Below are 121,896 nucleotides of genomic sequence, written 5' to 3' on the forward strand. Positions count from 1 at the left end.
TCTAACCTATCAGTAATTCCCGTGTGCTTTATCTTCTAAATAGAATCAGAATCTGACCACTTCTCTCCATCACTCTGACTTTAGTCTAGGCCATCCTTATTTTTCATTCCAGCTAGGCTAATCTCCTTGTTTGCTCTCTTACTTCCCTACATATACCACTCATATAGCAACCAGTCATCTTTTGAAAAAAATAACTTTTTTTTAATTATGGGCCTTTTTTTTTTTAAGATTTTATTTATTTATTTGACAGAGAGAGACACAGCGAGAGAGGAAATACAAGCAGGTGAAATGGGAGAGGGAGAAGCAGGCTTCCCGCGGAGCAGGGACCCCAATGCGGGGCTCGATCCCAGGACCCTGGGATCATGACCTGAGCCGAAGGCAGACGCTTAACGACTGAGCCACCCAAGCACCCCTATTATGGACCTTTAAAAACATACACATATACATAAATGATGACCATCCTCATGCACCCATCATTCAGCATCAAAAATTAGCATTTTGTCCATCTTTTTTCTACTATTCCCTACCCCCCCCTTTTTTTGGTGGAGTATTTTAAAACAAATACCAGCAAAGGCGTCCTTTTAATTATCAGATTAATCTGCTCACAACTTTACAGTTGTGTCTCTTCTTGGTAAAAGCCAAATCTTTAATGATGGCCTACAAGGCCTTTGTGACCTGTCAGTACTCCCCACACAACACCTCCTCGGACTGTCTCCTGTCCTCACTCTGCTTCAGCTACAGCAGAGGTTCTCAAACCTTAGCGCGCATCAGCATCATCTGGAAGCCTTGTTACAGGACAGACTCCTAGGCTCCACCCCCAGAGTTTCTGGTTCAGTAGATGTGAAGTGGGCCTCCTGAATTCGCATTTCTAACCAACTGCCCGATGCTACTGTTGTCCAGCGGGCATATTTGGACGATCACCTGCTACATTGTTCGCCTTCCTGTTCCTCAACAAGCCAGGCAAGATTTTGCATAGGAGTCTCTGCCTTACTCTTCCCTTGCCCTGAGCACTCTTTGCTTTCCTCAAGATTAATTTTATTCCATCTCTGTTTAAATGATATCATTTGAGGGGCCTTCTCTGGTTACTCCTAAAATAGCATCCCATTTCCTCACTCTGATTTTCTTCACAGCACGCATCCTTCGTTTGTTTCTTAGCCCGTCTAGATTGACAGCTCCATGATGGCTTTGCTCTCTTATCGTATCCCGTACCAAAACCTTGTCTAGTAGGTGCTCACTTCACTCGTCCAACGAATGGATCATACACTGGGAAGGGAGGCCCAGGTCCTTGCTTGGGACACTGGACAGGCAAATTCATTTCTTCTTGCCTCAGTTTCACCATTTGTGAAGGAAGTGGTTGGTTAATGCCTACCCTTCCCATCTCCCTGGGCACAGGCTCAAATCAAAAGAGAGCGATGTGAACACGCCCGCGAAGCAGAGCAGTAAGTGAATAGCGAGCGCCGATATGCTGTGTTTTCGGGTGCCCTTTCCCCGCACAGACAACACCCCCTCCCATTTTCTAGCTCCCCCCGCCCGGGTGACCCACAGCCCCAGCTGCGGGCGGCCGCCGCCCCCGTCCCGCCCCGCGGGCTCGCGTCTGGGCACGCCCGCCCCGCTCCCGGCTGGCGCCCGCCCGCCTCCACCACTAGCAGCAGCAACGGCAGCAGCAGTAGCAGCACCCTCCGCAGCGGCAGCACCCTCAGCAGCAGCAACAGCCGGAGCAGGAGGAAGGGGAGGCGCCGAGGGAGGGGTCCTCGGCCGCCGCGGGAGGCCGCATCGCCGTCCCGTCACGGCGTCGGCGCGGCCGGGGCCGAACCCGGAAGTCGCCGAGCCCGCGCGCCCGCCCGTCCCGCCGCCACCGCCACCGCCACCGCCACCGCCACCGCCACCGCCCCGCACTCCGGCGAGCGCGGGAGCCGCGCAGGCAGACGGAGCGCGCCCGGCCGAGCGGGCCATGGCCGCGGGGGCCGCCGCCGCAGGTGGTGGCGCGCGGTGAGGCGAGCGCGGCGCCCCCTCTGGGGCGGATGGAACGCGGCTCGGCGGGCGGGCAGTGCCGGCGTCCGCGGCTGGAATGGTGCTGGCGGCGGCGGTCGGTGCCTGCGTTCTGAAGCCCAAGAGGAGCCACAATGGAGACGCCGCCGCTACCTCCCGCGTGAGTGAGCCGGCGAGCGGGCGGGCTGTGCCGCTGCAGATAAGCGCGCCGCTGCGGCGCGTGTCGCCGGCCGCGGGTGCTGCTCGGGGACGGCCGCCGGGTGCCCGCCGGCGGAAGCCGCCGGGAGCCGCCGGGGAGCGGACGCCGGGGGGCCGCGGGAGGTGGGAGCTGCGGGGCGTGACGAGGCGCGGTTCCCGCAGTCCTGAGGCGGACGCGGACGGAAACTCAGCCTGGCCAGGCAGTGACTTAAAACCCTGTCCAGGATTTCCAGGGAAGGGTCTCCCCGGTCCCAGGCGAATAGAAGATTCGGGATGGGGCTGGGCTTGGGGACTCTGCCCGTCCTGTGTACGCCTCCCTGGAATGCATGGGTTGCTGGTGCCCAGCTTGCCAACCCCTTTCTGAGGGATGGAGATGTGCTGCACGGGAGTCCGTTGAAAAAAAGGAAACTGGAAAGTACCAGACACCGGTGTCTAAATGAATTGATCTTAGGTTGCTTGCTTCTCTGGATTTCTAGCAAAATTAATATCTGAGGAGCTTTTACATCACTCTAAATGAGCCACGGCTCTTCGGGGCATGTGACCTCTTTTACCTGGCACTGCAGAAAATTGTATCCAGAAACCAGAGCATCTTCTGTTTCCTTGGTACCCTGGGCAAATTAGTAGTGTAGCGACCTGCCAGGCACAGGTGTCTTTTTCCTTGGTACCCAGATACATTCAAGATACCTGCAACGAAACTACTTTCCAGAAATAGTAACAGTTGAACAATTATTGTGGAAGATATCGAAGATTTGCATTATTCAGTACAATATTATTTTTTTGAAAGTATTTAGTAAAAGTGGACTATAAATCCCCAGGAGTTTTGAAAATTTCAGTTTTGGTTTGCCTTCCTTAGGTTAACCTTTGTGAAGGAACAAGAGCCCTTTGAATCTGACTTTTCAAACCAAAGCAGACCTCATTCTGAGAACGGTGTACCTTTTCATGAGATCTTATTCATGGAGTCTTAGCGTTTTTCACTTAGATTTGGCCAGTTTCACTCCATGGCAGTTGTACCGCACCAGCCTCTTGTGGATATGTGGCAGAATTCCAGCCAAAATATGGATATTTGGCTTGGGCTGAATAATTTTTTGATGTTGAGTCCTTTTAGGAGAGCTAATAGGATCCTAGAACTAGAATTTCTAAAAGTGCCTTACAGAATTTTTAGCTTGAGTGGAACGGGTCATGGGGATCTAAGGAGTAAGATTGATGAATTGACCCTCCTGGGCTGGTAGAAGCAGGGGCTCAGTTGCTTCCTGATCACTGTGGTTTTGAGGGCTTTGTTTTCTGGTCATGTTCTTCAGCAGCTTTGGGAAAGCTCCTGAACCCCTAGGAAACATGATGGTGGACTGTTAGCATCAGTAGCGTGAATACAGCACCAGCACATGGGTTCTGTCCAGGCTGAGTCAATTAAGGCAGGAAACGTTACCTGTGTATAGACAGCACATAATACATAGAATATACCGTGTCGGCATGTTATCTGTAGTAAATCTGCCCCCTTTATATCCCTTTTCTGCAGTCCCATTTTACTTTTGGAGCAGAGGGAACTACAGGAAAGAACGGGGGCTCTCAGAAATGCAGGTGAAAAAAGGGTGTGGACGATCTGGAGGGAGGGAGTAGAGGCATAGAAAATGATTTAAATAGACATAATTGAAAATGAAAATGAAATACGTGTGCATGCAAATATTGATAAACAAAATCTAGGACAGATCAATTAATCATAATTTTGGTATCTAGCACAATTCTTTGGTATTGAGACTCCATCAGTAATGCTGGAACAATGGCAGGCTGAGAGGTGATGGAAAGCTAGGAATACCAGCAGGGAAGAAAGAACTGTTAAAACTTCTTTTAATCATGGGTGGCTAAAGTTGGTGAGATTTCTTCATTGTTCACGTTCACTTAATAATAAATACAAATAGGGTTTATTTTCATTTGGTCTATGTAGGATTAACCCTCAGTTCAGAGTTTGTTAGAATCAGAAATAGTTTTCCTTCTGACCCCTTGGCCTGTTTGCCTTCACTCCCATTAGCTTACTTTTCCCTTCCACACTAAATCAGGGGTGCTGTGTTTGAGAATTGCAAGGCAGTATCTTTTTGGGAAGGAGCTTTATTGGGCCTCACTGGGCTAGAGCTTGGTGGATGGAGGCAGTGGAAGTTATTGGGAGGGCTCAGTCTTTCATAAGGTTAGATTTTTAGCCTGAGCTTTAAGGCAAGGCAAGATGTTTGATGTGGGCTTAATATGCCTTGGGTGATGTGGTTGGAAGCAGGGATTCAGATCCTCTTTGGGCAAATGTCTGTTTGTTAATTCATTAATTCTGCAAATATTTGAATGCCTGTCTCTGCCTGGCACTGTGTAGGAGCTTATACTCGTGCTTCTTTTCTAACAGCCAGTTTCACGTTGTTTTCAAATCCCACCTTGCTGCCCTTTAGCCTGTTAGCATATTGTCTTGGAGGGGCAGAGGGTCCCTAATTCCTTTGGGATAGGCTTGTTGAAATTAGGTTTTGATCTCTTGTACTCTTTCCACTCTTTGCCTCCAAGTTCTCCTCATCCTTTTGATTTTCGTATTGTCATTGGGCGTCATATCTCTGCTTATTGTTTTTGCATCCTATATGTGGCATTTAGATTCTCCTGCATTTTGGAGTCTGGGTGATAGGAAGATGATGGGACATTTGCCTCTGATAGAACCTGAAGGTGTGTGACTAAAAACTAGATGTAGGGTAGTAAAGGAAATTCAGGTGGTAAACTGAGATGTGCAGCCCTGACCTTAGGAACTTTTCACAGATTCTAGCTTTTATACTTATTTTTGCAAAGGATTTTCATAATTATTAAGTTGAGGGAACACCAAGGTATAGGATGGAGTGCATTCCTTTGACCACCCCTCACTGAAGAGTTTCTTAGCCCTCATTTTCTTACTGGCTCCTCTTTCACAAGTTGGCTTTCTCCTTACAAGCCTTACGTTTTTGTTTTTCCTTCACAAAACTAAGCAAACGTGCCTCAGATACAACCATATCTTGGACCAGTGTTTCCACGTCACTACCATATCTTGGCATCGGAGTTGTTCAGGCGTAGGCAGACCAAACCTCTTGTTGACCATGTTCTAGGGATTTAGACAGCAGAAGATGGGTTGAATTAGAACAGAGGTTTTCAGAATTTTGGGTTTCACTGACCTGTGAAGTTAAAAGAAAAAACTGAGGTCCAACACAGAATTGCTAAGTTTTTTGTTTTGCCTAGCAGAAAAAAAAATTGATAAAATAATTATCAACTCTCACCATCTTTTGGTAAGAGAAAGGACATTTTAGTGTCCCTTTCCAAATACAAAGAAGGACATTATCTCAGACTAAAGGATAGTCCTTAAATTGAATTAATTTAGTTTTATGAAAACTTACTACATTTTCCTTATTTTGTCACAGACCAGTAAAAAGTTCACGGAAGCCTGACATTTGTGATCCACTGGACCAGATGACCTTTAATATTTTCTACTTTTTAGATTCAATTACTGTGAATTTGGAACCTTGACAGAGGTTACCCCAATATTCATTGGTTTGTCTTTTATAGCACATTGAAATGTTTTCTTGTTTTTGTTTAACTAGACATGAATGTAAATTGGGCATCTGTCAGATCATAGGTGAATCTCCTCAGTGACAAAGATGTTTAAAATATTTAGGAGCAATAATGGCTGACAAGGTAATGTTGAGAGAAGACATGGATCAATGTGTGTTGAAGGAAGTGTTATATAAGGAAAATTCTGAGGTGTATTTGGGAACTTGAGAAGTGGATTCTGGAAATAGGTAACATTTCTGCAGTGGTCTAATTTTTCTGATGCTGGGAAATCGCTCGTCCCCATCCCATTAAATAGCCCCAAACCTTGTTTCTGATCTATATTTCCTAATGCGCACAGTAGACATTCAATAAATATTAGTAAGTGTGCTTTCATGAACGTTACTGTAAATTTACTCACCTGTGGCTGTTATGGAACTGCATCAGGAATGTTTATGAAAACAACTGAACTTCTTTTTTTTTTTTTTTTTTAAGATTTTATTTATTTATTTGAGACAGAGAGAATGAGAGAGAGAGAGCACATGAGAGGGGGAAGGGTCAGAGGGAGAAGCAGACTCCCCGCTGAGCAGGGAGCCCGATGCGGGACTCGATCCAGGGACTCCAGGATCATGACCTGAGCGGAAGGCAGTCGCTTAACCAACTGAGCCACCCAGGCGCCCAAAACAACTGAACTTCTTAAGATCAGATGGAAAATTCTTTCGAGGTGATACAGAGAATGAAAATTGCTTTTCAGATGCTCTTCCTTAGAATTCTTCCAAATTCCAAATGTATTTACTGTTTATAATAAGGGAGTTCAGGTTTTTCATTCATACTTACTGGGTGCTTACTATGACCAGGCTTTGGGGATATCTCAGAAAACAAAGTCCTTTTCCTCGAGGTTGAAACTGATAGTGAACAAATATATAATACAATTACTGTAGTGCATGGGTCAATATATTTTGTGTGTTAAGTGCTTTACTGTTTTACATTTCAGACTATTGGCCTTTGCTGAAGTATTTTTTTGACGAGTTCTTTTAACTGATCCTGCCTTGAAAAATAAGCTCTTGCTTTCCATGACACTACTTTTTCTTGGTTTCCTCCTGTAGTTTTTAGGTTGCTAAATGTGATTTACTTTATCTCATTTAATCTTGTCAACACCCTTAAGGTCTCTATTGTCTTTTTTCAGATGGTAAATTACTTTTCATAGGTTATCAAGTAGAGGAGAAGGTGGGACTCGATCACTTTTTTCCGGTTTTACAGGGCTTCTCTTCTGTTACTGTTGGCGGTGGCAGTTCCTCACGAATGCAGGTCTTGGCCAGTTCTTTTTAATCAACTATTAATCACTAAGTTGTGGCTCCATCTATATCTTAAGCCTGGGCTCTAGATCGGTGCTTCGGCCTTGAACTTTCAGCTTCTTACAGAACGTCTACTCTTATGTCTCAGATTCAACATGCCTAAAACTGAGTTCTCAAACTGACTTCCCTTTATAACATCTGCACTTATTCAGTGCAGTAATCATTCTTCTGGTCCGAGATACCCAAAGCCTTGGAATGGTCTCTGATTTCTCTCTCTCTCCTCATCTTCCACATCTTACCAGCTTCCAGGAACTGTAGAGTCCTGGTTTCAAGTGTCCATTCTGACCACTACCATTCTGATGAACAGATTTTATCCCTTGATACCTGCATTTTTTTCTCCTACCTTTTCTCCTATTAACCTCCATGTGTTCTTTCCTCACCTTTCAGTCCACCTACTGTTTTGACCCCAACAACATCTTAGAGTCACATCAAATGACTTACCAAACCAGTTATCTCAACCAGATGATCAGAACCCTCTCTCATTTTGGCCTAATCTTATAGTACGTTCAAAATTATTATTTGCTTTTGACCTCCTAAAGTCAGCTCTGCCTTATCACAAGGCAGGAGTCTCCAGCCTTTTCCTATCCCGTCCCCAGTTAAAACAACTTGGAATTCTTCCAAGGCCCATGTGGAACCCTGTCTTCCTTCACACAGTTTCCCTGTTTACCCCAATTCGTTCCAGCTGCTCTTTGCAATCCTACAGTGTCAGTATAACCCATCATCTTGCACTTGTGTCCTGACTTGTGCCATTCCCTAGTGGTTTCAGATGCGCCTCCCCAGTTAGATGCTAAGTGGAGAAGTTTCCTGCATCCAGCGTCCTGTGTATCCCTCACTCTGCTTAATGTTAGGGCATGCAGTCGGCATGTAGGCAGTGCTTACCTACTTGATTTATTAACAGCGGTGGTTGTCTGGACTATTGCTAACAATTTTTGATTGAATGTTGCAATTAAAAATGAGGAAGGCCAGTAAAATCCATAAAAATCTATCTCTATATTCAGGTTAGCTTCTAACCTCAGCATTTTTCTTCTTAACTCTGTATGTACTTTCATACAGTATTTAGTGCTTGTACAGCTCCCTGAGGCAAGTAGGTGAGGTGTTATTATCTTTGACTTTCCTATTGCATTTCATATTAGACATATTTGTGGAATAAGAAAACCTTATTTTATAAGTAAACAGTCTGAAGCCCAGAGAGGCCAAAGTGACTATACCCAAGGTCACTTGGTTAGTATTTGGCGTAGGCAGAACGACAATTCAGGTCTTCCAGCTGATTCTGGTCCTCTTCTAGTGCCTTTTCATTCAAGTGCTGGAAAATGTAGCTAGTCAACTGAATTGTCCAATCAAATTGCAGCCCTCTCTTACTAGCCAAGTGCTGGTAATCCTAGGAGAAGTGGTGAAAGAAAGTCCAGAAATATGAGTTGATAAAAGACATGGAAGTGTTTGAAATGGATCATCAACCTCCTTCTCCCGATTTTAGCACATCATAGATATCCTGCTCTGACAGTGTTTTGTTAACCGTTTATAATGTATTCTTTAAAATAAGATTGATCTTGCATAAGACATACTTTTACCCTGGTCCCTTTCCTGGTAATAGTCACTGCCAGGGACAAAAAGTGCCTGATTGTGCTCTGTTTGTCATGTAGGTGGGAGGGAAAGAGGGAGAGAGAGCTGAGTTGAACTGAAGCAGAGCTTTTTACAGCTCTATTGTTCTACTATCAGAGAACAATTATATTCCAGCTTCCATCAACCTCTCCACTTCAGACGTCCCAACCACCTCCTCCTGCCAGTGCTTCCCCACACTCTGAACATAAAGCCACACAACTAAATTCTAGGGGGAGAAGAGGGGACGTATGTGATCTCTCCCTCCGTGCTCCAGTAGGTTCAGTGTTCTGCTTTCTTTGCTAATCCATTTTAGTAAAATTGGGCCTTTCCAGCTTTTCCAGCTCAGAGAAATCTGAAACATAACTTTTGGCAATATATGTACTATACTGATGTATTCAGGGATATTACCTTTTATTCTGTCTATAAAAGGTTATACCTTTTATAACCATGCAAAGTTATTACGATATCGTTGACTATATTCCCTAGGCTGTACTTCTCATCGTCGTGACTTATTTTATAACTGGAAGTTTGTACCTCCTAATCCCCTTCACCTGTTTTGCCCACCCCCCAAACCTTCTCCTCTCTAGCAACCACTAGGTTGTTCTCTATATGTATGAGTCTGTGTCTCTTTTGTTGTTTGTTTGTTTAGATTCCACATGTAAGTGAAATCATGTGGTATTTGTCTTTGACCTTTTTCACTTACCATACTACTCTTTAGGTTCATCCATGTCGTTGCAAATGGCAAGATTTCAGTGGCAATATTATGATGTATGTTCTCTGACTAGATGGCAGGGTTTTTTTTCTTTGTTTTTTTGTGTTTGTCTCACAGATGCTTCCTATTCAGTTCCTAAAGGTCTTCATACTGAAGGTATAATCCAAATTCTTAAATGTCAGTAGGGTAGATGTTAACATTTTTTTTTAAGGTACATTTATTTGGTAATATGGCTGTATGTTTGTAAATTCTAGTTAGTCTGCTGGCTCTGTACCTAATAAATGTTTAAATTCCAAACACTTGAAGGGAATTTGCAGAGAAGGTCTCTTTGTCTTTAGCTAATTGCAAAAACTGAAACCACAACTCTGCCACAAACCAAAACATGTTTCCAGTGGAGAAAGCCCTCTATTTTTACAACCTGTGAGTACTGTAGTGGTTATTTGGGTGAGATGAAGGATGTGAGAGTATTTTGTTGGGAAACTGTAGAGTGACATAACAAATACTAGTTAAAATATTAGTTATGGTTGAATCTCTACTTGTGATATCTTGGCTTTGTGAATGGGAGCAATGTTAGTATGATAATCAGCTTCTGAATGCAAGTTTAGCTAGGAAGACAGCAGAGGAAGTAGGAGAGATGTTATAAGGTAATGGAGAAACTTTAGAGCAGTACAGCATGGATGGTGACTTTGAAAACAACAGCTGCTGACGTGAACTTGGCAGAAGTTTGTGAGTAATGGTGGGTGACTCATTGCAAGCAAGGGAGTCTTGCAGCTTTTGAGGTGAACAGGCAGAGGGGAGAGCAGAGATGGTGGCCACCCAGGGGCTAAGTATTTGTGTCCTGAATGTGAAAATGTCTGGTGCCCTGTTAAATTTTGCAGCTGCATCATTCACATGAATTATAGCATTGCTTCTACCAGAAAACCCTAAAAACATGAACAACCCATATTTTCTAAAGTGTTTGTTCTCAATCTGAGTTGATTGTCCCAGGGTGGGAGGTAAGTGGGTGGGACATATTACATCACCTTTTTTTTTTTTTTTTTAAATTTTAAATTATACAGACCTGCCTTTCACCCCTACTCCTGGAGATGCTGTCACTCTGATATACCTAGTCCTATAAAAGGGGCTTGCCTGAATCTTCATGTGAAAAGGGATGGTTGTATGCAGTTTGAAAAAATTGCTTGGGTCATGCTGGTCCTGTCCCCCACCAATGGGAATCACTATTCCAGAGCAAATACTCTATATCTGAAGAAACTATACCTCATTTCTAAGATGACCTCAGAACCAACCTCCACTTGGTTATGGATCTTGAGTCTTTGAGGGAGACAGCCCTATTAGAGTCTTTATTTTCTTCTTCTCTGAGAATTCATTTACTGCCAGTAGTGTGTTTTGGGGCAGAGTTAGAGTTACCTAGTTACCTAGTCTGAGAAGCCTACTTTGCCTGCAGCTGGAAATTTGCAGAAGAGTCAGTCACTGAGAAAGGCTTCAGGATTACCTATTATAAAGTGTAGCCATGTATTGGGATCCAAACCCTTGGAAACCTCAACTACTTTAGAGTATGTTTTGATAACAATAGGCTATTGGACAATTTTAAGACTGGTTACAGAGTATAGAGTTGGGGAAAGATTTAAAAATGAAAGAACCTTGGAAAAGTATCTCCTCCGGATAATTTAAAGAAGACAGTTCTCAGAATAAGAAGCTTCTCTGGAAAAGGCTAACTCCCTGCTTTAGAAGGGAAGTAGGGAGAAGGTATAACTACACTTCACTGGTATAACTTAAGGGTAAACCTTCACCTCCCACTTACCTGCTTCCTAGTATATGTTCATTTTCTACATCTGTAGTTTTAGGCATGATGTGTCATTTTGTTACTCAGTTCTGCTTCTGAATGAGAGACTAACACAAAACCACATAGGAAGTGGAAAATTATGGAAAGGACTTTAGTGTTAAAATGTAGCCCTGTGCAGCAGGGTGCTGTATTTCTAAGTAGCTCTCAGTACAGAGAACACTTAAAAAAAATTCAATGTTATTTCTTACTTATTCCTTTAAGCCTTTGAATAAAGTCTTTTCTTTGTAGAGTTTTTGGAGTACATCAGGAAAAGCAGGAGCTGAAAATAGCTTTAAGAATGCCCCAATATAGATATTGATTATTGTATGGTAGCTGTCTTAAAGTTAATTCTCTAATGCAGGAAGTTTTAATTAATAATTTCTTAAGCAAATATAAACACTCTTGACTCTTATATAATGATATTCTTTCTAGGGCTGATTTGCTTTTGCTTCCATTCTGAGCATTGAAAAGCCTTCTAATAGTTTTGTCAATCCTCAATATTATATTTCCCCTTTGTTGTAAACTCTTAAGTTATTAAACTAGAAGCAGATGTAAATCTTAACTTCCTATACATGTCGACAGTAAGTGTTATATGGTCAGAAAGTTTGCATAGGTTGCATATATCTACATAATTTCATTTTTCCTACTATTTTCTTTATGAAAGGATGGTGGGAAATAGCATTATGAGAATATGTCTTATACTATAAAATGTTTCCCAGTCTCCTCGGCCAGATCTGAATGTTCTTTCATCTTTGGTTCCTAGACTTACTAGCTCTTTTTCTCAGGCCAGGTGTAACTCGTCCCTCTCTCCACATACACACACACACATACACACACACACACAGAGGCCACGGGTAGTAGAGTGCACCATCCTGTTCTCCCACTCCAGCTGTGGGCTCACCCACTAGAGGCAGTATCTTGTACTAATTTATTTGTAAGGCCCCTTTAAAAACTCTCAAGGGATGGGGAAACAGGACTTATATCCACATCTAGTGTGCAAACCCTGGAAGAATCAGATGCCTCAACTCGTGTTGATTCCTGGGGCTCCGAGGAATGAGCAAGGATAGCATCTATGGTTGATTATGGAGGTTACATTAATGTTTGAGTGCCTGGGTTTCACTGCTTCATGTACCTTCTATGGAATCAATGATCTCCACATTTCTATCCAGCTAAAATTTTCTCTCCAGCTCTAGACTCTAATATGCCAATTTGATATCTTCACTTGGATGTCTGATGTCTTAAAAGCAACATGTACGAAGACGAAGCTCTTGATCTCCCTACCCCCAAACTGGTTCCACCTGTTTGTTTCCACCTGCAGCCTCCCCCATCTCAATTAATAGCGACTCTATTCTTCCAGTTGCTCAAACCAAAAAAACTGGAATCATTCCGATTTTCTTTGATGTGCCACATGCATTCTGTCAACAAATCTTGTTGGCACTACCTTTAAAATATACCCAGAGCCCAGTCGCTTCTCATCACTGCTCCTACCTCCACTGCTGCTGCCATGCTCGGAGCCCCTCTTACCCCCTACTGCATTACTCTCCTAAATAGCTAACCCTCCTTCATCTTTGCCCACGTTGACTGTTCTCAACCAGCAGCCAAAGTGATCCTTTGAAAACGTAAGTTGGATTGTGTCACTCTTCTGCAATGCCTCCCTATTGCCTTCAGGATAAAAGCCTTCCAGCATCTACAGCCCTTCATGATCTGCCTTCCCCTCTGCCCCTCTGTCCCCCTGCCCCAGCCCTGGTCTCACAGTTCCCGGAATACACGAGGCTCGTACAGGCCTTTGCTCTAGCTCTTCATCCTTCTGGACATTCTCTTACTCCTAGTCCTGCTTCAAATCTCACTTCTTTTTTTTTTTTTTTTTTTTTTTTTAAGATTTATTTATTTGAGAGAGCGAGAATGAGAGAGAGAGTACATGAGGGGGGGAGGATTAGAGGGAGAAGCAGGCTCCTCGCTGAGCAGGGAGCCCGATGTGGGACTCGATCCAGGGACTCCAGGATCATGACCTGAGCCGAAGGCAGTCGCTTAACCAACTGAGCCACCCAGGCGCCCCTCAAATCTCACTTCTCAGTTGGGCTATTGATGATCTGATGACTGTATTGACTAGTGCAAGTTGCATCATTCCATACTCTTGCTTCTTTTTACCCTGCCTTTTTTCTTCCATCCATTGCTCTTATTTTCTAATATGCTTCCTACTTCACTGGTTTGTTCTGTGTATTGTCTCTTCCCTCTCTCCTCTCTCCTCTGCTAGACTCCAAGCTCTGTGAGGATAGGAGTCTTTTTTTGTTCATTGTTCACATGTATTCCAAGGGCCTAGAACAGTGCTTGGTACATAGTTGTCACTCAAATAATATGTGCTGAATGAATTTGTGAGAGAGCATGTTTTAAAAATGAACGATCCTTTCAAAATGGGTCAGAAAAGGAAGAGGTGTGAAGAGAAATGCAGCAATAGATAATGATGTTTCCCTGTTCTTTGTGTGATATATATAAACAAGTATGATTTTTAGGCTTAATTTGGTATCCTGTTTTTTTTATTTAATAGCTTTATTGAGGCATAATTTACATGCCATAAAATTCAACTATTATAATTGTATAATTCAGTGATTTTTAGTACATTTCTGGAGTTGTTCAGCCATCTCCTCGAAAAGTTGCCTTGTGTCCATCAGCAGTTAATCCCCCCTCCCTGCCGTGGTACCTTGATTTTATTTGTTAATTTTTTTTGCCCCCAAGTCTCAAAAGAATAATTTATACGCCAGTACTAATATAGCCCACGCTCTTAAAAATTATGTTTAAATATGAAGTTAAGTATCATTGCTTAATGTAGGAAATGGTATTGAACACGAGTGAAAAGAATGAGCTCGAAGAGTCAGACTGGCTTCAGTCTCACCCAGCTCTGCTGTTTAGTTACCCAAATAATTTTTTTGCCTTCATCTTTTCATCTGTTAAATGGGGATAATAATAGTAATGAGTTCACAGAGTTGTTGTGAAGATTAAGCAAATAATGCAGGTAAATGACTTAACACTGTGGCTGCTGTATAGCAAATACCCAATAAACTCTAGCTAACATGATTAATCTCTTGTTACAAGAGTAGGTCTGAAATATGTGGGGTAAATAACCTGGCAGGTGGAAAGCAAAATTCAAATCAGATTCTGAGTTTTTGAAGTTTGTATAAAATATGATCCTGTTCCTGTCTCGTAATATGTTTGTAAATAATATATGACTACAACAGATTGTTAAAAGCAGGTTAATTTCCAACACAGAGGATCATTTCTCATCATTTTTATTTTGAGTTGTCTGCCGAACCACTTTTACTGAATTTTCTTTGCTCATCTTTGACAGAGCTTTAACACCGTGGAGGTGATTACCCACTTTTTTTGTTAAAATCATAGTGACCATCAGAAAATGTTCTGAATTGTGTCTTAATCTTACATTGGGATATACTGTGAGACTTCCTCTAAACGAGTTTGGGAGATTCATTGTATCTCTTGTAGCCTGATAAACCTGAACTAAATTATCTGTAATAAGGTTTTTTCTGTTTTTTTGTTCTTTTCTTTTATGCACAGATGCACAAAGCAGGGTCATCAGAAGCCTCTCGATTCAAAAGATGATAATACTGAAAAACACTGCCCAGTGACAGTGAATCCTTGGCATATGAAGAAAGCTTTTAAAGTCATGAATGAATTAAGAAGGTATTGTTACATTAATATATGTGTAACCATGGGTCTCTTCCCTTTATTTTTCAGTTGTTTATACTGAATACACTCTTCATGCCTCATTGTTGCTTTGTGTGATACAGAGAACATTAAAAGCTTTTTCTGCAGGTTTTTTTATCAGAAGCATGAATAGTATAAGACTGCTTTGTCTGATATGGTAGCCACTGGCCACATGTGGCTAGTCTGAATCGAGATGTTCTGTAAGTGGAAAATATATAATGGATTTCTAAGATTTAATACAAAAAAGAATGTAAAATGTTTTATTAATAAGTTTTTGGGTCACCTGGGTGGCTCAGATGGTTAAGTGTCTGCCTTCGGCTCAGGTCATAATCCCAGGGTCCTGGGATCGGGCCCCACGTCTGGTTCCTGGCTCGGCGGGGAGCCTGCTTCTCCCTCTCACTCTCCCTCTGTGTGCGCTCTGTCTCACAAATAAATCAATAAAATCTTAAAAAAAAAAAAAGACAAAAAAAGAAAACTGTCAGAGAAAAATGTGACTCTGGTGGTGGTGGTGGTGGTGGTAGTGGTAGGAATTTTGAGGATTAGTGACATGTCCGTCGCTAAGGTAATTCTAGAGTATTTTGAGAGTCACTGATATGAAAGGAGTGACTTTAAAATTGATCAAGAGGCGCCTGGAGTGGCCCAGTCGGTTAAGTGTCTGACCCTTAATTTCGGCTCAGGTTATGATCTCAGGGCTGTGGGATTGAGCTCCGTTCCATGCTGGGTATGGAGCCTGCTTAAGATTCTCTCCCTCTTTCTCTGCCCCCTACCCCCAAATTGATTGAGCCACAAGTAATTTTTTTCTTAATTAAAAGACTAATGTATGTAGTAACAGTCTTGGTTTTCTTAGCTGTTTGTGAAAGACATATATATATATTTTTTACCCCATTGTTCTTTTTGTGAAAGTATATATATTTAAAAGCTTGGACTACAAAGAAGGGAATAACTTATACTTTCCTTTGATCTGTCTGTGCTATGTCTTCCTAAAAGCCCATGCTTTAAGTCCATCATTTGTTTCTTCTTAAAGATTCAGTAAATATTTATCTGTTGGGTGCTAGAGATACAGTGGTGAGCAAAAGCAGACATGTAGCTTATGGTTGAATGCAGGAAGCAGGCCTGAATCAGAGAATTACACACATAATTTACTGTAAATTTTAATGGCAGTAAGTGCTACAAAGGAGGGCTGCCTGGTGCTATGAAGGTGGATTACAGTGGTCAGGAAAGGCTTCCTTGGGAAGATAGAAATAATTGTGCTGAGATCTAAAGCAAAATAGAGGTAAAAGAAATGAAGCCAGGATGAGGGTGGGAGAGATTAGAGAACAGGATTCCAGACACAGGAAGTGGCAGTGCCCAAGTCTGGTGGTGGGAGGGAGCTGGCCTCATTGGAGGAACTGAGGGGCAGCTGGGGTGCAGATGGCCAGGGGGGTCATGACAAGGAAGAAGCCTGAGTGGTCAGGTGAGGCCCAGTATACTTATGGTCTTTATACATTTTGGTCTTTATCAGGAGTCGACATGGGAGGAAGCCATTGGAGAGTTTTAAGCAGGCAGGGTTGTGACATGATCAGATTTTCATCTTGAAAAGAACGTATTTGCTGCCAGGTGGAAAGTGGATTGGAGAGAGACAAAAAAGTTAAATTGACTTTTACATATTTGACTTGCTTCCTGGTCCTGCTCTGATAGCATTTTTATTTATTTTTATTTTTTTTTTTTATTTTTTTTATTTTTTTTTTAAAGATTTTATTTATTTATTTGAGAGGGAGAGTGAGAGAGAGAAAGAGCACAAGAGGGGGGAGCGGGAGAGGGAGAAGCAGACTCCCTGCTGAGCAGGTAGCCCGATGCGGGACTCGATCCCGGGACTCCAGGATCATGACCTGAGCCGAAGGCAGTCGCTTAACCAACTGAGCCACCCAGGCACCCTGTTTATTTATTTTTAAAGATTTTGTTTATTTGAGAGAGAAAGTGTGCATGCACGCACATGCGCAAGTGGGAGTGGGGAGCAGTAGAGTGGGAGGAAGAAGGACAAGCAGACTCCCCGCTGAGCGCAGAGACAGACACAGGCCCGTCCCAGGACCCTGAGATCACGACCTGAGCCAAAATCAAGAGTCTGATGCTTAACTGACTATGCCACCCAGGCGTCCCTATTTTTTATTTTTATTTTTACTAATTATTTTTTCCCAAATTTTTATTTAAATTCTAGTTAACACATAGTGTAATGACAGCATTTTTAATAAGTGTGTTTTCATTTTAGTCTTTGGGCAGATATATAGGTGGGATAATCTAGCAGGTCTGGCTGTGCTGTTTTAGTTTTTTAATTCCATTTTAACAGTCGTTATGAGAAGGTAAACTGCAGTGGTTACTAAATAGACCTGCAAGAAAAGTAAGAAAAACAGGCTGGTCATCTTAAGACTAAGATTTTTAATGGCTCTTCTTTTTCTTTGAAAAGTCTAGAAAGACCGACTTTTTCTAGGTCTGTTCATATCTCCCCCCCCACCCCACCTGTGGGGTGCAGTAGCTATGGCCCTTCCACTGGTGTGAGTAGCTCCCTGGTGACCCAGGCATAACTCACTGCACGTCAGGGCAGGTGACACCTGCCCCTGAAGTGGATGACCCAGGTTTGGGGACAAACTCTTTGGCCTTGGGGCAGCTGTTTTACGGCTTTGAGGCTTAGCTATGAAATGAGGGGACTGGACAGGATGGAATGTAAGGTTTGTTGTTGCTTGGACATTCTCTGAGCCTGTGAGATTTTTTTTCCTGCTTGCCTGCACCTCGTCCTGGGATTATTTAGCGCTAGCCTTCATGTACCTATTTGTCCCATTTTGGGTGTGAGCTGTATGGCTGTGAAATAGTACCTCGTTCTTTGTGTCACACCATTTCAGGAGCTAATGTGTCACCAGGCTGGTAGTTGATGCTGATTTTCAGGACAAAGAATGACCTTTGAATAGTGGGAGGGTTTTGGCTGCCAGCTCTATGACCGTGTGATTGTTTTAATAAAGTCACTAGCAGGTAGTGTTTTAAAAAATAGACTCTCTTTGGGGTTCATCAGAACCCTTTTTTTGGTTTGTTTTTAATGTCATTCACTCTCTCTTACTCCTTATGGCCCACTGAGTAATTAAAAAAAAAAAAATCTCTGAAGAGGCCTACTCCTTACAGCTGGAAATCTTATTTCCTGCCATTGCATCAGCTTCCTGCTGCCAGGAAGGGGTAGCTGAGAGTGGGTTTCCTGACTTCTGGGAAGGGAGATCTTCCTTGTTCTTACCACTCTGCTCTTGTGCCCTCACCTCTACCTGGTACAGTAACAACCGGACGGTAGGGACTGTGTTTATGAACCTTTGGCTGATGGAAGTGATTGATTTTTGGTTTTGTTTTCTTTTTTAGACAGGAGGCCCAGGTATAGCTCCATGTCCCAGCCCAATATGAGCTTGAATAACTTAAAATTACTTGGTTTAAAAACCCTGCAGTCACTTCTAAACAGTGTATTCAACAAGTATTTGTAAGCAGCTGGTTCTCCTTTGAAATCAGCTTGCCTGCCCAAGAGGCTGTGTGGGAGCCAGAAACAGTATCAGACTTGGCCCATTCCCAGCGAGCGTCTGGATTGCTGCAGGAGATGTCCAGAGAAGAGGATGAGGTGGTGGAAGATCGTGGGCCGAAGAGGATTTTCACAGGAGAAATCTACAGCGGCCCACAGAAGTGGTTTCTGCTGGGCCTGATGGCGAGCAGTAGGATTCATACAAAGGACAGGAGAGGAAAGGCAGTTCCTGGCCTGGATAATTGCATGAGCGAGGGAGCGGATAAACAGAACTTGTTGGATAAAGCGAATCAAGAGTTCATGCTGGGGAGTCAGTGCAGACAAGGCTAGGAAGCGGGAGAAGGACAGAATTGTGCAGGCTTAAATAGCGGGATGAATTTGGACTTAATCCTGTGGGCAGTGGGAATCAGGGAAAGTTTTTGAAAAGGGGAGCAGCATTGTAAGATTAATGATGTTGGAGGAACAACCTGGCAGTGTGGTGTAAGGACAGGTCTTTTTAGCAACACATCTCTGGCAGGAAATGCAGCTCTTTCAATTTCCCTAGCATGAATTGGTGGGGGTAGGAGTTTTTCAGAACACTAACATTTTCAAAATCAAATCAATAGATCTTTACAGAGGGCTTATTATGTGCAACACACTGTATTGGGTCTGTGGAGGAGACAAGCAGACTAAATCTCAGACATGTTTTATTGAGAACATTATGTTGTGGGCTTTTTGAGATGACCAAAAAAAGGAATTGTCAAGAGGTAGCATTTTGCCTTCACAATAAATTTTAAACAGAAAAGCTTCAGTTTTGTAGGTCATGGGATAAGACTGTATTTGAGCTTTAAAAATTTCAATGACTATTAGTTGGGGCCAACCTGTTACTTCTTTAGAAGGAAGATTATTTTGATACTTAAGTTGTATTTAGGAGTTGAAAGTTTTAAGTAAGGATAAATCATATGAAGCAATTCAAATGCTCCCCTATACATCACATATAAGTCATAAATATTTATTGGTTCAGTTATAATAGCAGTTCTTACGTTTTGAAAGATAATTTAAACAAAAAAGCCTGAAGCTCTCTCTTAAAGGAGTGCTTATTGTATTTTTCCTCCAGGACTTTTAGACATTGTGGATCCAGGTCACTAGTAGGGTTAAATTATCTGTTGTGCATCTTTGAAAACTATGAGTTGTGGCTCTTTAGTTATTTGTATTCTGTTGCTTAAATGGCAAGTGAATTAAAGAAAAAAATTAAGTGAGTCTGTCTTTCTCTTCATAGCTTTATTACTGTTTTAAAAGAGATTTTAGGAAATTACATATGTGAATTTTTTGTATTGCTCTAATACCTGTATTTTTTTCTATGGTAAGACATTGTGAAGTTCTTTTGTTTTCATGTTGTACTAGAGTAGAATATAAAACATTCCTTGAAAGATAGAGCAGTTGGGAAGAGCCCCCAAATCAAATAGACTTGTTTATTTAGAAAGTTTAAGATATAGTTTGAAACTTCTAGTCTCAACTAACTGGTAATCTGCAGAGTTTCTTAAGCACATGTGATTGATCTCTTTTTAAGTGGTGTTTATTGAGCATGGATAGAATCATTTAACATTTCAAAGAATATGAATAATGGATAGTAGTGAAGTAGTTTACTGACCCAGTTTGTTTCTTTTCCCTTTCTCCATGTTGTTGAATACCTACCACATATGAGAGAGTGTTCTGTTTCAAAGCTCGCTTTCACTAGGCCGTCTTAAATCAGAAAATCAGAAGATCTTACTCTGGCTTTTTTCTTTAAATTATTATAGCTAAGAGTACTCATGATTTATTTCACCAATTTTAAAAAAAACCTTTTAATGAGGAAGTTTCCTTTGTATACATCCTACATTTTCTACCACATAGGCTTTTCATCTGCATGTTCAGAAACTCATCACTGTATTACTTTTCCCCCGAAATCCCTCACCTTCCTCATTTCTCTATTCTCCCTCTCCCCACCAGCTTTCCTCCGTCCCTAATATCTTCTTTCACTTTATTTCTAATTATTCTTTCCATCTTCTCCTCTCAACTGTGGCCAAGTGTTCTTGCAGTCGTCAGATCTGAAGATCTTACCTTCCCTTCTCTGAGGTATTCGATGACATGCTTTCCCCCATGTCTTCCTGTGGCTCTGTTTTGTCATTTTTCACGTCATTGTGCTGTCTCGATTCTATTTGAAAAGAATAATATTCTCTATTCTGGGACCCTTTAGTAGTTTCAGGCAGTTTCTAAGTCACTGACTAGTAGTTTTCCCTAACTTTCCAAATTGAATGTCACCACTTCCTGCTTCCTATTTGAAAATCTCCGCAGGTACAAATCTGTTGAGGGGGCTGTGCTATTTTTCAGGACTTTTACTATGATGGTGAATCTTACTAAACCCAACATCTAGGTTTTTCCCTGTGCTTACCTGCCAACAGAAATTCAAATTCATATCAAAATCAAACCATCATGGTTTTAAGAAGAAGAAGAAGGAAGACAGTGGTGACACTTGTCATGGAGTTCTGTTGCTCTTTGAGATTATTGACATTACAGCCAGATTGTATCTCCCTTGTCTGTTGAATGAAGTTGTCAGTTACAGGAGGTTTGGTTAAATATGACTTAAGTCAGCAGTCGGGAAGCCTTTCACCTTTAAACCAGCTCATCTCCCCACCCCACCTTCCTTCGTGCCGAGGACAGTACTCCATGATGCAGCCATGTCCGGAACAGCATCTCTGTGTCTGGCTCACCCTCTGGTTCCTGGCCAGTTTTTAATTTCCTTGGCTCCTTTCCTTCTTGCCTTGATTTCTGACCCCTTGTCTGATTTCGTTTTATGTCTTGCTATTGTTTCTTTTATTCTAACACCTGATGCTGTTCCAGAGATGACTTTGGGCACATTCCTGGGCTATAGTTTGTGGTTCGCCCATGGACTCTGGCTGACAGCTCATCTCACCAGCCTGGTGCTTCGGCTGTTCCTCTGATTCCACTCCATGTGGCAGGAGTGCCTCCAGGTTTTCCTGGCACCCGAGGGAGACAGATGGACAGATGCCATGTGATCGCCTCACCACCCCCACTTCCAGTAGAAAGTAAATTCTTGTTTTAGGTGACTGCCAATTATTTTTGACCTCAGAGCCAGATGGCCTATTTTACTTTGAGAAGATAGATACACAGCAGTGATAGGTTTTTCCAGTCTTGGGAATTGGTCACTTTATATCAGAAAACTAAAGGATGTCTTGGTATGTTCGGGCATGTTTCATTAATTTTCAAAACAGTATCTTTCCTGAGAAGGATCAATTTGCATGATGTTGTTTCATTTAGGAGATGGAGTGCCTTTCATTTTTCTGGGCAATTTCAGTTTTACATAAGGCCTGTATAATTGCTCTTCTCCACATTTGAGCTTAGAGTCAGCTTCCTTTGCAAACCTCCTTAAGGTTGGGCTTGGCCTCACTTGTGTGTTCCTAAACACCTCATACCTGCCCCATCTTAAAAGTTATAGGTTTGATTTTTATAATTACCTGTTAGCTTGTCTGTTTCTCCCATTAGACTGTAAACTCCTTGCCGTTCATGGACATTATCTTGCTATTGTAAATGAGCATAGTGCATGCTTGCTTCGGCAGCACACACAGTAAATGAACATAGTGCTTGGCGCACAAGAACTCAGCTTAAGGTCAGTAGCTGAAGAAGACTCTTCTGACCGCTCGTCTGATTTAGTTCCTCCCATAGCACCTTTACAATGATGTTTTCCACTTTATCCTATAATCTTGGCATTGTCAGTCCTTTCTGCTTGGCGCACAGTAGCCACTCTGGGTATTTGATGAATGAATGAATAAATGCAAATTTTGCTAAAACCTAGATGTTGGGTTTATTTGTCTTGTTATTCTGGAAGACTTTTCCTTCTACAGTTTGTGCTCTCATTAGATTTCAAGTAATAGGAATATAAACTCAGAGACTTACCATCTAGGCTGCTAAACTAGTTGCTCTTTTTTTTTTTATTGCCAGACTTTTCATTTGTAGCTCACTCCTCCTCACCCAAAAGTTTTTCTGCTGCTTATGAACGTGCACATTTGGAAAGAGGTAAGGGTGAGACTCAGACAGACACTGGCTGAAAGAAGAAGTTTGGTCAGATCTCTCTTATCTTTGAGTGCTGTTTTAAAATATGATTTTGCTGGAGACAAAAAGAAAAAAAATGAAACACTAGAACTAAATATGTTATTGTTTTAGAATGTGACCCTTAGATTCTGTGTGACCCAATGCAGGGTGTGGCTGCATGCTAATTTGACAGTGTTTTTACCTTACTAGTTAACTAACATCCGCTAATAAGCTGGGAAGGCCAAGCTAATTATGTGACAACCAGCAGGTGTTATGCTAGATGGTTTCGATCAATGAGTAATTGTAATTGAAGCTAAATGTAATTAATTATGTGATTTGGGGGTGTTCAAGTGTAATTCCACTTAAGTTCCATCTTGAAATTAGAGCACTAAGAAGGATTACTACTGACAGAAGGAAAATAGGCGTAAAGATGTATTTGACTCATGTTTGAGTTGTGTCCAGATGCCCTGGTCATTATAGGAACACCTGGATGGCCCCATTCTTGAGAGGCTGTGTGCAACTCTGCTGACCTTGACCCCTCCGTCTCCTGCTTTTCTTTTCTTTTTTTTTTTTTAAAGATTTTATTTATTTGAAAGAGAGAGACACAGTGAGAGAGGGAACACAAGCGGGGGGGAGGGACCCCGATGCGGGGCTTGATCCCAGGATCCTGGGATCATGACCTGAGCCAAAGGCAGACGCTCAACGACTGAACCACCCAGGCGCCCCCGTCTCCTGCTTTTCGCTCTCCCTTCTCTCTCTCTGCTTTTCTTCTTCTGGGGTTCCCCATGGTGCTGTGCTGCTTCAGGTCTCCATAGCACACACTGTTCTCTCTGTTAGAAGTTCTCTTGCTCCTTCTCCATCCTGCTAATGCTTACTTGTTTTTAGAACTCAGCTTAAGGTCAGTAGCTGAAGAAGACTCTTCTGACCGCTCATCTGATTTAGTTCCTCCCATAGCACCTTTACAATGATGTTTTCCACTTTATCCTATAATCTTGGCATCGTCAGTCCTTTCTGCTAGACAACTTAAGGGCAGAGATGACCTTGCAATGCTTTGTTGAATTTGATTTTTCTAAATATTCTTGGAGAGGTAGTGCTAAAAACCCACTAAAATTAGGCCTTTTATAAATTATATATAGAACTTTAAAAATTGTTTCTAGTATATAGTATGTCAACTAATAAATTGGTATTATTTGATTTATACATTTTATTTCCCGTTTTATTCAAGCTTTACCAAGTTTGAAACCACATGGCTTTAGGTGGTTTTGTGTAGTGGTTAAAAGGCTTTGGAGCCAGACTCCATGGGTTTGAATCCTGGCATTGCCCCTAGTGGGGACTTACGGCTGGTTGTTCATCTTTAACCTTGACTTCCCCAGCTGTACATTTTGGGAGTAAAAATCATAATAATACCTACCTCCTAAGGATTGTGGTGAGGTCAGAATGAGATAATACATGCAGGTATAGCTCTTGCATAGTATTCTCCTGAAAACACCACTGACTTTTCCCACCCTGGTTACTTGTGAACCCATGGAAGTCACAGACTTGCAGAGTCGTTTTATATTCTCCGAGCAGACAGTAGACTTTGTCAGTTTTCCACAGTGGAGGACTCGCAAATGGGTGACCTGAGGCCACCTTTGATGACTCTAATGTGCGACCTGCCTGATGTCTCATACAGCATCGTGAGCCATTATAGTGACGCCCATGAGCCATACTTCAGTCTAAAGGGCATAGCAGGCTCATCAGCAGTGAGGCCTGGAACACACTTATCACCAGTGCCGTGGGACTCCTTTTTCTTAGTTTCTCTTGGACCGGAGGGAAAGTAGATGCCAGTAGGGTCTCCGAAAACTTTTGGTATGATCTCCACAGAAACAAGTTTGTAAGCAGTGCGGAAAAGTGGAAAACGTCAAGGACTTGGTGAAGCTCATGTGAAAATGTTGCTTGTGAGCTCCTAGAAAATTACAGAAGCAGACAGGCCATCCTTGTAGGAAATACAATAGTGGAGGAGGGGGCCAAGTGTGACCTATGTGTGCTATACATGTAAATTCAGTGCTTGGGTATTTGAGGTGTGGAAAGGACTTTTGGGTTCACCACACCTGTTTCAGTTATTAATGACATGACGACTGGTAAGGTGGGTTTTAGAGTTGGAGCCCTCTTGCTTGTTCTGGAAGAAGCGTCAGCACCACTTTTTGCCAAAAAGATATTCTGTGACATTCTTACTTAGCTGGAGAGTCTCATCTAGCAGCTTGTGTAGAATGTAAGAAGTGTTCACCACATGGTTTTGAATGACTTAAAATGGATATTTCAGAATTGGAGGTATAATTATGTTTGCTGAATAATGGTTTGTTTTAAGGTAACAAAATGCTTTTTAATTTTGTATATGGTAATGTTTTTTAGCCTTGAGGAATGAGATAGTTTTCACTGGTAAAATGTTCTGATTAAGTTAAGCTTCAAGTGTCTTATATGCCTTTTAAATAGCAGGTGTAATTGAATATAATTTTACCTTTGCTTGATGACCAGCATCATTTTAAGTATCTTTTTTTTTTTGGTACTTTGACCCAATTTGGTTTTCTACATATGTTTTATTTTGTCTTCATCTTAATGTCAAACTGCCATCTGCCACTTCTGCTGATGTTGTTCTTAATTCAAACAACCTCCCCTTTTACAATCCACTGATGGTTTGCTTCTAGTAATTTACTTTAGGTTGAGAAATCAGTAATCAAATTGGGAAAGATTTGTCTGTTAAACAAAGGCAAGATTCTGAGTGAGGGCCCAATGCATGTCGGGCTTTTGTCATGACTGTTTTCTGTGTGCTTCATGTTTAGGAATTCTGTTTTAAAGGATCGCAGTTTTATTTATTTTTTAAAAAGCTTTATTTATTTATTTTAGAGAGAGAGCGCGCACGCATGAGCGGGAGGGGCAGAGGGAGAGGGAGAGAGAATCTGAAGCAGACTCTGTGTGAGCCAGAGCCCAAAGGTGGGGGATCGATCCCAGGACCCTGAGATCAGGACCTGAGTTGAAACCAAGAGTCAGCTGCTTAACTCACTGTGCTACCCAGGTGCCCCAAAGGATCGCAGTTTTATTTTATTTTTTTAAAGATTTTATTTATTTATTTGGCAGAGAGAGATACAGCGAGAGAGGGAACACAAGCAGGGGAGTGGGAGAGGGAGAAGTAGGCTTCCCACCGAGCAGGGAGCCCAATGCGGGGCTTGATCCCAGGACCCTGGGATCATGACCTGAGCCGAAGGCAGACGCTTAACGACTGAGCCACCCAGGCGCCCCAGGATTGCAGTGTTTTTTTTTTTCTTAAATGTTTTATTTATTTATTCATGAAAGTCAGAGAGAGAGAGAGGCAGAGGCAGAGGGAGAAGCAGGCTCCCCGCCTAGCAGGGAGCCCGATGTGGGACTCGATCCCAGGACCCTGGGATCATGACCTGAGCCGAAGGCAGACGCTTAACCATCTGAGCCACCCAGGCGCCTCCCAGGATTGCAGTTTTAAAAGTTAGCCTCAACTTCAGAAGAGTGCGCTTTTACTATAATATATTTGCACAGGATGTTCAATACATTTATTATTGGTATCATTAAAATTTTGTTTCTCTCTCTGCTTTGTAAACAGTCAAAATTTGCTGTGTGATGTCACAATCGTGGCTGAAGACATGGAAATCTCTGCTCATAGAGTGGTGCTGGCTGCCTGTAGTCCTTACTTTCATGCCATGTTTACAGGTATGAAATGTCTTAGTTATGGGTGTTTTTTAAATGTATACAGATCTGGGCTTTTCTCTCCATACTTTCTTTTCTTACTAACATTTTACTGTTACAAAATTCAGTATCGTAATGGAAGTAAATGCTCTTGCTTTGTTTCAAATTCCTCTTCCTCATTGTTTTTCATTTTTGTAATCATGTTGTGTGTATGTGTACATTCACATACTCACAATTTTATGCTCAATTTTCCCCCTTTATATTTATGTTTACATATATTGGCTCAGTTTACTTTCCTGCTATTTATAACAACTTTTGGCACTTCATTATTTTGGCAAAAGAAAAGTGCTTTTACTGTTTCCATTTTTTCAAATGATTTTCACATATGCTTCACTTATTCTTTACCATGAATAAAGAGATGTTTATTTAGTGTCCTTTGACTTGGTTACATAAAAAAAATAGGGTGGACACTTAGGTAACTGTAAAAAAATATATAGAATGATTTCAGTACTTCCGGAAAAAAGTAATTTGCCTGCAACACTTGAAGTCCTTAACCTCATTCTTTTTTTTTTTTAAATTTTATTTGTTTGAGAGCGAGAGAGAGAGAGAGCATGAGCAGGGGGAGGGGCAGAGAGAGAGGGAGGGAGAAGTAGACTCCCTGCTGAGTGGGAGCCTGATGCAGGGCTCAGTCCCAGGACCCAGAGATCATGACCTGAGCTGAAGTCAGAAACGTAACTGACTGAGCCACCCAGGTGCCCTCTTAACCTCATTCTTAAAAAAAATAAAATAAAATAAATTTAAACGTATTACTGTACAAAGAAATGAAGTTACTATCTGTTCCAACAGTGAGCTTATAATCTTAAGAGTATTGGTAGGGCAAACAAAATACTTATAAAAACAAATGTGGTTATACTAAAAAGCACAAATACAAAGCTATTCATGCTTTAGAAATCATGAAGTATTTCTTGTGCTTAACATTTTGCTTAGATACTTCAAGGAATACAGACCAGTGTAAGTGTGCTTCCCACCCCGTAATGATATGCACACTTTAAATAATGCAGTAGTGTGTGGAAGATCTGGGTGCCCAGAGCAGTGATGCTGATGGTAAGGGCTGTGATGGGCAGCACTGAGAGAAGGGGATCTGACATGTCCTGAAACCTGATAGGTTTAAAGGACTCACACAGATGAAGATGAGTGCAGAAGGCCATGTGAAGAGGATGGGCTTAGTGTTTAGGAGTAGAGAGGAGTCTAGAGCCCCTCACTATTTAGTCTGTTGCAGCCTTGCTGTTCCTGAACAGAGGTAAATAATCAAGAATGTAGGAAGGATAGCAGAGGGGCAGTGAGCCAAGTTGGGAGGGTGCCTTTCTTTAGCTGAGGCTGGTTTGAAAAGTCAATTCTGATGAAGTGAGACTAGTCAAATTTTTATGTCCTAGGGTTCATTTCAGTCTCGTGGTTCACATCTTACTTATTTCTCCTGGACAGTTTTCTCAACAGAGTCTCTAGGCTTGTGAGAGGAGGGTTCTAGCTGGAATGTGTTGGCCTAGTTTAGGAATTCCCTGTAGAGTGCTGTCCCCTGTAAGTGGCATTCTCTCCCATGACACTGCTGTTGCTACTTCCTTATTGGAAACTATGGGAAATTCATGTCATCAATTTATGCTTCTGTTTCCCCATCTGGAGAAAGGGGATGATCATATTACCCACTTCCTAGGATTTTTGTAAAAATTAAATGAGATCATATATGTGAATTTCTTAGCAGTTTTCTTACTTGGCACAGAGAAAATACGTAATTAATTTTGGCCGTAATTATGGTTATGACTATTTTAATTGAAGAATAGCAGACATACAATGTTAGTTTCAGGTGTACAACAGAGTGATTCAGCATCCCTGTATGTTATGCTGTGCTCACCACAACACTAGCTGCCAGCCACCACCATACAACAGTATTACAATACCACTGATTATTTTCCCTGTGCTGTACCTTTCATCCCCAGAACTTACTCATTCACTAACTAGAAGCCTGTGTCCCCAACTCCCATTCACCTGTTTTGCCCGTCCTGCTACCCTTTCCCCTCTGGTAACCACAAGTTTGTTCTCTATATTTATGGGTCTGTTTCTGCTTGTTTGTTTGTTTTGTGTTTTTGATTCCATATATAAGTAAAATCATGTGGTATATATTTTTCTCTGTCTGACTTATTTCATTAGCATGATACCTTCTAGGTCCATCCATGGTGGCTCAAATGCTAAGATCTCATTCTTTTTTTTACAGCTGAGTAGTATTCTATCACATATATATGTACCAAATCTTCTTTTTTCCATTCATCTATTGATGGCCATTTGGGTTGCTTTCATGTCTTGGCTATTGTAAATAATGCTGCAATAAACAGGAGTTGTATGTATTTTTTCAAATTAATTTTTTTGGTTTTGTTTTTGGTAAATCCAAAATATATAAAGAATTTATAGAACTCAACACCAAAAAACCAAATAATTCAATTAAAAAATGGACATGCTTACTAGGCTTGACTTATGGTGAAGTGATAGTGACAGCAATAGATGCTGTTCACCTTTCTGGCGATCTTTGTACATTTTCTACTTTTGAATCCACTGAATAGTACATCATTTGTCAGAGATTAGGTAAGGAACATAAGGAGATTTGGTCTAGGTGGTTTAGTGTACATACATTTATTTACTTTTTGCTAGAATATGACTCCATTATTTCTTTTCCTGTTTTTTTTTTGATCTGAAGCCCTGTTAAATTTTATTATAAAAAATATGGTGAGGCCAACCAGTAGACCTTTGCATGCTTCCATTGCATCATACATTATGTATATTTATTTTCCCCTGCTTCGTGGGTAATCAGAAGTGTTTGCAATGGCACAGGGCATTACCTACTCTTCTTTTGTTTTCCTGTGACTCCCCTATTAGGAAATATGCAGATGTCCTTTTTTGGCCCTTGTTTTTAATCTCCCATAAATTGTAGGGAAATTTTCATTCAAATTATATCACCTAAAAAAGAATTCTGTTACTCATTGTAATTCCAAGTATTTGGGTAGAGAAGGGAAGTGAAAAGTAATTCTGTGATGTATTCACAGGTTTTTACTCTGTGAAGTATGGGCCTATTTAGAGCAAGGCCAGGTGGTTTAACTGTTACTTGAGAAAGCATATATCAGATTGGGCTCTTGTGTTTTTAAATTACTTGTTACAAATGTGGCATTTAAAATGCTATTTCTCTTACAGATACATTTGAGGCTTATTTAGTGCCACAGTCTAAAGCATATGACATCTAGTGGGAAATATTGAATTTTTACTTTTACTCCTTTGTATTGTGCTTTTTGATGATTTCTTTTGTCATATTGAACATGATTCAGTAAGTTAGAATATGAAAAGGTGGATTATCATGTGTACGATTAAGAAGTGGTATTTTTAAAAAGTTGTTTGCATGGTTATATTTGTCTAAGATTCATGCTTTCTTTCATCAAGGAATATTTATTGAGCATCTTCTGTGTGCTAGGCATTATCCTAGGTTTGAGAACTTTAGAGATGAACAAGACAGATAAGTCCCTGCTCTCATGATTCTCCTTGGAAGAGGGGGAAAGGTGAGAGAGTAAATGCAAAGAAAAGATAATTTCTGATATCATTGACTGCTGTGAAGAAAATTAAATAGAGTGTTGTGCATAAAGAGCCTAAGTTAGGATGCCTTAGTCTGCACATGACAGAAACTCCACTTAAACTGGTTTATTAAATAGTAAGGAAGTGTGTTCTCTCATAACTGGGAGGTAGGCTGGACATCAGGCATGGTCAGATCTGCAGCCTGAGAATTTCATCAGGGATCCGCTTCCTTCTCTGCCCTGCTGTTTGCAGTAAAAATGTTATCCCAAGGTTGCTTCCCCTTGTGAATGGAAGATGCCTATCAGAGTGGACTCAACATCTCAAGGAAGGAGAGGGAGGGCGTGCTTTTTCTTTTTTTCTCCCTTTTAGGGTCTAGTAGACCTTTTCCAGAAGTTACTCAAACTAGACCAAAACTGGCAGGGGAATGTGGCTACAACGTTTGCCTCAGATTAGTGGTAGGATTGGGGAATTATGTGCCATGACCATCATAGAGAATGGCTGGCAGGGGCATCCGGGTCAGCTTGCCAGAATGAAAATACCTGTGTATCAGTAGCTTCTTTGTAACCCAGGACTAATGACAAACAAAGGGGCAATAATGATTAGATTACAAATGAACCTGAAGAGTAATGGAATAAAATTTATTTACTACATGTAGTTATAAATTTGCCATTCACTTTTTAGCATTTCAGCATAGTAAAAGATTCTGTATTATACTTTTATGTTTTTCTTAGATATTTTCATATGCTAAACAATAATTGAAATTAGAATCATAGGATTTTTGCATTGAAATGGATCTTAGGGTTTGCTCTCTTAACCTGTTCACTTTTTAGAACTTTAGAGTGCATAAATAAAGTCATCAGTTTGTGCTAGGTTTCAGGAGCCTTGATTAGAGGTCTTTTAGATGGAAATGTTTCTATCCACAAATATGTCTGTAAACTTTTACAATTTGGAGATGGTGCAGTGTTCACTAGTGAGGTACTTAGCTTGGCCTGGAATGTATAGTGGATGTTCAGTGAATGTTGACTGAAATCCTTCATAGCTAGAAACCCATATTCAAGACTAATTCAAGTGTTAATTATGTTGAGTAAAGAGGCTACATTTTAGATTGGCATGTGTATCACTTTTTATTCTTCTAGTCATTCATTTATCCAACCAGAATTTATTGGGTATCTATAATAGGTCAGGCATTGTGGGATACGGAGATAAGATGAGAAAGACATCTTGCCCTCAGGGAGCTCAAGGATCCAGGTAGGGGGAACTAAGTATTATTAGGACAGAGTGGATTTGCAGGAGGTACCCAAGTGTACCCAGGGTGAGAGCCTAACCTGGCTTTGGGCCACCAATAGGTAAGCCTACCTGGAGAGGGTCCAGCTGACTCTTGAAGAATGGGGATTAGCCTGGGGAATGAGAGCATGGGGAGACAAAGAGGACAAAGCTCAACAAAGGCATCAAAGCAAGAAGTTATTCGCTGCATGTGGAAAACTACAGGAAGTTTCTTCTGGATATATATATTTTTTATTAACATATAATGTATTATTTGTTTCAGGGGTACAGGTCTGTGATTCATCAGTCTTACACAGTTCACAGCGTTCACCATTGCACACACCCTCCCCAGCTTCCATCACCCAGCTACCCCATCCCTCCCACCCACCTGCACTCCAGCAACCCTCAGTTTGTTTCCTGAGATTAAGAGTCTCTTATGGTTTGTCTCCCTCTCTGGTTTCATCTTGTTTCATTTTTCCCTCCCTTCCCCTATGATCCTCTGTCTTGTTTCTCAGATTTCTCATATCAGCGATATCATATGATACTTATTTTGCTTAGGATAATACCCTCTCGTTCCATCCACATTGTTGCAAATGGCAAGATTTCTTTCTTTTTTTTTTTTTTTTTGATGGCTGCGTAATATTCTTCTGGATATATTTTAAGGCTAGAAGTAGGAGAGAGAGGAGGCTGGATAGTGAAGCAGGGACTGAATATGGAAGGAGCTCACATGCCTGAACTAGGAGCAGCTGGAGGCTTTTGACTACCATGGTCAGATCTGTGGAGTCGTCCCGGGGGCAAGGAAAGAATTAGGAGGTTGCTGTGCTGGTGTTGGCAAGATGTAGTAGGACCCTGGTGACATAGTGGCGGAAGGGATGGAGAGGAGAGGGGGCATCGATTTGAGATCTCTCTGAGGTTCATTCTGAAGGTTTTAGTGAATGATGGGATGGGTGGGTAAGGAAGAGGGGAGAGTCAAAAGTGCTTCTCAGGATTTTAGTGGTGATATCTGTGCGGATATCCTCATAGAGCTTCACAGGTCTACATGATCAAGATACAGAAGCAAAACACCCTAATCTGGAGAGAGACTTTGTGAAGTTAAAAATGATATGAATAAACTCTGTACAGTATCATTGAATATTTTTTAAAAAGGCATTATCAAAAATAAATCTCACAAAACCATAGTGCCTAAAGATTTCCTCTATAAACAACAAAGGGCAGTAACTCAGGTAATGTGTAACAACTAGAATTAGATTTAAATAGCTTTTACAACTCTCTTTATTTTTATTTTTTTTAATATTTTTTTAAAAAAGATTTTATTTATTTATTTGTGTGTGAGAGAGAGAGAGAGAGCACAAGCAGGGGGAACTGCAGGCAGAGGGAGAGGCAGGCTTCCTGCCGAGCAAGGAGCCCAATGTGGGGGACCCTGGGATCATGATCTGAGCTGAAGGCAGATGCTTAACCGACTGAGCCACCGAGGCATCCCTACAACTCTCTTTGGTATATGTTTTAATTCTTAGTATTTACTGGAATTTGTAAACTATTAATGCAATCTGTGGCAAGCTGTTTGTTACTGTTTTTGTAGATTAACATGAAACATAAGGATTAAAAACATTTTTAAAGCAACACATGATAGAGATTGAATTTGTTGAAAGCAGATACAGTTTTCTGGGGAAAGAAAATTCATATTAAAAAAGACTCATATGGAATATAAGAATTAGCAAAGTATGTCTTATAGCAATACCTTAAAAACTAGAATATTAAAAACTGCTTGGCAAAGGACTAATTTTTCACACAAATATGTAAATTAAAGTCAGACTTGTTTTTGTCTAAGCTAGGTCATGCCTAAGTCCTGAGAGCTGAATTCACTCCTTGAGAACTAAGTACATGGCTTTATACTTGTGTGGCCTCAGGCCCTGCAGGGCTTTACACATCACCGGAGCCCTATAGGTGAATTAGATGTGGCCTTTGTCCAAAGTCCAAGTCTACATTCCAAAGTGTCTTCACTTCAGACACAAAAGAACTTTGAGATGATACAAATCCTATCTGTCTACAAGATCCGAGAGAGTAGGATAGAGGAATGTGCCTTTATATAATATTTCTGTATTTCTCAACCTTTCCTTTTTCCTCCCTTTTTTTAGAGGGGAAAAAACATGCTGAGGCAACAGACACATAACCCAGTCCCTTGTCCCCTTGTCTTCCTGCTGTATAGGCATACATACCTCTTTCTCATTAACTATCTCCCTTCTCTTGTAACACCGGTGGATGCCCCCCGTCCCCCCCGCACCCCTCCCTGGGAGGTGGCAGGATACTTTTGAGATATTTTAGCTCTTAGGAGAACAGCTTCTTTCTGAGATCTTGTCAGAAATAATCTCCAGGGAAGCATGCAGTTAAATGTACATCACTATTATTATTTCTCTTCTCCCAGGGTTTGTGTTTACAAAGGAATTTTGTGTAATTATGGATTCCCGTAGGCTTTTCTGATAGCTTATGGTCGCTGACAGTGTACCATGGCTAAAAAAGAAATGAACTTTCAAGAAATCCTGAGGCTGTTATGTTGTTTTTCTAACAGATACTGGATTAAGGTGAAGGATTAATGGTTTTGATGCTGCTTCTTTTGTCTTTGAAACCCAATGGATCCAAACCCTTGTGCTAGGTGTCTCATAGTACTCAACATAATTTTTAGACTGCCTTCATCATTTTAAATTGAAGTTTTCTTTCTCTACCATTAGATAATTTATGTTTCCCTATGTCTTGGGTCATTTTATGTTGTCCACACATATGAGCTTAAACCTGCTGCTTTCTCTCCCTAAGTTCCCTTCTCTTTTCTGCTTTCCTGTTTCTTTCCACAAGAGAGGACCTTATTTATGATCCTTGAATGTTTCACTAGTTCAGTGAGTAAAGGAGAAAGGTCTTATAGCACTTTCTGGCAGGCAGTGAGATAGAAGAATATCTGGCTTTAGTAAGAAAGGCTGGTATGGAAGTGACTTAGGTTTGTGGATGAAGTTACCACAGATGACGAAGAGGAGTAGAACTTGGACTAGAAGATCTCTGTAACAAACCCATGTCATTGACTAGCCCTTTTGTGATCTTTCTTTTGTCTTGCATTCCCTCAGCAGCTTCTGTAGTTTGTGTCCTAATTGTTTCCTGCATGAGGGTCGTGCTGTCCCCGAGAACAAAGCCTCTGTGTCCGGTGCAGGCCACTCATGCCCATGGCAGCCACTGCCATGCTTATTGAATGAATGCTGCTAACCAAGTGGGTCCTTTTTAGCAAGTGCTCATTGCTATTAGTCAAAAGGGGTAACATTGTGACTCTTCTAGTCATGAGTAGAAATCCAAAAGGAAAACAAGCTGCCCACAAGCATGGACCAAAAAAAGCATGGACAGCATCAGATACTGAACCTAATAATGCCACGGGTATTATAGCTGGGCACGTGGCATGTTCACTGTTTTGATGTGGTAACGGAAGTACATTTTATGATTTGCTTAGGTAAGCTGCTAGGGGAGGTAATGGAATGTTTTAGGCCTGCAAAAAGTGGCTGGTTGTGTTGCCTACAAAATATAGTGAATGGCAAGAAAATGGTATTGGTATTTCCACAGCAGTGGCTTGCAGTAGTGTCACTTTTCCTCCTTTGTGTTTTAGGTGAGATGAGTGAGAGCCGAGCAAAGAGAGTTCGAATAAAAGAGGTAGACGGCTGGACTCTGAGGATGCTGATCGATTATGTTTACACTGCAGAAATTCAGGTTACGGAAGAAAATGTACAGGTGAGAGTAAACCCGTCATACCATTTGGCTCTTCGTACATGCCAGTTTTTTAAATCAAAATAGCATACCCACACCACAGGATACTTTTTGTACAAAGTAATGGAATTCATTGTTAAAACTGAATTTCTAAGGGACATTTGGAATGATAACATCTTTCTAATGATGTTTCTGATTTCAGTATCTTTTATAGTCTTGAAGTTCCAATCTTTCAGTTCTCTGAATGACACTTGTTTGTGAAAACGCTGTCATATTCATTTTTAACTACTGATTGATGCTGCCCACATTTCTCTGTTCCCTTGAGGTTAAAATCTACAAAGGATGTTTTTGACTATCAACAGTCTTTACTTCTTTTTCTATTACAGCATATTCTGTGATTCTAGAATTTAGCTAAAATTTGACATTGCATTTTCTTTCTTTAAAGAACAAATGTTTTATATATATATGATGTAAATGAATAATACAGATGTATGTAGTGTAGAAGGTGAAAGTGCCTCTTTTAAACTGCCCTTCCTTTCTCACTCACCCCAACCCACACACATTGATCTATTCTCCTGCCCCAGAGGGTAGCTTCTGCTATCTGCTTGGTGTGAATCGTTTCAGACCATTTTCTATGCAATTATATATACCCATGCACTCACACCCATGCACAGTTTTCCTGATATAAGTATATTTTCACTATGCCTGTTATTCTGAAACTTGCTTTTTTCACTGTACAAAGTATCTTGAAGTTCTTCACACGTCAGTATATGTGGGCCCAGCTCCTTTTTTTGAATGGCATCCCATATGTTAATCAGCATATATGATTTTTCCACCTTTATAAAAGTACTGCAGTGAATGGACATTTTTATATTTATATCCAAAACTTCATGGAATAAATTTCTCAAATGTAATTGGTGGATCAGTGGGTGCATGCATGTTTTAATTTTTGATAGTTATGCCAAATTGCCAACTGAAAGTTTATTTATACTCCTTGTTCCAACAGGTAAACTGTGTTTTGAGGACAACAAAAAGAATTAGGACTAACTTCTTAAGAAATAATTTCTGAATTCTACTTGCTCAGATAGGAAAGTGTGGGCTCAATCTTTTGTCCCTTATAATTAGTTGAAATATAATACAAACTTTTTGAGTTTGGAGACTGAAATCTTTGGACATTAACTTGTTAAGACATGCTGTTATTAAATCTGAAATATTGGCAGTGGTGAAGCCTTCGGGTGATCTTTCCCAGATGGCCTCATTTGCCTTTGCTTGGAAATCCAGTTCATGAGGTAAGGCATTTGAAACAACCTTGGTTGTTTGGATATTAAAGTCGTGTATAAAGGTGTGAATCAACTGCTATGCGAACTTTTTTTTTTAACCTGGAGGAAAGTGTTTGGTTCATGTCATGAAGTAACAGTACCAACAATCTGATTTTTTTCTGTACGGTTATGCTAGTTGCTGGATTTAGGGACATCATTTTCAACAAGATTTTATCTTGGTTTTCTTTTTGCTCCTTTTTAAAAATTCATTTGAGTTCATGGGCCTCATTGTGCCGTGTATCTGACCTTCAGCCAATGAATTGCTGTCATAAAATGTGACATGGGGGAAATTTGCAAAAGATGATTTAGGCCTAATAGACTGTGTGAATTCAGCCCTCAGTGCTGTTTGTAGTCGTTCTTGCGGTGGAGACATTGGCCTATGAGGAACTGGGAGAACGCCTCTCTTCTTTCTTTTAATAACTATCACTTTCCAGTCCTGAAATATTAGTCATCACAGCCTTTCAGAAAACCTCTTGCCATGTTGATTTGCCTTTTTTGTATATGTTCAGCTCCTACAGGAGTACATTCAAAGAGTTGTATTTGGCAGACTTACTAAATGCTTAATATTCATGTAGTTTTTATTTTTGGGGGGGTGGGGGAAGAGAGCTTAGCCTCATTTATATTCCATTGAAAAATACTTATTTTAGAAAAGGCAGTTTGGAAATAAAATTGATTAAAATAAGTTGCCTTTTCCGTAACAAGTATTTTTCAGTGAAATACAAAATTAGGGTTTACCTATCAAGATATGCCAAACTGCTCTCTCCTCTGTCTTGTTTATTTTTGTCTGTGTACACTTTGTTATATCTTTCTTATAAGCACTGGTCACCTAGGGAAGGGAGTGGTATGGTGGAGGTATGTGGTGTTCTTGTTAAAGTTAAGCTAAAATTTTAAATGGCCCCAACTGGGAGCCTGCTCTGAGTATATATATTTTGAGAGAATTGACAGTGGGAGTAGACCTTTCTGTAGTTCAAAAGTTTGTTGTTATAGGTATATTTTCTTATTAGACCTAGAATCAAGTCTCTGGTCAGGTAACCTCTCTTTTAATAAGTTTCTGTTTTAGTAATAAATAATAAAATACGATTTTAGGATAGCAGATATCTTAGTGTTTTACTTTGGGATTACATGTTTTGATGTAGAATCATGGTGCCATAGAATGTTGAGGTCCAGCTGTCTTAGTCAGTTGGTGCCTGAACAGGACCATAACCCTGGTTTCCCTGATTCCTAGTTTAGGGCCTGTTCTGTGATACTATATAGTCTCCTATTACACAAATTAAAAAATATATATATCACAACTGTTTGAGGTGAAGGTTGAACTTTGAGTCAGAATGAGGGATTGAATCAATTTGAAGCATTAACTCCAAAAAAAGAATAATTATTATTGTGTCATATAAGTAATAGCACTTTAATTTCTTGGCTCTTCAGGGTTTCCCTGATTTTTTTTTTTTTTTTTTTTGATGTTGCTGTTTTTTGTTTAGGTTTTTAAATTTTGGTCTTGAATTTAGGTATTTGCTTTTATTTATGGCAAGGTTGGGGAATAATTTGAGCCAAATGAATTTGTTTGTGTATTTTTTTTAAAGGAGAAATAAAAGGAGAATATATATCTTACCACGATCATGCTTTTAATTGAACTTTGTTGTTGTTGCTATTGAGTAATTTAAATTTAACTTGTTTCTAGAGTTTCCAGTGAAATTTTATAAACATTATGTATCTGGGAACAGAGAAAATAAAGTCAAAGGCTATTATAAAGTAGTTTTTTAAATTTGAGGACATCATGGGGCGCCTGGGTGGCTTTTTCGCTTAAGCATCTGACTCTTGGTTTCAGCTCAGATCATCATCTCAGGGTTGTGAGATTGAGGTTGTGAGATTGAGATTGAGATCGGGCTCCTAAGGTTCTCTCCCCCTCTTTCTCCCCTCTGCCACTTGCTCGAGCTCTCTTAAAAACACATACACACAAACACAAAAACTGTTTAAATTTGGGGACATCATGGATTCCTTTGAGAATGATGAAAAACTATGGACCCTTTCCCAAGTAAAGTGCACATAGCCATTTATGCACAGAGTTTTGCATACACTTTTAGGTAATTCATGTACTTTGTCTCTCCCTGCCTCACTCTCCCACTGTTAAGAATACTTAGCTTTATATGTGTGTGTTTGTATGAAGGTTTATTTTCAGTTATGTACTAGGCATTTTACATATATCTCATTTGATATTCATCACCTTATTAGATAGGTATTAACTCCATTTTGCAATTAAGGAAGCTCAAGAAGGCTAAGTAATTTGTTCAGTATCACATAGCAGCTGTTAAGTTGCCATTAACTAGTGTTGCTTAAAAAGAGAGTTTATAAATTTGAAAATAAAAATACCTTTATAACTAAAAATATTTTTTTCATTATCTAAAAATTATTGGAGGTTTAACTCTTCTTCATTTGATGTGTTGATCAACATTTTTGGAGAATCCTAAAGCAACTTGAATTTTTCAGAACATTTACTTCATTGCTAAATTTGTGGTTTTGTTACATACATTTTGACTTCTCAGCTTTTGTGTATTTGTTTTGGCTTGCTAAAAGTAGCTAAGAGTTTTCACTTGATTTAAGTGTGAAAAACAAAGGTAAGTATCTTAATAGACAGTGCCAGTGTAAGTAAATACTCTTATTTCCAAATTAATATTATATGAGTGTTCATCTATAAGTTCTGTCTACATTAGAACTTTTCTCATTTCAGAAGAATTTAAGAAGCATCTGATAATTGTGAGTGGATATATTTTAAACAGTTCAGAAAACTTAGATGTTGCATAAATTGAAATTATTTGGGATAGAAAATCTCATCTTTTTGGAAAAGGAACAGAATTTAAGTGAAATTTTTCAAGAGACAGTTAAAATTAATTTTTGGCAATAAACACACCACAGTATTTTACACAATCTCAGTACAGTAGAAAATTCAACATAGTGTGTCCATTTTGTTGGTGGTGTAGGGCAGGTTATTTTTGTTTGTTTCAGACCAGAAGTGCTAACACTATATTGTATAACTTTTTACCAGTGAGGTGTTCCTAAAAAGAAGGCATCAGAGGGAAAGAGCATCCACAGTAGGAGACCTGTTGACATGGTTGACCACTTAATCAACAAAAGGCTATTAAAGTGGAGAAACCATCAAAAAAGAATACATGTATACCCCAAATATTTTATTTTAACTTACAACATGCAACTGTAAAATTGTATGACAATTTTTTGTTGTAAAACTAGTGTGGTTAGCTGCTCGGAGAGCCATATGCTTCTTTGCACATAGGGCATCATAATGATGGAGCAACTCTAATTTTCTAGTTTTTAAAAAAGTGCAGCAAGAACTGAGACACTTGAAAACAAATCTCAGTGCAAAGTCATCTTTGAGTTACACAATTTCTCTTTCCTTCCCCCATGTGTAATTTGAGAGCTTTTTTTTTTTTTTGCAGTAACACATTGATCAAATCATTCTAAAGCAATCAACTTAGTTTTCATAGAAATAGCTCTCTTTTTACACTTATATCTCATTGGATTATATATGTTTATTTAAATTATATAATTTCAGTAACAAGTGCAAGTGTCATAAACAGATTTGGGAGTGAAACCAAGATGTATGAGTTGATAAAATGCAACTCAGCTGGAGGGGCAGAAGTGTGCAAGCATATTAGAGAGTACAGAGAACTTGGGAGAATTGGTTAGTCAGGTGAGCAGGTGAAGCAGTGGCTGGTAAACCAGTGCTTTTGCTGTGTGTATTTCTGCATTGTGTAGATAAACACTGAAATGAGATTCCCATTAGATGGATATTTATTTTAAAATGGATATTGAAAACACCCTATCATTTAAGCAGACTGATGGAGTATCTGCTAAGTCTTCAGTCCTGCGCTTGGTCCTGATGCTACCAAAAATGAACAAGGAACAAAGCATAGTAAATAGAGGATAGCTGTTGGCTGTGCTATTGAAATACCACGTGACTTTGTCCAAAGTTCTTACCTTCTCTGAGCTTTATTTTCTTGTCTGAAATGGGATAAATTCTGTTCTTTCATATATAGGAGCTTGTGAAACATCACTCATTAGATAACTGGTTTATGTACAGGTGAGACATGCTGGGACCTCACTAAAAGCATAGTTGGGATTGAGGCTTGGGCCAGAAATGAATGGGGCCAAGAATAGGGGCACGAATCTGGGAGAGCAAGCACTCAGTAAGTATTTTTTAATTTATTTTTAATTGTAATTAATTTATTTTTTTAAAGATTTTATTTATTTGACAGAGAGAGAGAGAGCACAAGCGGGGGGAGTGGGAGAGGTAGAGGGAGAAGCAGGCTCCCTGCTGAGCAGGGAGCCTGATGTGGGGCTCGATCCCAGGACCCTGGGATCATGACCTGAGTTGAAGGCAGAGGCTTAACCAACTGAGCTACCCAGTTGCCCCTATAAGTATTTTTTAAAATTGAGGGCGGCATGTAATCCGAATGAAAGTGCTCCAGGACGAGTGACGGGTTCAGGTCTGAATGAGGTGCTCCAGGAGGCATGGCAGCAGGAGGTCTTGTGGTGGTGGTGGTGGTGGTGGTACCTGCTGCTAGGCTGCTGACAGTGTCTTTGATCCAGGAAGAGCTGCCCTGAGTGAACGGTGAGTCAAGTCTACAGCCCCAAGCTCACTTGTTGGGAAAGAGACTTGGTAAACGCTAGGCAGTTGTAATACCATAGCTGTGTAAAGTTGGGACTGTGGATGGCAAATCCAGGATCTGAGGCCATGCTCAGTTGGGCAGGGCTTTAGGGCTCACAACGTGGCTTGGTAAGCATGAGGATGCTTTGGGAAGCAGACCACATTTAAGGCAGCAAGATTAATGACAGACTAGAAACACTGGTTGGGCTCCTAATAAACTTCACAGTCTTGGTCAGGATTAGTTTAAGACTGAATTGGACTGAACTTGAAGATCTAAGGCTTTTAACATCATCAGCTAGATGAGGATAGATCAGGTAAGGATTAATAACTATTTCACTGCTTCTTTATACATGGCTTGCTCTTTCCCTTTCTTATTTCTAAAGGTATTGAGTTTTCCCATTTTTCCAATGCCGGTGTTGATCCTTATGAATTCCAGTTTTCAGTGGTAATTCATTAAGATTTTATGGAGCATCTATTTTATGCCAGGCAGTGTTCCAGCTATTGGTGATGCAGTATCAGTAAGACAGACAAGGCCCTTGTCCTAAGAGCCTTTATAGCCTGTTACTTTACAGGGTAATAGGTGTTTCTAGTGACTGGATAGATATGTACGTTATCCAATGCACATCATTCCCAGGACCTAGGTCTCTAAGTGATAGACTTCTAATCAGAGGATTGTTTGGTGAGCATGAAATCATAGAGAAGGGAGGTTACTTCAAATGGATTAAGGAGAGCCCTAATGGACTATCATTCTACTATAAAACACATCTCTAGTGATCAGGAAATTGATCAAGCGCCGTCAGATCCAATGCCTCTCTCCTCTGCATGGAATCCAGAAAAACTGACAAGTAATTTCTCTTTAGATGACCCATTTCTGAACATTTTATTGTCTGGTAGTTGTCTTTTCTACCTCCAGGCCCTTGAGGCTGTAAGGAACTCTACCAGCCATAGTGGCTCATTGAGGCCTGGATTCTTAATTAGAGGGTAGGGCCCCGGAATTTTGAATTCTCATCTGTCTCCATATAGAGATTGAATAATAAGAACTATTTTGCACTTCTGTTAAGAATGATTTCTTCTTTTTTTTTTTTTTTTTAAAGATTTTATTTATTTATTTGACAGAGAGAGAGATAGCGAGAGCAGGAACACAAGCAGGGGGAATGGGAGAGGGAGAAGCAGGCTTCCCGCCGAGCGGGGAGCCCGATGCGGGACTCGATCCCAGGACCCTGGGATCATGACCTGAGCTGAAGGCAGACGCTTAACGACTGAGCCACCCAGGCGCCCCAAGAATGATTTCTTCTGACAGAGACTATAACTATACACTTGGTTATGCTTTAACCTTAATTACAGTCACATTCCAGATCTGCCCTTTAGTTATCTTAATTGAATGACCATTTTCCATTCTCAGCCACACAATTAGAAGTTGCTCATGTACCAGAGGAGTTCAGTAGCAGGCTTATCTTAAGGGTGAGCAAAAACATCTACTGAGCAGTTTTGTAAATGTTTTTGGTTTAAATAAAATCATTTAAATCAAGCATATTTAAGTTACTGTTGAACAACTCAGAAAATAATAAGGAGCCCCCTTAGATTGGCTCTCTGCTAGAAAACCTTCATGGGCTAGTGGACTCTGGTTAATTATTGTATTACAATTCAGAGCTCAAATCGTGATTTTAACCATTGATTTCAAGAATGGCCTTGAGTAAGACATTAACTTTTCTGTTTTTTAGCTATTATAAATAAAAGCTGATAATGCTTTGACACCACACAGAAATGCTGTGATATATGAAATATGCCAGTTAAAGCTTATAAAAATATTAAAGTGCTCTGTAAATGTTGAGCAGAAATAAGAAATGGGCAGCAATAAAAAGTCTTGTGACCACGAGGAAGAAGAAGAACCCACTGAGATTGTTTGGGATCACTGGGTAAAAAAAAAAAAATGGCTCATGTAACCTTTCCCTCATTTTTTATAAATAAATCTTAATTTGCTGTAGATTTCTCTCCAGCCAACAGGATTTGTGTATTTGGGTTAGTGTGGAGACAGCACTCTGGGGTGATTGCAGTACCAATTTGTAACACCCTCTTCCATTGGTTCAACGGGCAGTGATTCAAGAAAAAGTGCTATTTTTCCTAGCACAGGTTTTGGAAGCCTTATTGTTTTTCCATTTTCATGTTCTGTTTCTCTTATGAGACAGAAAGTAGTTCTTTGTGACTAAAAGAGTTTGGCAGATGATGTGCTTAAAACAGGTTAAAACTTTAAAAAAAAAAACGTAAAAATGTGTTGAGTCAAACTTTCAGGATTAGTGGTTATTTATGGGATAGTAGTGGGAAATCCTATCATGGAAGTGAATTTATCTGACATTCTAATACTCAGAAAACTGGTAAACTAGTATTTTATTGCTTTACCAGAATTGTGATAATTTTAGTTTATTATTATCCAGAGGCACAAAATGGTGGATTTCTTTTATATTAATAATTATTATAAATTTAAAAATTATTTACAATTGAGTTTTGGTGTTAATTGCATTTTATTGTATTTTAAGTCTGAACTTGGTAATCCTCATAATTTTAATCAAAATACTTGACCAGCTAGAATATCTGTTCTCCAGTCATTCCAGTTAAATTATGTTTTACTCTGTATAAGTTAAAAGTACAGGATAAATGAAAACTTATTTAAAATTTAGTATGGAAGAAGCCATTGGAGGTCAGCTAGTTTGAGAAAAATCTAGAGAGTTTATCATAAGAACATGTTATAAAATTTAAATGGGCATCAAACTTGAAGTGGTTTTTTAAGCTAGGTATTAAAAAGCTAGGGTTTTTAAGCTAGGGATTAAAAAGCTAGGTATTCAAGAAATATTAATAACTAAGGTACTTGTGGCTTTACATTATTAAAATTTATAATTAAAAAAATATTTTATTTATTTATTCCAGAGAGCGAGAGAGCCAGAGAAAGAAAGAACATGCAGGGGGAGGAGCAGAGGGAGAGGGACAAGCAGACTCTGCACTAAGCACAGAGCCCGATGCAGAGCTCGATCTTAGGACCTTGAGATCATGACTTGAACTGAAACCAAGAGTCAGATACGTAACTGACTGAGCCACCTAGATGCTCCTAAAATATATAATCTTTGAAGGTGTCCACCGTTGAGTCATTTTGTGATTGATATTTTAATTAGCTTCATGTGGTATATAAGAAGAATTTTATCTTGATGAGCAAAAAATGGCTCCTTCCTGATTGTGATCTAGCATCTTATAGCAGTGTCGTAATTTGAGCAGGGAAAAGTTAGATATACATCAGAGTCCTTATTAGGTGGATTTTTTTCTTCATGTTTGACCTATGCCTCATATTGTTTACGTTTGGACCTATGTGGGGCAAAGCACATCTGTGACAGGCTTGCTGCCAGTGTTCAGGATCCCGCTCTCCAAACCAGTTTAGGTGGTGAGAGCCTAGAGTTGTTGAATTATCTGTGGTTCTGGCATATTTAGTTTGAAATAAGCCAAAGGTTTTATAAATCCTAGCATTATTGATCCACAACTTTAAATAATATTATTACCTTTTGTATTTCAACGTCATAATTCCATTGTCAGGTTAGTAAAATTAATGTGCTTCTCATCATCTAGTTTAAGTATACATGTGTCTTTCCCCAGGTTATATGATTCATTTTTTGTGAAAATAGAATGTAGCATATCACTAACATTTCTTCAAAAGCTGTTGTTTTAAATTAACTTTACGAATACTAGTATAGAAATTTGGTTATGTAAATACATTTGATATATTTTCATTTATTTTCTTATTTGGGGTTCTGTCAGGTATGATTTTTATTTTTCATTTTAAAAATTTATTTCATAATTTATAAATGCCTTCCACTGACTTGTGGTGCATCTTAGTGTGGGCCTAAAGCATTCATTTTTTTTTCCTTAGTGGGCTATTGTTTACATGTTCAGTTTGCTAAGTTTTAACAAATGAATATACCCATTAACCCACACCCAAATCAGGATATTGAGCATTTATAACCTCAGGCCTCTTCCTAATAAATCCCTCACCTCTGACTCCAGGCAACCACTGATAGGATTTCTGTTAGAACAGATTAGTTTTGCCTGATATTGAACTTTATATAAATAGAATCATAGAGAATGTATTCTTTTGAGGCTGACTTTGGCATAACAGAGCATTTGTGAGATTTATCTGTGTTGCTGCATGTTCCAGTGGTTAGTTGCTTTTTATAAATGCTGAGTATTCTGTTGTATGGGTTTATTGCAGTTTAGCATGATGATGGACATGTATTTAAAGTTTTGGGCTGTTATGAATAAGACTTAAGGCACTTTGATAAAGGACATTGAGAAACACATATTCTGTAATTAAGCTCTAGTTGGGGTCAGGGAGAGGCTAATAAGTAAGATGGATAAAGTTATTTAATTGCCTATTAAAAGGGATTTGTTGTTGTTGTTGGTTTTTTTTTTTTTTTTGCTTGACATGTGCTTTCTTATGTATTTTCTCACTTCTCATTCTCCAGCAATAATTTGATCTTGATCTTATCTTATAATCTCCATTTCATGTCAAGCCTAGGCTTTGACAAAACAGGGTTGGGAGATGATATATGAATATTGATTACAGACAGGGTTGGAAGGAGAGAATATATAAACATACGACAGAAAAAGAGTTGTTTGTCCAAGAAGTATATGATGTATGTGAGTGTTGGTATGTGTGTGTGCATGCATGAATGGGTGTCCATGTGTTTTGATTTAGCGTTATATTATTTGTGAAAACAAAAAAAATCTTTAAAAAATATTAGCGGTCTCTTTGGTCTTGAAAAAACTCCACTGAAATAAACTTCATAATTGGTGGGGGTAGGGAGGCTCTGAATAATATAAATCAGTTTAGAAAGAAGATGAAAAAAGGAGCAGGCATAGACAAAAAGGCAAGAGGGAGAGAGTAAGACTGGAAAGACCAAGAAGGAGGAGAGGAAGAAGAGGGAGTTGTGTGTGATAAAGCAATACAGTGCCCTGGGGAGTGAAGACAGTGAAGATAACTTATTTTGACAGTTATATTTGGCATTTTATTTGGCAGTTACCATCCACAGTTGTGAATATATCCACGCAGCACCTTTGAAAAGCCAGAAGCATCATTAGTCCCTGTACTAAGACTCGTATCTTACCTTTGTTGATAATCTTGGCCCTTTAAACTTGCTTGCTTTGATTTCAATTTTTAAAAAAATATTTTTGGGGCCTGGTGACAGTTCTTGTTGGTCCCTGTTTTCTTCGTTAGGCAGTGGATTGGTGCCTCAGTCTCACCACCCTAAACTAACGAGTTTAAATTCTGTGTTGAAGGTGGATGTGGAGTCAGTGATAGTCTGCTAGTCTGTTCTTTATTCATGAAATTCTGAGGTTGTGGAAAGGAAGAATCCTGGAGAATACAGAGGAGATACAGGGGAAATTTTGATCTATATAATAGGAGTAAAATGCATGATCAGTTAGTAAAGCGACTAGTAGTCATTTTTTTTGATTTGAGGTGATTTTAGAGAGGAAGGACTAAAGGAGAAGAAATTTAAGTGGATTAATGCCCATAAAAGACAGCAGAAATAGAATAAAAAATACTCATTTAGGAAGAAGGGGCTGCCTACCTTCCATGTTCCAGTCACTTTGCTAAGTACTGATCTCATTTAGTTTTGTTTTTTTTTTTTAGCTGTCACAGGAGAATGTGCATCCTTTTTTTTTATTGTTATGTTAATCCCCATACATGATCTCATTTAGTTTTTACAACATCCTGGACAGAGAGTTGTTTTTTACAACTTAGAGAATTGCAACTCAGGGAGGTTAAGTGATTTTCTTGGGTCACACAGTTATTGTGGAGCATGTCCAGCATTCAAGACCAGAGTTCTCTTGAGCCTGTGGTATGGTTTCCATTCTCCATTCTTTTCATACTAACTCCATTCTGCCCCTGAGGCTTTATTGGAACTCAGCCACAGGTTGGGGCTTAAAATCTATAGCTCTCAAGTCCTCCAGTGCTTCTGGACTTTAGACTTTGAGATATGAAGACCACTTTGAAGGGCAGGAGTGCTGGGATGATGGAAATTACATATGCCCCTACTAAATGTAAGCACTACCTGTTAGAATTCAAGCTCTAGGATGGCTGGTATATTTGTCCATTTTGTTCACTGCCGTATCCCTAGAACCTTAGACTAGTGATTGGACCCTAGACTAAATACTCAATAAATATTTGTTAGGTGAATAATGGGGGAATGCCCATAGGATAGGCCTGTTTGATGAATAGGCCCTGTTTGATGGATAGAAGCAGAGCCAGGCAGGAGGTCCTGGGAGAACAGGAGGAAGGGAGTCTGGGAACAAGCACTCTGCGTTTTCTGGGCTGGGACCCCGGGGGCAGGATTTCAGCCTCTGGGAGAACTGGTCCATGCACAGTAAAGTCGGGCCAAGTTACTGATGCCCACTAGGGAAGGATCCTAGTTAGAGGCAGGTGGCCTGGAGCTTGGTCTAGGAAACAAAGCATCAAAGTGTCCAAGGTCGCATTAGCACTGACATGAAGTTGACCAGGTTGAGCTGCTTCTAGTTAGAGCTGAGAGATGTTCTGATTAGAGACAGGATTGGATCCAGATCCAGTGCTCCTAGCTATAGAGCTGACAGATGCGAGGGCAGGGAGCCAAGCTGTTGTTAAAAAGACCCGTGCACCGCTTTCTTTACTTATGTCCATTATGTGTTAGAAAAACTAAATCGTGTGGAAATGTTCAGTTATGTGTTTTTTCTGTCTCTGTCAACATTGTTGTACTAACAAAGTTCCATGAGATCAAAGGAACTTGATGTCTGTTAAGTTTTTCTAATATAATCATAGGTTAGAGCTAGCTGTGTATCCATCTCATTTTATAATATTATATGTTATTGCAAATATTTTAGAAATATTAGTTTTTTAAAACCATTATTAGTCTCCATTGTCATTGAATATAATATTTTATCATGTGGGTTTAACATAATTCACCTAATTGTTGCCATATTGCTAAATCTGTAGTTGTTTCTGGTTTTTTCCCTATTCTTATAAATAATGCTAAAGTAAAATTCATGGTTGTAGCCTGTTCTAGTTTTTGAACTGTTTTCTCGGGGTAAATTTTTGGGAACATACTTCCATCATCAAAGCCTTTAAACTTTTATAATTTTTGGTAGCTCTTGATGAATATTGCCTATTTCTTTTCTGAGAGTTAACTAGTTTACAGTGAGGGCAAAAATGTGATAGGGGCCAAGGCTTACTATCCCTTGGCCTGAATATATGTGGTTGAAAATATCAATAGTCAGGCGCCTGGGTGGCTCAGTCGGTTAAACGTCTGCCTTCCGCTCAGGTCATGATCCCAGGGTCTTGGGATGGAGGCCTGCATCCGGCTCCCTGCTTAGCGGGGGGCTTGCTTCTCTCTCTCGCATTCCCCCTGCTCATGCTCTCTCTCTATCTCACTCTCTCTCTCAAATAAATAAATAAATCTTAAAAAAAGAGAATATCAATAGTCATAAAATGCTGTATCATTATTTTAATTCATATTTATTTAATAGGCAGTGGGATATCAAATATATTTCCCATTTTTGTATGCGGTGTTTGTTCTTTTCGAATTGTCCCTGATTATATCTTTTACTTTGGGAATATTTGATCAAAAAAGAAAGCAACCTTACGCTTATTGTAAATGATCTGGCATAGAAGATCATCTTGTGAAGGAGAAAGGAAATCCTGGCATTCTGTTGTTATGGGATTGAATGTTCGATTCAATCCAAGAAGAAACCTTGAATTAGAGCTAATGTGCTCCTTTGCCAGGTGCCAGGCACTGTGTTGAACGGTAGACCAACTTATTTTTTTTCAACAACTCTATACGGTAGGTGCTATGTTTGTTATACATTTGAGCCACTGTTGAAGAAGTGAGAGATTTTAGAGAAAACTTAGGTTAAAAAGAATGGAAAAAGCAGCTGTAGAAAGGATAGTAGAGGAGGGGTGGTTTTCAGCCTGTGGGAAAGCCACATTGCCCACATATATCCTCTTTCTGTACTACTTTTGCCTTTCTGCCTCATTTATTATACCATTGGAAATGACCTCAATTACAGATGTATTCTGCTTAAGAGTCAGCCTCTCTCAAAAGTTTAAATATCAGAATTAAAGGTATTTGTCCTGGAAGGTGATACGTTATTTATTTATTTATTTTTTTAAAGATTTTATCCATTTATTTGACAGAGAGACACAGCTAGAGAGGGAACACAAGCAGGGGGAGTGGGAGAGGGAGAAGCAGGCTCCCCGCAGAGCAGGGAGCCCGATGTGGGGCTCGATCCCAGGACCCTGGGATCATGACCTGAGCTGAAGGCAGACGCTTAACGACTGAGCCACCCAGACGCCCCAAGGTGATGCGTTATTAACCATTAGTATGAATTAATAATAAGATGGCTTTCCTTTTGAGTCTGCTGGCAGTAGCTACCCTGAGGGATGGAGCTTGGGACAGGGGGTGTTGGGAGGAGGGGGGTGAGGTAAATCTATTTAGAGGATGAAACACTTAGCAGTCAGGAAAGGCAGATCTGTGTGGGGAATCATAGCTGGGTGCACAGAGCAGAGGCCAGCTCCTGGTGGTTGAGATTTAGGGTTTTGAGATGTGGAAGTGTGAGTGAGGTGGCAGGATGCCATGGTCAAACACTTCCTATTTCAAAACTCTGCACCCAGCCAGGCCTACATCCCACAAAGAGGAAGGAAACTTTCTTTCTCCTTCTTTCCTGAACCCAGTGCCCCATGAGGCCGCAGCAGTCAAGTGGTATATTCATTGATACTGTGATTTATAACTATTTTTAATACTGTTTTATGACTAAATGAGCATCAAGAAGCCAGTTGAAAAAATAAACTTGTGGAACATGATTTATTTATAATCTGGAGACTAAGTGCAGATTTTAGAAGATGTATAGTACTGAAAGTTATAGGTTATATTTCATAAGGAGATTTTTTTGGTCCAACAGCATATAGCTTCTTCAAGTTGGGGAATAATTTCTTCTCTCTCTTCATGCCCTTTGAACAGCTGTTTCTCTGTTTGTTTTTAGGTCATTCCTGGCACACAAGGCCCTTGCTCTTTATTTTTAAAGGATTTATTTATTTATTTGAGTGAGAGAGAGCACGCTTGCGCTAGAGTGGGGGGAGGGGCAGCGAGAGAGGGAGAAGGAATCTCAGGCAGACTCACTGCTGAGTGCAGAGCCTCATGTGGGGCTTGATCCCATGACCCTGAGATCGACCTAGGCTGAAGTCAAGAGTCGGACGCCTAACTGACTGAGCCACCCAAGTGCCCCCTTGCTTTTAAACAGACAGGTGCTTCTGATATGAATATAAAATGGCTGGGAAATTAATAAAAACCTTTTTAATAGTACACTCATTGTAAAGTTAATAGTGGCTGAGCTGTTTCATGTTTGCATGTTTTCAGAGACATCTGGAAATCTTGTGTATGGAACAGTCAGACCCCTTGGTAGTCTTTTCTAATAAACACACTGCTAATGGCTCAGGATTTAAAAGACTACATAAATTATTTCCCCCTATGGAGTAAATGCCCAAGCTGAAAATAAATTGCAGATCCTAATAGCCAAGCAGAAGGAGTGTACTTGTCTAAGCGAAACATCTTATGTGTAATTTGGCTTGTCAAACAAAGTGAAGTAGGATGAAAGCATCTTCCTTTAAAATGTGCAGCTGGTGTAAGAGTGTCACACGGGTGCTAATTGTTTGTCTCGGGTGTCTTCCATGTCTAGTGTTCCACTTGTCTTCTCTAATCAGTGGTAGCTTTCTCCCTGCTTCTTTGTTCATTGCAGAAAACGTCTCCACAGTGTAAAATGTTTAGGCTTTTATTGTCTCCGTATTTTGGAAATCAGCACATCTAGGTGAAAATAAATTTTTCCTATTTACCAAAATGATTGATTTGAAGTTGTTTATTTAATTAGCTGGTCATGTTCTTTTACTTTGTGTTTTTCCCGGCACTTAAAGATAATGCTTTTCACATGAACAAGAAGAATAATGTGTAGAGCCTATGTAACATTCTACAGAACACTGGTTGGATGATCATAGGTCTTTGAGACTCACGGTACTCAGAGGACAGGCCAAACTGAAGCCATGTCTGGTGAGTGGTGGGTGATAATCACCAAATAAATAGCTGCCTTTACCATTGCTACCTTGGTTAGAATTCTGGAGATCCAGAAGTGCATTCTTTTACTTGCTTTCCACCAGGACCATCTGAGGAGGCTTATGAAATGTGTCTCAGAACTATCTGCTTGGGAATAAAGAGGGGAAGCATTTAGCTATCATCTTTCTTTGGACCATTCTTCATAGGTCAGGGCTGGCCCCACAAGTGTTTCCCTGTGCTTCCAGATGGTGCAGCTGTGAGTCCCCAGTGCATTTCCTGGCTGGGACACCAGAGAGAGGTATGGTAGGAGGTGGGGGGAGGGGGGAGGCTCTGTTAAGTTACATTTTCATGGAGGTGATCAAAGTCTACTTGGACCTGGTTGCTGCAGTGGTGGCTTGAGCAAGAGGTAGGGCTCAGAAGATTTGTAGTAGGACACAAGTGTCCCATATAGACACATTCTAGAAATAGAATTTGTATTTCTGGGTCAAAGGACATCCAAAATTGTATCTCTTTTAAAATACAAATACCCAGGAGAGTACATTCAGATTGATTCATTTATTTTGCATCTAGATATTCTTCTAGTACCTGAGGCTATAATGGGGGTAAAACAGATAAGACCTCACAGGCCCAGAGCATATATTCTTCTGTGGGGAGAGAGACAGTAAACATGGGAGCAGATACATAAAATCATTTCTGACAATGGTAAGTGTTACAAAGCAGATGAAGCTGGTGTGATGCTGTTTGTGGTGACCTGAAAGGGACTGAGAGATCATGGTGAGAACACCAGGGTCTGAGTGGAGAAGCTCAGGGTTGATAGAATAGAACTAAAGGGGAATGTGGAAGAGGCTGCTGGAAGGAGAAGGGAGGGCTGGACCCCAAGACACACTGCCAGCTGTATATTTTTCCTTAGGCCTCAGCATAATCAAGCGGGGCGCCTGGGTGGCTCAGTCGTTAAGCGTCTGCCTTCAGCTCAGGTCATGGTCTCAGGGTCCTGGGATCAAGCCCCACATTGGGCTCCCTGCTCCGAGGGAAGCCTGCTTCTCCCTCTCCCACTCCCCCCTGCTTGTGTTCCCTCTCTCGCTGTGTCTCTCTCTATCAAATAAATAAAAATCTTTAAAAAAAAAAACAACATAATCGAGAGAGATATTTCAGTTTTTGGAGTGTGGCCCTCCCTCAGTGTATATACTGTATGGGAATTAATCACTTTTCAATTCTTAGACTATATCATTAACATTTGTATTATATAACAAACATAATTGCTTTTTCTTTGATGTTTTGGAATACACTTTAGATCTTAGAGTGCCTTTGGGTTATTTTCATCAATCTCAGCGTTAATGTGGAAAATGGAGCAAATGGAAATTTTCCATTAGGTCATAATGCTATGTGGCTGGAGGTTTATTGTGTCAATATAATTCCACTTCATATAAGAAGCAGCACTGTTCAACTGCACCTTTGCTCTAGGGAGCTCAGAAAAATTAGTTTTTAAGGCATAAATTTATTCTTCAGACCTTTTAATTACAATGCCCAAGATATTTTTGTGACCTAAATAGCAAATTAAGAAACCACCTCTTTACATTGCTAGGTGTTTCCCGCATTTGTTACTAATAGCAGAGTTTATCTACTCTGTAGAAAATATGCCATGGGATTGCGATAGCCCCAGATTAAAGCACATCCTTCCTTTTCGGTGATAGGCAAAAGCCATAAGAATCAGAATGAGATACATATTGAAAGATTAGAATACTAAATGTGATCTCCCATATCAGAGGTTTCTAAAGTTTAGTAATTTGTGTGTCACCTTCATGATGTTGCTATATTCTATACTGCTGGCACTATTAAATATTTAATGTTTTTCTTTATGTTGACTCAATTTTTGCTTAAATAAATGTACTTAGAAAAAAGTTTATATTATTGAAATAAATAGAGGGTAACTTTAAAAACCTACTCCTAACTAATGACATAAGAATGTTTATCTGGGTGCCATCTAAAAGCATTATACTCACTCTGGTTATTGCTGCTCTCATAGTAGACTCGACCTGTCCCATACCAAGTGTGTGACCTTGGGCAAGTTACCCAACTTCTCCAAGCCTCTGTGTTCACTTGTGTATAATGGGGATAAAGATATTATTGCCCACCAAGTGCTTAGCACAGTGCTGATGTAGTAATTGCTCATTAAGTGGAAGCAATTACAAGAATGTATTGTTGAAGTGATTGTTTTCTTTATTACTCTTGCTGAAAAGAGAAGTATTGGAGATTTAGAAATTGGACAAACACTTCCATTCTGCACCTATAGAGAGGGCTCAAGGTAGTGGAAGGAACTGTAGACCAAAGAGTTGGCAAATTTGATTATATTCTTAGCTTTCCACTGACCAGCTGTACCACTTGGTCCAGTCTTTTGGCCTCTTCTAGGATTTAGTTTCTTTATCAGATGAATTAGAAGGTTTGATTTGATTTGATCCCAAGGCATCCAGCTCATAGGCTGTCAGCTGTTTGAGTGGTTCTGATTGTGGGATATGGTTCATCTGAAATTAGGAGCACTTTTTATTTTGTTTTGTTTTTGCTGGCTATCTAATAGACAAAGTAATCTAGAAAGTTGGTGTGCCCCTGGCTGCTTTCCTGTTTTCATCATGAGCAACTGATGGTCACCATGGGTCATGTTAGTAAGCCTGGGCCAATTATTCATTGTTTTTGAAGTTGTATGTGATTAATAATTAACGAGCTATTGAAATTTAGTCCTAGTAAAGTTACATCATAAAACTGAGGCATTTTTAAAGGATTTACTGACAGAAGGATATTATGAATAAACTTGTTTTATACATTTGACTAACACTTAAGGTATATTTAATATATATTGTTTGCCAGGCACGGGACCACTTGACTCATCGTTGCCATTAATTAAAAATTATATTTGAAAAAAAAAAATTATATTTGAATTTCCAGCTACATGGCCTACAATTGAAATAACTTTTCTGTCCCTCGTGTATATATTCTACAGTTTTATGAATTTCATTCTCCTAATAAGGTAGATCTGGGCTTGGTAGTGATGAAGTTGAAGGTAAGGAAGCAAAATAAAAATTTTAAAAGCCTGCTGTAGCTACTTTTTTAGATGAATGTGTATATAAGTGAGGGCGTACATGTGTATGTTAGCATAGTATGCATCAGTTACTAATTTTTTTCACTTAAGAATATATCTTAGAAACTGTCCCATTCATATAGCTTCCTCATTGTTTTGAATGACTGCAGAGCATTCCATTGAGTGGAGGGGATATAAGTGTTTTATCAGTCTCCTTGCAATGGACATTTAGGCTTTTTCCTAACTTCTGCTGTTATTCACAGTAGTGCTCCAATGAATGTCTTGTGCATGTGAGATTTTGTGCATTTGTTAGTGTATCTGTGGGTTAAATTGCTGGGTTGGAGGATATGTGCATTTGTAATTTTGACTGAAATTGGCAAATTGGTTTTCAACAACGTTGAGTCAGTATACACTCCTACCAATAGTGCATGAGTGAGCCCGTTTCTGCTCAACAGCTTTTTCCCCCCAAGGCTCCTGTCTTTCTATATTACCACCAGTTTGAATACTACTTCTAACGCTGTATTGTCTGTGGGAAAATGCTAACTAGATGGGTGATTGTTAGTATTTGTGCAAATTTCACAGAGATTAAATCTTACACTGAAGACCACTTTCTTAACTGTATGTGTTTGCTGAATTAAATGGCAGCACTGTTAAGCATCTTGAAATGTACTTTACGTTGCTTCAGAGCACAATTATACCAGTGTAGAAAAACTTCCAATTTGCAAATTATCAACAACTAAAGGTTTCCATGGAGATCATTCTCATAACATAATGAAACACACTATACATATTAGACAGAAGGTTTGGCTATAAACAGCATTATTTGCATTTTGTTTTTCTTAAATTCAGAAGGAAAAGGCCACTAGATACTGTTTCTATTTTTTTAGAGAAAACTAGTATTAGTTGGTGAAGTTGCACTAAAAACACATGAAATTATTCTCTCAGTCCTTAATTCTGGCCATTTCATTGTGTACATGTGGGTTAACTACATATGCAGCCTCTAGATTGGGAGGTAAAACTTCTGTGGTTCATTTAAACAAGTAGACTAGTTTGTGTTACAGAAAGACATGAACACACTTTCTTGTCCACATTTAGGATTTATTACATTGGTAGAGAAAACTTATAAAAGATATCCTAAACTACTGTTTCTTTTCTCTTTTTCTCTTTGGTCTACAGCTTGGCATATATGAGAGTCAATTCCTGAAGGGACTTAGGTTTTATTTATTTTTTATGCTAATATGATCTTTTCTAAAATTGACCATTGTTCTAATAGTTGAGGTTTATTTTTTTCTTTTGGCTTTTATAAAAGAGCAGCAGATGTTCAAGAACTTCTTTTTTTAATGAAGCTTTCCTCTTTAATTTGACTTTCAAATGTGGTACTTAACATAGCTTCACACTAATTCGCTTAAAAGGAAAAAAATGTTTCCATTATTGACCTATTTGAAAAGCAGTTGTGGTATTGGATATAGTGTTTATAGTGAAGATACTGGTGAGATCCCATAGAAAAACTCATAATTAATACAAAATCTCTTGGAATTATTCAAATACAAATACAAATTAAAAAGTTAATATTAAGTAATTATCTTTTGTGTTTTCCTTTTTAGCACATATATTACATTTTAGAGAAATTATCTGATTGTACTGAGACTGTTGAATTTAAAATTGTTCTGTCCCCTAAGGAAAGTAGTTTGTTGTGTTATTCAGACAGTGGAAGAGCAAAATGAGGCTTTGTTGTGGTATGTATTACTTTGGGCTCCTGCCTTCCCCACAAATCACTGAAGGTCATGACTGCTTGAATTGAGGGGAAAAAAACCATTTTGACTGAACCATAGCACCCCCTAGCATCCTAATAATTTATGTTTTTAAAAGTCAAAGGTACATTTTGTTTATGCTTATAAAAAAGAATGATTAATTTAATATCTGATATCTCTTATATTTTTATGACCAAGAAGGGATCTCTGAAAGATTTTATAGAAATTATGGGGAATGTGGGGCATCGCCCTTTTTGCAAATAATTGTTCCATTACTTTCCATGGAGTATTCCATGGGTCCATGGAGTATTTGGGGCTGGATGCAGATCATAAGTTATAGCTGCATGTGTTGTGATCTGTATAGGAGTGGTAAATAGTGTTCCTCCGTCCACCTGCCTAACCGGACTTACTTGTGTGTTGCAGGTACTTCTCCCAGCAGCTGGTCTGTTACAGTTACAGGATGTGAAGAAGACCTGCTGTGAATTTTTGGAGTCTCAGCTTCACCCTGTCAACTGCTTAGGAATTCGGGCTTTTGCTGATATGCATGCATGCACAGACCTCCTGAACAAAGCCAACACCTATGCAGGCAAGTGGAATAGACTTCGGTTGAGTTTGAGACAGAGGAATCTGGAACTCTTGAGTTCTGATGGGATTCTATAGTGATTTTTGGAAAGTTGTGTCGTGTTTCTGGATCGGGACTTTATAATAATACATTTAAAATCTTACGATGTATTACTGCAGAATTGAACCATGTTTATAAAATTCTGAACTTAAAAAAAACCTCTATAAATTGGTATTGGGCCTGAAGAATAGAATAGTTTTATGCAAGTATTGAATCCCTATGTCTTTTTCTTCCAAATTTTCAAATTAACATACATATGAGAAAATATTTGCATATGAATTAAGTCATTTAATCTCTGTGGCTTTGTATCCCCTTTTCTTGAACCTAGCAGAACAATTTTCTGGCTTAAAAATTTTCAAAGGTGTTGAAGTCTAGTTGCCTTTGGGCAGAGTGGAGAAGTAGATCCGAAATATAGGCCTCTTTCTCCTTAGACACTAGTTCTCAGGACCTTCTGGCACCCTCCTCCTGTGGCAGAGGACAGCCCGTTGCTGTTGTCAAGGAAGCCATCACTTTGGTTGCTGTATAGGACCCTCTGATCCCCTATGTCTCCATGAGGAGAAGAAACAAGAGTTTCTTGTTATTGTGTTGGATGTAGCTAAAGTACACAAAAGTAACCTATAATTTATTTTGCTCTGAATTTATAAGCATTTTAAAAAATCCATATTAAAGGTGATTCTTAGAAAGTTTCTAATTTTTTTAACCGTCTTTGGGAAGATAAGCCTGGTGGAAGTTATAACCCACCATCTCTGTCCTGTATTTGTGAGATCCAATAAGAACAGTTACTATAGAACCTTCCATGACCCTGCCCCTTAATATGCTTGAGAACCCCAACTTCCTCCAACCTTCAAATGCAAGAGCCCTTTGTCTAAACTCTGCTCCACGGTGCTTACTCTGATGAGTAAGGGACACTGTGGCACATTGACCCGGATAAGGGGTGTGTGTGTATGTGTGTGTGTACATGTGCACGCACAAAGCACTGGAGAGGAATAATGCTAGCATCCCTATTGTATTTATCAAAGAAATAATGGTAAGTGGTTAGTTGGAGAAAAAACCTGCAGTGCTGCAGTGAAACATAATATGTCCAGTAAATTTGAATTTTATAGATTTCTTTGGGGTGACCTGATTAGTCAGACTACCCTTTGTAAAATTCTTTCAGTGGGAAGATGGGATCTGAATTTCAGAAAGTTAATTTACAGATGAACTTTTAGCACACAACCCTTCTGTAAGTTGGGGAATGCCTATAATATGTAATGATATTCATGTAATCCTTCTGAGTGGGATGAGACATTTTAAGAAAAACCAAAGACAAATTTGGATTCACTGATGTGTTCCAGTGTTCTTCAGCTGTTCTTCAGCTAAGTAGAAAATTTTCCGTCTAAATTTGTAAGAGCCATTAACTCTAGACATAATGTGCCTGTTGTAAGTGATTTATATTGGGAGAATGAAGGAGGCTTGTATATTTTTTGATAATTTTTTGTGCATGAAACAGTCACTGTTAAACATATCTTTCTTGGGCAGCTAGTTGTCTCATATGACTTGATACACGTTATTGACTTTTAAGAGATAGGGAAAGGGACTTGGGGACAGAATGAATAAAGCAGGACTCATGCAAAAGATGTCCACACATAATTCACATGATGTACTGGAACTCTTAGTTCTGTTCCTGTCAGAACCAACTCATGTACTGTGTGCTTAGGAGATTTTTATTAGATTCAATTATTTCTTTCTCTTATTTAAAATCTTAAATTTAGTGTGGTATACTATAAAATATGAACAGTTATCCACCAGAATTTGAACACCTCTATGTCTTAGTTTGTAGAGTCCTTCTTCATAATTATGCAAAGAACTTTTTGTGGACAGTTTAATGTCATTTTCAGCAAAATTATAAAGAAAAATTAATTCTTAACTTTTTAAAAGATTTATTTATTTTAAAGAGAGAAAGTGCAGGAAGGAGGAGAGGGAGGGAAGCAGGCTCCCCACTGAGCTCGGAGCCCAACTTGGGGCTCAGTCCCATGACCCATGAGATCATGACCTGAGCTGAAAACCAAGAGTTGGATGCTCAACAGACTGAGCCAGCCACCCAGGCGCCCCTAATGCTTAATTTTTAATGCACTGTGTTTTATTTTATTTTATTTATTTATTTATTTATTTATTTATTTATTTATTTATTTTTAAGATTTTATTTATTTATTTGACAGAGAGAAACACAGCGAGAGAGGGAACACAAGCAGGGGGAGTGGGAGAGGGAGAAGCAGGCTCCCCGCTGAGCAGAGAGCCCGATGTGGGGCTCGATCCCAGAACCCTGGGATCATGACCTGAGCCGAAGGCAGATGCTTAACGACTGAGCCACCCAGGCGCCCCTATTTAATTTATTTTTTAAAAAAAGATTATTTATTTTAGAGAGAGAGAGAGAGTGGGGAAGGACAGAAGGAGAGGGAGAATTAGAATCTCAAGCAGACTCTGTGCTGAGTGTCAAGCCCAACTGAGGGCTCCATCTCACGACCCTGAGATCATGACCTGAGCCAAAACCAAGAGTCAGACGTTTAACTGACTGAGCCACCTAGGAGCCCCTAATGCACTATATCTTAAATCATAGTCTAGTGTTAAAGGATATACTGCTTTTATACCATGCTTTTGAATCTTATATTTGCTTGAGTTTATAAGTAACATTTAACATCTTTTATTATGAAAAATTATAGCACATGTGAAAATAGAATAGTACTATTCATCAAACGTTAGGAGTTGTCAATTCATGCAAAATCTTGTTTCAACTCTATACCCCTGTTGTTAACTATCCCCCTCTTGTTATTATTTTTTATATGTAAACTTTTTAATGAAATCCAATATATATATATACATATATATGTATATGTATATAGAAAAGTACACAGTGGCAAGTCTATATCTTGATGAATTTTTACATCCTCTTGTATTATTTGAAGCAATTCTGTCATCATTTCGTATCTATTTCATTCTTACAATTTTAAAGAAATAAAATCGCAGTGACCAACTTCATATAATGAAACTATTTCCATATACTTTGGCATATTAATAACAAACTTTCTAAAGTAAATAATTCAGAATAATACTAAAAAACAGTTGTTCTTCCTAGTGAAAATACCTGATTGTTGTTTATATCTTACACAAATAGGAGGTGGGGAGGTAAGGAGTTCACACGGGAAGATAATGGTCTTTTTTTTCTGCCGTGAACAAATAATTGTTTAGTCCTTCCTTTCTTTCTTTTTGCAATTCAAGCACTTTATGCATCCAGAAAATCTACCCAAACTCCTAAATTACTTTCAAATTCAAATCACGGAGCATGTGGAAAGGTCTGGGAGAGTGAAGGGGGACAGTGGCAATTAAGAAAGTTAATACCTTCCTTTTTCATTTTTCTGTCCTAGACAGTGGGCCTGTGACAGGCCTTTCTAGGCAAGAAAGAAAGAGAGAAAGGAAGGAATACAGAGCAATAGAAGGGTTCATACATACATGCTTACAGACATGGAAAGAAGAGGGGAGGAGAGAGGGGGGCCGACAGAGAGAAAGGATGGGAAAGGAAAGAAGGCTTGTTTAACCTCAGGTTACTTTCTGATCCCAAGCATGCTGGAGCACTCCTGTCCTTTGAAAACTCACCAGAGATTCTGGACATAAGATCTGCCTCATTCCTTTCTCTTGCAGAGTGGAAATGAGTTCTCTGGTATGTATTATAATTGAATTAAATTATACAGGTATAATGAAAGAATTAAGGTGCTCCGTGGAAATCTCTTCTATGAACTCATGCTTATTTTTCATAATATCACATTTTTAAAGAAAGTAAAAATGTGAGAAACCAGTGGGCGGGGTAGAAAGCCTGAGCAGGGAGGGTGTAAATCCTTGCTGCTTATCCTGCTGCACTCTCGTGGCTTTGGCCATGTGGTGCTGGCAGTCACAGCCTGTCACGCTGGCCCACGCGGCTTCACCAGGGCCTGTAGTGACATGTTCTTCAAATCGTAGACAGCTGACGGCGACCAGACCAGCCAGGTTAAATGATCTGCGTGTTGAGGCATGGTGTTCTGGACTGTAATCAGCCTTTGTGATGCTCTTGAATGATTATTTTCTTAGCTAAAGAGCTAGATGAAATTATTTTTGCTGCATGCCTAAAAAAGAAAATTTTCACACCTAATTTCAGGTTGTAGAGACTTGTTTGGATAATGCTAACTTGTGGATGCTTTTACTGCCCGTGTGTTTTGAGCGGTGTCCATATTTTAACAGTTTTCCAAATCATGAATACCTTTGTTTTTAGCATTTTCTCCAGGATAAAAATATGGAGGAGATAAAAACCGAACTTACTAGTTTCAAGGCATTTTAATAGTCCCAAACTGTTTTGGAAGTTAGGTTTTAATTTTAACTTGAAATACGAATTTTGTTTAGCCTCTGTGTTGACAAACAAAAGTTGCCAGTTGTGGAATTGTAAGAATTTCAAACAAATTTAAGGGAAACAACAGTTTTAGATTCTTAATCATTCCTTCATTTCACCACTCCCTACACTAAAAGTTTGAGAAGCTACTTACTATCAGTTCTTAGTGATCTTTGGGGAGATTTGCAGTATCATTTTCAAGCCAGTGTTCCAGCTGAAATTCTGGGATTGGTGAACACTCAGCGTTCCCCAGTACCAGGAAAACCTGAAAAGAAGTCTTCTGCAGTCCCTGACATACTTTCAATTTCTTTCTCGTCCTCCTCTTGCTCTTAACCCTGTTGTCTGTTTACATCCTGGCATGAACTGCCCTACTTTTAGCCTTTCCACCATGCTTGCAAAATGACCACACTTTTTATATGCCCAGCTGTTTTCATGTGTGTCCTCTCTCCCTTTGTCTTAAATGAAACTTTGCTTTCCCTCTAAACCTGAGAACTGGGGGCAAACTTCTTTAGAGGACCACCCCCCGCCCCGACTCGCCGGGAAGGTGGGTAAAGGGGTACGACTTCAGCCTGTTGCTCTGTCCCTGTCACTGTCCTCTGTTCTGAACCGCTGACTGGCGGCCTGCAGCATTCTCTCTGCAGCCTGTTCTCTCTCCAGACCTCCACGTCTGCTTCTGTCTTTGACACCTAGGTTGTCTCCTCCCTCTCTACTTCCTGTCTTTTGCCATCAGCGATCTCAGGATCTATACTTTTGGCTTCGTTGAGATTCCCTGTTCCTAGTTGCTTGTGGCTACCATCTTTCCTCCATAAACCCACCTGCCACCTTAGACCTCAATTCCAGGGCATGTTGAACCTTGTTTGTATTTTGAACGCCTTGTTGGTAATTGAAACAGCTTTGTGCTGACTATATTCCTGCCTCCTCATGCTCTTATATTTCTTCATAAATCTGCTCTCTAATGCCACTTACCTGGCAATCTCTTGGCCCTTTAGCCAATGGTCAGTCATTTCAAAGCTACCTTCTTTATGTGCCTGCCTTTACCCAGGCTGCTGTGGGTGGTAAAGAGGCTCAGTGCGATTTAACCCCTGCTTGCAAGGAGTTTCTAGGCCAGTAATATTCCACTTATGCCCAAATTCACTGTGTCTTGATTATGCCTTATTCTCTGTAAAAGTAGTTCCTATAACATTTTCTTTTTTTTTTTTTGCAATTGGTTTGCTTCAATCATTTGCCCACCATTCTATAATTTAGGCTAGGAATCACTGCTTAGGGTAAACATCTTTTAAAATAAGCCCATGATTTTGAAAGCTGCCCTTTTGAAAGAAACTTGCGTTGAGAGAGTGGTTTTAATAGTAGCATTACTAGCCTTGACTATGTGATATGCATACTAAAGACTAGTTGCTGATTATCTAAGGGTCTTTGCAATGTTAATTTACTGATACGGAAGATTCTTCCTTTGGAGAACCATGAAAGCATTTGATGTACAGTGCTTCTTGATGAATTCATGCCGACTTAATTGATGCTTCTTACACGAATTAATCATTTTTATATTTTTACATTCATTATGGTCCTCATTTGTGTCCTAGTAAGCGACATGCAATCTCTCTGCTCTGCTTTGGATTGACAGTTTTTCTCATTCAGATGAGTTAGCTGTTTCTGGGTTTCACCAAAGCTGTATGTGTTAATGGAGCTGCTGGAGATATATATGTAATTTTTTTTTTTCCTAGAGACTAATAGTATTCAGAATGAAAGAATCACAGAGTATGAGCACTTGTAGGGACCTTAGCGGTTATCTAGTCTAACATTTATTTTATTAATTAGGATAATGAAGACCAGGGAGATTTTTATTTTTCCAAAAACACTTTGTCTCTCAGGGGTAAGCTGTTTGTGGGTCTAAAATATGTTATTATCCATGCACTTACCCTCATTTCTCAGATGGAATTCTGCACTAGGTGGAATATAGAGGAATTATAGGAATTCTTCATGGCACTTAATTTTGATCAAAAAGGTGTTTGGTGTTGGGAAATCAAACATAAAGCATACTTTGTAACTTATCACTGGGTGCAATGAACAAGCAAAACTTTAGACTTTTATTATTGATTTCATTGGGCTTAATTTAGGATGAGGGACCAGAGCTAATGATCCTAATAGACATGGTGTGACAAATCCTTAAGGATTATCTTTCATTTCTTGATAATCTTATTGTAGGTGCAGAAGGGAAGCAAACAGAAAAGTTCAGCTGTCCTAGAGAGTGAAGAGAGCCCTTATATATATGGAAGAATATGTATATATATCATATATGCACAATAGATGTGTTTAATGTGTATTGCACATTCATGATACAGTCTGTACTACTGGGAATTATGCCCTCCTGCAGTTGTGGGATTTGTCTAGAGAAAAGGAACTGATTATTAAATGTCAGCATAACTAGGTTGGCTTTATTCAGCAGCAGTGATAAACTAGTAAGGGCAAGTTACCGAAGTCACAGTGAAAGCTCTCAGAGTAATTTGTCAACATGTGAGTGAAAGGATTAGAAACAATAGTTGAGGTTGGTAAGGGCGAACCATGGTAATGAAGATAGAGAGAGGGTGACTGAAGCCAGACTGGGGATATGGAAACTAACCCTGGATATGAGTAAAGGAAACAGACCAAACTCTGACATGATCTGCCCTTTAGCATAACTTTTTAAGTAAGTATTTTGTGGGTGCATTTTACTGTGTGCGTATTTATTCCGGTGTGCAGTAGCTGTTAATTTGTACTGTACCTTACTGAGGTGCAGTAAGCTGAATAAGAATTCATTCAATGAAAAGGAAGAATTTCTTATCTTGGCTTTGTGACAGGTATTAGGCTTGTATTAGTAAAACCAATCCAAAGATGTTAGGGTTTTAGCTGATAGTGTATTCAATAACGATACTGTAACTGTGTCTAGAAAGATGTAAGGTGATTATCTCATTCTGTTGTTCCTGGGTCAGACAGTTACCTATGAAACTGAGTTCATTTTCAGGTTACATGTTTTGAGACAGACTGACAAATGGAAGCCCTGAATTTGGAGCCAGGATTATGGTGAAGACCCCAAGTGATATTATACAAGGAATGCTCAAAAGACTTAGGAGTTTATAGACCCTGAGAAGAAAATTTAGGAGAAAATAATGCTCTGACTGAGCCACCCGGGCATCCCGAGTGTGTGACTCTTGATCTCGGGGTTGTGGTTTGAGACCCACGTTGGGTGTAGAGATTACTTAAAAAAACAAAAACTTAAAAAAAAAAGTTTAGAGGGGCGTCTGGGTGGCTTAGTCGTCAAGCGTCTGCCTTCGGCTCAGGTCATGATCCCAGGGTCCTGGGATTGAGCCCCGTATCGGGCTCCCTGCTCAGTGGGAAGCCTGCTTCTCCCTCTCCCCCTCACCCTGCTTGTGTTTCCTCTCTCGCTGTGTCTCTCTCTGTCAAATAAGTAAATAAAATCTTTAAAAAAAAAAGTTTAGAAAGAAGTATTATAGAATCCAAACTGGGAGAGAGTATCCTTAGGGTTAAACACTGTACAGGGGTTGAGAAGTTTTAATCTCAAGAAAAGGACTTCCAAAGAACAAATTCAGGGGAAGGGTGGGCCAGAGGCTATGTTACAACAGATAAAGATGTGAGTGTGTAGTGCATCAAAATTCAGAGGCTTCTGTATTAAGATCTGCCCTAAAGAAGTTTGGTATAAATGCCAGCAACGTAGGGCAGTGGCCCAAGATAGGAAGCGTAAACCATTGTTTTTTTTCTTACTTAGGACAGCATTTGTCCACTGAAGTCAAGAAGATGAAATGCATTGATTATCTATAGCAACACTTTTCTTTCTCATTGGAGAAGGAAACTATTTGGACCTAGTTTGGAATATTTTGTTGTTTTTTCTTTTTAAAAAAATCTTAACCATTAATATTTTCATATGAATAAAACATTTGTTTTTATATTTATTATTTAAAAAAAAATTTTTAAATTTTATTATGCTATGTCACCATACAGTACATCATTAGCTTTTGATGTAGTGTTCCATGATTCAGTGTTTTCGTATAACACCCAGTGCTCCATGCAATATGTGCCCTCCTTAATACCCATCACTGGGCTAACGCATCCCCCCACCCCACCCCCCAAAACCCTCCGTTTGTTTCTCGGAGTCCATAGTCCCTCATAGTTCGTCTCCTCCTCCGATTTACCCCGCTTCATTTTTCCCTTCCTTCTCCTAATGTCCTCCATGCTATTCCTTATGTTCCACAAATAAGTGAAACCATATGATAATTGACTTTCTCTGCTTGACTTATTTTACTTAGCATAATCTCCTCCAGTCCCATCCATGTTGATGTAAAAGTTGGGTATTCATCCTTTCTGATGGCTGAGTAATATTCCTTTGTATATATGGACCACATCTTCTTTATCCATTCGTCTGTTGAAGGGCATCTTGGCTCCTTCCACAGTTTGGCTATTGTGGACATTGCTGCTATGAACATTGGGGTGCATATGGCCCTTCTTTTCACTACATCTGTGACTTTGGGGTAAATACCCAATAGTGCAATTGCTGGGTCATAGGATAGCTCTATTTTTAATTTTTTGAGGAATCTCCACACTGTTTTCCAAAGTAGCTGTACCAACTTGCATTCCCACCAACAGTGTAAGAGGGTTCCCCTTTCTCCACAACCTCTCCAACATTTGTTGTTTCTTGCCTTGTCAATTATTGCCGTTGTAACTGGTGTAAGGTGGTATCTCAATGTGGTTTTGATTTGAATTTCCCTGATGGCTAATGATGATACACATTTTTTCATGTGTCTGTTAGCCATTTATATGTCTTCTTTTGAGAAGTGTCTGTTCATGTCTTCTGCCCATTTTTTGACTTGATTATTTGTTTTTTGGGTGCTGAGTTTGAGAAGTTCTTTGTAGATCTTTGAAATCAGCGCTTTGTCTGTAGTGTCATTTGCAAATATCTTCTCCCATTCTGTGGGTTGCCTCTTTGTTTTGTTGACTGTTTCCTTTGCTGTGCAGAAGCTTTTTATCTTGATGAAGTCCCAAAAGTTCATTTTCACATTTGTTTCCCTTGCCTTTGGAGACGTGTCTTGAAAGAAATTGCTGTGGCTGATGTCGAAGAGGTTACTGCCTATGTTCTGTCTCACATTGAGGTCTTTCATCCATTTTTAGTTTATCTTTGTGTATGGTGTTAGAGAATGGTCGAGTTTCATTCTTCCGCATGTGGCTGTCCAATTTTCCCAGCACCATTTATTGAAGAGACTTTTTTCTACTGCATGTTTTTTCCTGCTTTGTCGAAGATTATTTGACCATAGAATTGAGGGTCCGTATCTGGGCTCCCTATTCGGTTTCATTGGTCTATATGTCTGTTTTTGTGCCAGTACCATGCTATCTTGGTGATCACGGCTTTGTAATATGGCTTGAAATCACTCAGCGTGATGCCTCCAGCTTTGTTTTCCTTTTTCAACATTTCCTTGGCAATTTGGGGTCTTTTCTGATTCCATACAAATTTTAGGATAGTTTGTTCCAGCACTTTGAAAAGTGTCATTGGAACTTTGATTGGGATGGTGTTGAAGGTATAAATTGCTCTGGGTAGCATAGACATTTTAACAATGTTTTTTCTTCCAATCCATGAACATGAAATGTTTTTCCATCTTTTTGTGTCTTTAGTTTCTTTCATGAGTGTTCTGTAGTTCCTAGAGTATAGATCCTTTACCTCTTTGGTTAGGTTTATTCCGAGGTATCTTATGGTTTTGGGTGCTATTGTAAATGGAATCGTTTCTCTAATTTCTCTTCCTACAGTTGCATTGTTAGTGTATAAGAAAGCAACTGATTTCTGTGCATTGATTTTGTATCCTGCCCCATTACTGAATTGCTATATGAGTTCTAGTAATTTGGGGGTGGAGTCTTTTGGGTTTTCCACATAAAGTATCATGTCTTCTGCGAAGAGAGAGAGTTTGACTTCTTCTTTGCCAATGTGAATACTTTTATTTCTTTTTGTTGTCTGATTGCTGTTGCTAGGACTTCTAGTACTATGTTGAACAGTAGTGGCGAGAGTGGGCATCCTTGTCGTGTTCCTGATCTTAAGGGAAAGGCTCTCATCTTTTCCCCATTGAGGATGATATTCGCTGTGGGTTTTTCATAGATGGATTTTATGAACTTGAGGAATGTTCCCTCTATCCCTATACTCTGAAGAGTTTTAATCAGGAAAGGATGCTGTATTTTGTCAAATGCTTTTTCTGCATCAATTGGGAGGACCATATGGTTCTTCTCTCTCCTCTTATTAATGTGTTCTATCACATTGATTGATTTGCAAATGTTGAATCACCCTTGCATCCCGGGGATAAATCCCACTTGGTCATGGTGGATGATCCTTTTAATGTATTGTTGGATCCTATTAGCTAGGATTTTGTTAAGGATTTTGGAATCCATATTCATCAGGGATATCGGTCTGAAATTCTCCCTTTTGATGGGATCTTTGCCTGGTTTGGGGATTAAGGTAATGCTGGCCTCATAGAATGAATCTGGAAGCTTTCCTTCTGTTTCTATTTTTTGAAACAGCTTCAGGAAAATAGGTATTATTTCTTCTTTGAATGTTTGGTAGAATTCCCCAGGGAATCCATCAGGCCCTGGACTCTTGTTTTGGGGGAGGTTTTTGATCACTGATTCAATCTTGTTACTGGTTATTGGCCTATTCAGGTTGTCGATTTCTTCCTGTTTCAGTCTTGGCAGTTTATAAGTTTCCAGGAAGACATCCATTTCTTCCACGTTGCTTAATTTATTGGCATGTAGTTGTTAATAATAATTTCTAATAATTGTTTCTATTTCCTTGGTGTTAGTCATGATCTCTCCCCTTTCATAATTTTATTAATTTGTGTCCTTTCTCTTTTCTTTTGGGTAAGTCTGGCCAGTGGCTTATCAATCTTATTAATTCTTTCAAAGAACCAGCTTCTAGTTTCATTGATCTGATCTACTGTGTTTCTGGTTTCCAATTCATTGATCTCTGCTCTAATCTTAATTATTTCTCTTCTAATGCGTGGCTTAGGCATCATTTGTTGCTTTTTCTCCAGTTCTTTAAGGTGTAATGTTTGTTGGTGAATTCGGGATTTTTCTGTTTTTTTGAGTGAGGCTTGGATGGCTATGAATTTCCCCCTGAGGACTGCCTTTGCAGTATCCCATAGGATCTGGACTGATGTGTTTTCGTTCTCATTGGTTTCCATGAATTATTTAAGTTCTTCTTTGATTTCTTGGTTGACCCAAACATTCTTGAGCAGAGTGGTCTTTAGCTTCCAAGTGTTTGAATTTCTTCCAATTTTTTTCTAGTGATTGAGTTCCAGTTTTAAAACATTATGGTCTGAGACTATGCAGGGAATAATCTCAAATCTTTTGGTATCAGTTGAGACCTGATTTGTGACCCAGTATGTGGTCTATTCTGGAGAAAGTTCCTTGTGCGCTTGAGAAGAATGAGTATTCTTTGTTTTAGGGTGGAATGTTCTGTATATATCTATGAGGTCCATCTGGTCCAGTGTGTCATTCAAAGCTCTTGTTTCTTTGTTGATTTTCTGCTTAGATGATCTATTGCTGAGAGTGGAGTATTGAGGTCTCCTACAATTAACATATTGTTATCAATAGGACTCTTTATTTTGGTTAACAGTTAGCTTATGTAGATGGCTGCTTCCATGTTGGGGGCGTAGATATTTACAACTGTTAGATCTTCTTGTTGGATAGACCCTTTAAGAATGATACAGTGGGGAGCCTGGGTGGCTCAGTTGTTAAGTGTCTGCCTTCGGCTCAGGTCATGATCCCAGGGTCCTGGGATTGAGCCCCGCATCAAGTTCCCTGCTCGGCAGGAAGCCTGCTTCTCCCTCTCCTTCTCCCCCTGCTTGTGTTCCCTCTCTCGCTCTCTGTCAAATAAATAAATAAAATCTTAAAAAAAAAAGAATGATGCAGTGTCCTTCTGTGTCTCTAACTACAGTCTTTAGCTTAAAATCTACTTTGTCTGATATAAGAATGCCTCCCCAACTTCCTCTTGAGGTCCGTTGGCATGAAAGATTAATCTCATCCCTTCACTTTCAGTCTGGATGTAGCTTTAGGTTTAAAATGAGTCTCTTGTAGACTGCATATGGATGGGTCCTGTCTTTTTATCCAATCTGCAACTCTGTGCCGTTTTATGGGAGCATTTAGGCCGTTCACGTTGAGAGTGATTATTGAAAGATATGAATTTATTGTCATCATGTTGCCTGTGAAGTGTTTGTTTCTGTAGATTGTCTCTGTCAGTTTCTGTTATATATCACTCTTGGGGTCTTTCTCCTTTCACAGAACCCCCCTTAATATTTCTTGCAGGGCCGGCTTAGTGGTCACATATTCTTTCAGTTTCTGCCCGTCTTGGAAGCTCTCATCTCTCCATCTATTCTAAATGACAGCCTTGCCGGATAAAGTATTCTTGGCTGCATGTTCTTCTCGTTTAGTACCCTGAATATGTCTTGCCAGCCCTTTCTGGCTTGCCAGGTCTCTGTGGATAGGTCTGACATTATTCTGATGTTCCTCCCTCTGTAGGTAAGGAATCTCTTCCCCCTAACTGCCCTTAAGATGGTTTCCTTGGTTCTAAGATTTGCGAGTTTTACTATTACATGCCGGGGCATTGGCCCCTTTTCCTTGATCTTGGGAGGGGTCCTTTCTGCCTCTAGGACATGAATGTTTGTTTCATTCCCCAGATTAGGGAAGTTCTCAGCTATGATTTGCTCAAATATATCTTCTAGTCCTCTCTTTCTGTCCACCCCCTCGGGGATCCCAATAATTCTGACATTGGAACGTTTCATGGCATCACTTATTTTTCTAATTCTGTTTTCATGGATTTTGAGCTGTTTCTCCCAGGCCTCCTCCTTTTCCTTTTTTTCTATCCATTGGTCTTCTAGAACACTAATTCGTTCTTCTGCCTTGTTTACCCTAGCTATTAAGAGTATCTAGATTAGATTGGATCTCACTGATAGCATTTTTAAGTTCTGCCAGTTTAGCTTTCATTTCTGCCCTTAGAGACTCTTATGTTGCCATTAATCGATTTCTCCATTCTAGCTATGGTCTTCGTAACTGTTACCCTGAAGTCCATTTCTGACATCCTGGTTATATCTGTATTCATTTGTAAATCTGTGGCAGAAGTCACAGTCTCTGAGTCTTTCCTATTTTGGGGATTCCTCCTCCTAGTCATTCTGTTGAGGGGTGGTTTTGGGAGTGTACAGAGTCCAAATTATTGACCACAACCCAAGCAAGATGCACCTGTTTTATAGGGACCTTAGGGTTGTTGGCCTCTTGTTCTCCCAGCCTGTCTCCTGGGGGAGGAGCCTGCTGCACTGTTACTCCGGCAACCCTGTTTGGGCAGAGTTGCCCTGCCCCCTGTGGGGGTGGGTGGGCTCAGTGAAAAGTGTTTTTTGGGGGCTTTTGTTCTCTGGCGGCTTTCCCTGGTGGCTTTCTGTGTCTCTTCCGAGAATCAGAGCTGAAAAGACCGTTTCCAACCCTCTGCCTCAGAGCAGAGAGATCACAGTCTGTTCTTCAGTGAGCTCTCCAGGCCACACTATCTCCGTTTCTGTCTGTGCTGCTTAAAACTGCAGCGTCCTGGGTTGTGTGCCTCTTAGCAGCACTCCCAGTCCTTGCCTCCAGGCTGGGGCATGTCTCTGCCCTTTGTGCTTCTAAAACCGCCAGCCGCCCCCAGTTCGCACCCGCTCTGGGTTTCTGTCAGGGGGGCTGCCCTAAAGTCCTTTCCCCGCCGCTACCGGTCTGCGAGTCTGTGTCTGGTTCCCAGTGCGGGAGGCTATCACTCATCGGTGGTGTAGGATCCTGACGGCTCATCTCCCTCCCCCTTCCATTTATCCTTCGATATCTTCCCATGGAACCTCTTTGTACCTTGAATCCAACCACCTGCGATATTCTGTTTGTAGAGATCCAGATCTATCTTCTTACATCTCAGGTTGATTTCGTGGGTGTTCAGAGTGGTCTGGTACATATCCAGCTCAATTCTGGGGACCGGTTGAAATAGGGTCCCCTACTCCTCCACCATCTTTTCCCTTCCTCTAAAAACATTTGTTTTAATCATGGTGGCATAAGACATTCCTCATTTTTGCCCTCCCACCCCCAACAACAAGTATTCTGTATCCATGCACGAACAAAGTGGCTTTGTGGGACCTATGGGATTCAGCAGCATACACCAAGGGATCCGGTGGGAGTCTTGCCTACTTGTGCATTGCATACTAGGCAGACAGACCCCTGTCTTGGTTGTAGACTCTGAAGTGACCCATGAAACCATTCTAGCTCCTCTTGACCACAGTCAGGGAGCCACTGGAGAACATTGACCTAGACAGTCACCTGTGGACAAGAGGAGAGCCTTTAAAGAAGTCCAGGTTTCCAGAGCGGAAGATCCAGCACTTATCAGAGAAAAAAAGAAGTCTGTATACATTAGAGTGGGTTGGAACAGTTTGACTTTACCCATATCACCTCCTCCCAAGGTGTACAGCACAGGGCCAGGAGAGATCTTCCTCAGGCTGCAATTCTTTAAGTGCAGAAAAGGGAGAGTGTATGAGTGAGCACTGAGGGACACAGTTCTACTACCTGCGTGGTGGACTCTCATCAAAAAGCCTGCCCACTAGCTGCTGGGAAAGCCTCCCTCTCAGATCCTCTCAACAGACCCATATGCACCCCACCCCCTGTATGCTATGCCCCCCACCCCCACTGTGTGGCAAGTTTCCTGTTTGTGCTTTTGTAGGAAGAGGCAAGAGTGAGCTTTGGAAGGTGACAAATAAGCACATGCAGCAGGCCCAAATCTGTGGGCCAGGGAGAGACCACAAACTTCAGCTATAGCATCACCTTTGAGAAAACAAAAGAGAGGCTGTGAGCACTCAGTTTGGTGTGTTGCAGGATGAAGACAAGCATACAAGCTTAAGATTTCTTCCACAAAAGGGAATAAGAAGCTTAGAGCAGGTGTGTCCATAGAAGGTCCAAGAAATCCTCAGAATCTCCAGCAGGGCTGAAGGCAGGTATTACTCCCCTGAAGATAGCAAAGACTAGAGGAGATGACTGCTACTTCAGAGACAGAGACAGAAGCACACAACTCCAACAAACATGGAAAATCAAGGTAACATGACACCACCAAAAGATCACGGTAATCTTCCCATAACCAAACCCAGAAACTTTGAGATCTGTTATTTTCCTGATAACAAATTCAAATTAGCTGTTTTAAGAAAACTCAGTGAGCTTCATGAAAACACCAGTAATTCAGTGATTTCAGGAAAACAATACATGAATAAAATGAGAAGTTTAACAAAGGGAAATCATAAAAAAAAGAACCAAACAAATTTTGGAGCTGAAGAATTCAATGAATGAAATGAAAAATGCAGTGGAGAAGGTCACACAGAAGAAAGAATCAGGAAGTTAAAACTATCCAGTCTGAGGAGAACAAGGAAAAAAAATGAAAAGGAGTGAAGAAAAGCTGCATGATCTATCAAATTCCATTAGAAGGACCAAATGGTGAATTATTGGAGTTCTAGAAGAAGAAAGGGAGAAGGGGATAGAATGTTTATTTAAAGAAATAAGGGCTGGGGTGCCTGGGTGGCTCAGTCCGCTAAGCGCCTGCCTTTGGCTCAGGTCGTGATCTCAGGGTCCCAGGATTGAGCCCTGCATTAGGCTCCCTGCTCAGCGGGGAGTCTGCTTCTCCCTCAGCCCCTCCCCCTGCTTGTGCTCTCTCTCTCTCTCTCTCTCAAATAAATAAAATCTTTAAAAAAAAAAAAAAAAAAGGAAAGAAGGGCTGAGAACTACCTAAATCTGGGTGAAGATTTGGATATCTAAGTTCATGAAGCTTTTATAGGTCACCAAACAAAATCAACTTAAAGAAATTTTCTGTATGACACATTATACTAAAACAGTCAAAAATCAAAGACAAAGAGATAATCTTAAAAGGAACAAGAAAAAAAAAAAAGCTTATAACTTATAAGGGAGCTCCCATAAGGCTATCAGGGGGATTTCTCAGCAGAAATCTTACAGGCTAGGAAAGAGTGGGATTCAAGGTGCTGAGAGGAAAAAAAAAACAAAACTGCCAACCAAGAATACATTATTTAGCGAAGTTGTCTTTCAGAAATGGAAAGATACTTTCCCAGACAAAAAAGCTAAGGGAATTCATCATCACTAGACCTGCCTTAGAAATGCTGAAAAAAATGAAGTGAAAAGACTTGTTAATTATTAGTAACATGAAAACATATGGAAATATGCAAGACGTTGGTAAAGGCAAGTGTACAGTTGTATTAAGAATACTCTAGGGGCGCCTGAGTGGCTCAGTTGGTTAAGCATCTGACTCTTGGTTTGGGCTCAAGTCATGATCGCAAGGTCATGAGATTAAGCCCCATGTTGGGCTCCACGATCAGTGGGGAGTTTGCTTCCTCCTCCTCCTCCCTTTCCCTCTGCCCCTCCCCTGCTCATACACATACGCTTGCGTGCTCTTTCTCGCTCAAATAAATAAACAGAATAGAATAGAATACTCTAATAATGTAATATGGTGTTGTGTTAACTCTAGCATAAGATTAAATGACAAGAATATTAAAAATAACTATAGCTACAATAATTTGTTAGTGAATGCACAATATAAAAAGAGGTAAATTTTGACATCAAAAACCATAGAAAGGAACAATGGAAATATAAAACAGCCAGAAAACAATAAGATGGAATTAGTAAGGTCTTATTAATAAATACTCTAAATGTAAATGGATTGAATTCTCCAATCAAAAGGCACACAGTGGCGGGATGGATTAAAAAAACAAGATCCTACTATATGATGCCCGCCAGAGACTCACTTTAGCTTTAAGGACTCAGAGTGAAGGGATGGAAAAAGATATTCCATGCAAGGGGAAACCAGAAGAGAGCAAGTGTAGCTATATTGATACCATACAAAATGGATGTTGAACCAAAAATGGTAAGTAGAGACAGAGAAGGTAATTACATAGTGACAAAAGGTTCAATTCATCAAGATGTAAAAATTAAAAATACATATGACCCAACATTGAAGTATCTAAGTATATTAAGAAATACTAACAGACCAGGAATAATAAAATAATAGTAGGAGACTTCAGTATCCATTTTCAACAATGGATAGATCATTTAGACAGAATATCAATGAGGAAACATTGGACTTGAGCCATACTTTAGACCAAACAGACCTAACATATAGAACATCCAACAACAGCAGAATACACATTCTTCTCAAGCACACACAGAATGTTCTCCAGGAGAGATCATATGATAAGTCACAACACAAGTCTTAGCAAATTTAAGATTAAAATCATACTGGCTGTCTTTTCTGAGCACAGTGGTATGAAGCTAGAAATCAATAACAAGAGGAAACTAGGAAAATTGACAAATGTGAGGAAATTAAACAACATGCTGAACCACCAGTCCACCAGTGGGTCAAAGAAGAAATGAAAAGGGAAATAAAATATCTTGAAGCAAACAGAAACACACCACACCAAAATCTATGGGATGTTGCAAAAGCAATTTTAAGAGGAAAGTTTACAGTGATAAAGGCCTGTTACGAAAAAAGATACAAATAAGCAACCTAATTTTACACCTCAAGTCACTAGAAAAAGAACAAACTAAACCCAATGTTAGCAGAAGAAAGGAAATGACAAAAGTCAGAGTAGAAATAAATGAAATAGAGACCAGAAAAACAATAGAAAAGGTCAATAAAACTAAGAACTGGTTTTTTTGCAAAGGTAAAATTGAGAAACCTTTAGCTAGACTAAAAAACAGAGACTCAAGTAAATAAAACCAGAAATGAAAAAGGAGACATTACAGCTTATACCACAGAAATAGAAAGTATCATAAGAGACTAGTAAGCACAATATAACCAGAAGAAATGGATAAATTTCTAGAAACATGCAGTCTGCCAACACTGAATCATGAAGAAATAGAAAATCTGAACAGACCAATAGCAACTAAGGAGATTGAATCAGTAATCTAAAAGCTCCCCAAAAGAAAGCTCCAGGACCAAATGGCTTCATTGATGAATTCTATCAAACATTGAAAGAATTAACACTAATCCTCCAACTCTTCCAAAACATAGAAGAGGAGGGAATATTCCCAAACTCATTTTACAAGGCTAGGGTTAAAACTCTGATACCAAAGCCAGACAAGGACATTACAAGAAAAGAAAATTATAGTCCAATATAGCTGATGAATGTAGATGCAAAAATTCTTATCCAAATATTAGCAAACTGGATTCAGCAGTCCATAGAAGAATAATATACCATGATCAAGTGGGATTTATCCATAGGATTCAAGGATATTTCAACATCTGTAAATCATTAAATGAAGTACAGTGCATGAATAGAAAGAAAGATAAATATTATGTGATCATCTCAGATGCTGAAAAAACATTTGTCAAAATATGGCATCCTTCTATGAGACAAACTCTCAACAAATTAGGTATACAAGGAACATACGTTAATATATTAAACCTTAATATAGTAAAGGTCATATATGACAAACTCATAGCTAACTTCATACTCAGCAGTGAAAAACTGAAAAGGTTTCTTTAAGATCAGGAACAAGACAAGGATGCCCACTCTCACCACTACTGTTCAACATATTATGGAAATCCTAGCTGAGCAATCAGGCAAGAGAAAGAAATAAAAGGCATTCAATTGGAAAGGGAGCAGTAAAATTGTCTTCGCAGATGATATGATTTCATATATATAGAAAATCCTAAGATTCTACCAAAAAAACCTTAGAACTAATCAATAAATTCAGTAAACTTGCAGGATACAAAATTAACATGCAAACTTGAGTTTCTATGCACTAACAATGAAATATCTGAAAAACAAAACAATCCCATTTATAATAGCATCAAAAACAATAACATACTTAGGAATAAATTTAACCAAGAAGGTAAACAATCTCTACATTGAAAACTACAAGACTTAGATGAAAGAAACTGAAAAAGATACAAATAAATGGAACAATATCCTGCATTCATGAATCAGAAGAATTAATATTGTTAAAATGCCCATACCGCCCAAATCCGTCTATAGATTCAGTATAATCCCTATCAAGATTCCAAGGGTATTGTTCAAATAGAAAAAAAATACTAAAAATTTTATGGAATCACGAATAGCCAAAGCAATCCTAAGAAGGAACAAAAATGAAGGCATTGCATTTCCTGATTTCAAACTATATTGTAAAACTATAATAACCAAAAGAGGTGGTACTGGCATAAAAATTGACACATAGACCAATGGAACAGAATTGAAAGCCCATAAAAATATGGTCAGTTAATCTCATGACAAAGGAGACAAGAATATACATTGGGGAAAAGATAGTGTCTTCAATAAATGGTGCTGGGAAAACTGGACAGTTACACGCAAAAGAGTGAAACTGGACCATTACATTATACCATACACAAAAGTAAACTCATAATGGATTCAAGACCTAAATGTAAGGCCTGAAACCATTAAACTCCTAAAAGAAAACATAAGTAATATTCTCTTTGACATCAGCTTTCACGTTTTTCTGGATATGTCCCCTTAGGCAAGGGAAACAAAAGCAAAAGTGAACTACTGGAACTACATCCAACTAAAAATTTTTACACAGTGAGAGAAACCATAAAACAAAAAAATGAAAAGGCAACCTATTGAATGGGAGAAGATATTGACAGATTATCCTATAAGGGGTTAATATCCAAAATATATAAGGAACTCATATAGTTCAACACCAAAAAAGCCCAAATAATCCGATTAAGAAATGGACAGAGGACCTGAATAGGCATTTTTCCAAAGAAGACATACAGGCAGCCAAGAGACACAGGAAAAGATGCTCAACATTGCTAATCAGGGGAATGCAAATCAAAACCACAGTGAAATATCTCACACCAGTCACAATGGCTAGTATCAAAAAGACAAGAAATAAAAGACAAGTGTTAGCAAGGACGTGGAGAAAAGGTTTCTTGGGTGCACCATTGGTGGGAATGTAAGTTGGTGCACCCAATATGGAAAACAGTATGGAGGTTTCTCAAAAAGTTGAAGATAGAAATATCATATGATCCAGTAATTTTACTGCTGAGTATTTCCCTAAAAGAAACCCAAACCTCTAATTTGAAAAGGTATATACACCCTTACATTTACTGTGGCATTATTTACAATAGTCAAGATATGGAAGCAGCCCAAATATCTATTGATAGATGAATGGGTAAAGAACAAGTAGTGTATGTGTACAGTGAATGTTAGCCATAGAAAAGAATGAAATCTTGCCATTCACAACAACATGGTGGACCTTTCTCAGAGAAAGACAAATACCATATGATTTCACTTATATAGAGAATCTAAAAAACGAAACAAACACAGAAACCTGGAAAGTCTCTTAAATACAGAGAACAAACTGGTAGTTGTTGAGGCGGGGGAGGGGGAAGGGTGAAATAGTTGTAGGGGATTAAGAGGTACAAACTTGCATTTACAAAATAAATAAGTTGCAGGGGTGAAAAGTACAGATAAGGAATATATCAATAATATGATAACTGTATGATGACAGATGGTAACTATACTTACCTTGGTGTGCACTGCATAATGGATGCAATTGTTGAGTCACTGTTATACACCTGAAACTAATATTAACAGTGTCAACTATACTTCAATAAAAAAATAAGAAATAGAAAAATATATTCCAACAGAAAAAAAATTGTGTCAGCTGGATTTTTGTAAATCCAAATCATTTTATAATGATCCTAGAACTGCTTATCATTTTTAAAGTCATTTTGTGATGAATCTTTTGTAAAGTGAATAGTTATGGGGTTTATGTAAATGCAGATTTTGAAGTGTTTCTGAAAAGATGGAAGCCAACTAATCGTTTCTGTGGTATGTTGAAACACATTTGAAATGAATCTTTATTTCATCTTAGAAAGCCTTTTTAAAAAAATTACTATTAGAGTATGATTACTTGTGAAGACCTAGAAAATACCTAGGTTGCCTGGCAAATTTTTACTTTAGAACTTAAGGATAACAATACAGTAAGAGCTAAGTTATTAAATCCTTACTCTCTACCATACACAGTTCTAGGTGCTTTATAAACTTTTAATTTGTTTAATCCTCACAGTGGTCTTATTAGGTAAGGTATTCTTATTATTCCCATTTTATAGATGAGGAAACCAAGGCTTTAGAGAAATGATATAATTCGCCCAAGGTTTTACAAGCTAGCATATGACAGCTGGGATTTAACTCTCTGTGTCTGACTCCAAAGCCCAAACACCACATTTCCTTGTGAACTCACACTTTATAAATGAGAGCTGGATTTGCAGGAAAGGTTATTTTGTAAATGATTAATTTTTAAAGTTGTAAAGTCATTGATTATATGAACAGTTCCTCCCCCCCCCCCCTTTGGAGGAGTGGGTATATTTGTGAAATCAAAGAAAGGTTTTCTTAGTATTTCAAGAATTACTAGTTTTACCAGTTTCTGGAAAGGGGTTGAGGGTATATAATAGTATGCTTTGGTCCCAGATAAACTGCCACAGAATTCAGAGCTATCTATATTATAAATCAATTGTTTTTTTTTAAATGATGGTCATATGTTCAGACTGACCAGCATTTAAAATTTGTTTAAAGTTTTCAAATAAAGCAGGTTTCCCTCCTTATTCCATTATGTTTTGGAGTCCTCTAGTGTTTTACATAATACATTCAAGTGTGTGAATATATTAATACCATGTACTTTATCTGATTTATGTAATCAAAAGGTTTTACGGATTTAAATATTGATAGTCTTATTAGCATATAAGGAATACATGGTTAATGAAATACCACCGTGTGAAGCAGAAGAGATTCAGTTGAGTATATAAGGCAGTTTTCCTACCTGTGCCTCTACTTTGTTACTCAAGTGAGAGCACTTCCCCAGTTGAGATTGTTTGGGTTTTGTTAGCTCTTGCCTTGAGGAAATGCAGTTGTTTTTCTCATTATTAGGTTAGATTAAGAAAAACCTCTTCCTTTTGAAGCAGTTTGAAGCTGGATAATGGAATGTTGGTGTTAATGGATTTTATTTTTAACCTCCAAACAGAGCAGCATTTTGCAGATGTTGTACTTAGTGAAGAATTTCTCAATCTCGGCATTGAACAAGTGTGCAGCTTAATCTCAAGTGACAAACTTACCATCTCCTCAGAAGAGAAGGTAATTAAATTGTTCTTTTCTGGTATATTGTGATGTAGTACTTTTCCTTTCTTTATTTCACTTTGTTTCATAACTTTGTAATTCTATATGTGGAGTGACAGCCAGTGATCTTTGGTCTGGAAGCTATTAGAAACTCAACTAGTTAACTTGTTGATTGTGCAAATTACTGTTTCTTCACTCCATAGGAAGTTCCCTAAATTGCTAGACATTAGAGTTTTGTACTTCACCCCCACAGTAAGAACTGGCACACGTTAAACTGTTTGAAACTAGTCCTTTGGTGCTGGGTTTCTTCCCAAAGCTAGATGCCTATAAAAATTGTGGTCTAAATGCAGTATTTCTCAAACCAAAGTAATTTTACTATCCTGTGAGTTGGAAGAAGTTACCAGGGATAACAGAGTAGTAGCTTGTTCTAGACTGAACATTCTTTTTTTTCTTTTAAGATTTTATTTATTTGAGAGAGAGAGAGTGAGCATGAGAGCAGGGGGGAGGGGCAGAGAGAGATGGATGAGCAGACTCGCTGCTGAGCAGGGAGCCCGACGTGGGACTCGATCCCAGGACCCTGGGACCATGACCTGAGCTGAAGGCAGACGCTTAAGCGACTGAGCCGTCCGGGCGCCCTAGACTGAACATTCTTGACCATACTCTTCCTTTAAATTGATCTCCTGCCACTCATACCCCACCCCTACCCTTCTCTTCCCTTCCAGAGAGCAGCTTCCCTTCTCCCTTCCAGAGAGCAGCTGCTTTGTCTGGCTGTAGCCTCCCTCTCCACATTTTGAGTTGCCTTTGTCAGCCAGCTGCACCTTTTTTTTTTTTTTTTTTTTATGATTTATTTATTTATTTGAGAGAGAGGGAGAGAAAATCTCAAGCAGATTCTGTGCTGAGGATGAAGCCTGACGTGGGGCTTAATCTCACAACCCTGAGATCACGACCTGAGCTGAAATCAGGAGTCGTCCGCTTAACTGATTGAGCCACCTAGGCGCCCCCCCACTTTCTCTTCTCTTAGTGGGTTTTATTCTTTGGGTCGGTGTTGTATTCTTTGGGAATCAGGACACAAAAGCTTGTGAACACACTGAGTTTGGAGAAACTGAAACATTTTTTCCTTTGTGTGCTTTGCATTTAAAGTTGTATGAAATTTAGCTTTATTCTCCAAAGATATCCATCCTGCCTGGGCATAAAAAGGCACATTTACTATTATATTTACCATATGAAAAAAGTATGTGAGAAGTGGTTGTTAGATGTATAATCTTAGCACTTCAGAAATATAAAGAAGAGGAAGACATTACTAGTCATATTAAGAGACACGTATTGGGTGCCTGCTGAGTACCAGACACTCCCATAGCGTCACAGATACGGAAATATTAACAAAACAGCAATCTTTACTCCACAGACTAGAGGAACAACAAGTGGGCTAAATTAGTGATTATGGAGTGCTGTAGAGGGTACTTAGGAGCATTTCGTCATTCCTGGGATGGGCATGGCAGTTCAGCTTGTCTCACATGTAGGATCCAAGTTCTAAAAATGAGTATGAGTTTGCTGGGGAAGTCTGGATGGGTGGGAATGGGAAGGGCATTCCAGGTAGAGGTAGAATATGTAAATGTAAAAAAAAGGCGTGAAAGAATAATGGCATTACGTTGGTTCTGTATGGTTGGAGTTTAGAATATGTTTGGCAGAGTGGTAGGAGATAAGATGGGAAGATGACATAAAATATCTTCTCAGCCATATTAAAGAACCTTGACTTCATCCTAGTGATGAGGAGCCTTTAAAGGGTTTTAAGTGGTAGGAGAATGTCATGATAATACCTATGTAATAGAAATATCATGAAAGCTGTTCTGATTTTCTACTGCTGCATAACAAGCCCCCCCAAAGTGTAGTGATACAAAACAATAACCATTTTATTATACTCAAAATTCTGTGGGCAGAATTCATTCAGGGCATATTGGGACAGCTTATCTCTGCTCTGTAGTGTCTGGGGCTTCTGCTGGCTTGGCTCGAATGTCTGGAGATACCAGCATGATACCAGATGAGCCATACCGGAGCTTCAGTCCGTCTGCACATGGTATCTTATGTCTCCAGAATATCCACAGTGGCTCCTTCATTCACTTCTCTGGCTCCTGGGCTGGAGTTTGGTTGGTATCTCCTTCCACCTCTGTCCTCTTCCCCCTGGCCCTTCCCTGCCCTCCCTCTTTGTGGCTAGTTTAGGTTCCTCATAGCATGGTGATCTCAAGTAATCAGACTTCTTGCATGACATCTGTCTTCCCCCAAATGAGCATTTCAAGAGACCTGAGTGAAAACTGAAAGGCTTCTTTTTTTTCTTTTAAGATTTTATTTATTTATTTGACAGAGACACAGCGAGAGAGGGAACACAAGCAGGGGGAGTGGGAGAGGGAGAAGCAGGCTTCCCACCGAGCAGGGAGCCTGATGCAGGGCTCGATCCCAGGACCCTGGGATCACGACCTGAGCCAAAGGCAGACACTCAACAACTGAGCCACCCAGGCGCCCCAAAAGGCTTCTTATCACCCGGCTTTCAGAAGTCACGCAACACTGCTTCTGCTGCTTTTTTTTGGCGGGGGGTGGTTACACAGGGCCAACTTAGATTCCCTATGGCAGGTTTACTATATAAAGTATGGATACTCAGAGATGTGGTTTATTAGGGGACCATTTTGGAGGCCAGCTGTCACAGTGGTGGTGTGCTGAATGAACCAAAAGTGGGGTGAGGGTCAGATAGGAGGATGTTGAAGTCATACCATTGAGCAATAGGATCTGATGTAGGATGGTTGAAACAGGTGGAGAAGAGAGAACAGAGGAGCAGAGGTGAGAAATAGTAGATAGAATTGACAGGATTCTTTTTATTTCTGGCACCCAACACATAGAGGTACTTGGTAGGTACCTGAATTAAAGAGGCATGTTAATTATAATGTAGATTATTTTTAGTTTCTTGCTCTATTCCTGCATCAGCAGAAGTTTTGTTTCCAATAATCCACTTACCTATCATCAAGCATTTTCTACAAGCCTTTAAGAATTACTGGGTCATCAGCCTGGAAGGAAATTATATAGCCAAATACGGTCTTCCTATTAGCTTATTAGCTTTTTCATAGGTATATGTTATTAAGTTGTAATGCCCTTATTTCGTTTTTTAAGAAAATTCAAAAATACTAGATTTTAATATATTCCATTGTGAGAAAAGAGAGTTCATCTATTCTGCAGACCCTTGATTTAGAAGTGTACAGTTAACATTTATTCATAAACCTAAAGAAAAAGCCAAAAATAGTTGTTTATAAGGGCATGCGATTTTCATTCCACAATATCAATTTGCTTTATTATTTTGGGTGCTTTATTCCAAAGAGACTTGAGATTTAAATCTAGGTAAGTTAGAACCAAATTCAAATTAGGAAGGTTATCAACAGGGAATTAGATTATGTTTCATCAGATTATCACAGCTACCACTTAAGTTCAAGAAGATTAGATAATGTATTTGGTGAAATGCTTAGTAAATACCAAAAGAAAAATACTTAATACATAAAAGTACTGAAGGTACTTACTAAATTAAAAGTAGAACTACCATATGATCCAGCAATTCCACTTCTGGTTATATCCAAAGGAAATGAAAACAGAATCTTGAAGAGACATCTGCACTCCATGTGCATTGGTTTATTGCAGTATTATTCACAAGAGCCAAAATATAGAAACAACCTAGTGTCCATCAGTGGATGAATGGATAAAGAAGATATCACACACACACACACACACACACACACACACACACACACACACAGGAATATTATTCAACCACGAGAAAGGAGGAAATACTGCCATTTGTGACAACATGTGTGGACCTTGAGGGCATTATGCTAAGTGAAATAAGTCAGAAAAAAACAAATGCTGTATAATATCACTTATATATGGAATCTAAATAAACTGAACTCATAGAAACAAAGTACAGTGGTGGTTACATGGGGTTGGGGATGGGAGAAATGAGGAGATGTTGGTGAAAGGGTACAAACTTCTGGTTATAAGATGAGTAAGTCCTGGGGAATGTATAGTATGGTGATTATAGTTAACAAACTGTATTATATATTTGAAAGTGGCTAAGAGAGTAGATCTTAAATGTTCTTACCACAAAAAAGAAGTGGTAATTATGTGACATGATGAAGGTATTAGCTAAAACTATGATGTCATCATTTTGCAGTGTATAAATATATCAATGAACATCTTAAACTTATACAATGTTATCTGTCAATTATATTTCAGTGAAGCTGGAAAAAAATAAAGTACTTACAAATACCAAATTAAAAGAAAGAGATAGACTGAATAGCTTTTTAAGTACAGCACAGGTCAGGATTTTGAAAAATTTGAGCTATGTATTAAACTTGGATGTCTTAGCAAGAACAGTGAATAAAATGTAATCTCTTCATACTTCATTCAGATGCCGTGGTACATAACTCATTCCTAATTTTTCTTTTCCCCATATATTCTGCAAGGTATTTGAAGCAGTAATAGCTTGGGTAAACCATGACAAGGATGTAAGGCAAGAATTTATGGCTCGGCTGATGGAACACGTGCGGTTACCTTTGCTTCCTCGGGAATATTTAGTTCAGGTAAAAGCATATGCAAAACACATGAATACACACAGCACTTCGTCACTGGTAGCACTTTGTCACTGGGCTGACAGCATGTAGATGCCTGTTACACGGTGGTAAGACCTGCAGAATACAGATCCACGGGGCACAGGACAGAGGACAGTAAAGGTACCTGCAGTCCTTGGCAGCTACTCCTTCTTCGACCACTCCCCATTCTTAGAAATTTGCTTCCCCCTATTTTTTTTTTTTTTTTTTTTTTTTTTTTTTAGATTTTTTATTTATTTATTTGAGACAGAGAGAATGAGAGAGAGAGAGTACATGAGAGGGGGGAGGGTCAGAGGGAGAAGCAGGCTCCCCGCCGAGCAGGGAGCCCGATGCGGGACTCGATCCAGGGACTCCAGGATCATGACCTGAGCCGAAGGCAGTCGCCTAACCAACTGAGCCACCCAGGCGCCCCTGCTTCCCCCTATTTTTGATGTGGGCAAGCAAATGCTAGAGCTTATCCAGGCAGGATTTGTGGTCATTTACAAGTAAATAAATGCACCTGTGCCTCTGTGTACCTGCTCTGCATCTTCTTTGCTTTTCTTTTGATAGCTTCTGATTGCCCTGCAGAAATGGAATTTTGACATTTGACCCAAATACTATTTAATTCTGCTTCACAGTTTTACAGTGGCATGCCTTTGGTTTCTAATCTGAGGAAAACCGGGGTATTTGAAATAAATAGAAATAAATGGATTTTAGCAGTCTATGAACAATTTTGAATTTATTTTTTTATTATTAGCATCCTACTAGGAACATTTCAACATTTTTATAATTGAAACCATTTAAGGAAACATTCTTTATTAAGAGATTCAATCTGAGCATTTTAGGATTTCTTGAAGCCTCATTATTTGTTGTGATCGCGTAATCATTGGCACTCCACTGTTAAGAAAATGAACAGAAAAATCTGTCCTGCATTTGAGGTCAGGAATAGCAGGGACAAGATTTATTTGTGGTGTAGGCATGTTGGTATAGGTATTTTGAATCCCTTTTTTGGATATTTTATTTGCCTTTTTGTGTTTGAAAAGTGTCTTTAATTTATTAGTATCGCCTACTCCACCTGAAGAACTCATTATCTAAATTTTTTTCTTACTCTTTGGCTTGACATTTAAAGATAAGAAATAGGTGAATATACCCAGGAAAAAAAAAAAAGAGAGAGATAGGTGAATATAGTATTATCTAAAGATTATTTTATAGCTGATGTTGAGGTATATAATTTTGATTGCAGTTCTTCTCTTTATTACTTACATATGTTTTTCTCTGCAGACCAGATACTTGAGAATTTTTTTGGCTTCATTTATTTTTCTCTTAGTGATATTCATAAACTTTCCTTTTGAAGGAAAAGCCTGAACCAGAGAGGATAGTTATTACTTTTTTTCCTCTTCTTTACTTCTGTTTCTTTGCCAGTTTTATCATGAAATAAGTTGTCCCCGTCATGGAGTATGTCTTATTTCTTCTTACAGAGGGTCGAAGAGGAAGCATTGGTCAAGAATAGCAGTGCTTGCAAAGATTACCTCATTGAAGCTATGAAGTATCATTTGCTGCCAACAGAACAGCGTATATTAATGAAGAGTGTTCGGACCCGACTGAGGACACCCATGAACCTTCCCAAAGTAGGATCTATTGTTCACACTTGTTATTACTTCATCTGAAAGGCCCATAGTGAGACTGTTAATATTTTTACTCACCTGAATTTCCATGTGCCTGAGAATTCATTGTAGTGTATATAATTCAACTTCTCTTTTGGGTTTGTGTGTGGAGGGTGGGGATTGTTTGGTTCATTTAATCTTTATAAACCACATGATGTCACTGTTCTGGAACAGAAAGCAACTGATTTTTGTCCCTTCAGAGTTTTATTAGCTTTAGTTATAGTAGAAAGGAAAATCAGAGTAGGTAGAAAGATTTGTCTGTAAGCTATGTGTTTAGGTAATAACTGAAAACCGAGCAGTTTCACAGAATTACATATTAGAGTTAAGGCTGATAAACAGCTTGTTCGGTTCATTTCCTTCATCTTCCCTGTTGTACACTGTCTGACAGTTCATTCATGCATCGTCTGTAGCCATTTCAGTATAGGTCTCCCCTCTGTTGTCCCAGATCACCAGTGTTCACATTTCCCTTGTGTGAGAGTTCATATTCTACCTTTATCTTTTTAGTTGAGCCATTTATGTTTTACTGATTTAATTTTCCTTACAGAATAACCCCGCATTTCTGTCTCTGCAATTTCTTTTGCCTTTTTCCATCTTCACGGTACTAGAAAACCAGCCCTTTATGCATCATTTTGTGTATGGTCTAATCAGAATGATCCATAATATAATGCTTTTATTTATGTATTTATTTTTAGCTCTTGTATGTGTGTGGGGCAATGATGGATTAAGAAATAAGAATTAATCTGTTACCCATTGTTTTCTTACGTCATCTTTAGTTACCATTCTGTCCTTTCCATTAAATTATGTCTTTTAAATTCTTTCACTTAATGCTTTTACTTAGTGGTTTTTCAAGTTTTATTTTTGGAATGTACATTTTTAATTTCTTCAAATCTATATTGGTATTGTTTTTCTGTTCTGCCCAGTGTTAATACCAGTTCTCAATTTAGAACCAACTGTGTATTTTGTGAGTATGCTATTTACTCCTTTTTCTAGATCATTAGTAAATATTTTAATTTAGAATGGACCTCAGCACTCTTCCTGGTGACACCTTGCTAGAAATACCCACTCACTGACATAGTCCATTTGTAGAAAATTTCAGTCCATAGGATTATGTTTATTATCTAAGCCAAAAATAAGTAATTTGGCCTGTAACATCCAGTGAGAGTCAGGATCAAATAGATTCAAATTTGGCATGGCTTTTTTTTTTTTTAACATCCCTTTGCGTGTTACTCATCATTTTGTCGTCTCCTAGAGGTTCGGATGCTTTTCTCAAAATATTCTAAATTTTTACTCAGAATTATTATCACGTAGAAGGTATTTACAAGGCATTCACTTCCTACCCTGTTTTGAAAATTGGTATTTGCCGTTTTTAAATTTTCTGATCTCTCCTCAGTTCTCCAAGATTTTTCAAAAATAATTGTAAGTGGCTCAGTAAGTACATTAGCTAGTTCCCTTAACACTTTAGTATGCATGCCATCCGGGTCTGCTGATTTTATAAATGTTTACATTTTCCAAATACCCTTTTACCTGCTTTTATAAATAGCCATCTTTATAAGTCTACATCACTTCATATTTGTCCATATTATTTGGTGTCAGTTTTTGTTCTTAAAAAAAAAAAAGATTTATAAAGTGTTCATAGTCTTAGCCCATTTAAATTACCATTTCTTTTTATGCTAGTTTTTTTCAGCATCCTTCTAAGTAGTTTATTTTATCTTTAACACTTTTTTAAACATTCCATATTTGTAAAAGTTCTCTTTTTGTGTATTCCTTCTTCTGGCATCTTTAGTTTTGCTGTCTTTAATATGCTGCTATGACCTTTAGAGTGAAAACTCTTTTCCAATTTCTGGAATAAACTTGTCACTTTTGGAAACTTTCTGGAGTTCTTGGTAAAGTCCTATCAAGTATTTTATCTTCTCTTTTGTAGAGTTGTGATCCTCTGTTCAGTTATGTTGTTTGTCGGCTTTTCTGGTTGTGGCTTTGGAGTGGCCCTTCCAACTCTATGTATACTTCTGGATTTCTCAATTTTTTGGCTTTTATTTTGTGGTGGGCATGCTATCCAAGAAGGTTCTCATTCAGTCTGCTGTCTCGGGTGGCTAGGGAGGAAGAGCAGCAGACTTGGCAGATGGCAGGGAGCTCCACTGTTGCTTTGACTTTGCATTCGCATGATCCCTTCTCAGAATTTGTTTATCTACACATATTTTTGAAAAGATGCTTGTATCGGATGCTCTTTCAGCAACACTGTCATTTTAGAATGGTTATATTCAACATTAATTCTGAGTAGGTAGGTAAGAATGAAGCAAAGATTAATTTCTCATGCTTACGTATTTCAAAATAATGATTTATCATAGTAATAAGTCAAATCAGACAAAATGTGGTCGTAGTGCTAAGGAAACTTGTGTAATATTTAGTAATATTTCTACCATGACAGTGACTTAGTACTTTTTATATTAGGCTCTGATTCTGTGGACTCATACAGATTAGCATGAATGATTCTTTTTATATCTCAGACATTAGTTTTGCATCTTCAATAAACAATATTGGGATTGTGTTAGGCACTTTTGGATTTGGACATCGTAATGAGAAACTATGTTTGCTGCTGTACTTTGTTGCTTTTTCACTTTGGAATCTGTATTTTTATAAGCATTATCATATTATTTCTGTGTATGTATTTTTCTCTATTCAGGATATCTTTTGAAATTTCCAATTGGAAAATTAATGAAACTTGATTTTTCAGGAGGCATTTTGTAACTAATATTTAATAGGTGAAGAAAATGAAAAAACAAAGTTTAATCTACATTTTAGGATGGTCGCTTGAATATGTTTAACTCCCTACTCCTTGCCTTCCTTAAATATTATGTCACATTTAACTTTTCCATACAAAAAAATGTTCCCAGTTTTCTATTCCTTTACATTAGCATAATTAGTTTGGTGTTTCTCCAATGAGATCAGATGCCTTTTACAAATAACTAGGGTGTCAGAGTCATGATCAGCTCTTTTGATGGTGAGCAGCACAGTGGTTTTTCATGCAGTCTCTTGATCTCATACAAATATCCCTGCTCTCTTGTGTTCCCATTATCCATTCTTTGTTCCTGTTCTGTGATTCCTGGAGTCACGAATCCTCAACTCATTCTACTGTTCTTGGCTGAGTGCAGGACAGATAATACTGCTGCTCTCTGTATTCAGTAGTGTACTCTCCCTTCCATCCGCACTGTGACGTGTAGAAGGGAGCTACTGCACGGAAAACACGAGGTTCAAAGCTTGAGAATCACGAAATCTAGTAAATCAGTATTGTTTCTCAAGGACTTTTTGAAAAGCATTCCCTTCAGAGATTTGTTCTTCAAGTGACCTTCAGAGATGTTAACCAAGCCTCTTTTAACTACTGCCTAACTGCGAGGCAGTGTTTAGAAGTTTAAATGCTGATCGATCTTACATAAATAGCTGGATATGAGATTGATCTTTCTGTCTGTTCTACCTCTGTGATTTTACAACCTTGCCTTTCTTCTCCCCCCACCCACTTTTTTCCCCTTGGGTAAAAGCGGGGAGAATATTGCAGATTTTCTTAATTCTTCCTTTTACTTATTTGCATCAGCATTAGAAGAATGACACATCTGAAAAAAAATCATATAATCGGTCTATGCTCAGTCTTCTTTTTTAAGACCTTTAAAATTTCTTCTATTCTCCAGTTAATACATTGCTAAAAGAGGCTTCTTTTTGGAAACTTGGGATTTACTCTGATTCAGGAATCCTGTTTTCTCTGTACCCATATTTCTGTAGTTCTAAGTACAGGTAGGTCATTACTTCATTAAGGTTACAAACCTCCCCTTTTTGTGTGTATGAGTCATTCCATCTTCTTTTGTTTTGATTTTTTATTTCCTTTGAACATCTGTTTTCTCCTATCATCACATCATCTTTCCCCCCGGGTCCTTGCCATTCTTTAAAGTTTTCCATGTGTGATATCATTAACTTTTATGTTCTTCCGATTTGATGGCTGTGTTTTCAGTGTTGCCAAAGAGTGCCCCTTTGTACTCAGTAAAAGACAAACCCAGTGACAGCTAAATTCCATCTGTCTCTCAAGGTTCCACCCCCTCCAGGAAACTTTCACTGAATTATGGCAACATTCCATTTTTTGATCAGCATTAGTGATTAATGTCTATACTAATCATACACCTTTTTGGTCATACATAATTGTATATTGTTCTTGAATTACTTCATGGGTCTTGTCTCCTTAGTGAGATCGATAAGCTCTTGGGAGGTAGAGACCATGTCTTATATTTCTTATGTGTATGACACCCAGCACAGTTCTGGACAAATACAGATGATAGGCACTTAGTAAATAGTTGGATTGAGTTGAATTGAAGAAATTGGTAGACCTTGTTTATTCTTAGCACTAGCCTATTGTACCTTCATTCATTAGGATTTCTAGTATCTCCATTATCTGTCCTTTAGGTTGGTTTATTTGTGTGGCATCAAGGGAGGTCTCTACTTGAGATCTAGGAATGTGTGCTCTCTTGTGAACTCCAATTCAACTACTCCCCCTTTTTCAATAGTTTTTTTTTTTTTTTTTTACCCCTTTTTTCATGTTTCTTTTAATACCTTACTGCCCTTTTCATTTCACCTACCCACTAACATAAATTTCACTTCTGTCTGTTCTCCTGGATTGTGGAGACCTAATCCCTGGTCGTTACAAAGCCAGGGTCTAGTTTATAGCAAGCCCTCTGACCTCTTGCAGCCTTGCCAGTGCTACTGCCTGCTGTTTTTGGCTTTAATACTGCTTTTGCTTGAAGGATCAGAAACATATTCTAGTTTCTGAAATCCTTATTTTTGACTAAATGTGCTAGATAATAGAACTGTAGTTCTAACATGTGCCCCCTCTGTTGATGTTTATTAAGTGTTGATTAGGTGGTTGTTTTTCCCCAGCTCACCCTACCATCTTCATCCTAACACTCTCCTCATCAGTGTCTTTGTAAGACATTTTAAATCCCTCCATATGCAATAGTTGTTTATTCAAGTGCTTACATTTCTGCCCTTCCAGTTGATGGTGGTAGTTGGGGGCCAGGCACCAAAGGCTATCCGAAGTGTGGAATGCTATGACTTTAAAGAAGAGCGATGGCACCAAGTAGCAGAATTACCTTCCAGGAGATGTAGGGCAGGTAAGCATGATGCATTCTGGTCATTTCTGTGCTGCTGGGTCATTGGGAGCTTCCCTCTCAGGTCTTATTTTATTAATTAGAAGAATCTTTATTAGAAAAGCTTTGATTAAAATAGATGTGTCATTAATGCCCCAAGATATTGTTGCAGATAGCCACTCAGTCTTCACCTTTACATACCTTTCTGATTCTCTAGTATAAGGTGGCATAGCTAGCAATTTGCTGGATATTTTCCTGGTTACCTTTACTGAAGTATTGAGAAATGATTCTTTAGGTTGGGACCCTTTGTTCTAAGATATTCCTGACTTTGCTATAATCCACAGTTAGTTGCCTTCTTCCAGGCATGCATTTTATAAACATTTGTTGAAATAGACCTTATTTAGCCAAAACTGCAAGCAGAAAGGCAGTTGTAAACCCTAAGCGTCCTTCCTGGGACTCAAACTTGGGTCCATAATTCATAGCTCCCATAGCAAAATAGAAGGTAGTACTTTAGCAGTATATCTTGGTGATGGTTACATATCAGCATAGTTACCTCATTCTTTAAGAGCTGTTTAATATTTGGGGGTGGGGGTCCTGGATGTAGTATAGTTTTGTTAATTTTTAATTGAACATTAAAATTGTTTTTAATCTTATGTTATAAACAGTGCTACAGTGAATCCCTTACACATACCTCATTATGTACATGTGCCAATATATTTTAGTGGGGTAAAACTCTAGAAATTAATTCCTGATTCAAAGGGTATCCTAAGAGGAAACACCAATTATTACTACCACTAATAGTGAAATACGAAGGTGCCCATTTCCCTACATTCCCAACAACACCTTGTGATTAAATGTTTTGAGTTTTGCCACTCTGGTAGATGGAAAATGTTATCTCATCTTACCTTGTACTGCTTTTATTATGAGGAAAGTTCGTCTTTCTGAGTTGTCAGTTCATGATTTTTGCCATTTTTTTATTATTTCATTGGCTTGACAGATATATGGTAAGGAAAGTATCATTTTTGTCTGTCATATGTGGTGTGAATATTTGTATTAATCTTTTCTTTTTTGATTTTACTTGTATTATTTTCACCATATAAAATTTTTGCCATTTTATGAAGTCCTGTACATCAGTTTGCCTTTGGATTTAAGGATTTGTTTATTGTGTAGAAAAGCCTTATTCAAAACTATTTGTGTGTGTGTGTGTGTGTGTGTACATATATATGTTTTTTATTTAAGTTAAAAAATTATTTATTTTTAAACTTTTTATGTTGAGATAATTTTACACTTAGAGAAGAGTTGCAAAATACTACAGTGTTCTGATATATTCATTCCTTAATATTAATATCTTACACAGCTATGATACAATTTTCAAAACTATGAAATTAGCACTAGTACATTACTATTAACTAAACTACAGACTTCATATTTTATGAGTTTTTTCATTAGTGTCCTTATTCTGTTTCAGATCCCATATTGCATTTAATTGTCATATTTTCTTAGTCTCTTCTGATCTGTGATAGCTCCATAGTCTTTCCTTATCTTTCATGCCCTTGATTCTTTGGTCAGCTGTTCTGAAGAATGTCTCTCAGTTTGATGTTTTCTCATGATTAGATGGAGGTTATCATGATTATCTCTGGTGACATTAACCTCAGTCACTTGGTGAAGGTGGTGTCTGCTAGGTTTCTCCCCTAAAACAAAATTATATTTTTAAAATATGAATTTTTCTAGTATTTGCAGAGTTTTAATTTTTATATTCATATCAAAACATCTAGACTTTATTTTGATATAAGAAGTAAGATGTGGAATTTGTTTTTTTTAATGGTAGCCAGTTGTCCAAAGATTTTTTATTGGCTGATCCAACTGTTTCCATTCATTTGAAATGCTGCCTTTATCATATACTAAGTTTCTACATTTATTTGGTTTTATTCTAAATATTCTGTTCTGTTCCATTGACTCATCTTGTCTATTTATGCATCAAAACAGAGCAGTTATCATTATAATTACTGTGCTTTATAATTTGTTTTAAGATATGATGGGACTAGGGGCGCCTGGGTGGCTCAGTCGGTTAAGCGGCTGCCTTCGGCTCAGGTCATGATCCCAGGGTCCTGGGATCGAGCCCCGCATCGGGCTCCCTGCTCGGCGGGAAGCCTGCTTCTCCCTCTCCCACTCCCCCTACTTGTGTTCCCTCTCTCCTGTCTCTCTCTCTCTCTCTGTCAGATAAATAAAATCTTTAAAAAAAAAAAAAAAAAGATATGATGGGACTAGTTACATGACTGGTGATAGGACTTGTATCTTCTTTCTTCAGTAGGTTTTTAACATTTTCTTCATATGGTTTTGTACGTTTCTTGGCAAGTTTATTCTTAGGTATTTTATCTTTATTGTTACTCTTGGAGTCTTCCCTGATAGTTATAACTGGTTTCTTACTTCCTATCTGATTCCTGATTCAGTTTCCTTTTTATTGCACCATAACTCATTAGACTGGGTGCATTCCGAAATGTACTGTTCATGCATGAATTTTACCTTCATTGTGCCCTCGTGAAAGCACAATGTGCCTCCCCATCCACTTCAGACTAGAGTGGATGCCCTTAAACTGTGGAATTCTGGCCACATTACTCAAACTTCTGGGCGCTTCCCTGTAACTTTAGGGAGTATCAGTTCTTTTAGTTCACCCCCTCTGCACCCAGAGTGTTTGGACTCATACATTGTTTTCTTCCTTGTCACCTGAAATACTCTAGCACTTGGTAAGCATACTGCATATCTCTGAGAGATGATAGATTTTTGTTTTGTTTGTAGAGAAAAGAAAATGAACATTGCAGTGGTCCAAATTCCCATAAGGAACTTTTCCCAGTGCTCCTCATCATTTGGGATATAGGGCATTTTCATGCTGAAATGTACTGCCTGCTGTGTTCACTACTCATTGGCTGCCCAGGCCTTCCCAGGAGACATACCACATTTTCTTTATCGAGAGCACTCAGGAAATCCAGGGGTTACTCTTCATCCTTCATTAGTTCTCTGCCTACTTAAATTGTCTGTTGCCCACAGCTCTCCTCAAATACTTGAGATTTACCAGAAAGTAGCTTGAGTATTCATTTCCTCATTGAACCAGGGACTGAGAAGTCATTCCTTTCCCTGACAGAGAGCTGCCAACACAGGCAGTTTCATTTGAACTGTAAAGAGTCTTCATGCCATAGGAAGGACTGCACATCCATACATATTTTGGGAGCTGGGGGATAAAGCACCAGAGGGTAAGACTGTCGGGGGTCATGGTATATGCCTTGCCTGATGACATCATATGAAGCATTGAGCTGGTCAACACTTAGGACTGGTGTGATTCCTGATCTCCCAACTGGATTCAGAGACCTGTGAGGCACAGTGCCTGCCCCCAGGCTGAGCAGTGACATAAGCACTATAGAATTGAAGAACAGTAGAACTTTGAACAGTGTAAAGTGATGATAATGCAGACTGTGCAAGATTTACTAACCTCAAATGCACTATCTAGGTGTGATTCGCTCGGGGGGGTTCCGGAGCTAGAGGTAATCCCTTCAGGCTAAAGTGGTTGGAGAGAATGTAGAACTTTCACTGTGACTTGAAACTTAAAGAAAGCAGAGTGGATGGTGAGAGGGGCTTCTCAGGTCAGGACAACTGCAGGAAAAAGCTTAGAAAAGTGAAAAGGTGGTTAAACCCAGAGGCTAGCAATTTGGCTTCTCCATCCAGGGATTCCCTAACCTCTCATTAGCCCAGGGTCAGCAAACTTCTTAAAGGACCAGAGAGTACGTATTTTAGGAGTTGTGGGTTATATGGTCTCTGTCACAACTCAAGTGCCCCTACAGTGTGAAAGCAGTCACAGACCTACATAAATGAGTGGGTGGGGCTGTGTTCCAGTGAGACTTTATTTATGGGTGCAGAAATTTGAATTTCGCTTAATTTTTTCTGCGTCACAAAATATTTTTTCTTTTGGTTGTTTTTCAACCATTAAAAAATGTAAAAACCATTCCTAGCTCATAGGTTCTACAAAAAATAATCACGACCCCTGATTTAGCTCACTAACATGATAAATCAGGAGTACGTTATGCAAATTGAGTATAAACATACAGAGTAGAAGATCCAAAATTTGAAAGCTGTGGGAGCTGCATACAGGTTTAAGTAGTTGGCAAATATTGCCACAGTATTTAAATCTATAAATAAATATTTGAAAAAGCCAAGAGTCAAAATAATACCTCAGCCCACACCATTGCATTTTTTAATAATCTTAGAAAGGAGGACAATTCAGTGGTTAGATATTCTTGCTAATGAATAGAGTTCTATTTAGCCAGTGTTCTCCTAAGAGCAGTTCATATTCTGACAACAGCTGTGGACTTACTGGAATGCAGCCTTTAGATAGTGTGGTAGTCTGGTTGCATATTCATCATTAACTGCCGGATTTCTGCTGCAGGGATGGTCTACATGGCTGGGCTCGTTTTTGCTGTCGGTGGCTTTAATGGCTCCTTGAGAGTCCGCACTGTAGATTCCTATGACCCCGTGAAAGATCAGTGGACCAGCGTTGCAAACATGCGGGACCGCAGAAGCACTTTGGGGGCCGCTGTATTGAATGGATTGTTATATGCCGTGGGAGGCTTTGATGGCAGCACAGGTAACTTCCTTTTGGTCTTTTCTACGTTGCATGAGAATTAACATAGCAGTCAAGTTTAGGGAATAAACTGTGGCAAAATTAGGAGACATTTGAGTGTTTTACAGGTATTATAAAGGTAAGTTTAAAATCTCCCATCAAGAGTTCTTATAAGGGGCGCCTGGGTGGCTCAGTGGGTTCAGCGTCTGCCTTGGGCTCAGGTCATGATCCCAGGGTCCTGGGATCAAGTCCCGCACTGGGCTCCCTGCTTGGCAGGGAGCCTGCTTCTCCCTCTCCCTCTGTGTGCTCACTCTCTCTCCCTCTCTCAAATAAATAAATAAATCTTTTTTTAAAAAAAGTTCTTTTAAATAATGGAAGAGTACTAAGTATATAAATTTTCTTCTTTATGCATATCACCATCAGTCCTCTTATCACATTTAAAAAGCTAAGAAATGTCAGTAGCTTGGGTAGGAGCCCTGGGGAAAAGAGGCTAGTCCTAGGTATCATGTAATTGATAGGTTTACATTCCAGCATTTTCCTCTTTTAATTTAGTCCAATTTAACATAACCTGAAGTACTCTTCCCTAATAATATATATAAAGGAACAGTCACCTCACTTCTTTTTTTAGAGGAGGAAGTGAAGAGCATTGTGCTTTATTGCAGGTTTATCATCCGTGGAAGCATATAATATAAAGTCTAACGAGTGGTTTCACGTGGCTCCGATGAACACGAGGAGGAGCAGCGTAGGGGTCGGCGTTGTCGGAGGTGGGTGCTGACAGTCGTCTCGGGTGAACCTTTCCAGGCACGATGGCTTCTTGATTGCTCCGAGGGATTCTTCCAAATAACCTAAACACCAGTTTTCTAAATGGGCAAGCAAACGATCATTTAAACAAGGAAAGGAAAAGCCATTGTCAACTTGTATTATTTTTTAAAAACGAGCTTGTGTATGTAAACTAAGTTGTGGACGCCCTCGTTCTCCCCCTCCTCCTTCTCTCCCTCTGTCCTCTTCTTCACCCCTTTCTTTTCTCTCTCTCTCTGTGTTTGTAACCTATATAAAACTGTTAACTGATCTTAATTCAGTTGTTTAGGGAACAAATCAGATGACATATGTGCAAAATTTTACTTCTGGAGAGAGGCTGTTTCACATTTAAGAGGATGGGTTGCCACAATTATTTATTTATATCCTACCTTGTCCACCAAAAGAGCTTAAGAAAGGCTATAACTATTATTTTTTGGTGTGATTTTTTTTTTTTTTTTAATCTGCTTGGGCAGATTTGTGGGTTCTCACTCTCTCCCTACTATTGGTATAATTCTTTGTACTAACTTCTTTGAAAAACAACCTTATTGCGATATAATTCACATACCATACAATTCACCCATTTAAAGTGTACAATTCAATGTGCACACATCACCACAATTCATTTTAGAACATTTTTATTCCCCCAAGAAGCAGCCCCACTCCCCTTAGCTGTCACCCCCATCTCCCCAGACCTCAGTAGCCACTAATCTACTTTGTCCTATATAAATTTCCCATTTTTGGACATTTCATATTAATGAAATAATACAGTATGTGATCTTTTGTGACTGGCTTCTTTGATTGAAAATAATGTTTTCTGGGTTCATCTGTGTTGTAGCATTTACTAGTACCTCATTTCTTTTTATCACCAAATAATATTCCACTGTATACTGGTACTAATTCTTGATTTAACTTTTTTTCCCATTTTACTAAGATTACCAGGATATTTAATTCTGTTTCCCATGATGTTGTTCACTTACCAAATAATATTATCCAAAGATGCAATGAGTGTACTTTGTTTTATTATTCAGATTTATTAATGAAAATGTTAAATTAATATCATCAAATATACCCTGCAGATCTTCATAATGTGGTTTGGTAACTTCTTCGATCACCATTAGGCAAGATCTTTATAGTTTATAAAAATTGGTAATAAAAGGGAAACTGCTACTCTGGAGGAAAATACTTTATGCCTTGAAAAAATAGCTTTTTATGAATTTGGCTTTTTTTGTGATTCCATGTTTAGGTTTGCTCTATGCTGTAGGGGGGTATGATGGAGCTTCACGTCAATGTCTTAGCACAGTAGAATGCTATAATGCTACAACAAATGAATGGACCTATATAGCAGAAATGAGCACCAGACGGAGTGGAGCCGGTATGTAGGAAACTCATTTAGATTAAAGCACAAAAATGAGGGGCGCCTGGGTGGCTCAGTCGTTAAGCGTCTGCTTTCAGCTCAGGTCATGATCCCAGGGTTCTGGGATCGAGCCCGGCATTGGGCTCCCTGCTCCATGGGAAGCCTGCTTCTCCCTCTCCCACTCCCCCTGCTTGTGTTCCCTCTCTCGCTGTCTCTCTCTCTGTCAAATAAATAAATAAAATCTTTAAAAAAAAACCAAAACACAAAAATGATGGAAAAGAATTAATAAACAAGTGAAATGATTCATTGGCTTCTCTTTATATTACCAGAAAACATATATACTGATTTTAATGATATTGTTAAATGTCTTTTGAATTAATTATCTATAATTAAAGATCACTTTGTAAAATTCCTAAGTGCTATATTAAAGGCTTCTTGTATCACTTAATTATTTATATTTTTTGGCATTCTTTGAATTTTTGTTCTTAGTTCTTATCAAACTTCATAATCAAGTCTCTTCATATCCATTTCTTAGTTTTGTGCTTTAATACTGGTTTGCTTTTACCGTGAAAGTTGTTTTCAGAAGGATTATGTTAAATGACTTTCCTCTCTGTGTTTCATCCTCATACTATTTATTTTATTTGACATGCCTTTCTTAGAATAATAGTTCTTATTGAGATTCTCATTTGTCAAATCAATTCATTTCCATTTCTTGTGTGCTTTAATATTGACTTACTTTTATAAGTCATTTGAATAAACCCTAGTATGTTACAAATTTGTCACTTTTACTCTACTGTAGTTTGGTTCTTTGTGTTTTATAGGTGTTGGCGTGTTAAACAACTTACTGTATGCTGTTGGGGGTCATGATGGTCCTTTAGTACGAAAAAGTGTTGAAGTGTATGATCCTACCACCAATACATGGAGACAGGTTGCAGATATGAACATGTGCAGAAGAAATGCAGGTATCTGTCTAGCTTACGATTTTGGAATTTATATTGATTTGTATTCAGAGTTTTACTAGTATTGCCGTATATTTTCATTCTTCTTTTACTGATTTGGGTTTTCTAATAGATGAGCTCTTTAAAAACAAACTTATGTAGTAATCCTATATAGTGAATGCCTAGCATAGTGGCTACTTTTTGGTGATAATGTAGACTAAATTAGAGGAAGAGCCCTCTATATTTGATGCTTAAATTCATCCATTCTTACCACAGATATTTTTGAGTGCGTACCATGTATCATGTACTGGAGATCCCAGTCCTCAGGGAATTTAGTCTGGTTGAGTAAATATTTATACCAGGTTAAAAGCTCGTTGTTTATCTTGAAGCTTGAAGAAGCTAACCCTAATTTAATATAGTTCATGATTTCTAAAGTTGGAAAAGCTAAAACAACATGTCAACAATAAGTAATTTTTTTAAAGATTTATTTATTTGAGAGAGAGCGAACATGAGCAGGGGGAGGGGCAGAGGGAGAGGAAGAGAAATCCTCAAGCAGACTCCCTGCTGAGCATGGAGTCCGACATAGGGCTTGATCCCAGAACACTGAGATCATGACCTGAGCCAAAATCAAGAGTCGGACACTTAATCGACTGAGCCACCCAGGTGCCCTACAACAGCAAGTAATTTTAAGAAAGCTGAGGTCTTCACGATTAGGGAACTAACTACTTAAAAAGAAGACCTATGGAAGGGAAATAGAAATGGAAAATAGATTCAGGATAGCTAAATAGTCTTTTCAGGAAATGCGAGTCATCTTTTAAAAGCCATGATCTTCATGCCATTTCCCATAGTCCAAAATAAGTTCCTCTTGATTCTCAAACTCACTGTACACCACTGGATGATTTTGCAAGATGCACCCTCCATCCCCCCCAAAATGCTCTTCTTAATTTCTCTTTATTTTTAAAAAATTTCTAATTAAGTGATGTGATTGTGAGGGGAAACTAAGTATGTGGGACTGCAAGGATCTTTCCCTTCATCCAATCAATTGTATTTGGTGAGGTACTAAAAATCTTTTGGCTATAGATAGTCAAGAACCATGGTAAGACCCACAAATCTGGGCCCTAAATAGAATAAGTGCTTGACCCTAATACATATTAGATTAGAAAAGCCACAGTAATATGTGCATGTGCCTTGCTGGATTGGGAAATTTATTTGCATTTTGAGCTTTCATTATTTTCCTAAACACTGGAATAGTCTGATTTTTTTCCCCTCTACCTATATTTTATTGTTTTCAAATCAAAATTAGCTCATTTCTTCTAGCTAGAAGAATAAGGCAGTAATTTGTATATGTAGAACTATCATCTTGCTCTTGCTTTTTAAGCAGTTGAACTACATTAAAATGATATGAGTTTGCTTCTTGTCAAGAGATTAGAATAATAACACAACTGAATTTGAGAATATCCATTCCATTTGCACAGAAGATACTAGTGCTGGGGTGCTTGGGTGACTCAGTCGGCTAAGCATCTGCCTTTGGCACAGGTCATGATCTCAGGGTCCTGGGGTCGAGCCCCACATTGAGCCCCACACTGGGCTGTCTGCTCAGTAGGGAGCCTGCTTCTCCCTCTCCCTCTGCCACTCCCCTTGCTTGTGCTCTCTTGCTTTCTCTCAAATAAATAAATAAAAATCTTTAAAAAAAAGATACTATTGATAGTGCATTTTTAAATGTTGTATAGAGATTTGGACTCATTACTTTGTTATGTTAAAAATCTACAAGCATCTGTTAATTATGTTAGCAAAATCATCTACAAAACTACAGAAACCAGTGTGTGGGCAGCATCCTTCTGGATGTTTTGATGCTCTCTGGTACCAGTTAGCTCTGAACCTTGTTTAAAATTATAAAAAATGTGCTTTTAAAGTATATATTAAAGTAAAGAGATTTTACAAGTTTACTTTTTAACTCAATTTTTAAAAAAAATTTACATTTAGAAAACAGTTGCATAAGTATGCAAAGAAGTATGCAAGAGGGATCCTTGTTCATTGCAACATCATTGATAAGAGCAAAAAAACTGAAAATAACTTAATATCTATCAGCAAAAGACAATTACATTATGGTATTATAGATGAATACTATGCAGCCATTAAACATTATGTATATCTATATTTATTAACTTAGGGAAATGTCCAAGGTATGTTGTTTGGGAGTGGGTAATAAAGTAGTGTGTGTAGTATAAGCAACTTTAAGGTTAAAAAAAGAAGTATCTGAGTATATATGCATAGATAAGAGTCAGCAAGAGTAGCGATCAGAATTTCTTTTTTTTTTTTTTTTAAAGATTTTGTTTATTTATTTGACAGAGAGAGATACACAGCGAGAGAGAGAACACAAGCGGGGGGAGTGGGAGAGGGAGAAAGCAGGCTTCCCGCAGAGCAGGGAGCCCGATGCGGGGCTCGATCCCAGGACTCTGGGATCATGACCTGAGCCGAAGGCAGACGCTTAACGACTGAGCCACCCAGGCGCCACCGCGATCAGAATTTCAATGGTCATTATTCTAATTAGTACAGAATTAGAGGTGATCTTTTTTTTTTTTTTTAAGATTTTATTTATTTATTTGACAGAGAGAGACACAGCGAGAGAAGGAACACAAGCAGGGGGAGTAGGAGAGGGAGAAGCAGGCTCTCCGCTGGGCAGGGAGCTGGATGCGGGGCTCGATCCCAGGACCCTAGGACCATGACCTGAGCTGAAGGCAGACGCTTAACAACTGAGCCACCCAGGCACCCCTGATCTTTTTTTATATATACTTTTCTAGATATTTTGAATTTTTGCAAAAAATGAGTTATTCTAGTAATAATGAAATAAATAATGCTTTTCTCTTCTTTTACAGGAGATAAAATAGTTAACCATTCAGTATCATTTCAGAATTTAGAATCATTTTTACCTTCTACCAATATATATTTTTTATTTAGGATTTCCTAAGAAGCTGACTTCGGGAGAGTTAACTAAACTTTTTGACCTTTACTTTTTTTTTTTTTTTAACAAAGTAAGAATTAAAATAGTTTCTGATCTATAAAGTAAGGTTATTATGAAGATTAATTGAAACAATGCCCATATAAAACAACTACTACACAAATGGAACGAGGAGGAGCTTGGAAGTGGTATTAGACTGTCAAATATAAAGGGAATTGTTTTCATGTTCACCATCTTCTCTTCTTGCCCCTTTTCAAGGAAATAAGTGTCTCTGGATCACCTCACCAAATACATATAGGGATATTTATATTTACCCAAATTTTTAAAATAATTGTTTTCTCTCTGCATATTTTTTTAAAGGAGTTTGTGCAGTTAATGGTCTGTTATATGTAGTTGGCGGGGATGATGGTTCCTGTAACTTGGCATCTGTAGAATATTATAATCCAACAACTGATAAATGGACAGTTGTGTCATCTTGTATGAGCACAGGGAGAAGTTACGCAGGTAATAATTGTCTAATTTTCTTACGGTCTTCTATTAAATGAAAAAATTATGTCATGATTTTTATATTAATGTTCTAGGGAGAATTTTCTCAAAGTAATTTCTTATTCTCAAAATAATTAATATTGGATGTATATATTTTAAAATAAAGCACTGGTATTGTTTTGTCATTCTACAGTCATTTGAATTCAAAATCCCAAACCTTTCTGGTGCAGAATCGTATAATAAAACTTAATATGGCTAAAATCTGTATGGAGTAGAGTGGAGTTTACTATGTGGCAAGGCTTTCATTACTCAGATATCCAAAACATAGGACTACTACAACATCTCCCCTGGCAGGGTGCCATGTGATAGTACTATAGTGAGACTGTGGAGTAATTTTTCTTAAGCATAGCACTGGGTGAATGATAAAATACCATTTTGGGTCCATTCTCTTAGTAAGAGAAAGAGTAATAATCTTTAATGACTATAATGATGAGTCTTTAAAGTTGTATGTTGCATATTATTCTGATGATAGATACATATGTATATTGCTTTAAATTCTAATATTCATTCTAATATTGACCCAGGAGTGGAGATTAAAGAGTTTATACTAATTAGCCATCACTGTTATTTATGTATCATCCAAAACAACACCTAATAGAAGAACTATATACAGTAGGCTCCAAGAATAACATGGCTCAAAATTAGGTGAAATTTTTTAATAGCTTTTTATTGAGATATAACTGACAATAGAATAAATAGTGTATATTTAAAGTGTACAGTTTTATTAGTTTTGACATATGTATATACCCATGAACCCATCATCACAATCAAGATAATGAAAATATCCATCACCCCCAAAAGTTTCTTGTGTCCCTTTGAGTATTAGGTGAATTTTGATATTTCCTAAGTAAAATTATTTTCTCTTAATTATAACCATAAAGAGCAAAAGAGTAGTTCTGGATTAAGTAGTCTGATGTAGTTCTGGTCCATAACTGAGTAGAGATTTCACTGTCATTTAGATTAAAATGATAGTAGTATTCAAGTTGAAGAAAGAGATCTTGAAACACCATGATTCGTTCAGTCCCTATTGTTTCAGTAATAAAGAATTCACTCTTTTCTCAGACGTACAGAATGCTGCCTGTGACTTCTGTTTTATTTCTTTCTTTGCTCAGGGGTCACAGTTATTGATAAACCATTATGAGCCGGAAGGACATTTTTGGCATATTTATACATGAGAAGCAGGCTTCACCAAGTATTTCTGAAGCGACTCAGAGTCTAGCACTTCTCCACTTGTGGCTGCTCTTTAAGTCTCAGCAGAAGATCAGATCGGCTGCCTTAATAGGCCTCAGATACTGAAGATTATTTTTGGTAGAAGCACTGCATAGGCTTTTTCTGCAATGAGCAGCAGCTGACTGAATTTTAATAAGAAACCGGGACTACAGTACTTATTCTGTAGTCTTTAGACAACAGTTGCTTTCTTAAAGACTAGTTCTTACCAACCTCAAATGACTATGGATTATTTTGTGAAGGACGATAAAGTAATGTGTTCTTGTAAAATTAAATTTTATCTTTATTCCTTCTCCTGAAAATCTGTATACACAGGAACTGAAAATCTTTGAACAGGTATTAAAATCTGTGTAAGTATACAAAGTAGCTGAGGAATAAAACTGTTTGCTTTTATAAAATATCTTTGATTACATGAGTATAATAAATTGTGTGCATATAAATGTGTGTCTATATGCTTTCCTTTAAATATGTTTGAAAAGATGTTTGAAACTTGATTATACTATTTATAATTGGCACAGTACTTTGAATTATGCCAGTACTACATTGTAAAACAGAGTTGTATTTTTTGATATTTAACAATGCTTAACACTTTAAAATGCCACTTCTGAGGAATGAACATGGTGTAACACACTTAAATATGTGTGATGCCAAACTTTTTTAAATAAAATATAAATTATGCTTATTTATTATTTTCTTTAGTTTAATCTTGGTCATGTTTTGGTGTGTATTTTTAATTTTTTTCTTAAAGTTACACTTTGGCATGAACATTACTACAGGTTTTTGATGAATATAATGAATGTATGGAATTCAACTGAATTTGCATGGTCTTAAGAATTTTTTCTGTGTGTATAAATTTAGCTGCTATTAACAGAAGAGAGAATTTTCTGTGAGTAGCCATGTGTGTTGATCAAATACAGTTTTTCTGAGATCTTCAATTAATCTCACTTTAAAATGACCAAAACATGTCTTTCTTGAATATCTTTGAATAAAAGTTTGTATATTATTTGTTTCACATTGTCCTTGATTTTTATCTATTTAGTTTCATATTAAAAAGTTGCCTGTTTTGTTTTTCTGTTCTTTTTTAAAATTTGCATTTTCTAACTTCACAAATCAGTATTTTTAACTTGTTGCCAAAGGAACCTAAAAGGCAAGTCTGTTATAAGTAACTGAAGTCGTTGAAAACTGTGATCAAAGAAAAAGTTATCTCAACCATCAGAGAAAAATCTCCCAAGTATTGGTGAAATTTCAAGTTTTTATATTCCTCTGTCTCTAATACGAGCCCAAGATGACAATAAAACAAATAGCAAAGGACCAAAAATTAAGTCAAAGAAAAAATACCTACTCCAGAGCAACTGAGAAATAAATTGTGGTTTTGATACTAAATCAAAGGAATTGAGGGGATGGGAGTAGAGGAGTGGGATGGACAGCTTAGGTTATGGACCCTGAGAGGGTGCAGAGGGGAGAGGGATGAGAAGGAGAAAGTGTGATGGGATATGGTGGCTATGCCTCAGAAGAGGAGTTAACTCATGAACAGAAGTTTAGCCAGAACAATCGATAATCAAGAGCAAGAATTATACCTATGATAAAATTTCCATTTAGTTTAACAGAGTACTGAAATTTAAACATAAAACCATACTTAATACTTACTTGAACTTTTAATTATAAATGGAAATATAAGGAATTTAATCAGAAAAAGAAAAAGCCTCTGCTTACCTTATGAAAGAATGAATTTCTGGGGCGCCTGGGTGGCCCAGTCGTTAAGTGGCTGCCTTTGGCTCAGGTCATGATTTCAGGGTCCTGGGATCAAGCCCCGCATCGGGCTCCCTGCATCGGGCTCCCCGCATCGGGCTCCCTGCTCCGCAGGAAGCCTGCTTCTCCCTCTCCCACTCCCCCTGCTTGTGTTTCCTCTCTCGCTGTCTCTCTCTCTGTCAAATAAATAAATAAAATCTTAAAAAAAAAAAAAAAAGAATGAATTTATGCTTTAGTGTGGCTCCAAGCACATCCACTGTCAACAAACATGTTGAGGATCTAATGAACTTGGAGCACTATTAGCTGTTTTGGTGGCATCAAGGAAAATGTGTCATTATCTTTCCTGATCATTTCCAAACACTAATATTCTATGAAACCTCTGTGAATTATCAATTAAAGATTTATCAAAAAAATTTTTAAGCTTTTCTTGAAATGCAATCTATTAAGGTTATAAAGTCTTAGATACTTAGCATGTCAAGTACCTCTTTGTCTTTACTTCCTTCAGAGCTTTAATAGCTAGACTATAAACTAGTTTGCCAAGGTTTGTCAGTAGGTAGATTCATAACTATGTTTTCAGAAGCTTTGGATATACCCTGCTCCCCCATACCCCTCTGTCTTTCCAGTTTGGAACGCCCCACCTTTAAAAAAGGCATATAGAAGTAGTCCTGGCTTGTTCTATTATTGTATGATAAATAGAGATCAGAAGTTGAGGCAGAGAGGCATTTTAGAAATCCTGCCAAGGAAACAGCACCAGGTTTGAGTAGCGTTCAAGGCTAGATTTGGGTACCTGCATTGTGAAGCAACTCTGCTGCCTGCTTTGCTTGGATCTGTGCCTTGTTGGCCAAAAGCAATGGTGGCTATGGTTAAGGTGGATGATGTGTATACTGCTAGGAGACTTTGACTTCCCTTCCTTTTCCTTGTGGACTCTGGCATATGATTCCTGGTTTTTATTCTCCCTTATAGCATGGGGACCTGGGTATTTATAATCTCAGCTGCTGATGGGTTATGAAATTTCTTCTTTAATAGATACAAGGACAGCATAATATTACACCGTGATGTGCTAAACAAGCCTGCCCTTTGTTTCAGTTTGATCTTGAGCAAATTGCCTCCTTCTGACTTGTATGGCAGTCAGTGCCTCATTTTGGAGAAGAGGTTACATGGGAGAGTGGAATCACACTTTGAATCAAGACTCTGGGGTTCCAACCTGGCTTCATGACTCCAAGGAAAAAAGCAGTGTGTGTACTGGAAAATCTATGGGCATAAGAATTAGAAGGCTCTGAATTTGCATCCCCCCCCCCATTAGTTGCTAGCTGTGACTTTAAACATGTTACTTAACCCCTGACCCTTATCTTTCTGCTCTAAAATAGCAACAGTAGTGCCTGCATCACAAGATTATTGTGGAATTTGAAAGAAATGATGTATGTGAATATGCCTGGAATACAGAGGACCCTCAATAAATTACCACTTTTGTTACTGTTCTCTGAACCCCCCCCCCATTTCTTTAATGTAGGGAAATAAGTGAGTTGAGCTGCCATATCTGTATTTCCTTTCAGCTCTAAATATCCAAGACTTAAAATAGTAATTTGACCCCTCCAATACATACACCTGCTCTGATTTAGAAAATATATCTACTGTGGTAGGACTCCCCAAGTCTGAAATGAAAACCAACATTTACTGAGCACTTGCTGTATTCCAGGTACTATGCAAATGGCCTTACATAAATACTATGTACCATCCTAACAAACTTTTTTACAGAGGTACTAGATAAAACTTTGAGGTTAGCACACTGCTAATTGACAAAGCCTGGTAAATCTGACCCCGTAGTGCATGTTCTTCACAGTACTGGAGAAGGTGCAGCAGGTTTGGGCAGATGGAAAAGCGGACTGCAGATGCAGTCACACGCACAACCTCAGCCAGTAAGAGGGGGAGCTCTGGAGCTGGTGAGGGGCTCATCCTGCATCAACCAGTCACTGGACTCAGGCTGCCCCCTGGAGGGGGGGTGTGCCAGTGGGGAGAGGTGGCTCTCTTTGCCAACACTCAGTAGCTGAATGCCTGCTTCAGTCCTGAAGAAGGGGACCTGAGTGGTGCACCGCAGCATCCACTCCGGGACACCATTCACCTTCCTTCACAGGCCTCCTCTAAAGATAGGGCTCTGACCACCCAAAGGGCAGATCCCATTTCTTTTCATTTGATTTGACCTCACTGTCATGATACTTTACAGAGATGTCCTTGTCAGACATGGGACAGTTAGACGAGAGACATCCCTCAAGAGGGAACTGCCTCGAGCAGCTGACACCTGAATTGACAGGTGATGGGTGGCGGGGGAGACGGCTGATTATTTCAGGCAGAAAAACCAGTTTGAGCATAGCCCTGAGAGAACAGCATCCTGTTTCCTGAAACTACTGAATAGAAAGTGCCTTCGACTAGACCAAATGGTGCCTTCGTGCGAACTTTTAGAAGGCACTCTTAGGTTTAAATTCGTATATTATTACACCATCTGTACACGCTACCCTTACTCCCTTGTACACAAGTATTTTAGTGTTGAGAGATGGCTGAGATGAGGCCAGGGCAGTAGACAAGTTGCAAGTGTGTCAAATCCTCTGTGCCCCTCCACCCCCGGGCTTCTGGAGCTCCCTGTTTCCCTGTGGACTACACCACCTGGGCGTTCTCGCCGCCCACGCACTACTGGCCAGGTCAAGGCCTTAACCCCCCTCAGGGGAGCAGCCATCTGCCATCTGTTATGTCAAATCATTTTCTAAACTTTTCCTAGCTTCGATTTTCTCATCTGCAAAATGGGGATAATGATAACTAACTCTCTAGATGATCGCAGGAAATATACTGCAATGGAAATTCCCCAACTTCCATATATATAGTTTATTAAAGGATACTGGGGCTGGGGAAGCAAGGCAGGAGAAAGATCTAAATCCCAGGTACACCAGAGAAAGGCGGAGCTATCTGTAAACACAAAACAGTCAAACTGCATTTATACTATTCTCTTCCCAGGTTTTGGCGAAGCGACTGCTACACAAATCACATCTTAAAGTCGCGGGGAGGACGGCCTGGTACCCTCTTACCGGGACAGCGCTGGCGCGGCAGGAACCACGAAGGAACCCAGGTTGCCAAGGCAACTCCTTGCGGCGGCCCGCACGTAGTGGCCGTCCGAGCCCGCCCCCTCACGCCGTCACGCGTCCTCGCGCTTCCCCGCCTCCAGGCGCGCTGCGCCGCTGGCTACTGGCTAGACGTCTCGGTCTCACTATCCTCACTCCATCCGCGGAGCCAATGGCTGAGATGGCCAGGGATTCGTTCACGCGAGTCACACGATGCCAGCAACCTCAAGGACCAATCACAGCGCTGAGAAGGCGGGTTGTGAGCCCTCACAAGCCAATAAGGGCAAAAAGAAGACGGCCCTGCGCTTTTGGCTCCACCCCCGACGCTGAGAGGCAGGTTCCGAGGCTGCAGCACCTGGCCGAACCTGGGTGACGGTGGCCCGCAGTTCCCGCGCGGTCGTCCAGGTGAGGGGGCTGGAAGAGACTCGGGTAGGTCAGGAAGCGGGAGTGGCTGGCTCCGGCCAGCTGCTCCGTGGTGTTGAGGGGAGCGGGGTCCGGCGTGGATGCGCGCTCGGGGCCCCAGTGCCGGATGTGAGGACCGCGGGCAAGGGGAACAGGTGAAAGCGGTATGAAATCTGAAATGATGGAATTGGGCTGGGGCATATTTCTTGCCCTCTAAGAGTTTTATAGTCATCGAAGACGGGAGATATTAGGAGATAGTTAACAGCACAGGGTGAAGGCGTGATGACAGTTTTACAAAAACGGAAGCACTACCGGGGAGGTAAGATCTGCTGTGTTTGTGCAGTGGACGTGGTGTGGTTGGGAAGAGCGTCTGACAGGAGGTTACTGAAGGATGAGTAGGAGTTGGGTGTTACCGGCAAAGGATGAATGCTGTGTCCGTTACACCTGAAATATAAGAATATGGCGAGGTGGGAGATGCGAGAGATGGAGAGTGGAGGCGGCCTGGCAGGGCCGGTTTTGCATCGCTGAGGGCCTTGGTCTTTGTCTTTCAGGGAGGCACACCCTTGAAATTTGTTTAAAGAAGGGGGTTAACTCCCCTGTTTAGATAATATCCTGGCATTGTATCGCTTCAGGAGGGCAAGCTTAGAGATTGGGCAACTCCAGCAAATGAGGAAACTTCTGCAGTCCAGGCTCAACTAAGGTATAGGGCCAAAGGACAGACACTGGCTGACCCTCCTCGGACAGCTAAACTTCACGGTTTCTCAGAGAATCCACGGGTAACTAATTTTTTTCTGAGGATAGAGCAGGCTTTCAGTCAATCAGGTTGCACAAGGATGAGAAAAGGAAAAGAAAATTCACTCTTTATTTCTCCTCCCCCTCCTCCTTAATTCCTAGTTTTTGTTTTGGTTCATTTGGCAAAGGTGTATCCACTTTCTTTTCTTGTGTTGGGAGAGTAAACTCCTGAATGTTAATTAAACCAAGTATTTCTAAATTGAGCGGGAGTTTGAAGGCTTAGGCAGCAGAGACAGGAGAGACTTAGAACACTCCTTCAGAAATGACTAAATAGGTGATGGTGCAATTCACCAAATTAGAGGTTAAAGAAGGTAGAGTATTTGGGCAGGGTTGCAGGGAGCAGTTGCTGAACTTTTGGACATGTTGAGTTTGATGGGCTTCTGAACTGTCTGATTGGAGATGGCCGGTAGAGTTTTAGATAATCAGAACCTGGAGTTTAGGAGAGAGGGCTAGGGCTAGAAAGGTTGTGGATATCTGTATTTTTAAAACAGGAAATAGGGGCGCCTGGGTAGCTCGGTCAATAAGCGTCTGCCTTCGGCTCAGGTCATGATCCCAGGGTCCTGGGATCGAGCCCCGCATCGGGCTCCCTACTCGGCGGGAAGCCTGCTTCTCCCTCTCCCACTCCCCTGCTTGTGTTCCCTCTCTCGGTGTGTCTCTGTCAAATAAATAAATAAAATCTAAAACAAAATAAAAATAAAACAGGAAATAGTTACTATCACTCTGGGTACTCTGAAATAGTTAGAAAGGAGTAAGGAAAGCATTCTTGGGAAACTAGCCTCAATTCTCAGGTCTTCCTTTCTCAAAAGCTGTAGCACAAAAATACTAAATCAGAAAGTGCTGTCTTTCTGGCCTCCTGGTTGAGTCTTTGGATCTGTTGTGCCCTCTACTCAAAACATTCCCTGTTCCTCCCACCCACCCAACCCTACTTTACACTTTTTTAATCAGGTCACCTCCCCCTTAGCTCCAGGTCTCAGTTTAGATGGCATCTTTCTTTAAGAACTCTTTCCTGGTCCTCTGTGTTCTAGCACTCTATACTTCCAACCCGTTATTGTTCTTATCACATAATTTTATGACAGTCTGGTTATTGCTTTGTATTCCTCTTTAGAGTTTGTATTTTGAAGTCAGGGGTGAGGACAGCAGCTAGCACGGTAGCTGCACATAGTAGCGCAAATTAAATCAGAGTGAATACATGTGAATCCCAAGAACCAAGGAAGGAGAGTATTTTAAGGAGAGAAGTAGCAAATCTTCAGATTGGTCAAATAAAATCAAAGAATGTTTGTCGGATTTGGCAGCTAGGAGATCCTTAGTGATTATATTAGTAAGAGTAAATTCAGTGCAGTGGTGAGCACAGAAAGCAGATTGTAAAAGCTGGAGAGTAAATGGGAAATGTGAAAATGAAGACAGCCTGTATAGAATAATCTTTAAGGAGCCTTGGGAAAGCTGTAGGAATTATTCCCTTTTTACTATAATATTTACTGTGTGCTTTATTATTTCTGATTACAGTAGAGCATAAGGGATGAGTGCATAGGCTCCCCCACTTAGTATTTTTGTAACTTGGGTTACAAAAGTTGTTTACTCTTTCTAAACCTCAGTTTTTCGATTATAAAATAGAGATGATAAAATTACCTACTTCATGAAGGTATGGTAAGGATTAAAGTCTTTAATATAGAGAGAGCATACAGAACTCTTAAAACACAGTTCCTGGCATATAAGAAGTGCCCCAAATTCTTTTCTTGTAGCTACTATGTGTAAGGTCCTATGTTAAGTACTTAACATTAGGTCTTGGACCCATTAGAACTATTGTTTTTCTTTTTTCAGCTTTATCGAGGTATAACTGACAGGTAAAATTGTAAGATATTTAAAGTGCTCATTGTGGTGATTTAATATATATATACCTTGTGAAAAGATCCCCACCATCTAGTTACTATTGTTATTCTGTGCATTTTGCAGATGATAAAACTGAGGCTCAGAGAGGTTATATAACTTGCTCAAGGTCACACAGCTAGTAAGAGGTGTTCATTCAACATTGCCAAATTTGGTAATGACCTCATGAAAAATGAGGATTGGAATGACTGTTTTACCTTGCAAGTTAGAAGACTGAAGATACCTTGGTGTTAGCGGGAGCTAGATTGTAAGTAGATGAGTGAGTTGTATGGGTAAGAGGAAAGCAGGGGGAGACTTTTTGTTGATTTCTCCCTAGAGAAAGAAGCTGGTTCAAAGAAAAAGAAGAGGGACAGTGGCTTGGGGAAGAGGAGATACAGGTTAGGAAAACTTTGCACTAGAAATGAAGACTTGAGTATGTTTTTAAACTTGAGGGGATGGACTTAGTGAAGAGGGAAGAACGAAAGATGAGAAAGAGTAAGTGACAGGTTCTCAGGTAAAATAAGAACAGAAGACTGGTCACTCTCAGAGAGGGGGAGCGAGAAAAGAGGAATTTTGAGGTTGGGATGGCCCAGGATGTAACTGTAGCTTCCATAGTATAAGTCATTGAGAATGAGTAGGACAAAAAAATAAGGCTGCAGAGTGAATTCAGAGACCTGAGGAAGCTGGCTAAGTAAGCTTCCCAGACCCTCCATGAGGAACTGGTCAGAGGTCAGTATGGGAAGTGGGGCATTTTAAGCACTATTAAGAGTGCTTCTGAGGCATTTTGTTTTTAAAGTAGTGTATCATAATTAATAAATTAGGAACAACAGTGAACATTTTTAGGAAAATGACACTCTTTATAAACTTTTATTTTTTGATTTGGTGACGTATTATGCTTATTTGTTGTATAGATAAAGCATACTCATGAGAAAATTATAATTGTAAGAAGGTATAAAATGGAAAGAAATTTTTCTCCTCTCCTCCATTACTGCTGCCCCCCCACCCCGGGTGTGCACATATGAAAATGAGAGCATCTATTACCTCTTGATCTCTTTTCCCTAAAGGTCATCACTCTCAGTTGTTCCCTGGATATCCTTCCATACATTTTGTGTGTGTCTCTGTGCGTGTGTGTCTGTGTCCGCCTGTCCATAGGCATGAAAGTGCACAATATATAACCTTTTCACAAAAACAAAAGGGGGGGTGCTCCTGTTATGTGCATTATTCTACAACTTGCTGTTTCACTTAACATTGTATCTTGGACATCTTTCTTTGTGGAACATAGAGGTTTTCCTGTTCTTTTAAGTGGCTGTATAATTGTCTATGGAAGGACTTAGGATTTATTTAACTCCTTTCTTGTTGATGGACTTATTGTTTTTCTTTTTTCTTTGTTTTTGCTGCTATAAGCAATGCTTCTTTCAGTCTTAGTGTGCCTGAGTGAGAAAATTGCTGGGTCAAAGGGTATATTTATTTTGAATTGTGACAAATATTGTGAATTTTTCTTCAAAGGCCTACTAATCCCTTCATCAACAATGTATAATGGTGTCTGTTTCCCCAAATTGTTACCCTTACCAGTACTCTGTCCTGAACACTGACACTTTTAAAGATTTTTGTTTTAGGGTATATTTCTTTATTTGAGTCAAACTGAACTGCTTATTTGTTTAGTGAACATTTGTATTTATTTTTCCGTGAACCCCTTGGGAATGGCCTTTGTCGTTTTTCTATTGGGTTTTTAGTCTTTTTCTTTTCAGCCTTTTGTCATAAGTGTTGGAAATATTTTTTCCAGTTTGTCATTTGATCTTTGACTTTATTTATAATTGTCTATTTATCCCCCAATTAGAAGTATTTAATTTTTATGTAGTCTTACTTGGCAGACTTTTTCTTTATAGGGTTTTTGGTGTTTTTTTGTGATTTTTTGTTTGTTTCTGTTTTTTTGGTTTTAAATGACGCTCGAACGCCACTATTGGTAATTGAAATTACAAATTTTTCCATGGAGACCACATTGAAAAGTCTCTTTAAAGGTAGTTTGAAATTCTTTGTCCACTGTTGTTTAGATCCTGCTCTTGAAAGTTAACGTGTGGCTTTTATTTTTTATTTTTAAAAGATTTTATTTTATTTATTTGACAGAGAGCACAAGCAGGGGGAGCGGCAGCACAGGGAGAGGGAGAAGCAGACTCCCCGCTGATCAGGGAGCCCGATGCAGGACTCCATCCCAGGACCCTGAGATCATGACCTGAGCTGAAGGCAGATGGTTAACCAAAGGCAGACGCTTAACTGACTGAGCCACCCAGGCGCCCCTGTTTATTTATTTGAGAGAGAGAGCGCGCATGCCCTCACCCAAGCCCTCACCCTCATAAGGGAGGGGGAGTAGCAGGGAGAGAGGGGCAGGGAGGGGGAAAGAATCTCAAGTGGACTCTGCCCTGCGGAATGGAGGCCGAGCAAGATCTCATGACCCTGAGATCATGACCTAAGCAGAAACTAAGAGTCCTTTAACTGATTGAGCCACCCAGGTGCCCCAACATGTGGCTGGCTGGCTGGCTGGCTGGCTTATTTATTTATTTATTTAAATTCAGTTAATTAACATAATGCATTATTTGTTTCAGGGGTACAGGTCTGGGATTCATCAGTCTTATGTAATACTTAGTGTTCATTACAACACCTACACTCCCCAATGTCCATTACCCAGTTACCCCATCCCTCCACCCCCTCCCTCCAGCAACCCGCACTTTGTTTCCTAAGATTAAGAGTCTCTTAAATCAATGTCTGCAAATGGACATGGTGATGATACCCAGTAGACTTTTTTTTTTAATCACATGTTTAGGATCTGAGAATTGGTACTTTAGTATTTGTGGTTTTTAAAATTATCAGAAGTTGAATTTTAAAAATTATTTTCTGGGAATTTCATTGTTTGGCTTACTTGGTTTGCTTGCTTGCTTATGTATTTATTTATTTTTACAGAATTCTAAGGCTTTCAGCAGAGATTTGAGAAATGGCAACAAATGAAAGTATCGGCATCTTTAGTTCAGCATCCTTGGCTGTGGAGTATGTAGATTCACTTTTACCTGAGAACCCTCTACAAGAACCATTTAAGAATGCTTGGAACTATATGCTGAATAATTACACAAAGTTCCAGATTGCAACATGGGGATCCTTGATAGTTCATGAGGTCCTTTATTTCTTGTTCTGTTTACCTGGATTTTTGTTTCAATTTATACCTTACATGAAAAAGTTCAAAATTCAAAAGGTGAGTGTGATGGACTTACAGTCAAATGTTATTATTCATGTTGAATATTTTAAAAGTAAATGTAACTTTGTTTTAAGAGAACCTAGATCAGGACTATCCAATAGATAGAGAAAGAAGGAACATATGTAATTTTACGTTTTCTGATAGAATACATAAAAAGGTATAAAGAAATAGGGACATTAGTTTTAATATTATATTTTATTTAACACAGTAAATTGAAATTATTATTTCAATAAGTAATCAGAATTTAGAAGTACTTAATGGGATGTTTTATGTTCATATTCCCACAATCAGTCTTTGAAATTGGGTGTTTTACATTAATTTTAGCCCATCTAAGTTTAGACTAGCCATATTTAAAGTGTTCTGTAGCCACATATTTCTAGTTCCTGCCACATTGGATAACCCTAGATCATTATTGATAATGTTTCAAAAATAATTTGTTAAATTGTGCTTTCAGTAGGTGTGACATTTATCTAATTTGGGTTTATAATCTTTAAACTAGCTGGAAAGAGAAGTTACAGGGATTTGTAGATACTTTGCAGTTCACTCCAACCCTTGATGTCTCAGCCACTAAGTGTATGTTTAATATGGTAAGATCTTGATCAGGGCTATTAAAGTTTTGTTTTTTCCTTAAATATATGATGTTGGTTCTGCAGGATTCATGTCATCCCAAATGAGGAAGTCATGATGCTCCCAGATTCTAGGTATTTGCTTCAATGCACTAAGTTCCTTGAGATTCCCACCGTGCGTGACAAAGTGTTGAGGTAGACACAGTGCCTCTTCTTAGTTGTAGTCATGGGGAAAATAGCTCTACCACTGTGAAGACTAGAGCTTGACAGGGTGCCCGGAACAGAATCTGGACTAGCTTATCAGAGATGATTTATCAGCACTTGGCAAAGCCATGGTAGTGTCTAATATTTGCTGTTTACTTTTCTAAAAAGTCATGCCAAACTAAAACTCGGGGGCACATGGTCTATGTAGAAAGTGGACATCTTGAGAGCGTTCACCATGGAGACTAATTTGTACTCACCAAGTACACATCAGGTGGCAGTCACCGTGCACATTCTCTCCCATCAGTCTCTTAGCCCTGTTGCCTCTCCCAGTGAGTCTCACTTTAGGTGCTCACTCAGGTGTTGTTGTTGATCCTTTCTGGGGATAGTGCATGGGGTCAGGCCACTAGACTCTAAGCCAAAGGAGGGAGGAGCAAAAGGAAAAGGGGGAGGAAATAAAAAGGGACATGTCCAAAGGGGAGTATTCTGTTACCCTAAATTAAGGACAGAACTTCCAAAATGCTTTTTATAACAGGGCCTGCTTTGAAAGGCAGAATTCAGTTTGGATGTGTAAGTTCTCATGCATGTTTGGGGTGATTCTGGCTACAGTGTGTCACCCCTGTATTTGTTGATAGGGCTGATTCCTGGTGTGTCTGGCCAGGCCGGAGTATCCTTGTCCTCCTCCTCCCCTCTGCCCTTGACTCACTGGTCAGAGGTGGTAAATTTTCCAGAGAGAGGAAGGCCTTTTTCAGTCATGGCTTTATGCATGATTTTAAAATAAACTGTGGCAAAAGACAGTACAAGTAGTTGTCTAGTTGGTTACGGGTAGTTTTTTAAAGATTTTATTTATTTATCTGACAGAGCGAGAGAGCACAAGCAGGGGGAACAGTAGAGGGAGAGGGAGAAGCAGACTCCCTGCCAAGCAGGGAGCCCGATGTGGGGCTCGATCCCAGGACCCTGGGATCATGACCGAACCGAAGGCAGACGCTTAACCATCTGAGCCACCCAGGTGCCCTATAAACAGAAATTGAAAGGCTGGGTAGTGTGGCTTCACATTGCCTTGTCTTCCTTTGAGTTTCACAACTGTTAAAAATCCCTACTTTGAGCTTTTTTTTTTTTAAGATATTATTTATTTGTCAGAGAGAGAACATGAGCAGGGATAGGGGCAGAGGGAAGGGGAGAAGCAGACTCCTCACTGAGCAAGGAGTTGGACATGGGACTCGATCCCAGGACCCCAGGATCATGACCCCAGCCAAAGGCAGATGCTTAACCGACTGAGCCACCCAGGCAATCCTAACTGCAGCCCTTTAAATTGAATAAACTTAGGTTTTTTTTATATGGCTTGCTAAGCAAGTCGATATCCTGATGAGGTTTTTTTGAACATTTACTACATTGATATTACTTTTCTCGCTTTGGCTTTCATCTTTGAACATCGTTATCTGCGGGGCAGTAGCTCTCCATTCTTTGGGAACCACTGGACCCATTTCTGAAGTTCTTCCAGCTCAGCGAATTTATAATTCTGTCATCACATGTGAACAAAACTATGCTTATTTCTGGGAACAAGCACCGCTGAATGGCTGGCAGCATCGATTTCCCTTTGTAATAGAGGCTTCCGGTGCAGCCTGCAGGACTGCCGCGACAACTGGGAGAACCACCTGTGATCTTAGCCTAACACATTTCTGCTCTGAGAGTCCTGGCTGACAGAAGGGAATGATCTGTGGGCTGCAGAGACTGGACAGTTACTCTGTAGTGTTTCTTTGGTTTGTTTGAGATCATTAGCCTGGGCTTGTGTATTAACAGTTTCTTTACCTATTTAAACTAGTGATCACAGTTGTCAAGAAATTAGAAGGGGAGGAGGCTGTGATTCCTGGGCCTCAGTTACTGTCACATAGTCACTGTAATATAGAATTCACATCATAAGATTAATTAAATAATGTAGAATTACGATCACCTGGAAACATTACAGAAACAGTTAGGAATTCACTCTTAAGTATCAAGTCAAACTACTGATAGCAGAGGCTAATAGTAAATATTGTGATTTTTCTCCATAGGATAAACCAGAAACATGGGAAAACCAATGGAAATGTTTTAAAGTACTTCTCTTTAATCACTTTTGTATCCAGCTTCCTTTGATCTGTGGAACTTACTATTTTACAGAGTATTTTAATATACCTTATGATTGGGAAAGAATGCCAAGATGGTATGTAGATAAAGATTTGATTTTGATACTCAGTCATGGTTTATCGTCCAGTTAAAATACCCTTCATGTTTATCTTCTTCTTCATGTTTGTTCTAAACTTGAGAAGTAAATAAAATATAGAAAAGTAAGCCATAGTAGAAACTTAAAACGTTTCCATTTTTCTGTCTTCCTGTGTTTTAATGTAATATTTTATTGGAAAGTGACTTATGTATTTATTTATTTATTTTGGAAAGTGATTTCTTACATCAGAAGTTTCGGTAGCATCCTTTATATTATTTTATACAGATACACCCGCTTATACCAAGAAAAACTATATTACATTTTAAGTCTGAAATGAATAAAAAGAAAAGAGTAATTGTGAAGTTTATAAAAGTTGTGTCCATATAGACACAAATATATATTACCTGAGCACTAGTAGTTGTGTTCAAATAATATTTGTATTCAAGTATCTGCTCTTGACATAATCTGAATACAGATATACCAATATATAGGTGTATACTTTTTCTTTGTAATATATGTAATATAAAAGTTTTTGTGTATGTGTTTATTTGTATATAAAATGTTTTGCCCATTGCACTTATGTCCCTCTCTTTGGTGGAAAGAAGTGATGATTTTTACTATTGATAATCTCAGTTCAAGTCCCTCATCAGTCCTCATCAATATTACTCTTTTCCTAGAAGTTTTGGATTTTGTTTCTTAACTTTGATTTTATACATGTGAAATTTTTTTCAGTTTTTTTTTTTCTTTAAGTAGGCTCCATGCCCAACATTCAGCTTGAACTCATGACCCTGCAGTCAAGAGTTGCATGTTCTACTTACTGAGCCAGCCAGGCGCCCATGTACATGGCAGTTTTTAAAAAATGAACTAGAATTGGGATCGTGGCCAATCTCTTTAACCCTGCTGCAGGAGGCATTATAGAGCCACCTTGTACGTAGGAGTTGTGAGAGCTTGTTGCTATGTATCCAGGTTGGTCAAGCTGGTTAGTGGGTATTTGGTTTCATGTAATTCTCCAAACAGTGATCCCAAGTAAAAGTTTAGGTTGTTGAAGCAAAAGTTATTTTATACTCATTACAGTGTTTTCATCCTGAAGGTATCTGCTTTTGGCAAGATGCTTTGGCTGTGCAGTGATTGAGGATACCTGGCACTATTTCCTGCATAGGCTCTTACATCACAAAAGAATATATAAATATATTCATAAAGTTCATCATGAGTTTCAGGTATGTTAGAATTATTTTTAACACATTTTTTTCTATTAGAGGCAAAATGCTTTTTTAAAATCTTCTGAGGTTTTAAAAAAATTGTCAGTGATGTTTTTATTTCTTTCTCTTTGGCATGAACATGTTAAGAACATCACACACACACACACACACACACACAGCCAGTTCTATAAATTTGTTAAGAACATCACACACACACACACACACACACACACACACACACACAGCCAGTTCTATAAATTTTCAAGAAAAGTGTTACATGAAATAGTTCAGTCTCTCATTTGGGGCCAGACCACTATCCTGTCACAGTTGGTACTTGGCAGATTAATAGAGACCATAGTGATGTTAAGGTCATTTAAATTGGACCCCAAAACAATGAACCTTTCATCTTTAAATTTCTAAAACAATTACCGACTTGTTTGATGAACACATTTCCACCTCATTCTGACCCCCACAAAAACCGGTTTTATCAGAACTGCTTTGAATATACCTTTGTCAAACTGGTTTTGTCGATATGTTCTGCATTGGCCCTGATTACATGGTATGCTAAATCAAGTATCCCTTTCTAAGAAGCAGAACAAATTCAGAAGCATAAACCAAAATTAGAATTTAAGTCAATTGTTTAATGCCTTTATCTTTTTTTTATAGTTAATATTTTTATTGATGTTTGCTTGTTGAACCCAGTGAGTCATTCTTTTGACAAATTTTCCGGCGTCAGGAAGACAATTTGAATTTACAGTGTCAAATAAAGAATAATAGACAGATCATGAGCACTTTGAGGTATATAGGTTGGGCTCTGACTATTGCTCAAGATTAGGGAAACTCTATGGGACTGTCTGTTCCAGAATTTCATTGATTCTTGCCCCTGGGGATGTGGGAATCTGGGAAGGGTTTGGCACATGTTTTCATACCCCTCCCATGTTCATCACCATAAAGAGGAGCACCCACTTAGCTCATCTTCTTTTTACTGGAAACCTTTGAAAGAAAATACAAGAATTCATATGTATCTGGGAAACAAAGGTTGCCAAATACATGTTCAGATTGTTAGACTATATTTGGAAGACTGAATAATTTTTTAATGCCTTTATCTTAAACCATCAAAGGCAGTTACTAAGATTCTATTAAGGACATCCCTAGACCTTTTGATGTTTGGTAGGGACAAAAAGATGTTTTTATTAAGAATTACTGTTATTTGTTATATATCTGTGGTTAGATATACTGTCATTACCTATAGAAACAATCTAATTTTATAAAACTGTATGCATAAATTAGAATATATGTATTTGTCACGGTTCTCCAGAGAAACAAAATCAGTAGGAGATACATACATACACACACACACACACACACAGATTTATTTTAAGGAACTGGCTCGTGATTGTGGGGCTTGGCAAGTCTGAATTGCGTAGGACAGACCAAGGACTGGAAATTCAAGCAGGGTTTCTCTATTGCAGTCGTGAGAATTCTTTCTTCCTCGTGAAACCTCAGTCTTTGCTTTTAAGGCCTTCAACTGGTTGGATAAAGCCCACTTGCATTATGGAGGGTAATCTCCCTTACTCAGAGTCTACTGATTAGTAGTCACATCTACAAAATACCTTCCTAGCCGTACGGTGTTTGACCAACCAAACAGTTGGGCACTGTAGCTTAGCTAAGCTGACACATAAAATTAACAGTCACAATATATTAAGGAATTCGTATTTATTTATTTTAGGCTCCATTTGGAATGGAAGCTGAATATGCACATCCCTTGGAAACTCTGATTCTTGGAACTGGATTTTTCATTGGAATCATGCTATTATGTGACCATGTCATTCTCCTTTGGGCATGGGTGACTATTCGTTTGATAGAAACTATTGATGTCCATAGGTGAGTTATGGTTTCTATTCAGGTGTAAGGTATCAAAATATAAAATATCTTTGTTTTCATGGTCATAAGATCATCTTTATTTCTAAGCAGACTAATAGGACAGATTAAATTGTAAAGGATGTCTCCTTCCTTCATTCTTTCCTTCCACTGTTGTCTTCTCCCTCCTGCCCTCTCAGCTTCCTGAGGAAGGGAGGGGCTGGGTGATTCAGAGCTGTACAGTTGTGGCTATCAGATTCTAGATTTGTTGTTGGAAATAAAGGAGGATACTCTAAAAGAATTGCTACATAGTGATTCTCAGGTTTAACCTTCTTAGTGCTTGATACTCATTTCATTTTACTTTTCCTAAAGGACATAGACTGTTACGGGCATTACAAACTGTGGTGAGAAAGCTCCTCTAAAGAAAAATAATTCTTGAAAATCTGTGTCTAAAGATTCATTACTATAACCCCCACTTTCATCCCCTGTTGTGTAATAATTAAATTCCATAGATCTTTCGAGGCTTTTATTTTAATTTCTTAAAATGGTTTCTAGAATATGTACCATTTTTCTGTGAGTTTTTGTCTTGTGTAAACCTGTCAGAAACAAAGTGACTTAGGTAAAGTGGAATATTATTTGAATTAGTTAACAGGCATATTACTATCAATGAAAATGTCAGTTATTTAAAATGTATTTATTTCCTTAAGAATCTTTATCATTTTTATTTCAGTGGTTATGACATTCCTCTCAACCCTTTAAATCTGATCCCTTTCTATGCTGGTTCTCGGCATCATGATTTCCACCACATGAACTTCATCGGAAACTATGCTTCAACGTTTACATGGTGGGATAGAATTTTCGGAACAGACTCTCAATTTACTGCCTACAATGAAAAGATGAAGAAGATTGAGAAAAAGACTGAGTAAATATCTAAACCTTCCTGAACGTACACACTTTCCTGAATTGAAGCGAGTAGCTAACATTGCTTCTGCGGAGCAGAAATAAACAGGTGTCGTGGCTGCTAAGTGATACAAAGAACATTAACAACCTTTAATTATCTTCCTAGTGGGAACTTTTTCTACTTTACATAAAAGTTCTGTATGTGTAGAAATAAGTATATATTTAAGTACGATTTTCATAAGCAAGTTGTAAAGGCCATGTTGCTAACCTTACAGAAAGGTTTTAAGTAATGGAAGAAGTATTAATTTCTGTCTTTCCCCCAGTCATACCATAGGCCTGAAGTTGAAATTGGTCTTTAAAATCTTTTAAATATATAGTGGCCATTTCAGAAACTCTTAGTAGGGTGTTGGCCTCATGTTGAACTTTAAACATTTTTTAGAATTTGCCTAAACATCAAAGTATCATGGGTTGAACCATACCAACTGACAGTGAGTGAGGCTGCCGAATCAGGAATGGCCAGTACCAAGAACTTAACTCTTGTCCTGAGCCGACCGGTTTGGGGTGATTCTCTTTTTTTGAGGAGTCTTTTGTGATTGCACTGTACTACTGGTATCTATAAATTAAGGCATTTCTGAATTGTTGTAAGTGGAATATTTTAGTCTAAAGGTTTTCGGGTTACTTGAATTTTTTAAAAAATTGAGCTTTATTTCTGCTATTTACCCTTTCATTTTTGTATTTCAAGTTTTCATTATACTTAAAACTGTATCTTGAAACGTGAACTGACTTGCTGTATTTGCACTTTGAACTATTGAAATAAATGTGATTTTTTTGTCTGATGATCCAGTTTCCAATTTTGAACATCAGTTTTATTTTATTCTTATAAGGAAAAAGTACAGAAATCATTAAATTAAGTTTTGTAATAAAAGGAATAATTCTACTTTTTTTAAGTGCTTCATTTGCTGAACTTCTTGGGCAGTTTCAACATGTATTTATCAGGCTATGATTGTGGGGAGTTCCATTGACCTAGTATTGAGACAGCTCTTCTCTGGTTAGAAGATGCATGCTTTCTGTACAGAGGGGAGAATAGAGTTAAACTTTTTT

The 121,896-nt window shown here is 39.0% G+C and overlaps 2 protein-coding genes and 1 long non-coding RNA gene across 6 annotated transcripts; 2 read left to right on the top strand and 1 right to left on the bottom strand.

Annotated features, from left to right (window-relative positions):
- Positions 1–1,873: 1,873 nt before the first annotated feature.
- KLHL2 (kelch like family member 2) lies at positions 1,874–103,715 on the top strand. Its single transcript, XM_036112121.2, has 15 exons — positions 1,874–2,149; positions 14,774–14,899; positions 26,125–26,231; positions 34,714–34,835; positions 56,141–56,303; positions 78,784–78,893; positions 83,372–83,488; positions 84,973–85,122; positions 90,188–90,305; positions 94,717–94,914; positions 95,553–95,654; positions 96,932–97,060; positions 97,864–98,004; positions 101,300–101,443; positions 102,598–103,715. Exons 1-15 carry the CDS (start codon positions 2,124–2,126, stop codon positions 102,624–102,626), a joined length of 1,782 nt encoding a protein of 593 aa, XP_035968014.1. The 5' UTR covers positions 1,874–2,123; the 3' UTR covers positions 102,627–103,715.
- On the bottom strand, positions 94,511–107,647 carry LOC118548302 (uncharacterized). Of its 2 annotated transcripts, none has more exons than XR_013446558.1 (3): positions 107,536–107,647; positions 104,426–104,659; positions 94,511–95,750 (listed from the first exon to the last, which is right to left on the bottom strand). It is a non-coding gene; the product is annotated as an uncharacterized LOC118548302 (long non-coding RNA). The 2 variants fall into 2 exon arrangements; XR_013446559.1 differs by having other exon boundaries at positions 104,426–104,631; positions 107,528–107,646.
- Positions 107,648–107,869: 222 nt separating this feature from the next.
- MSMO1 (methylsterol monooxygenase 1) lies at positions 107,870–121,634 on the top strand. 3 transcript variants are annotated; one of them, XM_036112127.2, is made up of 7 exons: positions 107,986–108,125; positions 108,189–108,289; positions 113,581–113,866; positions 116,688–116,836; positions 117,927–118,053; positions 119,765–119,919; positions 120,626–121,634. In XM_036112127.2, the coding sequence occupies exons 3-7, from the start codon at positions 113,612–113,614 to the stop codon at positions 120,819–120,821; spliced, it is 882 nt and encodes a 293-aa protein (XP_035968020.1). In that variant the 5' UTR covers positions 107,986–108,125; positions 108,189–108,289; positions 113,581–113,611; the 3' UTR covers positions 120,822–121,634. The 3 variants fall into 3 exon arrangements, with proteins under 3 accessions (XP_035968019.1, XP_035968021.1, XP_035968020.1); XM_036112126.2 differs by lacking the exons at positions 107,986–108,125; positions 108,189–108,289 and adding an exon at positions 107,870–107,973; XM_036112128.2 differs by lacking the exon at positions 108,189–108,289 and having other exon boundaries at positions 107,879–107,997.
- Positions 121,635–121,896: the final 262 nt, after the last annotated feature.

This window comes from Halichoerus grypus, chromosome 3 (assembly GCF_964656455.1).
Source record: "Halichoerus grypus chromosome 3, mHalGry1.hap1.1, whole genome shotgun sequence".
NCBI lineage: Eukaryota > Metazoa > Chordata > Mammalia > Carnivora > Phocidae > Halichoerus > Halichoerus grypus.

What these genes read in the sequence shown, in the direction of transcription:
- MSMO1 (XM_036112126.2), top strand. Translation starts at nt 113,612, where the DNA reads ATGGCAACAAATGAAAGTATCGGCATCTTTAGTTCAGCATCCTTGGCT. An exon ending in TGGGAAAGAATGCCAAGATG is followed by an intron (nt 116,837 to 117,926) that starts GTATGTAGATAA and finishes TTCATCCTGAAG; the next exon opens with GTATCTGCTTTTGGCAAGAT. An exon ending in AAGTTCATCATGAGTTTCAG is followed by an intron (nt 118,054 to 119,764) that starts GTATGTTAGAAT and finishes TATTTATTTTAG; the next exon opens with GCTCCATTTGGAATGGAAGC.
- KLHL2 (XM_036112121.2), top strand. Translation starts at nt 2,124, where the DNA reads ATGGAGACGCCGCCGCTACCTCCCGC. An exon ending in ACGCCGCCGCTACCTCCCGC is followed by an intron (nt 2,150 to 14,773) that starts GTGAGTGAGCCG and finishes TTTTATGCACAG; the next exon opens with ATGCACAAAGCAGGGTCATC. An exon ending in CATGTGCAGAAGAAATGCAG is followed by an intron (nt 98,005 to 101,299) that starts GTATCTGTCTAG and finishes ATTTTTTTAAAG; the next exon opens with GAGTTTGTGCAGTTAATGGT.